The sequence below is a fragment of the Carcharhinus amblyrhynchos genome, chromosome 16, assembly GCF_965287045.1.
Source record: "Carcharhinus amblyrhynchos chromosome 16, sCarAmb.v2.hapA, whole genome shotgun sequence".
Taxonomy (NCBI): Eukaryota; Metazoa; Chordata; class Chondrichthyes; order Carcharhiniformes; family Carcharhinidae; genus Carcharhinus; species Carcharhinus amblyrhynchos.
In genome coordinates, this window is record NC_137339.1 from 51,568,003 (window position 1) to 51,673,819 (window position 105,817).

At 44.5% G+C, this 105,817-nt stretch overlaps 1 protein-coding gene across 1 annotated transcript; it reads left to right on the plus strand.

Annotated features, from left to right (window-relative positions):
• Nucleotides 1-2,483: 2,483 nt before the first annotated feature.
• nelfcd (negative elongation factor complex member C/D) lies at nt 2,484-100,198 on the plus strand. The gene is made up of 15 exons (XM_080205086.1): nt 2,484-2,664; nt 10,282-10,397; nt 16,443-16,552; nt 17,387-17,496; nt 24,214-24,321; nt 30,212-30,364; nt 34,600-34,730; nt 42,151-42,316; nt 42,928-43,062; nt 47,638-47,777; nt 51,009-51,123; nt 88,777-88,872; nt 90,132-90,272; nt 94,702-94,831; nt 99,810-100,198. The coding sequence occupies exons 1-15, from the start codon at nt 2,533-2,535 to the stop codon at nt 99,842-99,844; spliced, it is 1,818 nt and encodes a 605-aa protein (XP_080061212.1). The 5' UTR covers nt 2,484-2,532; the 3' UTR covers nt 99,845-100,198.
• Nucleotides 100,199-105,817: the final 5,619 nt, after the last annotated feature.

Below are 105,817 nucleotides of genomic sequence, written 5' to 3' on the forward strand. Positions count from 1 at the left end.
GACAGACCACTGTCCGCAGCAGACTACCCAGCATTCAGGAGAACACCACAATTACGACACCACACAACCCTGCCACAGCAACCTCTGCAAGACGTGCTGGATAATCAACACGGATGCCATCATCCCATGTGAGAATACCATCCACCAGGTACATGGTGCATACACTTGCAACTTGGCCAACGTTGTCTACCTGATACGCTGCAGGAAAGGATGTTCCGATGCATGGTACATTGGGGAGACCATGCAGAGACTACGACAACGGATGAATGAACACCGCTCAAGAATCACCAGCCAAGAGTCTTCTCTTCCTGTTGGGGAACACTTCAGTGGTCACGGGCATTCGGCCTCTGATCTTTGGATAAGCGTTTTCTAAGACGGCCTTCACAATACATGACAGCGCAGAGTCGCTGAGTAGAGACTGATAGCCAAGTTCCGCACATGAAGACGGCCTCAACCGGGATCTTGAGCTCATATCACACTATTTGTAACCCCCACGACTTGCCTGGGCTTGCAAAATCTCATTAACTGTCCTAGCTGGAGACAATACACATCTCTTTAAACTGTGCTTACCCCTCTCTCCACTCATATTGTCTGTATTTTTAAGACTTGATTATCTGTAAAGACTTGCATTCCAACCATTATTTTGTAAATTGAGTTTGTGTCTTTATATGCCCCGTTTGTGAACAGAAGACCCAAACATGTGCCAGAATGTGGCGACTAGGGGATTGTCACAGTAATTTCATTGCAATATTAATGTAAGCCTACTTGTGACACTAGTAAACAAACTTAAAAATGTGCATGTCTAGCTGTGCATGTGCATGCACGTATGCCCCCGTTGTGTTTGTGAATGCAAGTGTTTGTGTCTGAGAGAGTGCCCCTCTGCTGTCTGGGTGCAGATAGTTGCACACAGCTCTTAGTTCAGCTCCTCAGAGCCAAAATTGGGTGGGTGAGGATCAAAACACCACAGTGACTGCTCCTTTTTCTGAGCCCCTCTCATCATCTCTCTTGCAGCATCTTTTACCGTCTTTGATTCCTTGTCCCTCCCCTACATTTATGTCGTCCCCTTGATACAGTAAGATGTCCCAAGGGGCTTTGCAGAAGTGATTTGTCAAACCCAGCCAAAGTTGGAGAGGCATTAAGACAGGCAATTGAAATCTTCGTCAAAGAAGTGGTTTTAAAGGGAGGGGGGTGTGGAGAGTTTAAGTAGGGAATTGGAAAACCTTGAGCATAGGCATGCTGGAACTCTGTTTACTGGATAAGTTCCTGTGCAACCTTACACTGGCTCACATCAGCCGTGATTAACTTAAATCTAAATTATTAAATTATACCAGTTTTAATATTTAACTGTAAAAGTGTTAAGCTTCTTTCTGATGTTTGTTGCAAGGTGCGATTAAGCTTTTTATGTATTTGAACAGTTGTTACTGTAGGATTTTCAGGAAAACGTGTTTGTTCACCTTCTGTGACACCAAAATAAAAGTTTTTGAATGTATAATTCTTCCTTCATGTCTGATAATGACAGATAAATCAACACAGTTCAGATATTTTAGTGATGGACCCAGTTCTTATGTAGAGTTCTAAGCAATGGAGCAATTGTTAACAGCACTCTCCCCAACATTAACGGCATTTAAATAGTCATTGGATAATCTATGGATGATATTGGAATATGTAGGTTAGATAGGCTTTAGATTGGTTTCACAGGTCGCTGCAACATCGAGGGCTGAAGGGCCTGTACTGCGCTGTAATGTTCTATGTTCTCAAACTCCCGCTCACCTGATGAAGGGGTAGCACTCTGAAAGCTAGTGGCTTATGCTACCAAATAAACCTGTTGGACTCTAACTTGTTGTTGTGAGACTTCTTACTCAGATATTCTATCAGAGAGTCAGAGCGGACTTGATGGGCCAAATGGCCTTCTTCTGCACTGTGGGTTCTCTACTTCATATTCTTTGACAGAGAGCAGGGTGGCACAGTGATGTCAATTGCCTCTCAGTGTCCCAGGGTGTGTAGGTTTGCAGGTAAATATGTGGTATTACAGAAATAAGGCCTTGGTGGGATTGTTGTCAGTGCAGACTAAATGGGCTGGATGGCCTCCTGCACTGTAAGGTTTCTATGAAAAAATTGAGACATCAGCCGAATGAGGTCCATATGTGAACAACTGCTTTACAATCCTCAGGTCACAGAATCCCAATGCACCTAACTGGCACATCTGTGGAAGGAAACCCATGCAGACACGGGGAGAATATGCAAACTCCGCACAGCCAGTAACCTATGCCGGGAATTGAATCCAGGTTCCTGGCGCTGTTCGGCACTGTGCCACCGTTCCCCGTCTAGTGAAAGATCTTGGGACATTTTATGCTGTTAAAAGCAAAATACAAATATAACTTGTTGCTGTTGAATGAATAACCACTCTGATGAGCCATCTTACAGTGGCAGTGACTGTGCACACTCCTCCACTGCTGCAGATGGCGCCTTGGCTGGAGGTCAGCTGCAGGCTGGGGACACATTGGCTGCCAGCGGCTGTTTGCATCGAAGTCTATGAGCGGCCTAGGGGAGAGCAGCGGTCCGAGCGGTGTGTCTGCTGGAGGCAGCGGTGGATTCCGGAGGAAAGGGATGAACGAGGAATATTTCGGGAACGCGGCGGACTGGGAGGAGCAGGATGGCTCAATGGTGAGGATGAAGCCAGGGATTTCTTTAAAGCTAGGCCGCAATAGCAGAAAGTCTCCAGGGCGGAGGTGGGGTTAGTGCTGTGGGCGGCACGAACAGATCGGGGTGCCGGGGTGGGGCTAACGGCGGAGGCGGGTTAACTGAGGGGCGCGGTCAGTGCGGCCGACGTGGAACAAATCCCAATACAGCCGTCACGGTGTCTTCCTGTTCCCCCTTTTCCACCGATAATTTCTCCCCATCGTCCAGCTGTATCCATCCCCACCCCCTTCACTGTCCTCCAGCACCCAACCCCTTCCACCCCGCTCTCCCCCCCCCCCCCCACGGCTCTCCCCCCCCCCCCCCCACGGCTCTCCCCCCCCGCGCTCTCTCCCCCCCCCCCCGCGCTCTCTTCCCCCCCCCCCCCGCGCTCTCTTCCCCCCCCCCCCGCGCTCTCTCCCCCCCCCCCCCGCGCTCTCTCCCCCCCCCCCCGCGCTCTCTCCCCCCCCCCCGCGCTCTCTCCCCCTCCCTCCCCCCCCCCCGCGCTCTCTCCCCCTCCCTCCCCCCCCCCGCGCTCTCTCCCCCTCCCTCCCCCCCCCCGCGCTCTCTCCCCCTCCCTCCCCCCCCCCCGCGCTCTCTCCCCCTCCCTCCCCCCCCCCGCGCTCTCTCCCCCTCCCTCCCCCCCCCCGCGCTCTCTCCCCCTCCCTCCCCCCCCCCGCGCTCTCTCCCCCTCCCTCCCCCCCCCCGCGCTCTCTCCCCCTCCCTCCCCCCCCCCCGCGCTCTCTCCCCCTCCCTCCCCCCCCGCGCTCTCTCCCCCTCCCTCCCCCCCCCCACGCTCTCTCCCCCTCCCTCCCCCCCCCCCGCGCTCTCTCCCCCTCCCTCCCCCCCCCCCCCCGCGCTCTCTCCCCCTCCCTCTCTCCCCCTCCCTCCCTGATTTGATTTATTATTGTCACGTGATAATAAATATATTCTGTGAAAAGTATTGTTTCTTGCGTGCTTTACAGACAACCATACTGTACGTAGAAAAGGAATGGAGACTGCAGAATATAGTATTACAGTCATAGTTAGGGTGTAGAGAAAGATTAACTTAATACAAGGTAGATCCATTCAAAAGTCTGATGGTAGCAGGGAAGAAGTTGTTCTTGTTTGTTAGTATGTATCCTCAGACCTTTGTATCTTTCTCCCGATAGAAGAACGTGGAAGAGAGAATGCCTAGGGTGAGTGGGGTCCTTGATTATGCTGGCTGCATTTCCAAGGCAGCGGGAAGTGTAGATAAAGTCAATGGATGAGAGGCTGGTTTGCGAGATGGACTCGGCTTCATTTACGCTCCATAAGACTTAGGAGCGGAATTGGGCCACTCGGCCCATCGTATCTGCTCTGCCATTTAATCATGGCTGAAATTTTTCTCATCCCTATTGCCATGCCTTTTCCCCATAACCACTGATCCCCTTCATCATGAACCCATCTATCTCTGTCTTAAAGACACTTAATGATCTGCCTCCAAAACCTTCTGCGGCAAAGGGTTCCACAGATTCACCACTCTCTTGCTGAAGAAATTCCTCCTCTTCGCTGTTTTAAGGGATCGTCTCTTTAGTCTGAGATTGTGCCCCTTTGTGTTCTAGTTTTTCCTACTAGTGGAAATATCCTCTCCACGTCCACTCTATCAAGGTACCGTAGTATCCTGTAAGTTTCGATAAGATGCCCGCTCATTCTTCTAAACTTCAATGAGTACAGACCCAGAGTCCTCAACGGTTCCTCATACGACAAGCTCTTTATTCCAGGGATCATTCCTGTGAACCTCCTCTGGACCCTTTCCAAGGCCAGCACATTCTTCCTTAGATATGGGGCCCAAAACTGCTCTCAGTACTCCAAAGGACGTCTGACTAGAGCCTTATACAGCCTCAGAAGTACATCCATGCTCTTGTATTCTAGCCCTCTCGACATGAATGCTCACAATGCATTTGCTTTCCTAACTGCTGACTGAACCTACACGTTAACCGAGAATCTTGAACAATGATTCCTAAGTCCCTTTGAGTTTCAGATTTCCTAAGCATTTTCCAATTTAGAAAGTAGTGTATGCCTCCATTCCTCCCTTCCAAAGCGCATAATCTCACACTTTTCCACATTGTATTCCATCTGCCACTTCTTTGCCCACTCTCCTAGCCTGTCCAAGTCCTTCTGCAGCCCCTGCTTCCTCAATATTACCTGTCCCTCTACATATCTTTGTATCAAACTTAGCAACTGTTCTTTCAGCTCCTTTTTCCAAATTGTTAATGTATATTGTGAAAAGTTGTGGTCCCAGCACTGGCCCCTGAGGCACATCACAAGTCACCGGAATGCCACCCTGAGAAAGACCCCTTTATCCCCACTGTGCCTTCTGCCAGTCAGCCAATCCTCTATCCTATGCGGCACCCTGTCAAAGACCTGGAAATCTAAATAAATCACGTCCACTGCTTCTCCTTTATCTAACTTCCTTGTTAGCTCCTCAATGAACTGTGGAGATATGTCAAACAACCTCCCCTTGACGAAGCCGTGCTGATTCAGTCCTATTTCATTATGCACTTTCAAGTACCCCGCAATCTAATTTTATTAATGGACTCTAAAATCTTGCTAATGACCGAAGTCAGACTAACCGGTCTATAAGACCCTTTGTTGTTTCTTCTGGTTTTGGAGAGCAAGAGCCATACCAAGCTGTGATACAACCAGAAAGACTGCTTTCTAGGGTGCATCTGTAAAAATTGATGTGTTGTAGCAGATATTTCATATTTCTTTAACCTCCTGAGAAAATAAGGGCATGGTGGGCTTTGTTAACTACAGTGTAGTCATAGGGGGGCCAGGACAGGTTGTTGGTGATCCAGACACCCAAAAATTGAAGCTCTCGAACATTACTTTGTCCCCATTGATGTAGACAGGGGCATGTCCTTCATTGCGCATTCTAAAGTCCTGCACACCCCTCAGCCCCATGGTCCTCCTGTCATCACTCCACCCACCCCACCCCCCACCCCACAGCATCCATTTGCATTCCTATTCAGTTGCTGTATCTGCTTGTTAACTTTTTGTGATTCATGTACAAGGACACTAAGATCCCTCTATACTGCAGAGTTTTGCAATCTCCCTTCATTTAAATAAAATGCTGCTTTTTCATTCTTTCTACCAAAGTGGATGGGCTTTTCTGCATTATACTCCATCTGCCTGTTTTTTTGCCTAGTCACTTAACCTATCCTAAGCTCTTTATATCCTCGTCACAATTTATTTTCCTATCTATTGTGTCATCAACAAATTTAGCAACCATGCAGTTCATCCAAGTCATTAATATAAATTGTAAACAGTTGCGGTCCCAGCACTGATCCTGTGGCATTCCACTTGTTACAACTTGCCAACCTGAAAAAGATCCATTTATCCCTACTCTTCACTTCCAGTTAGCCAATCAATCCTCCATCCATGATAATGTTAATCTATGTCATGAGCTTTTCTTTTGTCCTTCTGTTCCCTGTTCCACTGAAAACCAGACCCTTTTTTTCCTAAGCAAAGTCTACAATTAGTAACCATTAATCAAATCTGCCAGCATTAATGAATGAAATATGTACTCAGTGCCACCATAGGCATTTATATTACACCTTTTGTAACATCAGGATATGGCAAAGTGCATTACAGCCAATTATGTATTTTTGGACTATAGCCACTGTGGCAATGTCAGAAATGTGACAGACAATTTAGCACAGATCTCTCAAACAGCAAAAAAACAGAAAATGCTGGATGAACATGGGAGGTCTGTAGCCGCTGTGGTGCAGACAGAAAGAATATGCATACATATTGCGCCTGCTTCAGCTAAACAAGACAGCCATTCATTGCTTCATTCCTCAGGGCAATGTCTTGACCAATCCGAGACAAGCTGCATATCTTAAATTTCCCAACAGTGCTTGGAAGTTAACTGTCAGACACAACAAGAGTCCACTTGCCAACCAATCAGCATCCTCTTCTCTTACAGTATAAAATTACTGTTCCCCCTGATATTGGTGTTCTTGTCATCGTCCTGAGGAGTGCAATGTATTTTTTCTAGTTAAGATTCCAAGTTCAGAACTCTGCATGATGTTCACTCTTGCCTGTGGTGATTAATGCTCTGCAATTGCAATTGTTTCAGACACTGACAATGACTGAAGTTGTCAATCCCATCCATTTCCATTCTCTTGCTCAACACTTGACACCATCTAAACCGAGATAGAATTGCTGACTTCCTGACAGATCATCATGGTTTCCAAATATTTCTGCATTGAGAGGATTCATAAATACTGACCCACTCTCATAGTCAGCCCACCCGCCCCATCTGTACAAAGTGACCCACCGTTTAAATCGATACACTCCCTGGGGACCTTGTGTATACTGACCCACTTCTCGGGACCCCCATGTACACTGACCCACTCCCAGTGATTGCGGCATGTATGGACCAATCCTTCTATGTTACTGACTCACTCCCAGGGTCCCCTGTTTATACTAACACACTCCCACAAACCTCTGCATAAATTGACACAATGTTAGCCATCCTTGTAATATATTGTCCCACTCCCAGAGAGCTCTATATCACCCACTCCTAGGTGCTCCCGAACATACTGACCCACACCCAGGGGCCCCCACGTGTAAACTGACCCACACCCAGGGGCCCCCACGTGTAAACTGACCCACACCCAGGGGCCCCCACATGTAAACTGACCCACACCCAGGGGCCCCCACGTGTAAACTGACCCACACCCAGGGGCCCCCACGTGTAAACTGACCCACACCCAGGGGCCCCCACGTGTAAACTGACCCACACCCAGGGGCCCCCACGTGTAAACTGACCCACACCCAGGGGCCCCCACGTGTAAACTGACCCACACCCAGGGGCCCCCACGTGTAAACTGACCCACACCCAGGGGCCCCCACGTGTAAACTGACCCACACCCAGGGGCCCCCACGTGTAAACTGACCCACACCCAGGGGCCCCCACGTGTAAACTGACCCACACCCAGGGGCCCCCACGTGTAAACTGACCCACACGCATTCAACAAAGCTTTCCTGCTGGTATTAACACAATCCCAGGAATCTGATTAAATGAATGTCCCACAGACTGTTTCAGCTTCCGATAGAGTATTCTACTTCTGCAGGAAGTGATTCCTTTGGTGCAGTTATGTGCCACTATATCAATCAGTACCAAAAAACTCAAATGATGAATCCATGGGATTCTGTGTGTTCCCAGTTAAAAATCTATGGCTGCTAATCTTGTAGGTTTTGTTCTTTATCACTTTCCTGTTCAGCCCTGAGAGTTTACTGCCTTGGTCTGTCTCTGGGATATGATTCCACAGATCTCTGCAATCGCTTGATACCTTGACAATGGTGCCATTCTGCCGGTTTATTTGACTAATGGAAACAACGTGGAGCCCATCAACGTCCTTGTTTCAACGTGTGTGTGCTTCTAATCATAGATATTGATCAATATGGCAGACCTTGCTCATTTTCCCCTTGCTAACACAGGAGTGATGAGGCCAGTCTCAATGCTTCTGCTATCATCCTAACCAACATTTTGATTTGCCTTACTATTGTCACATGTATTAACATACAGTGAAAAGTATTGTTTCTTGCGTGCTACACAAACAAAGCATACTGTTCATAGAGAAGAAAACGAAAGAGTACAGAATGTAGCGTTACAGTTATAGCTAGGATGTAGAGAAAGATCAACTTAATGCAAGGTAAGTCCATTCAGAAGTCTGACAGCAGCAGGAAAGAAATGGTTCTTGAGTTGGTTGGCACATGACTTCAGACTTTTGTATCTTGATGGAAAAAGGTGGAAGAGAGAATGTCCGGGATGCGTGGGGTCCTTAATTATGCTGGCTGCTTTGCTGAGGCAGTAGGTAGTATAGACAGAGTCAGTGGATGGGAAGCTGTTTGATTGATGGATTGGGCTACATTCACGACCTTTTGGAGTTCCTTGTAGTCTTGGGCAGAGCAGGAGCCATACCAAGCTGTGATACAACCAGAAAGAATGCTTTCCATGATGCATCTGTAAAAGTTGGTGAGAGCTATAACTGACATGCCAAATTTCCTTAGTTTTCTGAGAAAGCCAAGGCGTTGCTGGGCTTTCTTAACTATAGTTTCAGCATGGGGAGGGGTGGGGGGGCAGGCACCAGGATATGTTATTTGTGATCTGGATGCCTAAAAACTTGAAGCTCTCGATCCTTTCTACTTCATCTGTGTTGATGTAGATAGGGGCATGTTCTCCTTTATGTTTCCTGATGACTGTCCTTTGTTTTGTTAATATTGGGGGAGAGGTTATTGTTGCTGCATCAGTTCACCAGATTTTCTATTTCATTCCTGTACTCTGTCTTTCATTGTTTGAGATCCAACCTACTATGTTGGTGTCGCCAGCAAATCTGAAAATTGAGAGGAATTTTAGCCACGCAGTCATAGGCATGTATGGAGTATAGTAGGGGGCTGAGAACACATCTTTGTGGGGCACTGGTGTTGAGGATGATTGTGGAGGAGGTGTTGTTGCCTATCCTTACTGATTGTGGTCTGAGAGTTAGGAAGTTCAGGATCCAATCGGAGGGAGGTGCCAAGGCCCAGTCCATGGAGTTTAGAGATAAGTTTCGTGGGAATAGTGGTGTCCTAATCCAGTACTCTAATCAAGACTCACCTGAGGAAGGGGCAGTGCTCTCGAAATTCGTGATTCCAGATAAACCTTTTGGACTTTAACCTGGTGTTGTGAGATTTCTTACTAATTCAGTACAGAATGGGGATTGAACCTGGGACCCCCTGATCTCAGTGGCATCTCTAAGAGTAATGCTTGTTTTCTTTTGGATGAGCTCGCTATCTCTGTAATCTGCTCCTGGCTTACAATGGTCTGAGATTCCTGTAATTTTGGCCTCGTGCATTGTCAGTCTTCATTGGTCTGTCATTGGTGACTGTGCTCTTGGCTCTGGAAATCCTTCTGTAAACTGCTCTATCTCTCTGTCCTGCTTTAGGATGGGCCTGAAAATCAGCCTCTTTGGTCTTTTTTTTGTCACCTGACCTAATATAGTCTTATATTGCTTAATGTCCGTTTTGTTTGTTAACACTCCTGTGAAGCACCTTGCAACATTTTGCAGCATTAAAAGCATTACATGAAGGCAAGTGTTGTTTAATGTTTATATATTAGTGTCACAAGTAGGCTTACATTAACACAGCAGTGAAGTTATTTGAAAATCCACTGGTCGCCACACTGTGGCGCCTGTTCAGGTATATCGAGGGAGAATTTAGCATAGCCAATGCACCTTACCATCTTTCAGACTGTGGGAGGAAACCAGAGTACCTGGAGCAAACCCACGCAGACACGGGGAGAATGTGCAGATTCCGCACTGTTGCCCAAGCCAGGAATTGAACCCAGGTCCTTGGCACTGTGAGGCAGCACTGCTAACCACTATGCCACATGCCTCATTATTTACTCTTTTTATCAGAGTAAAAGCTCTCATTCATGAGAGTGACCTGTCCTTTTGGGGTTTGAAGCTTTAGGTTTGAAGTTTCAATTGGCATTTTCAGGGATGGGGCAGGGAAAACTACAAAGGGAGACAGGGGGTGGTGGGGGCGGGGTTGCTTTTCAAGGGAAGTGATTAACCATTTGATATTTTCACACAGCATGATGAGGATGAAGGAGAGGGTGAAGATGATGCAGAGGTGCAACAGGAGTGCTTGCAAAAATTCTCCAGCCGAGATTACATAATGGAGCCACCTATTTTCAACACACTGAAAAGGTAACAATAACCTGCACTTCTGAGCCAGTCTGGTACCAGTCACACTCAGCATGGTGCATTCACAACTAGAGCCAGTCACATTCCACTTTGTTTCACTCACACTGCGGACAGAAGCTTCTGGAGTTTTCTGGCCCCCTTTGGGTAAGTTTCAGTTTACCAAGCTTCTGTCTGAAAAAGGAAATCCGCTAAACACAGTAAGTCTCTTCCCCCTCCCTCCACCTTATTTTGTATTTAATTAGAATCCTGTAGTGTAGAAGGAGGCCATTCAGCCCATCATGTCTGCATTGACCACCCAGGCTCTATCCCCATAGAGTCATAGAAGTTTACAGCATGGTAAAGGCCCAATCGCTTCTTTTTAAAAACCCCTAAGCTAATCCCAATTGCCTGCATTTGGCCCATACCCATAATACCCATCTTACCTGTGTAACTATCTAAATGCTTCTTAAAAGAAAACATTGCACCTGCCTCTACTACAATTACTGGCAGCTTGTTCCAGACACTTACCACCCTCTGTGTGAAAAAATTGCCCCTCTGGGCACTTTTGTATCTCTCCCCTCTCACCTTAAACCTATGCCCTCTAGTTTTAGACTCCCCTACTTTTGGGAAAAGGTATTGACTATCTAGCTGATCTATGCCCTTCATTAATTGACAGACCTCTATAAGATCACCCCTTAGCCTCCTATGCTCCAGAGAAAAAATTCCCAGTCTGTCCAGCCTCTCCTTATATTGCAAACCATCAAGTCCCAGTAGCATCTCAGTAATTCTTTTCTGTACTCTTTCTAGTTTAATAATATCCTTTCTGTAATAGGGTGGCCAGTACTGCACACAATATTCCAAGTGTGGTTGTACCAATGTCTTGTACAACTTCAACAAGATATTGAAGTTGTCCCAATTCCTATATTCAATGTTCTGACCAATGAAACCAAGCATGTTGAATGCCTTCTTCACATTCTGTCTACCTGTGACTCCATAATTCCATGCATTTACCCACCTAGTCCCCCTGACACTTAAAGGGAAATTTAGAATGGCCAATCCACCTGACTCGCACATCTTTGGCCTGTGGGAGGAAACTGGAGCATCTGCAGGAAACCCACTGAGATATGGAGAGAATGTGCAAACTCCATACAAACAGTGATCCAAGGCAGGAGTCAAACCCGGGTCCCTGGCGCTGTGAGGCAGCAGTGCTAACCACTGTGCCACCTGATTTAGTTTGCAGTTTGTGTGTTGTAATGGTGATAATGTACAAACTTTACAAGAGTTTGGACAGCTGTAGGGGCAATCCTATTCTACAAGTGTTAAGCCTGCCAAGTGAGCAGTGCCTCTCTTCCTTGTGCATTTCCCCCAGTGTCATGTCTCTTCTCCAGTGAACTGAGAGTGTTCCCAGCTGAGATCAGTTAATTTGGTATAGACCAATATTGAACCTTTGTGCCTTCAAATCGCGTTAGCAACCCTTTTCTCACCAGAAGGATATGCTGATAGAGTTTGGTAAAGAAGGATGGGAGGAAGCTTACGTGCGGCAGATGGACCAGCATAGGCTAGTGGACTGAATGGTCTGTTTCTATGCTGTTAAGTCTATGTAATGGGCTGTTGGGAATTTTGTTCATGGCAGAAATTCTCATTGAACATAAGAACATAAGAAATAGGAGCAGGAGTAGGCCATCTGGCCCTTCGAGCCTGCCCCGCCATTCAATAAGATCATGGCTGATCTGTCGTGGCTCAGTTCCACTTTCCCGCCCTCTCCCCATAACCCTTAATCCCCTCTCTTATCAAAAACCCATCAACCCGCTTCTTAAAAATATTTAGCGAGGCAGCCTCCACCACTTCAACGGGCAGAGAATTCCAGAGATTCACCACCCTTTGAGTGAAGAAGTTCCTCCTCAACTCCGTTCTAAACCGCCCCCCCTTTATCTTGAGGCTGTGCCCCCTAGTCCTACTGTCTTTTTTGAGCGGGAAGAGTCTTTCCACCTCTATCCTATCCATCCCATTCATCATCTTATACGTCTCAATGAGATCTCCCCTCATTCTTCTAAACTCTAACGAGTACAAGCCTAGTTTATTCAGCCTCTCCTCATAGCTCAACCCCTTCAACTCCGGTATCAGCCTAGTAAACCTCCTCTGCACTCCCTCCAAGGCCAAAATATCCTTGCGCAGGTGCGGCGCCCAAAACTGCACACAATACTCCAGCTGCGGCCTCACCAATGCCCTATACAGCTGCAGCAAGACCTCCCTACTTTTATATTCAATCCCCCTCGCTATGAAGGCCAGCATCCCATTCGCCTTCCTGACCACCTGCTGCACCTGCAGGCTGGGTTTTTGCGACTCATGCACAAGGACCCCGAGGTCCCTCTGCACCGTCGCCTGCTGCAGTTTTTCGCCACGTAAGTAATAGTCCTTCCTACCATTCTTCCTACCAAAGTGGACCACCTCACACTTGCCAACATTAAATTCCATTTGCCATTTCCTGGCCCATTCGCCCAGCCTATCTAGATCCTTCTGCAGACTCTCCACACCCTCCGCACAATTTGCCTTTCCCCCAATCTTGGTGTCATCAGCAAATTTCGACACCCTACACTCGGTTCCCTCCTCCAGATCATCTATATAAATGGTAAATAGCTGAGGCCCCAGCACCGACCCCTGGGGCACCCCACTAGTCACCAACCGCCAATCCGAATAGCACCCATTGACCCCCACTCTCTGCCTCCTATTTGACAACCAATCCTCTATCCACGCTAACACCCTACCCCCAACTCCATGTCCTCTGACCTTCTGCAGTAACCTCTTGTGAGGTACCTTATCAAACGCCTTCTGAAAATCCAGAAAGACCACATCCACCGGCTCTCCTCCATCCACCGCCCTAGACACATCCTCATAGAACTCCAGTAAATTTGTCAGACACGACTTCCCTTTAATGAAACCGTGTTGCGTCTGCCCTATCAAGCAATTCCCTTCAAGATGCCTCGCAATTTCCTCCTTAATGACGGATTCTAACATTTTACCTACCACAGACGTTAAACTAACCGGCCTGTAATTCCCCGCCTTTTGCCTGGCACCCTTCTTAAACAACGGCGTAACATTAGCCGTTTTCCAATCCTCCGGCACTTCCCCGGAATCCAGCGACGTCTGGAAAATAACCACCAAGGCATCCACTATCACCTCCGCCATTTCTTTCAGAACCCTCGGATTGTATTTTAAAAATTTGGATATACGCTAAAGAAATCATAACCAAAATACAAAGAGTCACTAAACGTTTGTATCCAGGTACAGTAAGCAATTAAGAAGGAATTGGAATTCTACGCATTATTATGAGAGGAATTGAACATAAAAGTAAGATAATGCTTCAGTTAGACAGGGGATTGGTGAAGTCCCATCTCAAATAATCCCATAGTCCCATGTTAAGGGTGGTATGGTGGCACATTGGTTAACAATACTGCCCCACAGCCTCAGTGTTCCAGGTTCAAATCCGGCCTCAGGTCACTGTCTGTGTGGAGTTTTGCACATTCTCCCTGTGTCTGTGCGGGTTTCCTCCAGGTGCTCCGGTTTCCTCCCACAGCCTAAAGATGTGCGGGTTAGGTTACTTGGCCATGCTAAATTGTTTGTTAGCGTCAGGGGGATTAGCAAGGTAAAATGTGTGGGGCTGCGGGAATAGGGCCAGGGTGGGATTGTGGTCGGTGCAGACTCAATGGGCTGAATGGCCTCCTTCTGTATTGTGGTGATTCTGTGATATTCTGTGAAATACTGTGTGCAGTTTTCATCTTATTTAAGGAAGGATGTAGTTTTGAGGTGAGTAAGAGAAGGTTTACTAGACTGGTACCTGGAATGAACAGGTTGTCTTATGAGGAAAGGTTGGACTTGTTTCCACTGGAGTTTAAAAGAATGAGGAGTGACTTGATTGAAGTCTTGACAAGGTTGAAGTTGAAAGGACGTTTCCTCTTGTAGGTGAATCTAGAACTATGGGCACTGTTTTAAAATTGGGGGTCATTTTTTATGGGTGGAAATGAGGAGAATTTCTTTTCTCAGAGGTTTGTGCTGCTTTGGAACGCTCTGCCTTAGAAGGTGATGGAAGTAGGGACCATTGAATATTTTAAAGGTGGACAAGGGAGTTGAAAGCTATTGGTGTAGATTGGAATGTGGAATTCAGTACACAAACAAATCAGCCATGATTTTATTGAACGGCGGAGCAGATTTAAGGGGCTGAATGGCTACTTCTGCTCCTATTTCATATGTTCATGTACCAGGAGCTGGAAGGTGGGATTAGGCTGTTGGGCTGGGTAGTTTTTTTATTGGCCGACACAGATACAATGGGCTAAGTGGTCTGCTTCTGTGCTGTAATTTCTATGTAATGGACCACTGGGGCTCTTGGAAATGAGTTTTACAGCTGGATCAAAGGGACCAACTTCTATGACTGGGAATGACACTGAAGCGTGGACTAGCAGCCAGCTATATCTGCAGCTTATCCTGAACATGTTCAACCTGAAATCAGATTTAGATAACATCCAAAGCCGAGCTCTGGCTTATTTCTGCTGGACTTTAGAAGAGTAAGCGGTGATTTGATTGAAACATATAAAATCCTGAAGAGCCTTGACAGTGTGGCCGTGGAGAGGATGTTTCCTCTTGTGAGAGAATCTAGAATTAGAGGTCACTGTTTCAAAATAAGTGTTCGCTCATTTAAGAGATTAAGAGAAATTTTCCCTGAGGGTTGTGAGTCTTTGGTATTCTCTTCTCAAAAGATGGTGGAAGCAGAGTCTTTGAATATTTTTAAGACAGAGCTAGATATATTTGTGATTAACAAGAAGGTGAAAAGTTATCTGGGTGGGCAGAAATGTGGGGTTAAGCTCAACGATGATCTTATTGAATGGCAGAGCAGGTTCAAGGGGCTGTTGAGTGGTCAAATGTTGTCCTTAATTCATACGTTTGTATGTTCTTTTGTTCATCTAGTTATTCATAATTTCATTTTAAAATTAAGTTTCCAGAATATTTCCTAGCATGGATGTTAGTCTATATATAAAATATGAGCTCTGACAAAACGTAATCCAGACTTGAAATGTTAGCTCTGTTCTCTCTCTGCAGATACTTCTGAGAATTTTTGTTCAGATTCTAGCCTCCGTAGTAATTTGCTTTTATATTAAATATGTTGGCCTATCTGATCTGTAATTACCTGGATGAGTTCTCTGTCCGTTTTTTGAAAGAAATGGTTACTACCATGTTTTCTTTCTCCAGTGCACAAGCACATTAATCCTCAGCAGGATCCTCATTTTGAGAGACTGCAATTTCTTCACCCAATTCCTAAGCACTGATATAGATTTCCTTTAGAAATTCAGTGTAATCTTTTGGCACCATGTTAGTTAGATTAAAACCCTTTCAGTTACTTGAAGACATTTGCAGTCAGTGAACAGTCCCAGAATTGAGCTCACTTCCCATCACTCTGATTTACTGTCCATTTTCCAGATTCGCTGTGCTGTCCCTTCTGGTTAGTTTGTCATAGAACTTGATGCCATTCCCCTAATTCCCTGCATTTGATGTTCCTCCATAGTCACCTGTAGGAACTTTGACAACAGTTTTCTTGAAACAAAAGGCTCTTGAACATCTTCCGAGTTTGTAGTAAGTGCTCCTCACCACAGTGTGGCACCAAACCTCCAACTAATTTATCTACAGAAAAATTTAAAATGCTGACATTCAACAGGAGATATAACCTGTATATTCTGGTGATATAATGTTGGTAACAGTTATTCAAAAGATACAAACTTAACATGTGAAACCGAGATTGAATTTCAGTCACCTGACTATCATGTTAACACTTGGTCCAATAACTGTTTTCATTAGCTGCACAACTTTTGGAATGCTTCTCGTGTTTTATCTCACTTAGCTTTTCAGGAAGAATAATACAACTCATGAATTACAGTCAGTCAGAGCGCTCCTGTCATCTCTGCTCGGCATACACCAAACCCTACAGCTGATCCTGTGTGGTGTGGGATGTTAGATCTGTGACCCTGTGTGGTGTGGGATGTGATGATTTTTGATCCTGATTGTATTGTTTCATTTTTCCAGGTACTTCCAGGCAGGGGGCTCTCCGGAACATGTGATCCAGATGCTTTCTGAGAATTATACAGCAGTAGCACAGACTGTAAACCTGCTAGCAGAATGGTTGATTCAGACAGGTAATATCCGAATGCCAGCACTGGGTAATCTGGTGGAGCTGGAAAATGCAAAGTGAACATGTGTTTTATGTATTGAAGATAACTTATTATTTTCTTCCTAATGAAGGGCATTAGAATCTTTCAGCTGGTGCTGTGAGTGCCATGTTGGGCCCAGGTGCTCTTAGTAGCTTCCAGCTATATTTTAGGAGAGATTCAGCTGAACCCCTTTTTGAGTTTCTTTCTTCATCAGCCTCCCGTAAGAGTGGGAGTTAAAGGGGGTTTGTGATGATGTTAAACCCCCCCCTCCCTTCCCCTCAATTTCTGTGGCACTGTTGGCACTTCGGTATGATTCACCCTCGGTCCCCTTCCTGTCCTTCATTCAAATGGCCATTCTTCATTTGTGAGCCCAAATTGTTGTCAGGCTGTTTGAAAGTAGAGGGACAAAATAGCCCAAACACATTCTCATCTGATGTCCACTTATGTGTAGTTTTAGCAACAATCACTAAAAAATGATCAGGATTTGGAACTGTAACTAATTTTTACATTCTCTAACCCATAGAAGGAGACAGAGACAGATCCCACTGGCAACTCTGTGAGCTATAAGTTGAGCTTTTGTGTTGTCCTGTGGCCTTACATTCCTGTGTCTGGGTGGTCTGGATTATGAGGTCCACATGCTGGGCTCTCATAGAGTTGGATTATTCCCACCTCTATCCAATGTTCTTGGTTTTTGGTGAGCTGGACAGTCTAGCCAGGTATAAGGATTTGAAGGGCAATGTTGTGTTACACAAGTACAGGTCCATATATATATTTTACTCGTCTGAAATCTGTTGCGGTTTGTGCCTTTTCCTTCCTCAGGGGTCGAACCATCACATGTTCAGGAGACCGTTGAAAATCATTTGAAGAATTTGCTGATCAAACACTTTGATCCTCGGAAAGCTGACTCTATCTTCACAGAGGAGGGGGAGGTAATGCTCTGAAAGCGTTTCCAAAACTAGATCATGTTTTTATACTACATACATATATATTAGTTCACACAATAAAACAGAATGGATCCTCTATGCCACAATGCTCCAATAATGACAAGCCAGTCCCAGTTCTTTGATTAAAAGCAAATTACTGTGGATGTTGGAATCTGAAACAAAAGCATAAAGTACTGAAAATCTCACCATGTCTGACAGCATCTGTGGAGCTCTGACAAAGGATCATCCAGACTCAAAACATTAGCTCTGTTCTCGCTCCACAGATGCTGTCAGATCTGCTGAGATTTTCCAGCATTTTCTGTTTATTGTTACTGTGATGTAAATTAGCTGCCCCTGAATCATTCACAGCTCTTCGACTCCTTAGAAAATATTGTGTGGCTGCTGTCAGCTGCAGTCCTGTAATAAAAAACTCCTGGATTTTGGCTGATCCTTAATGACTGCTCTTGTTGCACTGTACCTGAATCCTTAACTATATTGCCTCTGAAAGATTGACGGTGACTGTGCAGAACTCTGACCTATTGTATTAATCATAAATATGTGTTAAAAAGGCTGACCAAATATCATGGGACATTTTCCATTGTTACCTTTGCTTATCAGGTTCTTGTTAGGGTCCAAGATCAGAAACCCCAAGGCATATAATGAAGTTAGACTAGAACCCAACTATTTGCTATTTTGGCATTAATGTGAGGATAAGGTATTTCATTCCAGATGTGATTCTATTGACACACTAGGAATCTTATATCAAAACAAGCTTTATTTAACAATAAAGTTTAACTATAAGAAATGAATTTACTTCATATTTACCAGTTGGACAATACTTAAACGTGACAAGATACAGTTCTTTACTGCTAAGGACTGTAGACAGGGCTTTAAACTAATTAGGGGGGGGGAGGGTGCGAGGGTAGGTGACGTTACAAGGTCTAAAGTTAAGGATAGGGTACAGGTAAGGGAAGAGGCCGAGGATGTCCCAATAATAGAGGGAGTAGGGGGCGTGAGTATGGTTGGTGGCGTTATGGCAAATAGGGTCCAGGTGAAGGCTGGGATGAAAGTGCTTTATCTGAATGCACAAAGCATTCGGAATAAAGTGGATGAGCTGGTGGCGCAGATCGACACAAATGGATACGATCTGGTGGCCATTACAAAGACGTGGCTGCAAGGTGACAGGGACTGGGAGCTGAATGTACAGGGCTATCAAGTGTTTAGGAAGGATAGGCAGGAGGGAAAAGGGGGGGGCGTAGCTCTGCTGATTAAGGATAGCATCAAGGTGGTAGCAAGGGATGATATTGGAGCCAAGGAGCAGAAAGTGGAATCGTTGTGGGTGGAGATTAGGAACAGCAAAGGGAGGAAGACGCTGGTGGGTGTCGTCTATAGGCCCCCGAATAATGATCTGGAGGTGGGGCGGGCTGTTAACACGCAAATAAGTGCGGCATGCAGGAATGGGACGGCCGTAGTTATGGGGGATTTCAATCTACATATTGATTGGTCGACCCATGTTGGACGCGGTGGGCTCGAGGAGGAGTTCTTGGAATGCTGCCGGGATAGTTTCCTGGAACAGTGCGTGTTGGAGCCGACGAGGGAGAGAGCTATCTTGGATCTCGTGCTATGTAATGAGGCGGGTAGAATTAGGGACCTTGCAGTGAAGGATTCTCTTGGGGAGAGTGATCATTGTATGGTGGAGTTTCTGGTGCAGATGGAGGAGGAGAAAGTGGGTTCCCGGACACGCGTACTTTGTTTGAATAGAGGGGAGTACTGTAGGATGAGAGAAGAATTGGCGAATGTTGACTGGGGGAGCGCGTTGGAGGGAGGGTCTGCTGAGGAGCAGTGGAGGATCTTTAAGGAGATCTTTCTTGGTGCTCAGCGGAAATTTATTCCGATGGTCAAAAAGGACCGTAGGAGGAGAGGTAATAAGCCGTGGATAACGAAGGAGGTGAAGGAAAGTGTTAAATTAAAAGCGGAGGAATTTAGAGTAGCTAAGAGTAGTGGGCGAGAAGAGGATTGGGAGAGGTTTAAATGTCAACAAAGAAGTTGATAAAGAAGGGTAGGAGAAACTATGAAGCTGGGCTAGCGCTTAATATAAAAAAGGATAGCAAGAGTTTTTATAAATATATAAAAAGGAAGAGACTGGCTAGGGTGAACGTTGGTCCTTTAGAGGATGAGAAAGGGGACCTAGTGGTAGGGGATGGGGATATGGCTAAGGTCTTGAATAACTTTTTTGTTTCTGTCTTCACGGAGGAGGACGTGAATAATTTGCCAGGTGTTAGCGATGGAAAGGTGGTAGGACTGGAGGGTCTTAATGACATTACTGTTACTAGAGAGGCAGTGCTCGACAGACTGGAGGGGCTGATTGTGGACAAGTCCCCAGGACCGGATGGAATGCATCCGAGGGTTCTGAAAGAAATGGCGGAGGTGATAGTGGATGCCTTGGTGGTTATTTTCCAGACGTCGCTGGATTCCGGGGAAGTGCCGGATGATTGGAAAACGGCTAATGTTACACCGTAGTTTAAGAAGGGTGCCAGGCAAAAGGCGGGGAATTATAGGCCGGTTAGTTTAACGTCTGTGGTAGGTAAAATGTTAGAATCTGTCATTAAGGAGGAAATTGCGAGGCATCTTGAAGGCAATTGCTTGATAGAGCGGACGCAGCATGGTTTCATTAAAGGGAAGTCGTGTCTGACAAATTTACTGGAGTTCTATGAGGATGTGTCTAGGGTGGTGGATAGAGGAGAGCCGGTGGATGTGGTCTTTCTGGATTTTCAGAAGGCGTTTGACAAAGTACCTCACAAGAGGTTATTGCAGAAGGTCGAGGGACATGGAGTTGGGGGTAGGGTGTTAGCGTGGATAGAGGATTGGGTGTCAAATAGGAGGCAGAGAGTGGGGGTCAACGGGTGCTATTCGGATTGGCGGTTGGTGACTAGTGGAGTGCCCCAGGGGTCGGTGCTGGGGCCTCAGCTTTTTACCATTTATATAGATGATCTGGAGGAGGGAACCGAGTGTATGGTGTTGAAATTTGCTGATGACACCAAGATTGGGGGAATGGCAAATTGTGCGGAGGGTGTGGAGAGTCTGCAGAAGGATCTAGATAGGCTGGGCGAATGGGCCAGGAAATGGCAAATGGAATTTAATGTTGGCAAGTGTGAGGTGGTCCACTTTGGTAGGAATAATGGTAGGAAGGACTATTACTTACGGGGCGAAAAACTGCAGCAGGCGACGGTGCAGAGGGACCTCGGGGTCCTTGTGCATGAGTCGCAAAAACCCAGCTTGCAGGTGCAGCAGGTGGTCAGGAAGGCGAATGGGATGTTGGCCTTTATAGCGAGGGGGATTGAATATAAAAGTAGGGAGGTCTTGCTGCAGCTGTATAGGGCATTGGTGAGGCCGCAGCTGGAGTACTGTGTGCAGTTTTGGGCGCCGCACCTGCGCAAAGATATTTTGGCCTTGGAGGGAGTGCAGAGGAGGTTTACTAGGCTGATACCAGAGTTGAAGGGGTTGAGCTATGAGGAGAGGCTGAATAAACTAGGCTTGTACTTGTTAGAGTTTAGAAGAATGAGGGGAGATCTCATTGAGACGTATAAGATGATGAATGGGATGGATAGGATAGAGGTGGAGAGACTCTTCCTGCTCAAAAAAGACAGTAGGACTAGAGGGCACAGCCTCAAGATAAAGGGGGGGCGGTTTAGAACGGAGTTGAGGAGGAACTTCTTCACTCAAAGGGTGGTGAATCTCTGGAATTCTCTGCCCGTTGAAGTGGTGGAGGCTGCCTCGCTAAATATTTTTAAGACGCGGGTTGATGGGTTTTTGATAAGCGAGGGGATTAAGGGTTATGGGGAGAGGGCGGGAAGGTGGAACTGAGCCACGACAGATCAGCCATGATCTTATTGAATGGTGGGGCAGGCTCGAAGGGCTAGATGGCCTACTCCTGCTCCTATTTCTTATGTTCTTATGTTCTAAGCTATTTCTATGAGATCCAGCTTGAGCAACATTCCTGTTACACACTTAAAACTCCTCTTCAAAATTAGCAAACCCCAGGCTTGCGTGTTCGTTTTTGTAAACATTCCTAGAGCCTTTTGAACACCTCTGGAGAGAGCAAGAGAGTTTCTTTCAGGACCAGACTGAAAGCTGACTGTTTTAAAATAAAAGTGAATTGTGTGTTTTTCCTGCAAGCTTAGCTCCTCTGTCTCTGACAACCAACCTAATCAAAACCCTAATCTGAAACCTCAAGAGAAACCTAAGCAAACAAAAATACTTCAACTCTGCTTAGACAAATACAACAGCTAAAGTCACTCCATTCGGCACAGCTGAATTTTAAACGTACACCTTACAAGAAACATGACAAAAATACATTTCTTTTTTAGTTTTTATTCCAATTCAATCAAATCAAGTCCAATTCAGAGTCTCAACAAGCTGAGACATTCCTGATCCAAGCTGACAAGACAGGGCTCTCACCGCCTGTCTTGGGCTTGATCTACATGATCCCAGCTGATTGGAGTGGGCATAGCTCCTCCTTCAAGGCTCAATCTCATTTGCATCTTAGCCAAAAGACTGAGATGCTGCTTTTAAAAATTGCTTCGAATGAAGCTAAAATGTAACCTAATGATTTCAACCAAGTACAGCATGTTGATACTACCCTTGACCTTAGCCAAAACATTTCGTAAAGGCACAGTTCTCTTTTCAGATGAGCATTCTAAGAACATAAGAACATAAGAAATAGGAGCAGGAGTAGGCCATCTGGCCCTTCGAGCCTGCCCCGCCATTCAATAAGATCATGGCTGATCTGTCGTGGCTCAGTTCCACTTTCCCGCCCTCTCCCCATAACCCTTAATCCCCTCTCTTATCAAAAACCCATCAACCCGCTTCTTAAAAATATTTAGCGAGGCAGCCTCCACCACTTCAACGGGCAGAGAATTCCAGAGATTCACCACCCTTTGAGTGAAGAAGTTCCTCCTCAACTCCGTTCTGAACCGCCCCCCCTTTATCTTGAGGCTGTGCCCCCTAGTCCTACTGTCTTTTTTGAGCGGGAAGAGTCTTTCCACCTCTATCCTATCCATCCCATTCATCATCTTATACGTCTCAATGAGATCTCCCCTCATTCTTCTAAACTCTGTCAAATTCTGTCAAATATCTACTTGTAGTTTAATCCTTTGTTAGTAAATTCACTGTAGCGTTTTTTTCCCCCCATATATATTCAAATGCCAGAGAATACAAACATAAAATGGGGGAGTTAAGACTGAAAGTAGAGTGAGGTGTCAGAATCTAAAATTTACAGCAGCTACCAGTTAGTTGCTTTCTAATTGTCCTCGAATTTCAAAGTGGCTAAGTTTGCCTGGGATATGTCCCTTTCAATTCCTATTCAACAGGAGTCTTCAAGTTGTGGAGCTGCAAGGACAGTCCAGGCTAGCACCTAAATATCACAGCTATTCTCTAAATCCAAATGACTCCACAAGAACTTGACTGTTGGCAAACAAGGGTAGTGGTTAAAGTTCAAGAGACCAAGGCGAAAGGTGAATGCTTAAGAAATTCTGCAGATACAGGAACAGATGAAATTGCAAAATGTTTTAAGGGAAGTGTTTATAATTATAACACAGTAAGTAGGTAGGAATAGTTGGTTAAGCTTTGGTAACAAGTGGACAAAGATATGAGATAAGTAGGACAGAGAAATCTATTTCCAAGAACAGGTTAGAAAGGCTGAAGAACAGGAATAAAATATGCATTAGGTTGATACTAACCTGAATGTAAGTCTACTTGTAACTAATAAATAAACTTACTAGAGCACTGAAAGGAAGCATGTCTTTCATTAGTGTTATAATTTTAACTGATTAAAATCCATTATAATATTAAATATATATTCTGTTTCAGGGATGACGGATAAAGATTAGAGTGTGCTATGAAAAGACATTCAGACAGTCAATGCAGAATATCTGTCTGCTTAGCTTTTAAAAGCACCAGTTCACATCAGAGACCCTATAAATGGTAGGAACATAAGGAGCACCAGGAATTGTAGCTTTTTATCCAGTCAGGGAGAATGTGCGAAAGCTGCGACTAATCTTTGTCAGCCATAACTCAGTTGGCACACTCTTACTCCTGAGTTCAGAAGATGTTGGAGGTCCAAGTACAGAGCCTTGAAAATATGATCTAGCTATTCTGAAGAAATGCTGCACTGTGGGAGGTGGGTGAGATACCCACTGATCCTCTCAAATGGATGTGAAAGATCCCATAGAAGAGTATCTTCACCAATGTCTACATCTCAAGCAAACACTAAAACATTCTGTGGAAAGGTCATATGGACTTAAAATGTTAATTCTGTTTCTGTCTCTGCACAGATGCTGCCAGACCTGCTGAGTTTATCCAACATTTTCAGTTCTATTTCAGATTTGCAGCATCTGCAGTACTTTGCATTTACATGAAACAGATTATCTAATTGTTTATTTCATTTTTGTTATAGCTTACTATGTATAAGTTGATTGCTGTGTTTCCTTTGCCATAATTCAAAAATGTTTAGCTGGGTGTATTTGAAACATCCTACGGTTGCATTATATAGATAGGACGACTTCTTCTCTTTCCACCCACTATACGTTGTGTTTGAGCAGCCAAACATGCACGGTTTGAAATTAGTCTGAGCTGGCAGCCATTGGGGCTGAGTGAGACATAGCCACTTCCATTGCAGCTGTTGATGTAACTACATGATTTAACTCTCAAAGTGTTTCTTTTTAGACCCCAGCCTGGCTGGAACAAATGATCGCTCATGTGACCTGGCGAGACCTCTTCTACAAGCTAGCGGAAGCTCATCCTGACTGTTTGATGCTGAACTTTACAGTGAAAGTATGACCAATCCTGTACTGATATTTATAGTATTTAGAGCATAGAAATGATACTTCAACTTATAGTATTGAGTCATAGAGTAACTGTCTAAATGTTTTTTAAAAGGCAAAATTGTACCCGCATCTACTACTACTTGTTGCAGTATTGAATTCCACTTTCAAAATGTGCACTGGGTAAAGAAGTTTCTCCTGAATTCCTTATGGACTTATTAATGATTATATTTTATTTCCATCCCCTAGTTTTGCATAGCCCGCACATGTCAACATCTCTATATCTATCCCATAAGCACCTTCATAAGTTTAAAGATCTATATTATGATCCCTACTATGGTGAGGTGGGAGTGATTTGCACGAGACATCAAGGAAGCTTTTAACTGAGTGACATCAAGGAGCCTCAGCAAAATTGGAGTCAATGGAAATCAGGCGGAAAACCCTGCACTGGTTGGATTCAGACCTGGCACAAGGAAAGATAATTATGGTAGTTGGAGGTCAGTCATTTCAGTTCCAGAGTATCACTGCAGGTGTTCTTCAGGGTAGTGTCCAGGTCATCTTCAGCTGCTTCATCAATGACCTTCCTTCCATAATAAAGTCAGAAGTGGGGATATTCGCTGATGATTGCACAATGTTCATTACCATTCACAACTCCTCAGACACTGTTGAAAGGCAGCAATATCCAGACTAAGTTGTCGAGTGATAAGTAACATTCAAACCACACAGTTTTTGATTTTATTTTATTTATTATTGTCTCATGTGAAAAGTATTGTTTCTTCCATGCTATACAGATAAATCGTACCATTCATAGAGTATATTGGGGACAAGGAAAAGTGAGGGTGTGGAATACAATGTTACAGTTGTAGCTAGGGTGTGGAGAAAAATCAACTTAATATGAGGTCGGTCGATTCAAAAGCCTGATGGCAGCAGGAAGGAGCTGCTTTTGAGTCAGTTGGTATGTGATCTCAGACTATTATATTTTTTTCCCGACGGAAGAAGGTGGAAGAGAATGTGCCCAGGGTGCTTGGGGTTGCTCGGCAATGGCCATCTCAAACAAAAGAGAATCTAACTATCACCTCTTGACATTCAACAGCATTAGCCATTGAATCCCCACTGTCAAATTCCCAGGGGTTACCATTGATCAGAATTGGAACTGGGCTAGCCATATAAATACCGTGATTACAAGAGCAGGTCAGAGGCTGGGAATCCTGTGGCCAATAACTTTTCGCCTGACTCCCTAAAGCATGTCCACCATCTATAAGGAACAAGTCAGGAGTGTGATGGAATACTGTCCGCCTGCCTGGATGCGTGCAGGTCCACCAACAATTAAGCTTGACACCATCCAGGCCTAAGCAGCCTGCTTGACTGGCATCCCATCCACAAACGTTCAATCCCTCACTACCGAGGAACGGTAGGTGTATTGTGTACCACGCACTGCAGGATCTCACCAAGGTACCTTAGGCAGCAACTTCCAATTTAGTGACTGTCTAGAAAGTCAAGGGCAGCAAACACAACAGCTGAAGATTCCCCTCCAAGCCTCCCACCATCCTGATTTGGAAATATATTGCCGTTCTTTGACTGTCGCTGGGTCAATATCCTGGCATTTATTCCCTAACAGCACTATGGATGTACCTACACTATATGGACTACAGCAGTTCAAGAAAGCAGGTCATGACCACCTTCTTGAGGGCAGTTAAGAGTGTCCAGTAAATGCTGCCCCAGCCAGCGCAATACCCACATCCTGTGAATTAATTTTTAAACAATTAAATAACCTTTCAATATTTACCGGAGTAAAGATCCCAGCCTGTTCTGTTATTCCTGCTAATTTTAACTGTAGGTTCTGGTATCATCTTTTAAACCTTTTTCCGCCTTCTCCAGTGCCTCTATATTTTTTGTAATAAAGAACTGAGCACCGTATTCTAAGTGAGGTTTCACTGAAGTTTTACACAAGTTTGACGTATCTCATTTGCTTTTAAACCCTGTTCCTCGAGAAAGAGCCCCAATTGTTTTGCTGCATGTTAATGATACTTGCAGTAATTTGTGAGTCTTTCCTTCCTCTGCTGCACTTCAACATTATTTTGAAGAAGTTTTGAGGTTTCAAGGCCGCCTTATTCCTGCTACCAAATTATGCCGCCCCACTGTTATCTATGTTAACGTTCATTTGCCATATGCATGCACCCTCCACAAGTTTGGTATCTGCCATCATCAGTATTTGGACTTCATACAGATTTGTCTTTACTGATGCCATAACCTTTCACTGTCTGACTGCATGTTCAAACTGTAAATCAGTTTGTAATTTTATTGGTACTCAAGGTGAATCAGAGAATATGCTGTTTTATAATGAATTTTTAAAATTCTTTCATGGGATGTGAGCATTGCTGACCATGCCAACAGCTATTGCCCATCCCTAATCTCCGTCAAACTGAGTGGCTTGCAGGGCCATTGCAGATGGCAGTTAAGAGTCAGTCACATTGCCGTGATTCTGGAGTTACACGTAGGCCAGACTAGGTAAGGATGGCAGATTCCCTTCCCTAAAGGACACTGGTGAACCAGATGGGTTTTTTCAACAATTGATGATAGTTTCATGGTTATCGCTACTGAGGTTAACTTTTCAATTCCAGATTTATTATTTTGAATTTGAATTTTGAGCATTAGCCTGGGCTCATAATGAATCAAAATCCAATCACACCCAACATGTGTTCCTTAAACAGCTCAAAGGTTGACACTGCTAAACATTGCCCATTTCACATGCACTCTGCACCCATCCAGCTTGTTCCTTGCATAACCATGGCTCGTTCATCTTCAAGATGCAATTTTTTTTAATTCATTCATGGGACTTAGGCATCACTGGCTGGCCATCCCTCGTTATTTATTTATTGCCCATCCCTAGTTACACTAGGACAGTTGAGAGTCAACCACTTAAAGACAGCAGACTTCCTTCCCTAAGGAACATTAGTGAACTAGATAGGTCTTTCTGACAATTGACAATGGTTTCATGATCATCAGTAGATTCTTAATTCCAGATTTCTTTTATTGAATTCAAATTCCACCATCTATTCTGGTGGGATTCGAACCCAGGTCCCCAGACAATTAGCTGAGTTTGTGGATTAATAGTCTAGCGATAATAGCATTAGACTATCACCTGCATTCAGAACCCCTTGTTGTGCTTGCTATTTTCAAGTCCAGAATACCTCAAGTCATTTAGAATGTATATAGATAAGTGCTGACAGCCAGGTTGTGAGTATGCCTGTTTCTGTGTGACCTCCAACCTTTTGAAGGTTTTTTTTAGTGACATGGCACTTGCAAATTCAAACCCAAACAGAAGGATGAATTGTCTTGTCAAACCTCTTGCATTGTGCCCTGAAAGCTGTGATTGGATCTGTGGACATTCTACCTTGTCACTTACTGATGGGTTTATGTTTCCGCAACTCCAGAAAAGGTAGACACTGCTGTAGTGGCTCGTCTGTAGCTTTTCTTTGTCCTGCATCTCCCAGGAGTGTGATGGGGGATGCCCAGCCTACCAGCCGCACCATTGATGTATATAAAGTAATTGGATGGTACTGATGAAATCATTCCAGGATAAGAGGTCAGGACAGTGGAATAAGAGGACAAAATTATAATTAGTGCTACATGCTTGGAATAATCTAGCAGACCATGGTGCTGAAATATCTGTAACTGGCGCAGGCCTAATTTATAAAATAATAACCAAAACAAGAGTGGATTAAAACTAAAGCTAAGCTAACAGAGGAAAAGAAATCTCAAAGTAACTTCAAAAAAACTGTGGTGATCAGCTAGGGTTAATACAGCTGTAAGAACAACAAAGAAGATCTGTATTCATACAAGTGCTTCCCATGACCTTAGAAGATAGTTTGAAGTACATTTGAAGTGTAGTCACTGCTGCAATGTAGGAAACAGAGCAGCCAATTGACACACAAACACTAACATGATAATGGCCTGATAATCTGCTTTAGCTTAGTGATGTTGGTTGAACGATAAATATTGGCCAGGAAACTGGAAGAACTCACTACTTTTCTTCACAAGAGTGCTGTTTTATTTCAACTGACAGAGCTTTGGTTTAGCATCTTATGTGGTGCAGAGAGTCCTTGTGTTTTTGCAGTGTGAAGCAAATGAAACCTCATTGGGCGTATAAAAGAATGGGATGGTACCGATTAAAATGATTCCAGGATAAGAGGTCAGTACAGTGGAATAAGAAGACAAGATTATAATTAGTGCTACATGTTTGGAATAATCTAGCTGGTAAAATGTCAAAGAATTTGAGGCAGTTCGGATGTTTATTGAGTTAGGTGGGAGAATGAACACAATGTTCTTCTCTTTTTTCTTTCATGTGAACAGAACAGTTATGTGAACCGTGAACAGATCTCCCACTTACCTGACAAAGGAGCAGCACTCCAAAAGCTAGTGGCTTTTGCTACCCGATAAACCTGTTGGACTTTAATCTGGTGTTGTGAGACTTCTTACTGTGTTTACCCCAGTACAATGCCGGCATCTCCACATCGTGACCTGGAGGAACCTACGCAGAACAGGAAGAATGTGCAGTTTCCTCTACACTGTCCCCATCTCACATTCCCAGGACAGATGCATCATGGGGTTAGATACAGAACAAAACTCCCTCTACACTGTTTCCATCAATATGGTTTAGCGCCCATGCTCAGATGATAATTGTAGCATTTCTAGTTAATATACAAATTGTGCTGAACTGGAAACATAATTAACGTTGAGTATGGAAACCATTGTGTGTGGAAGATATACCAAATGTATTACACAAATGTTTGATGGAAGCATTTAACCATTCTGATTGCAGTATTAAAAGTCAGGTTTCAAAATGGAAGATCCAACACCCTTAAGTGACTCAATTTTAAAATGCACTGACGTGTGATACAGACATTGATTTGACTTATTATTGTCACATGTATTAACGTATAATGAAAAGTGTTATTCTTTGCGTGCTATACAGACAAAGCATACCATTAAAAAAGGAAACGAGAGAGTGCAGAATGTAGTGTTACAGTCATAGTTAGAGCATAGAGAAAGATCAGCTTAATGCAAGGTAAGTCCATTCAACAGTCTGACAGCAGCAGGGAAGGAGCTGTTCTTGAGTCGATTGTGGTACATGACTTCAGACTTTTGTATCTTTTTCCTGACACAAGAAGGTGGAAGAGTGAATGTCCAGGGTATGAAGTTCAATTCTCAATTTTTGCTTATTTGGCCAATCTTTGTCTGTTTGTAGAAGGATCACTTGCAGTTTACCTCAGCACCCATGAGTTTAGAATGGGGAAATCGCTGCTGGAGAAGATAGTAGAAGACGATACTTTTAAGGGCATCTTGACAAATAAATGAATAAAATGGGAATAATGGGATATGGTCCCCAGAAGGGTAGAGGGTTTTAATTCATATGAGAGCATGGATGGTGCAGTCTTGGAGGGCCAAAGGGCCTGTCCCTGGACAATAATTTTATTTGTTCTTTGTTTATTCCTTCTCCTATTCCCACAAACCACAAATCCCTGCTGCTAATGAACAGATGTCAAATGAAGACACAATTGGACTCTGCTTTACGCACTGATAGTCAGATAGCCAGTTGATACTCACTATCCAGTCAGACATATGAAGAGTGACTACTTGGAAAAAAAATAGAATTGTGGCCCAGCAAGTTAGTATTTTTGACAAAATAAGATCACAGAGAAATGGTGTCAAAGTTTCATGTTAGCCAGTCATGGGGTTGCAGAACTGGCACAGACTGAACATATTAATGCTGTAGCTATCAGATAATCCCAGATTAGAGTGGGAACACTGACCTCTTTTGGTTTCTTCAAATGGTGTCTTTTGAATTCTGCTGTGTGTGTTGGCTCATGTCCTTCCCTGCTGTCTCTATCCCACTGCAGCTAATCTCAGATGCTGGATATCAGGGTGAAATAACGAGCGTGTCGACGGCTTGTCAGCAGTTGGAGGTCTTTTCCCGTGTTCTCCGCACCTCACTTGCCACGCTTGTTGATGGAGGCGAAGAACATCTGGAGAAAAACTTGCCCGAGTTTGCAGTGAGTGTCATCAAGTCAGGTGTGGGTTACACACTAGCTAATGGGCATTGTTTGCAGTTATGTTCTTGGACAATTGTTGCAATGATAGAGAGCTTTTTAAAGAGGAAAATGTACCAACAGCCTCCGTTTTTTGGTTTTCTTTTGCTCTAAATTTCCACTGTCCCCATCCTGATGGTATTAACTCTTGCTCAGTCCCCCAGAGCCTCTTACACAAGTAACTATTCTTTGTGAGCATGGATTGTTGCTATAAGCAGACTGACTGTTCACATGGAGGGCAGCACAGCTAAGCTTACTCCTGGCTTTATTCAAAACCTTGAGCATGTGATTCCCTACTCAGGACAAACAGACCAATTGTAGAAACCCTACCAGTTTCTCACTTCCAGTAACTGAGATCATAGTGTACTGAGAAGAGATTATCCTCTGTCTCTGTTGGCCTGATGGGGATGTCCTATGATGATTGTTCAGAACGCAATTGAGATTGTTACAGTAACTTCATTGCAGTGTTAATGTAAACCTACTTTTGACACTAATAAATAAACTTTAAACTTTAACTTTCAAACTTTAACTTTCAAACTTTAACTTTGCTGCGAGGGGGATTGTCCTGTCTGCATTGCTGCGAGGGGGATTGTCCTGTCTGCATTGCTGCGAGGGGGATTGTCCTGTCTGCATTGCTGCGAGGGGGATTGTTACTTCTGCAAGGAGCCCTAATAAATTATTCAATCATGATTTCCATTTCACAAAACCATATTGATTACATTTAGATTTACTAAGTTACCCTAGTAACTTCCTTGATCATAGGTTCTAGCATTACATATGTAACAGGTGTTAGGCTAACTAACCTGTAGTTTCCTGCTTTCTGCCTCCATCCTTTCTTGAACAGAATAGATCTGTTGGCTGTTTTCCAATCTGAGGGAACCTTTCCCGAATCTAGGAATTTTGGAAAGTTAAAACCAACTATCTCTGTAAACTTATTTTAAGACCGCATTCACCAGGTCCTGAAGACTTGTTAACCTGCAGTGATAATAGTTTCCTCAGTACCTTCTTCCTGGTGATAGCTGCTCTCTCACTTTCACCTCCTGATTTACAAGTATTTCTAGGATTTTCTTTTTGTCTTATACAGTGAAGACAGACACAAAATATCTATTCAACCATTTTCCACTATTCATTCCCCATTTTTGTTCTCCAGAATACCAGTGCTCCCTTTAGCTACTCTTTTAAATACTTATAAAAACAGATAATAAGAGTTTTAATATTTCTAGCTGGTTTTTGCTTAAACTCTAATTTCTCCCTCCTTGATTATTTTGGTCATTCTTTGAGGCTTTTGGTTTTTAAATTCTGGCCAATCTTCTGATCTATATTCACTAATATTCACAGAATTGACTCTTTTCCTTTCAATTTGACGCTATCTTTAACTTTCATACCAGTGGTGTTATTTTGGAGCTTAATACTTCAGCTCATGCCATTTCATAACTTTCACAGATAAACATACATTCGCAATAATGCAATTTAAATGAATCATCAACAACTTAAGGTGTAGTTGTTGATTGATTTTTAATCTGCTGCTGCAATTGTAAAATGGGTGGCACGGTGGCAGTGTGGTTAGCACTGCTGTCTCACAACTGCAGGGACCTGGGTTCAGTCTTCGGTCAGTGTCTGTGTTTAGTTTGCAGGTTCTTCCCATGTGCATGCGTTTCCACCAAGTGTTCTGTTTTCCTTTCACACTTCAAAGATGTGTGCATTAGGTTGATTGGCCATGCTAAATTGACTCTTGCTGTCAGTGGGATTAGCAAGGTAAGTACGTGGAGTTACAGTGATAGGACATGGGTGGGATTTTGTCAGTGAAGGTTTGATAGGCCGAAGGGCCTCCTTTTGCACTGTGGGGATTTTATTCTATTCTTTCTTATATTCTATTCTAACTTCCTCAGTTAGCCATGGATGATGCAACCCTTCCCCATAGTCTTTCTTTTCTCAGTGGAATGTATCTTTACTGAGTGTTATGAAATATTCCTTAAATGTCTGTCACTACAGGTTTATAGTTGGGGCAGGGGTAATTATGATGCAATTAGGCAAGAATTAGGGAGCATAAGATGGGAACAGAAACTGTCAGGTATGGGCACAAACAAAAAGTGGAGCTTTTTCAACGAACAAATACTGCGTGTCCTTGATAGGTATGCCCCTGGCAGGCAGGAAGGAAACGGCCAAGTGAGGGAACCATGGTTCACAAAGGAGGTTGAATGTCTTAAGAGGAAAAAGGGAAGCGTATGTAAGGATGAAAAAACAAGGTTCAGTTGGGCTCCTTGAGGGTTACAAGGTAGCTAGGAATGACTTAAAGAAAGGGTTTAGGAGAGCTAGGAGAGGGCATGAGAAGTCCTTAGCGGGTTGGATCAAGGAAAACCCAAGGCTTTTTACTCTTACGTGAGAAATAAAAAAATGACCAGGGTGAGGTTAGGGCCAATCAAGGATAGTAATGGGAACTTGTGCATGGAATCAGAAGAGATAGGTGAGACATTGCATGAATACTTTTCTTCAGTGCTCACTAAGGAGAGGGGCCATGTTTTTGAGGATGAATGTGTGATACAGGCTGATAGGAGATAGATGTTCTGAGGGAAGATGTATAAGCAATTTTGAAAAACCTGAGGGTCAGTAAGTCCCCTGGGCCAGATGGGATACATCCTAGGTTACTTTGGGAGGCAAGGGATGAAATTTTGGAGCCTTTAGCTTTGATCTTTGGGTCCTCACTGTCCACGGGGATAGTGCCAGAGGACTGGAGAGTGGTGAATGTCCTTCCTCTCTTCAAGAAAGGAAATAGCAATGATCCTGGTAATTATAGGCCAGTTAGTCTTACTCCGGTGGTCGGTAAGTTGATGGAAAGGGTCCCGAGAGGTAGGACTTATGACCATTTGGAAAGATGCCATTTAATCCGGGATAGTCAGCACGATTTTGTGATGGGTAAGTCCTGCCTCACAAATTTGATTGAATTCTTTGAGGAGGTAACTAAGTGTGTGAACGAAGGTAGAGCAGTTAATGCCTTATCCATGGATTTTAGTAAGGCGTTTGATAAGGTTCCCCATGGTAGGCTCATGAAGAAGATAAGGATGTGTGGGATAGAAGGAAATTTGGCCAATTGGATAAGTAACTGGCTGTCTCATAGAAGACAGAGGATGGTGGTGGAAGGAAAATTTTCAGACTGGAGGCCAGTTACCAGCAGTGTACCACAGGGGTCAGTGCTGGGTCCTCTGCTATTTGTGATTTTTATCAATGACTTGGAAGAGGGGGCTGCAGGGTGGGTTCGTAAATTTGCTGATGACACCAAGATTGGTGGAGTAGTGGATGAGGTGGAGGCTGCAAAGTGGCATTGATAGGATGCAGAGCTGGGCCAAAAAGTGGCAGATGGAGTTTAACCCTGATAAGTGCGAGGTGATTCATTTTGGTAGGACAAACTTGAATGCAGATTACAGGGTCAACGACAGGGTTCTGAGGAATGGAGAGGAACAGAGAGATCTTGGGGTTCATATCCACAGATCTCTGAAGGTTGCCACTCAAGTGGATAGAGCTGTGAAGAAGGCTTATGGTGTATTAGCATTTATTAACAGGGGGTTTGAGTTTAAGAGCCGTGGGGTTATGCTGCAACTGTACTGGACGTTGGTGAGACCACATTTGGAATATTGTGTTCAGTTCTGGTCACCTCACTATAAGAAAGATGTGGAAGCATTGGAGAGAGTGCAGAGGAGGTTTACCAGGATGCTGCCTGGTTTGGAGGGTAGCTCTCGTGAGGAAAGGTTGAGGGAACTGGGGCTTTTCTCCTTAGAGCGGAGGAGGATGAGAGGCGACTTGATAGAGGTTTATAAGATGATGAGGGGGATAGATAGAATGGACATGTAGAGACTATTTCCTCGGGTGGATGTAGCTGTCACTAGGGGGCATAACTTTAGGAGGTATAGAAGGGATGTCCAAGGTAGATTCTTCACTCAGAGAGGGTGTGGAGTGGACTGCCTGCTGTGTTAGTGGAGTTGGACACTTTAGGAACTTTCAAGCGGTTATTGGATAGGCACATGGAACACACCAGAATGATAGGAAGTGGGATAGCTTGATCTTGGGTTTGGACATAGCTCGGCACAACATTGAGGGCCAAAGGGCCTGTACTGTGCTGTACTCTTCTATGTTTCTATGTTTTTACTACATCTGTTCTGCATTGTGTATCTGTTCACCAACTCTGTGCTTTGTAATTTCTACAGAAAATGGTTTGTCACGGGGAGCATACTTACCTGTATGCTCAGTCCATAATGTCTGTTTTGGCCCAGGAGGAGCAGGGTGGAGCAGCTGTCCGACGAATTGCCCAAGAAGTTCAGAGATACGCGCACGAGAAGTAAGTCCGTAAGAAACCCTTGAGACTTCAGGAAATTTTAATGTTTTTTTTCAGGTAGATGGTGAAAACTCTTTCCTCACTAATTTTCTCCATAAGACATAGGAGCAGAATTAGGCCATTCAACCCATCGAGTCTGCTCTGCCATTCAATCATGGCTGATATTTTTCTCGATCCCATTCTCCTGCCTTTTCCCATAACCCCTGATCTCCTCCTTCATCAAAACCTATCTATTTCTAATTAAAGACACTCAATGACCTGGCCTCCACAGCCTTCTGTGGTAAAGAGTTTCACAGATTCACCACTCTGGCTGAAGAAGTTTCTCCTCGTATCTGTTTTAAGGGATCGAACCTTTAGCTGAGGTTGTGCCCTCTGGTTCTAGTTTTTCCTACTAGTGGAAACATCCTCTCCACATCCACTCTATCTATCTAGGCCTCGCAGCATCCTGTTAAATTTCAAAAAGATCCCCCTTCATCCTTGTAGACTCCAAACAGTACAGACCCAGAGTCCTCAGCCATTCCTCATAGGAGCTTTTCATTCCAAGGATCATTCTTTTGAACCTCCTCTGGACCCTTCCCAAGGGCAGCACATACTTCCTTAGATATGGGGCCAAAACTGTTCACAGTATTCCAAATGCGGTCTGACCAGAGCCTTATACAGCCTCAGAAGAACGTGTCTGCTCTTGTATTCTAGCCCTGTCGACATGAATGCTAAGAATGCATTTCTTCCTAACTGCTGACTGAACCTGCACGGTAACCTTAAGAGAATCATGAACAGCGATTCCCAAGTTCCTCTGTCTTTCTGACATCCTAATCATTTTGCCATTTAGAAAATAATCTATGCCTCTATTCCTCCTTCCAAAGCGCAAAACCTCACACTTTTCCACATTGTATTCCATCTGTCACTTCTTTGCCGACTCTCTTAACCTGTCCAAGTCCTTCCGTAATCCTCCTGCTTTCTCAATACTACCTGTCCCTCTACATGTCTTTGTATCATCTGCAAATTTAGCAACAGTGCCTTCAGTTCCTTCTTCCAAATTGTGAAAAGTTGTGGTCCCAGCACTGACCCACGACACACACCATTAGTCGCTACCTGCCATCCTAAAAAAGACCTCTTTATGCCACTCACTGCCTTTTGCCAGTCAGCCAATCCTCTATCCATGCCAGGATCTTACCCTTAACACCAGGGCTCTTAACTTATTTAACCACCTCCTGTGTGGCACCTCGTCAAAGGCTTTCTGGAAACCTAGATAAATCGCACCCACTGGTTCTCCTTTATCTAACTTCCCTGTTACCTCCTCAAAGAACTCTAACAGATTTGTCAGACGTGACCTCTCCTTGACGAAACCATGCTGACTGGACCCTATTTTATCATGCACTTCCAAGTACTCTGTGATCTCATCTTTAGTAATGGACCGTCAAATCTTGCCAGTGACTGAAATTAGGCTAACCAACCTATAATTTCCTGTCTGCTGCCTCCCTCCCTTCTTAAACAGGATGTTACATTAGCTACTTTCCAGTTCTCTGGTACCTCTCTGTCTCCAGTGATTGCTGAAAGATCACCACCAGTGCCTCCACAATTTCCTCAGCTATCTCTTTTGGAACCCTGGGGTGCAGTCCATTCGGTCCAGGTGATTTATCTACCTTCAGACCTTTCAGTTTCCCCAGAATCTTCTTATTAGTGATGGCCACTACACTCACCTGTGCCCCCTGACTCTCCTGGAACTCTGGCATCACACTGGTGTCTTCCACCGTGAAGACTCATACAAAGATTTCATCTAACGTGTTGAGGATACAGTTCCGTGGACACAAGTCATCTTCTGTTATTTTATCCATGCAGTCATTGCTCATACGTGATCGTGGTTAGTGAGCCTGATTCATGCTTGACATCCCCATGGTGTCATTAGAGAAATAGGACATAAGAACAGAGAAAGGATATTTAATTCCTTGAGCCTGTTCCCCGTTTAGTGAGATCAGTTAGCTAACCAATCCTCTAACCATGCTAAACTGTTACCTCCTATACCTTGTGCTCTTATTTTGCATATCTTTGATACGGCACCTTGTCAAATGCCTTTTAGAAATTCAGTTGACCACATCTACCAGATGTGAGATCATGGTTGATCTACACACTAACTTCATATGCCAATCTTTGCCCCATATCCCTTAATAATCTTGGTTTACAAAAATCTATCAAGGTCAGACTTAAAATTAACAATTGAACTAGTATCGATTGAGATTTGTGGAGGAGAGTTTCAAATTTCTACTACCCTTTGTGTAGAAGTGTTTCCTAATTTCACTCCTGAAAGGTCTGGTTCTAATTTTTTGATGTGGAGATGCCGGCGTTAGACTACAGTAAACACACTAAGAAGTCTCACAGCACCAGGTTAAAGTGGACTTTAACCTGGTGTTGTGAGACTTCTTACTCTAATTTTTTGACCACATCCCTAAGCCCTAGGCAGCAGAAAGACTTTAGCTGGAACTTTCTGGCTGTTCCCGTCGGGGGGATTTCCTGGTTCTGCAGAAGGCACACCCCTGCCACAGGTTTCCCTACAGCAAGGGGTGCATTCAACGGAAAATGCCCGTTGGCAACGATGGGACCAGAAAGTGCAACCGCCGGCTAATATTGGATCGCCCCTGCTGCACAAAACATAGTTGCAGAGAATAATGGGTTGTGTAGAAAATCTCAGCCCGTAGTCTTCTAATTACCTCGATATCTTGAAAACTTCAATGAAGCCATCTCATAACTTCTAAATTGCATGGCCCTAGTTTGTGTAATGAAAACAGAAAATGTTGGAATACATGGCAGGTAGCACTTTGGAGAGTGAACATAGTTAAAGTGTCAGATCAATGACTTTTCATCCTACAGAGGCTGCCTGATCTGCTAAGTATTTCCAACATTTTCAGGTTTTCAGCGTCCGCAGAATTTTCCTTTTGCATTACTGCCTACTTTGTACAATATCTCTTCATGGCTTATCCATGGAGTATAGGTATCATTCCGGTCAATCTGTTCTGCACACTTGCCAGAGCCAATGTATTCTTCTTATGGATTGGTACCCAGAGTTACCCTCAGTACTCTAATTGGCATGATGTGATTAGCCTGCAGGGTTGTGTGTTAAAGATTCAATTATTCACCATATTTATTTGTGACTCAGCTGATGGGATAGAAAACCAGAGATCAAAATTTGCTGTTGACACCTAGATAGCCAGAATTGTGGAATGTAGCTTAATCAGGGTTTGTATAGCTGAAGTACGACTTCTATCCTCTTGTATTCTAGTCCTAGATATAATTTTTGATTATTCTCTGTATTTGATTATGACATTTTCGTAACCCAATGTACCTGAACTGCCAAGCCTCTTTGGACCTCTACAGTTTCTGCAGCATTTCAACATTTGGAAAGTGCACCTTTTCTATTCTTTTTGGATCACAAGTGGAAGGCCTCATATTTACATCAATGACTTAGATGAGGGGAGTGAAGGTCAGGGAGCTAAATTTGGAGACGTCACAGAGATAGCTAAGAAATTATATTGTGAAGAAGAGTTTGCAGATGCATTGAGATAGATTGAGTGAACAAAGAACAACACAGCACGGGAAACAGGCCCTTCGGCCCAATGAGCCCGTGCCGCCATCTTAACAATGTGTTTTTCCTCCTCCATCCTTGACCTATGTCTATGCTTATGGTACCCCCATTGGAAACCAGATTAAGGGGAGAATAATTTAGGGACAATTTGTTACACCAGTCAGCCTAAGAGTACATCTTTGGGGTGTGGGAGGAAACCCACGCAACCACAGGGAGAATGCGCAAACTCCAACAGACACTGGCCCAAATCCATGTATCTGCACAGCTAGCAGTGATAGCCACTGAGCTTTTGTGGTGCCCATCTGCTGGTCCAGCCTTAAGCATACACAAACGACACAAAGTACTAGGCTACTCTCGAAACATCCAAGAGCAGCCCACGCACGACCCACCATGTGCATGCCCCTCGATAGACAACAAGGTGGACCGACGCACCTGCGGAGTAAACGAGAAAAACATCAACACATGTAACAGTTGAGTGAGTGGACAAAAATCTGGCAAATTGAACATAATGTGGGAAAATGTAAAGTTGTTTACTTGGTAGGAAGAATTAAAAGCGATGTATTACTTAAATGGAGAATAGCTTCAGGATTCCATGATGCAGAGGGATCAAGGTGTTTTTGTGTGTGAGTCACAAAAGGTTAACATACAGGTTCAGCAAGTAATCAAGAAAATTAATGCAATGGTGTCCTTTGTTATGAGAGAAATTGAACATAAAAATAAGGATGCTGTGCTTCAGTTATGCAGGGTATTGGTGAAACCACATCCCAAAATTTGGTCTCTTTATTTAAGAAAAGACTTAAATGTGTTGGAGACAGTCCAGAGAAGGTTTAATAGATTGATACCTGGACTGAGTGGGTTGTCTTATGAAGAAATGTTGGACAGACTTGGCTTGTTTCAGCTGAGTGAGGGGTAAGTTGATTGAAATAAAAAAGATCCTAAATAGTACTGACAAGGTATATGTGAAAATTATGTTACCTCTTGTGGGTGAATCCAGAACTTGGGAGCACTGTTTTAAAATTAGGCGTCACTCTTATAGGACAGAGAAATTCTTCCGAGGATTGTGTCACTTTGTCTCAAAAGCCGCTGGAAACAGGATCACTGAATATTTTTAATGTGGAGGTAGATAGATAGACTCCTCCATCTTAAGTCTATTTTTTCAATATACCACACTTGTATTGTCTCAAAACCCTCCCTTCTCCTCCTCTGCCTCCCATACCAGGCCACCTATTTTCTGATCTTAAGGTCTCTCACAGTTACACTTTAAAATCTAACACATTCTACCTCTCTTTAGCTCTGATGAACAGTTAAACAGACTCGAAACATTAGCTGTGTTCTCTCTTCACTGATGCTGCCAGACGTGCTATGACTTTCCAGCTTCTTCTGTTCTTGTTTCAGATTCCAACATGCACAGTATTTTGTGTATTTTATTGTAGACATTCTTATTAGGCAAGTGAATCAAAAGTTATTGGAGGTGAATGGGAATGTGGAATTCGCAACACAAACCAATAGCCCATGACCTTGTTGAATGGTGGAGCAGACTCAAGAGGCCAAATGGCCTACTTCTGTCCCTATTCTGTATGTTGGTATTTTCATACTTACATTGAAATTGACTTGTCAGAATTTTGCCCTTTCACTTTATCAATGCCTCTTTGTAATTTTAGCCTTCATATAATTCCAGCTATCATGTCAACAGGATATTTTGATATGTGATTTGCTATCCCAGCATTAAAGTCATAAACAAATATGGTGAATAGTTGCATCTTCAACACAGACTCTCGTTTGCCACTTGTCACCTTCTGGCAGTTAAAGCGTCTACCCATTATCCCTGCTATCTGTCTCCCATCATTCAGCAATTATTCCAACCAGATCAATAATTTGCCTTTACTTCCATGAGCTTCAGCTTTAATTAGCTGTTTTTTTTATAAGGCATACATCTCCAGGAAGTCTATATAACTAACATTTATGGACTATGTCCACTACTTTAGACACCTAGAGAGGGCGGCATAGTGGCACATTGGTTAACACTGCTGCCTCACGGCGCCAGGAACCCGAGTTCGATTCCTGGCTTGGGTCACTGTCTGTGTGGAGTCTGTACGTTCTCCCTGTGTCTGTGCTGGGGGTTTGCTCCGAGTGCTCTGGTATCCTCTGACAGTCCAAAGATGTGCAGGTTAGATACATTGGCTGTGCTAATTTTCCCTCAGTGTACCTGAACAGGCATCGGAGTGTGGGCGACTAGGAGACTTTCACAGTAACTTCACTGCAGAGTACTTGTGATTAAGAATAAATAAATTTATAAACTTAAAGAAAATCTGTTCAAAAATTCAGTTAGTTTCATGAAACACACCTACAAATCCCTGCTGCTTTTGTCTGATCAGCTGCAAATATACAAGGTGTGTTTTTAATATGTTCAGGTGTTCAGTCATTCTATACTTAATTATAGACTCGAGTAATTTCCTGACAACAGATGTTTTGGCAACTGATCTGTAATTCCCTACTTGCCCTCCTATCTTTCAGCCATTTGAGATTGCTGAATAATGAGGAACAGGGAACATGGTTGTTTATTTCCCCTTCCTTGCAATGTTCCAATACTGCAGTACCCCTGAATTGCCCACTATCCCAGTGCCCCACCCTCCACTGATTGCTGTGTCCCTACCAGTGGCCCTTGGGGCTGCCAGGTCCCTGCCGGTGACCCTCAAGGTGGCCCGGTTGCTGCCAGTGACCCTCGGGGTTACCTGGTTCGAGACAGCATTATCTGGTTTGGTGTTTGTTGTCCCCTACTTGTCGAGAAGACTACTGCTAGAGTTTTAGCTGTGGTGATGAAGGTACTCTGACAGAAAACACTTAGTGTGACTGAAAAGCAGTTGGATAGGAGTGAGTTAGGAATTTATTGAAACTGGCAGTCATTTTCTTGCTTTGTCTATCTCTTATTTTCCTTTTCTCTGAGTTAATGTTCAGCTAACAAGTTTTGGGGAAAAAAGCAACATTCTCCCCCTCTTAATCTGGAGATGACAATTGTTGCCCAGGGTGCAGTTCCACTAATCATCCTTCATAACCTCAGCCATATGTTAGCCATGATGGATGGGGCCAACCAGCCTTTTGATTTGCAGAATTTCTTGGTATAATCCTGTTGTCTGTTGATGTCCGTTTGAACCCATTTTTCTACAAGAGCAATGAGAGAGAGAGTGACTTTAATTATGTAGTGCCTTCCATACCAACAGGATGCCTCAAACTGCTTTACAACCAGATGGCAGTCATTGTTGTAATGTAGGAGGCATCAAGTCAGTATGTGTATAGCAAGCTCCCACAATCAGAAGTGTGATAACGAATAGATAATCTGATTTTCTTTTGTCGATTGAAGGACAGTTGGCCAGGTCATCATGAATAATTTGCCCATTCTTCTTTGACATGAGGCTTGAGTTGAAGCTTCACCTGAAAATTAGCATCTCCATCAGTGCAGTTCTCCTTCAGCACTCTACTGAGGAATCATTGATTTTTGAAATCGGCATTGATTTTTGTCCTCAAGTCCTGGGGTAGGACTTTAACCCACAACCAACTGACTGAAGCGGAAGTGTCAGCAACTAAGTCAATGCTAATACCATTAGGAAAGCAAATGCTGGCTAACTTTTACCTCAGTAACCCTGGGTTGATGAGGCCAATTCTACCATTCAAAATAAGAGCAGTAGATCCAGCAGCATCTTCCACCCCACCCAAATCTATTTCTGTATTACGATGATTAACCTGCTCACTAACTGCTCAGTAACTTCAAACATGGATTCCCAGCTCTTTGCATAATCTTCCTTTTGTGTTATCAGGAAAAATAATTATCTTTGTACTGCCTTCCCTCAGAGGACATGACGCCAGCCAGATTACCCTAGCCCTGGGCACAGCTGCATCCTACCCTCGAGCTTGCCAAGCATTGGGTGCCATGCTGTCCAAGGGAGCTCTGAATCCAGCCGATATTACTGTGTTGTATAAGATGTTCACAAGTATGGATCCACCTCCTGTAGAACTGGTAAGAATAAAACTCAGTCATCAATATCACTGGGGCAAGAAGCCATTTTCTCTAAAAATTTCTCATTTTCAATTTCCAGTTGCCTCCACTCATGTCCTGACTTGATGTCAAAGATAATTGGTGGAAGTGCCTCGAGGAACTTTCATCCCAAGCAAGCTTGTGTAGTAGTGAGAGCAAACTATTTGACTGTTGAGCGTCATGGCTAACCCCTGTACTGTCCATACATGTGCAATTTTTAGCAGGAGTCACTGAATCCCATAGAGGAGCATAAAACCTGTCTATTGTGTTTTGCTTTATGTCTTCCTATCCCAAGTGACAAATTTCATGTATGAGATCCTTAACATAAAATCGATCTGGAATCTTGGTAAATGTGACTGAATACCACACTGGGTACCATCAGGAAGATCATCCTTAAAGAAATAAAATTCGGCTTGTACTTTGCACACACAAATCACTCCCACCCAGTTTGAAAATCAAATAGTGGCTGATATTCCTTCTATTTTCCACTACCTCAAATTATTAACCCATTCTGTATAAACTGTATTCTAAATTTGTACTCCCATACCTAGGTGCGTCTAAATTTAACTGTGATCCTTTATGTTCCTTTTCAGATCAGAGTCCCTGCCTTCCTCGATCTTTTTATGCAATCTCTCTTCAAACCAGGCTCTAAGATCAATCCTGAGCACAAGCACAAGTACATCTACATTCTGGCCTATGCAGCCAGCGTGGTGGAATCATGGAAAAAGGTACAGTAACATCAGTGAGATTGATGGTCTTCAGTACATACTACTTAACAGATTGTAACTCAGCACACACACACTGCTCACACAGTAATGCATTTTTTATCTCTTCCTATTGTATTGGTTCTGTTATCAGAGATTATTGGTGAATTTGAATTTTCATGTCTGATTCCTTCTGGTCTTCGTTCCACATGTTCCCCACTGTGCAAATAATAGCCTATTGCATGGTCTCGTACTCAACCTTATTGCTTCTCTGGATTTTAAAACTGGCAGACCCCTGACCTCTCTTCCTCCTACAATCTACAAGCTGACCTTCAGTCCCACTGAGGTCTGTGGCATTTTGTATGGCTTGTCTGCACTGCAACAGATGGGACGGCCTTCGGTGGAATGGGTGGACCCTGCTGGTGGGAAGGACCAGAAAATCCTGGCCTGTATTTAATGCTGATGCAAAGTGGTTTTTAAGAAAGGAATCCAGTCATTAACCTGGACAAAAAAATCTTTACAAGCAATTCACTTGAGAGCAACTTACAAACAACATGAAGAATGAATTTGCAGCTAAACGTCACCACGGTGCTCCAGACTGCTCATGCCCAAATCCTTTGGGAATCAAGGATAGTTTAATGGCTGCTGAAAGGCATTTCGAGGGTGATGTGCCTACTGAGGTAATATGGGCTGAAGTTAGAAATAGGAAAGGAATGGTCACGTTGTTAGGAGTTTTCTATAGGCCTTCAAATAGTAATAGAGATGTGGAGGAGGAAATGGCAAAGCAGATTATGGATAGGTGTGGAAGTCACAGGGTAGTTATTACGGGTGACTTCAATTTTCCAAATATTGATTGGAACCTTTATAGGTCGAACAGTTCGGATGGGACACTTTTTGTACAGTGTGTGCAGGAGAGTTTCCTGACACAATATGTGGATAAGCTGACAAGGGGTGGGGCCACATTGGACTTGGTACTGGGTAATAAACCGGGCCTAGTGTTAGATTTGTTTGTGGGAGAGCATTTTGGAGATAGTGACCACAATTCGGTGCCCTTCATTATTGCAATAGAGAGGGATAGGCTTACACGACGGGGCAAGGTTTATAATTGGGGCAGGGGAAATTATGATGCGATTAGGCAAAAATTAGGGAGCATAAGATGGGAGCAGAAACTGTCAGGTATGGGCACAAACAAAAAGTGGAGCTTTTTCAAGGAGCAAATACTGCGTGTCCTTGATAGGTATGCCCCTGGCAGGCAGGAAGGAAATGGCCGAGTGAGGGAACCATGGTTCACAAAGGAGGTTGAATGTCTTGTTAAGAGGAAAAAGGGAAGTGTATGTAAGGATGAAGAAACAAGGTTCAGTTGGGTCGCTTGAGTGTTACAAGGTAGCTAGGAACGAGTTAAAGAAAGGGCTTAGGAGAGCTAGGACGGGGCACGAGAAGTCCTTGGCGGGTTGGAAAAAAGAAAACACTAAGGCTTTTTACTCTTATGTGAGAAATAAAAGAATGACCAGGGTGAGGTTAGGGCCAGTCAAGGATAGTAGTGGGAACTTGTGCATGGAGTCAGAAGAGATAGGTGAGATGTTGAATGAGTACTTTTCTTCAGTGCTCACTAAGGAAAGGGGTCATGTTTTTGAGGATGAATGTGTGATACAGGCTGATAGGATGGAGGAGGTAGATGTTCTGAGGGAAGATGTATTGGCAATTTTGAAAAACCTGAGGGTCAGTAAGTCCCCTGGGCCAGATGGGATACATCCTAGGTTACTTTGGGAGGCAAGGGATGAAATTTTGGAGCCTTTAGCTTTGATCTTTGGGTCCTCACTGTCCACGGGGATAGTGCCAGAGGACTGGAGAGTGGCGAATGTTGTTCGTCTCTTCAAGAAAGGAAATAGCAATGACCCTGATAATTATAGGCCAGTTAGTCTTACTTCAGTGGTCGGTGAGTTAATGGAAAGGGTCCTGAGAGGTAGGACTTATGACCATTTGGAAAGATGCCATTTAATCCAGGATAGTCAGCATGGTTTTATGAGGGGTAAGTCCTGCCTCTCAAATTTGATTGAATTCTTTCAGGAGGTAACTAAGTGTGTGGACGAAGGTAGAGCAGTTAATGTCGTATTCATGGATTTTAGTAAGGCGTTTGATAAGGTTCCCCATGGTAGGCTCATGAAGAAGATAAGGATGTGTGGGATAGAAGGAAATTTGGCCGATTGGGTAAGTAACTGGCTGTCTCATAGAAGACAGAGGATGGTGGTGGAAGGAAAATTTTCAGACTGGAGGCTAGTTACCAGCGGTGTACCACAGGGGTCAGTGCTGGGTCCTCTGCTATTTGTGATTTTTATCAATCACTTGGAAGAGGGGGCTGAAGGGTGGGTTAGTAAATTTGCTGAGAACACCAAGATTGGTGGAGTAGTGGATGAGGTGGAGGGCTCTTACAGGCTGCAAAGAGGCATTGATAGGATGCAGAGCTGGGCCGAAAAGTGGCAGATGGAGTTTAACCCTGATAAGTGTGAGGTGATTCATTTTGGTAGGACAAACTTAAATGCGGATTACAGGGTCAATGGCAGGGTCCTGAGGAATGGAGAGGAACAGAGAGACCTTGGGGTTCAGATCTCTGAGGGTTGCCACTCAAGTGGATAGAGCCGTGAAGAAGGCTTACAATTATGTTAGCGTTTATTAACACAGGGTTTGAGTTTAAGGAGCTGTGGGGTTATGCTGCAACTATACCAGATGTTGGTGAGACCGCATTTGGAATATTGTGTTCAATTCTGTTCACCTCACTATAAGAAGGATATGGAAGCATTGGAGAGAATGCAGAGGAGATTTACCAGGATGCTGCCTGGCTTGGATGGTAAGTCTTATGAGGAAAGGTTGAGGGAGCTGGTGCTTTTCTCTTTGGAGTGGAGGAGGATGAGAGGCTTAATAGAGATTTTTAAGATGATGAGAGGGATTGATAGAGTGGACACGCAGAGACTTTCCTCAGGTGGATGTTGCTGTTACTAGAGGGCATAACTATAAGGTTTGTGGTGGGAGATATAGGAGGGATGTCCAAGATAGACTCTTTACTCAGAGAGTGGTTGGGGTATGGAATAGACTGCCTGCTGTGATAGTTGAGTTGAACACTTTAGGAACTTTCAAGCGATTATTGGATAGGCACATGGAGCACACCAGAATGATAGGGAGAGGATAGTTTGATCTTGGGATTGGACATAGCTCGGCACAACATCGAAGGCCAAAGGGCCTGTACTGTGCTGTTATGTTCTATCTATTCAATTATGCAAGAAAAAGAGAAAGTAAATTGTATTGAGCAAAATGTTTTTAAGCAACAGTTTGGAGCACTCCTCTGAGTCAGAAGAGCAATCAAGCCCCACTCCTGTTCTTGATTAGTGCTCCAGTGCAGAATTGAGGAAGTGCTGCATTGCCAGAGATGCTGTCTTTCACTTGAGATAGTAAACTGCCTTCTTCAGAGGCAAAGGAAATGTTTTGGATGTCTGGGGCAGATTTTTAGACTCTCTTTTGTTGGATATGTTGATTGTCTGGCAACTGAGGACTTGGCAAGGTGGCTGCTGAAAGGATGTTTACCCTTATGGGAGAGACTTCAACTTGGGGACACTGTTTAAAAATAAGGTGTTGCCCATTCAAGACTTGAGATGAGAATTTTTTTCTCTCAAAGGATTATTATTCTATTGTATATATTTGTGTAGCATGAATGTTATTTGTCACTTACTCGCCCAAGCCTCGACATTATCCCGGTCTTGTTGTGTGCAGGCATGGACTGTTTCAATATCTGAGGAATTGTGAATGGAACTGAACAATGCAATCATCATTGAATGGCCCCACGTATGACCTTATGATAGAAGGAAGTCATTGGCGAAGCAACAGAACCTGTTGCTTCACTAATGCTGTCCTGAAGAACTCTTGCAACGTTGTCTTGGTGTTGAGATGATTGCCCTTCAGCAAAGGGCTGCCTATGGTCAGGGCGCACAACAGTTAGCTCTTGTCCTCCCAAGTACATGTTCTCCCGTGGGTCGGCACCTTCAGGTAGAGTTGCCAACTGGGATTAAAGGTTTAAAGTTCCTTTATGATGAGTCTGATTGCAGGCAGTGGAACGTTTTCCCCCTGATTCCCCCTGATTTTAGTTTAGTTGGAGCTCCTTAATGTCACACTTGGTTAAATGCAGCGTTGGTGTTGTCGGCAGCTATCTTCATCTCAGCTCTAGAATTCAGGACTTTTGCCCATGTTTAGATCAAGGCTGTAATGAGATCTGGAGCTGAGTGGCTCTGGTGGAATGCAAACTGAGCATCTGGAAGCAGATTATTAGTGTGTAAGTGCCACTTGCAGCACTGTTGACTCCTTCACATTGCTGATCATTAAGAGTAGATTGTTGGAGCGGTAATTGGAAAGGCTGAAAGCTCATTGCTATTCAGTATCAGGACAGTAATATAGGATGGCATTTTAAGTTTCTGACATGCAAAACTGAAACATTTACAGAATCAACATCTGATTGACGGGTTTGGAAAGCTGGCAGAGATTTTGGGTACTAACTGTAAGTATGTCCTAGTCTTTTGTATCAGTGTAATCCAAAGGTGCTATTTTTCTTGACAGAACAAAAGATGTAACATCAATAAAGATGAGTTGAAATCAACATCAAAGGCCATTGAAACTGTCCACAATTTGTGCTGCAATGAGAACAAAGGGGCTTCAGAGCTTGTTGCAGAACTGGGAACCCTCTATCAATGTATTCGGTGAGTCTCTCAGGCTATGGAATGTTCTATCATTAGATTCCCTGAGTGCCGCATGATATGTACGGGGATTGGGGTCCCTCAATCAGTGTATTCAGTGATTACAGTAAGAAGTCTTACAACACTAGGTTAAAGTCCAACAGTTTTATTTGGCAGCACTAGCTTTTGGAGTCTCAGGCTCTTTCATCAGGTGAGTGAAGAGCTGTGTTCATAAACAGGGCATATACAGACACAAACTTAATTTACAAGATAGTGGTTGGAATGCGAGTCTTTACAGATAATCAGTCTTAAATGTACAGACAGTATGAGTGGAGAGAAGGCCAAGCACAGGTTAAAGAGGTGTGTATTGTCTTCGGTCAGGACAGTTAGTGAGATTTTGCAAACTCAGGCAAGTCGTGGGGGTTACAATAGTGTGAGATGAACCCAACATCCCAGTTGAGGCCTTTGTCATGTGTGCAGAACTTGGCTATCAGTTTCTGCTCAGCGATTTTGCATTGTCTGATGTGCCACAGCGAAAAACCACACCAACTTCCTCAAGAAGACAAACACGGGGCACAGTGGCCAGAGTACCCTTCATTGTCCAGTACTTCCCTGAAGCGGAGAAGCTACGACATCTTCTCCAGAGCCCTCATCGGTGAAGACGAACATCTTGCCAAGGCCATCCCCACATCCCCACTTCTTGCCTTCAAACAACCGCACAGCCTCAAACAGACCATTGTCTGCAGCAAACTACCCAACCTTCAGGAGAACAGTGATCACAATACCACACAATCTTGCCACAGCAACTGTGCAAGATGTGCCGGATTGTCAACACGGTTGCCATCATCTCACACGAGAACACCATCCACCAGGTACACAGTACACACTCTTGTGACTTGGCCAATGTTGTCTACCTGATACGCTGCAGGAAAGAATGTCCCGAGGCATGGTACATTGGGGAGACCATGCAGACGCTACAACAACAGATGAATGAACCCCGCTTGACAATCACCAGGCAGGAGTGTTCCCTTCCAGTTGGGGAACACTTCAGTGGTCATGGGCATTCAGCCTCTGATCTTCAGGTAAATATTCTCCAAGGTGGCCTTCACGACACGACAGTGCAGCATTGATGAGCAGAAACTGATAGCCAAGTTCTGCACACATGAGGACGGCCTCAACCAGGATCTTGGATTCATATCGCACTATCTGTAACCCCCATGATTTGCCTGGGCTTGCAAAATCTCACTAACTGTCCTGGCTGGAGACAATACACATCTCTTTAACATGTGCTTGGCCTTCTCTCTGCTCACATTATCTGTACCTTTAAGATTTGATAACCTGTAAAGACTCACATTCCGACCATTATCTTGTAAATTGAGTTTGTGTCTGTATATGCCCTGTTTGTGAACACAGCTCTTCACTCACCTGATGAAGGGGCCTGAGACACCGAAAGCTAGTGCTGCCAAATAAACCTGTTGGACTTTAACCTGTGCTGTGAAACTTCTTATTGTGCTTACCCCAGTCCAACGCCGGCATCTCCACATCATATTCAGTGGTTGCCATAGGATATGGGACCTTCTGTCCAATAATGAGCCTCTGACCATTGCCACCCTGTCTTCCCTCTTCTTAATATAACGCAACTTCCTTGTTCAAATCTCTATACGTTGTATTGGGCCTCTTCAACTCCTGCTCCTCTTTATTCTGGACTAAACCACAGGTTCCCATCTCTCTGCCTCTCATTAATATTAAACCTCTGCCGACACTCCCAGCTATATAAAGCTGAATTCCTGCTGCCTCCATATCTGTCTAAAACTGCATCTCGTTCCTCCTTCTCTCTGCATAAAACTGAAGGAATTGCATTTATAAACTGTTATGAATCTAGTGATTTGATTTGATTTATTATTGTCACATGTATTAGTAAACAGTGAAAATTATTATTTCTTGTGTGCTATACTGACAAAGCATACCCATCATATAGAAGGAAATGAGAGAGTGCAGAATGTAGTGTTACAGTCATAGTTAGGGTGTAGAGAAAGATCAACTTAATGTAAGATAGGTCCGTTCAACAGTCTGATGGCAACAGGGAAGAAGCTATTCTTGAGTCAGTTGGTACGTAACCTCAGACTTTTGTATCTTTTTCCCGACAGAAGAAGGTGGATGAGAGAAGGCCCGGGGTGTGTGGGGTCCTTGATTATGCTGGCTTCTTTGCCGAGGCAGTGAGAAGGATAGAGACAGTCAGTGGATAGAAGGTTGGTTTGCGTGATGGATTGGGCTACATTCATGATCTTTTGTAGATTCTTGCAGTCTTGGGCAGAGCAGGAGCCATGCCAAGCTGTGATACAACCAGAAGGAATGCTTTCTATGGTCCATCTCTAAAAGTTGATGAGTGTTGTAACTGACATGCCAAACTTCCTTAGTCTTCTGAGAAAGTAGTATTGGGGGCTTTCTTAACTATAGTGTTGGCATGGGGGGACCAGGACATATTGTTGGTGATCTGGACACCTAAAAGCTTGAAGCTCTTGACCCTTTCTACTTTGTCCCATTGATGTAGACAGGGACATATTCTCCACTATATTTCCTGAAGTCGATGACAATCTCCTTTGTCTTGTTGACATTGAGAGAGAGATTATTGTTGTTGCACCAGTTACCAGATTCTCTTATTCTTATACTCTGTCTCGTCATTGTTTGAGATCCGACTCACTACAGTGGCATCGTTAACAAACTTGAAAATCGAGTTGAAGGGGCATTTGGCCACACAGTCAGAGGTATATAAGGAGTATAGTAGGGGGTTAAGAATACACCCTCGTGGGGCATCAGTGTTGAGGATGATTGTGGAGGAGATGTTGTTATCTATCCTTACTGATTGTGGTCTGTGGGTTGGGAAGTTCAGGCAGAGGGAGGAGCCAAGGCTCAGGCCACAGAATCTAGAGATGAGTTTCGTAGGAACATAGTGCTCGACCTGGGAGTACAATGCTCTGATATGTGAGTATTTGCTGGAACTATGTAGAACTTCATTCTGTATTTAAACTTGTGCTAAACCTAGCCTACAGTAGTATGAAGTAAACACGCAGCACTTCTGTTACCAGACTGGATGGTAATACTGTGTGTCTGAAGTGCTGGGAGTTTCCTAAGCTGTGTCATTTACCTCTCCCTTGACCCTGAGACTAAACCTTAGTGTTGCAATGGTAAAAGTTAGAATAGTTTTGCAATTGTATCTTACGTTATGTTGGCTGATGATTCCTTTCTAATTATCAGGTTCCCGGTGGTAGCAATGGGAGTGCTGAAATGGGTTGACTGGACTGTGTCAGAGCCCAGCTATTTTCAATTGCAGACTGACCATACACCTGTTCACCTGGCCCTACTGGATGAGGTAACTGAGTTATGTATGATCCCCAGTCCAAATCATTAGGGTAACTTTAGGTCCTGTTAGAAGTTAGAAGTTCCTTGCCATGATGTAGAACATATCTAATTAAATATCTGAGGTTCTATCCCATTCTGTGCTGGTTACCAGATCTTGGGTGGTGCCAGTAATTAGTTCATTATTGTCAGTCTGGTTATCCCAATCTCAGGGGTAATATACAAAGTACATCTGTGGATGTCAGGTGAGTTCACAAACGAAAACACCTTCTGTTATAACTCTGAAAAGCCCAAAATGATCCTCAGCTAACCTCACAAAAACATCACCAGCAAGTTCCACGTGTTTCAGTAGTGGTGTTTCTGACATTTATTTTACATGTTTCTTTCATTAATACCCATTCCGTGATTTGCTTTTGAATGTTAGTCTGACTTTACCTTACCTATTATATGCATTATTACCTTATGTATTATGTATTGTCAGTCTTAGCTGAGCAGCAGCATGTTGACCGTTGAATCATAAAGTTAGGGCATCAAGCCCCACCCATGAGAGTGCAGCACTTCCTGAATAAAAATCTGCTATCAGGGGCAACATTGAACCGAGGCTACACCTATCTTTTCAGGTTGTTGTGAAAGATCCAATACCACTATTCAAATATGAACAGAGGAATTCCCCCACTATCCTGGCCTGCATTTATTTCCTGTTGTGCCTGCCACACAGCCTGTTTTAATCCTTATATGGTGGACAAAATAACTGCGCGTAGATGTCTTGTTAGTACAACCAACATTTATTTAAGACACACAATCAATAATCACCCACCCAACCAACAATAAGTTATCTTTACAGAAAATACTAGCGTTCAAGTCCAATACAAATCTTGTCTTAACTTTGTGTGACTGGCAAGTACCCAAGCAGATATTGGCCTTTAACTATGCGTTGCTCTTGGTCATTCTCTGCGTAGTCTGGTCTGGCATTCTGGCTATGGTCTTCCTTCCTTCTCGAGTGTGGTGGCTGTCCTTGTGCTGATCATTGCTGGCGATGGTCACTGTTGTTGTAGCTCATTTGTGGGGGTCACGCAGAGAAAGAGAGAGATTCTTGGTTCTGCATCCCCCTTTATACCTCATTGGGTTCCGCGCTCATTTTGGCCATTGCCAATCAATGGATTAAGAATTGATCACCCTGATTGATAAAGTCCAATTAGATGCTACCACACCAATCTCTGGGTGTGTTCCCAACAGCCATGTCTGCAAGTGCTGGGGTCACCTAGAATGCGCACCTTCTTCCCAAATAAGGGGTTACGGCACCTCTATGTCTGGTAAACAACCAGTTTGACCAGAAGGTCCCTTTTGTCCTGGGGATAACCCATATCCTGTGCATTCACTTGTCTGGATTGCAGCCTGTATATCTCTGTCTTTTAAGCTGCAGCCTGTTGTTTTAGTTCTTGCCCAATTGTCCCAGAGTGCTCTACAAATCGCCATTTTAGATGGCCTATTTGGCCTTAGTCCCCCTTTGATCCTGAATGGATCATAAATTCAGGACCAGTATCTGTCAGGAATTCCCCAGTCACTCAACAATCAATTAAGGCCCAGGCACTGGCATGCACAGTTGTAATACATTCCTACAACATATTTCAGAAGTTACAAACAACAATACTCTACAACCACATATTCTAAACACCGTTATTACAATAAGCTAATTATCCACAAATACAGACAATCAGATATTTCCAACACCATTGTTACAATAAGCTAATTATAAACCGACATTCAAACAAACATTAGAATAAAGTATTTGCAGATCTGAGGCCCATTTGGTAGTAGAATTTTCAACGGCTCAATAGTACAAATCGCAAAATGGCAGACTTTCTGTAAACATTACTGAATTAGAGGACCATGGTTCAAGGGCGGACCCCATGCTCTACTCCGGGTGATCCTCTTTTTCCATCGGCTGAATTGGACTGTGAGGATGATTAGGTATACCAGGGTGAACAAAATCAGTGCTACCGCCAGGTGTGGCATTACGCAAACAAATGAATGGATTTGGATGTTTGAACCCCAGTTCTAAAGGTCATCCCACCAAGAGGTGACTTTAATTTCTTTAATCCTCCTTTTCACCTCTTGGGTCTGCTGCACCACTTTGGTGAAGGTTCTGTGGGCTGTAGCCAATTTTGTCCGAATCAGATTCAATTCCTCTGCCAGTTTTAGGCTCATGGTACTTCCCTAGAGTCTTTCGGAGCTCATCAGTGGCGTTCAAATATACCCTCTCCCTCTTATGAACGTCTATGAGTTGAATGAGGCCCACCCTGGCTGCTATGTCTGGTTTGATGCAGAATGTAGTAATGTTACAGATTGTCATGCCATACTGATATTGTTTCAGAGAGGTGGTGAAAATGGTATCTCCCTGCTCCCTTGTAAGCTACCCGAGTTGTGTCTGTGTCCAGGCCATGAGCTTCTACTGAGCAATTTAGGCTAGTGTTTGTTCTGAAGCCACACAGTGCTTGCTCATTCAAGTAAAATGAGTACGGGCATGCGATTATTTTGTCAGTTTGCTGACACCTGTCTACAGCAGTGCCTATGAGCCTCCCTTCTTTCTCCACTGTGTATGGTAAAGTGCTGTCGTGCCCTATTCAGATATCCTCATGGACAGTCTCTATATTCTCCACTTCAAAGACCCTCAGTCTGACCCGGTTGTCAGTGATTATGGGGAGCCCTAATATCATTCTCAGGGCTTTTCCTGGAGTCCCTTTGCAGTTGTCAATGAACTAAACTTTGGTCAACTGTCGCATCTGGCCGCCAGATAACTTGGGGTGTTTCTTACCAGAAAATAAGTGTTCCATCTGTTCATCACTAATCCAAGACGGAACCTGTTCACTGCGTACCTGCTCTAGATTTTCCCTTAGCAGTTCTATCATCCACTATCCATATGCATTACATAAAGTCTGGTTCTGTTGCCAGTCATCATCCTCTAATTTTTCCTGGATTATTTGATTGATTGTCTTGGCATGTCTTTCTAATACAGTTACCATGCAGCTGCTGGCTGTGTTCCCAGTCAGTTCCCCTTCAGCATTTTGTTGATTGTCCTCATTGATGGAACTTAGTGTCTGTTTAACCTGTTGTGTCAGAACTCTAAGTTTATTGTCCAGGTCAGCTAAATCAAGGGCATTGATGGTACCTGCCCCTACCCCGTATGCTGTGGCTATGTCATTGACTAACTACCTCCTGGATCTTTCTTGTCTTTTATCCATTCCTACTTCCCGTCCTAACAGGCTGCAAGTTAAGTGGAGGTATAATTTCCTAAGTTAGGGAGAGCACCACTCTGGTAGTTGGGTCCCAGCTATATCCACCACCACAGATACCAATTTGTGATGGATGTTGTCATACACGATTTTTCCTGTGTGTTTTAGTATCAATCCATTCTGTGGTCCGGGGTGGCTTCTGGACAAACCAAGCGGGATGGGTCTGGGGTGGCTCTGGCCCAGTTCTTATTTCACACAATGCAAAGTTCCCCTTGTGTTGTCCCGGGGCACTGCTGCCTGAGCTCTAATCCTTTTTTTGGGCTGTTGGCCAGACATCCAATTTCAGGGCACCCATTATTTGAAAAATCCTCTTCTATGGTGACACACAGATAACATTCAGTTGAACAGCCATTTGGTTTTTTTGTATACCAGCCACTGGTTGTTACACCCAAATAATATACTCCTCTCAGGGTGCACCCATAACACACCCTCGTCACATTCACCCGCGTCAGGTGGGGCAAACCATAAATAACCTGGATACCAAAGTTCATCTTGCTTGGAATGTCCAGTGTGCTCATCTCAATGATGAGTCCAGTGAGGTAGATCGTAGGTGCATCTGTTGTCGTCCGCCACTGTCCTGAGGAGATCAATGTAATTTCTGCTGTTACCGCATTTAATATTTTATATATATAAAATATATTTAAAGTGTGGTCAGGAGAACCCAGGTATCTCAAGCGTCGCTTACATGTCATAATTTTTTTATTCTAATTGCGGAGCACTATGGAGCAATTTTTTGTTCAGATCGATGAATACACGAGTCATGGAGTTGTCAGAAAAGAGCTTATTTAACTGGCCAGCAAAGTCAAAACGGCTGGTTTTAGTCTAGCAGCAGTCACCATTAACTATGGGGATACGAACAGCACTGGAGTCGGTCTGTAATGAGCTGAAGAAGTGTCTGTTCTATAAGTGTGTTGGAGTTTGAAGGTGGGCAGCATGTAAAATTTAGCACAAGTGCCTCTTAAAAGTTGAAAATGTGTCCCTTTAACATGAGGAGTAAAGAGCTGGCCCTTCTATCATTAGAACACTGGAAATAAATTTCTCAGTATTACTTGGAACGCAGAGCAGCTGCATATTGTATCAGGCTTTTGCACTGTAAGAGTTTTGTTTATTTCATTTCCTGTTGCAAATGTAGCTCAGTCGCCTTGAAGATTTTAAAATTTAGCACATCTGCCTCAGTGATGTTAAAATTTAGCATAGCTGCCTCAAAGATTTTAAAATGTAGCATAGCTGCCGCAAAGATTTTAAAATGTAGCAAAGCTGCCCAAAGATGCGTATAATTGGCTTAATGTTGTCTTAACTAGAGAACACTGGCATTGGATTATATAAGTAACCTGGTTAATCGTACTAGTAGTATACAATTGCTTGTAGGCAAGATACTTGTACCTTGCATTGGTCTGTACTGTAGGCTGAATTTGGAGCACCTTAGATTCCTTCATTCAGCATTTTCGTTAACCAATTGCCCAACAGAGATTCATCTTCCGAATCATTTATCGCAAGGGGCTCCATCATTATCTCCTCACCTGACTTCCATACCCGTGCCTGTTTGTTGGACTGCACTGTGGGGTCTCCGTTTGAATCAGGGTTCAGGGGTCCTTCATCCTCATATCCCAGTCTAATTAATCTATGTGTCTGGTCCCTTATCCATGTAGGGGATGCAGCATCAGGTGTCCCCATCAAGATAATCCAATGTCGTTTAGTCAGGGCCTCACTGTTGAGTCTGGGCTGTTAAGGCTTATGTTTATGGGAGAATCCGTAATGCTGTGAGGGCCGATATCTGGCGAGTCGCACCAGTCCTCTAGGGTGTGCAAGTCTCCTGTTATGTCTGGGTCAATCTGTACCCCTATGGGCACTTCAGGTGTGGACGAGGCTCTCAGCTGTAGTGTGGTCAGGGTAAGGGTCTGGTTTGAATCTGAAAATGGATGAGAAGGTATCCAAGGAAATACATTTCCTGGGTGAGGCCGTTCTGGTCGCCTAGTGTCATCCTGCCCTATCTCTAATGAGAGATGGTGGAATGATTATTCTTAGTCCCGTAAGCTTTTAGTTGATTGACGTGGAACCAACCGGTTTTCCCTTTTGCAATTAGGACTTTATACACAGAGGGGCTTATTTTGTTGGTGATGGTGTGCGGACCTGCATATCTCGGGAACAAGAACTGCGGTTGTGGAGGGAAATCATTACCTGCTGGCCGACTGTATATTCTACTGGGTGTACCCTTTTATTGAAATATGCCTTGCTCTGTTTCTTTTTAACTCCTAATTGGACAGCTGTGGCTAACTGGGCTGCTTTAATGTTTTCGGTTATCTGCTGGATGGCTTTCTTGTGGGTGAGCGCTGTAATAGCAGGTTCAGTTAAGTCAAACCCCAATAAATATTCAACTCCCCTCATAGGTCAGCCAGTCAGTAATGGGTGGGGGGTGAATCCAGTAGAACTGGGAATGGTGTTACATACCATCATGAGGGCAAAGGGAAGTACTGTATCCCATGTTGTGTTGTTTTGCTGCACTGTCTTTCTAATGGTCCCTTTTAGTGTTCGGTTCATGCACTCTACGACTCCACTAGATTGTGGATGGTAGGCGATATGGAATTTCTGCTTGATGCCAAACAGCCATAATGTTCTGCATCACCTGCCTGGTGAAATGTGTCCCTTGGTCGGATGCTATGCTGCAAGGAAGACCCCATCGTGTAAACACCTGCTGGGCTAATATCTTTGCGGTGGCCTTAGCTGTGTTGAATCTAGTGGGGAATGCCTTGACTCATTTGGTGAAAGTGTCTGTCATTACCAGGACGTATTTAAATCCATTCCTACATGGCGGTAGTGAGCCGATATAATCAGTTTTGAGATTTGTCCAGTGGTCTTCTACTGGGCGAGTGTGTCTCAGCTCCGCTTTTCTGGCATATCTATCAGGGTTGTTCTGGGCACAAATTAAACAATTATTGATATAATGGGCAACATCATCGTGCAGTTCAGGTCACCAACATAATTCTTTTAATTGCTTGATTGTTGTCTCTGTACCCTGATGGCCATGTCCGTCATGGTCCTGGTAGATGAGCTGATTTTGTCCTGAGTAGGGACTACGTATGTACTTGCCTTTAATATCAAACCATCCCGAAGCTGTATTTTGTCCTTCCATTTTTCATATGGGGCTGGGTAGAGTCCGTCTAAAATTTGTTTTAGGGAACTATCGGTGCGCTGCGCCTAGACCAGGTCGGCTATATTAGTTTGGCAAATGGTCACAGTGTTTACTCACTCTCTGACAGGTGGCTGCCAAAACTGTCCTGTACGAGCACCAGCTTTGGCTAGTACATCACTTTGGCTACAGATACCAAGTGGGGAGGTCCTGTGGTGGCTTCTAACCTTAATAATCCCATATGTGCGCCTTTCGGTGGCCTGCAGAATGTATTTTAAGAAGGGTAGGGGCTTTCCACCCTGCAGATATGAAGCCTCTGGCTTCCCATAATGGTAGGAACTCAGTCAGGCTGTTGTACACGTGCATACTATCAGAGTATATATTGGCAGGGGTTGGAAATAGATCTGGGTGGCTCACTATGTATGCGACTGCTGCTAGTTTGGCAGCTTGAGCACTCAAATGGCTGGGTAGTTTGAGGGCGAGTTCTATTAGTGGCTGTTCCTGTTGATTCTCCATACAAATGCCACATCCTGTGATTCTGGTCCCATGAACCATCTACATAAATTCTCATGGCTGAGTCTGTCTGTTGGCTGCCTGTTTTGTCCCTGATCGTCTCTCCTGTTATTTCAGGATAAAAGAGCCTGTGCAGTCTTTTGTGGCTATAACCTGACACTCATGTGGACCTCCCCCATAATTTAAATTATCTGCCAGGAACATGGGCACTTTATTTCGCTTTACAGTGATGTCCCTACCCTGCAGTAGTAGTGTCCAACGGATAGCATGACCTGGCTTACTGAGCCATCTTTAAGGCGGCCACCAATAGAAGCTGGGTTGGGGTGTGTTCAGTGAGGATGGTTATTGGGTTCAGTCCAGTGATATAGGCGAAGTGCTGTACGGCCCAAAATACCGTGAGCGGGTGTCGTTCACACCCAGAGAAGCCTTGTTTGACTGGGTCTAAGACTCATGAGGCATAGGCTACTGGGCCTGGTCTACCATGTCTTTCTTGTAATAATACTGCTGAAAGTGTGTGGTAGGTAGCTGCAACTTCTAAGGCTTAGGGTAGATCTGAGTCAGGGACTAGTAAAGCTGCCGCTGTGGCGAGGGTGCGCTTTAAGTCGGTTACTATAGCTGAGTGCTGCACGGTCCACTTCCAGATTGCATTTCTCTTTAGCAATTAGGAAAGTGGGGCTGCCTTGGTGGCAAAACCAAGTAGGGTTCCGACAGCACCCTACTAGACCTAGGAAAGATCGGAGTGCAGTCAAATCTCGGGGCAGTAGAAGGCGCACTATGGAGTCTATCCTTTTCTGTTCAATCTCCCTCTTCCCATAGGTAATCACTGTACCTCGGTGCATAACCTTAGGTTGCAAAATTTGGGTCTTTTTCAGGTTGACTTTGCAACCTAATGAGTGGAGCAGTGCGAGTAATTCATCCAGCAATGTTATATGCTCCTCTTTGATGTTAGGCTGTAACAATAAATCATCTACATATTGGATCAAGCACTCGGGTCAACAAAGAACAAAGAAAATTACAGCACCGGAACAGGCCCTTTGGCCCTCCAAGCCTGCAACGACCATGCTGCCCAACTTAACTAAAACCCTCTACCCTTCCAGGGACCATATCCCTCTATTTCTATCCTATTCATGTACTTGTCAAGACACCCCATAAACGTCACTACGGTATCCGCTTCCACTACCTCCCCCAGATGCCTCGTACATCTCCTTTAAACCTTGCCCCTTGCTCCTTTAACTCAAGCTCCCTAGTAATTGGCTCTTCCACCCTGGGCAAAAGCTTCTGACTATCCACTCTGTCCATGCCTCTCATATCTCCTATCAGGGCTCCCCTCAACCTCCGTCACTCCAGTGAGAACAAACCAAGTTTCTCCAACCAGTCCTCGTGACTAATGCTCTCCATACCAGGCAACATCCTGATAAATCTTTTCTGTACCCTCTCCAAAGCCTCCACATCCTTCTGTAGTGTGGCGACCAGAATTGAACACTATATTCCAAATGTGGCTGAACTAAGGTTCTATAAAGCTGCAACATGACTTGCCAATTTTTAAACTCAGTGCCCTGGCCAATGAAGGCAAGCATGCCGTATGCCTTCTTGACTACCTTCTCTACCTGCATTAGCACTTTCAGTGACCTACGTACCTGTACACCCAGATTCCTTTGCCTATCAATACTCTTAAGGTTCTGCCATTTACTGTATATTTCCTATCTGTATTAGACCTTTCAAAATGCATTACCTCACGTTTATCTGGATTAAACTCCATCTGACATCTGTCTGCCCAAGTCTCCAACTGAACTACATCCTGCTGTATCCTTTGATAGTCCTAATTGCTATCCGCAACTCCACCAACCTTTGTGTCGTCCACAAACTTACTAATCAATCCGGTTACATTTTCTTCCAAATCATTTAAATATATTACAAACAGCAAAGGTCCCAGCACTGATCCCTGAGGAACACCACTTGTCACAGTCCTCCGTTCAGAAACACACCCTTCCACTGCTACCCTTTGTCTTCTTTGATCCAGTTTTATATCCAACTTGCTAGCTCACCTCTGATCCCATGCGACTTCACTTTCTGCACCAGTCTGCCATGAGAGACTTTGGCCTTACTGAAGACAACATGTAGACAATTCCACTGCCCTATCCTCATCAATCATCTTCAGGGTCGGGAAAACTTTTCTAGCCCAGTAGCTAGTTGCCTGTGAAAGATGGACGGGGAGTTATGGAAATTCTGTGGTAGGCAAGTCCAAGTGTATTGCTGTCCTTGGAAGGTAAAGGCAAACTTGTACTGACAAGAATGATCTAAAAGGATGGACCAGAAGCCGTTACTAATATCTAATACCGTGAAAAACTTTGTCTGGGCTCCCTGTCTCATGGTTATGGGACTTGTCGCTACTGTGGGGGCTGTGGTTGGGGTAACCTTATTTAATTCCCGGGAGTCGACCGTTAATCTCCACGATCCGTCTACCTCCTTCATGGGCCATATCGGAGCATCATTTGTGGATGCCACTCGTCTCAACACCCCCTGCTGTAATAGACTATTAATTACGTTGGCTGCCTCCTCCTTTGCGTGTCTGGGGAAACCATATTGTCTCTGTGGTTTCGGATCCGGCCCTTTAATTAACATCTCCCTGGGTATCTGGCCACAATCATGTTTATGCTGCGCAAACACCCCATTGTTTCTTTGAAGCACCTCCCTGATGGCTGGATCACTAATTGTTAAGGGATCAAATCAGAATTCCCCTATTGTGCTAACCCTATTAGCATATGTCCTGACTGGAATGATTGATGGTGCTCTGCTAATTGTAGCCATCTGCCAAATGCATCAATTAGCTGGATTGAATGAAAGATTGCACTTATTCATATAGTCGGACCCCAGGATGTATTCAGAGCTTGGGGGGAGGTCAACTAACACTACCGGATGATCACACACCACGTTCCCTAGGCGGACCTGTACAGAGGCTGAAATGCTTCCCTCCTGCGTGTGTTCTGTGAATCCACTGAGTGTAATTGTGCCTGTAGTTGGCCAAGGGATGTCTTTTTTTAAATTTTGACACATTTAGGGTAGTTCGGGAGCCTGTGGTATCCCAAAGGAATTCTACAAGGTGGCCTCTTACCTCGCCATTAACTAGGCGTCTCCCTATGCTATCCCACCTGGTGCTACAGATCCAGGCTGGGGAGGCCGGGCACAGTCAATCTAGGGTTCCATAGGCAGGGACAATTATAGAGTCATAGAGCAATGCAGCATGGAAACAGGCCCTTCGGCCCAACCGGTCATAGAGCATACATAGAACATAGAACGCTACAGCACAAACAGGCCCTTCGGCCCACAAGTTGCGCCGATCATATCCCTACCTACCAGGCCTATCTATAACCCTCAACCCCATTAAATCCCATGTACATAACCCTCAACCCCATTAAATCCCATGTACATAACCCTCAACCCCATTAAATCCCATGTACATAACACTCAACCCCATTAAATCCCATGTACATAACCCTCAACCCCATTAAATCCCATGGTGTTCTCCCAGCTGGTCCCAATTGCCTGTGTTTGGCCCATATCCCTCTAATCCTTTCCCACCCATGTACTTATCCAAATGCTTTTTAAAGTTGCAGTTGTGCCTGCCTCAACCACTTTGTCTGGTAGTTCATTCGTGTGTGTGAAAAAGTTGCTCTTCAAGTCCTTTTCAAATCCCTCCCCTCTCACCTTAAACCTTTGCCTTCTATGTTTTCAATTCCGCTTCCCTGGGAAAAGACCATGTACATTCACCCTATCTATGCCTGTGATTTTATGCACCTCAATAAGGATGCCCTTCAATCTCCTACTTTTCAAGGAATAAAGTCCTAGTCTAATCCCTATAACTCAGGCCCACCAATCCTGGTAACATCCTCCTAAACCTTCTTTACACTCTTTCTAGTTTATCAATGTTTTTCCTATAACAAGGTGACCAAAAGTTTGCACAATACTCCAGGTGCGGCCTCACCTACCACTTATACAACTGTAACATAATGTCCCAACTCCTATACTCAGTGCCTGACTGATGAAGGCCAATGTGCTAAAAACCTTCCTCACCACCCTGTCTACCTGTGACGCTGCTTTCAACGAACTAGTATTTGTACTCCTAGGCCCCTTTGTTCCTCAACACTCACCAGGGCCCTACCATTCACTATACAAGTCCTACCCTAGTTTGACTTTACAAAATGCAACACCTCATACTTATAAAGTTAAAGTTTATTTATTAGTCACAAGTAAGGCTCACATTAACACTGCAATGAAGTTACTGTGAAATTCCTCTCGTTGACACACTCCCGTGCCTCTTTGGGTCAATGCACCGAACCAGCACGTCTTTCAGAGTGTGGAAGTAAATCAGAGCACCCGGAAGAAACCCATACAGACACCGGGAGAACCTTGTGCAGACTGCACACAGTAAGTCTCACAACACCAGGTTGAAGACTAACAAGTTTATTTGATAGTAAACCCACAAGCTTTCAGAACGCTATTCCTTCGTCATGTGAGTGGAAAGTTCTGGTCAGAGAAGGGCATATAAAGATACACACAGTTTTCAGAATACTGATTAGAATGGAAGTCTTTACAGCTAATCTGCTATTCAAATCTTAAGAGGTGCAGACAATGTGAGTGGAGATAGTATTAAACATAGGTTAAAGAGATGTGTATTGTCTCCAGACAGGACAGTAAGTGAGATGTTGCAAGTTCAAGAACTTTCCACTCACCTGACGAAGGAACAGCATTCCGAAAGCTTGTGGGTTTACTATCAAATAAATTTGTTGGACTTTAACCTGATGTTGTGAGACTTCTTGGTGTGTTTACCCCAGTCCAACACCGGCATCTCCACATCAGACTCCACATAGAGAGTGACCTAAGCCGGGAATCAAACTTGGCTATATTAGAACATAGAACATTACAGCGCAGAACAGGCCCTTTGGCCCACGATGTTGCGCCGACCAATTAAAAAAGCAATGACCCTCTAACCTAAACCAATCCCTTTCCATCCATAAACCTATCCACAGATCTCTTAAACGCCCCCAAACTAGGCGCATCTACAACTGCAGCAGGCAGGGCATTCCAATCCCTCACCACCCTCTGGGTAAAGAACCTACCTCTGACATCTGTCCTATAACTACCACCCCTTAATTTAAAGCCATGCCCCCTCGTGCTAGCTTTCTCCATCCGAGGAAAAAGGCTACCACTGTCCACCCTAATCATCTTGTATGTTTCAATAAGGTCCTCTCTTAGCTGCCTTCTTTCTAACGAAAACAACCTCAAATCCCTCAGTCTCTCCTCATAGGACCTTCCCTCCATACCAGGCAACATCCTGGTAAACCTCCTCTGCACCCTCTCCAATGCCTCCACTTCCTTCCTATAACGTGGGGACCAGAACTGCACACAGTACTCCAAGTGCGGACGCACCAGAGTTTTGTACAGTTGCAACATGACGTTGCGACTCCTAAATTCAATCCCCCTACCAATAAACGCCAAGACACCGTATGCCTTCCTAACAACCTTATTGACTTGATTCCCAACTTTCAGGGATCTATGTACACATACACCTAGATCCCTCTGTTCATCAACACTATTCAGAGTCCTACCGTTAGCCCTATACTCTACACATCTGTTATTCCTGCCAAAATGAATTACCTCACACTTTTCCACATTAAACTCCATCTGCCACCTCTCGGCCCAGCTCTGCAACTTGTCCAAGTCTCTCTGTAAACTGTGACACCCGTCTTCACTATCTACCACTCCTCCGACTTTGGTGTCATCAGCAAATTTACTAATCCACCCAACTATACCCTCATCCAGATCATTTATAAAAATTACAAACAGCAGTGGCCCCAAAACAGATCCCTGAGGCACACCACTTGTAACCGAACTCCATGACAAATACTTACCATCAACCACCACCCTCTGTCTCCTATCTGCTAGCCAATTCCTGATCCAATTAACTAAATCACCCTCAATCCCATACATCTGCATTTTCTGCAGAAGCCTTCCATGGTGAACTTTATCAAACGCCTTACTAAAGTCCATATATACCACGTCAACTGCCTTACCCCCATCCACCTCTTTGGTCACTTTCTCAAAAAACTCAATAAGGTTAGTAAGGCACGACCTACCCTTCACAAAACCGTGCTGACTATCTCCAATCAATTCATTACTCTCTAAATAACTATAAATCCTATCCCTAATAATTTTTTCTAAAACTTTGCCCACAACAGAAGTAAGATTCACCGGTCAATAATTCCCGGGGAAGTCTCTGTTCCCCTTCTTAAACAATGGGACAACATTCGCTATCCTCCAATCTTCTGGCACTATACCTGTGACCAACGACGACCTGAAGATCAGAGCCAGAGGCTCTGCAATCGCCTCTCTTGCCTCCCAGAGAATCCTAGGGTAAATCCTGTCTGGCCCAGGGGACTTATCTATTTTCAAACCCTCAAGAATATCTAGCACATCCTCCTTATCAACTGCAATACTGTCCAGTTTACAACCCTGTAACCCAGTGTTCTCCACAGCTACATTTATGTCTCCCTGCGTGAATACTGAAGAGAAATATTGGTTCAATGCCTCTCCAATCTCTTCCGGTTCCACACATAACTTCCCACTGCTGTCTCTAACTGGCCCTAATCTTGCCCTAACCAATCTTCTGTTCTTAACATATCTATAGAACGCCTTAGGATTAAGGAGAATCCTATCAGCCAAAGTCTTCTCGTGTCCTCTTTTAGCTCTTCTTAACTCACTCTTTAACTCCCTCCTAGCCAATCTAAAGCTTTCCAGTGTACTGCCTGAGCCCTCAAGTCTCATCCTGACATAAGCCTCCTTTTTCCTTTTAACCAGCGAATCAACATTTTTAGTGCACCACGGTTCCCTTGCTCGACTATTTCCTCCTTGCCTGACAGGGACATACATATCAAGGACTCGCAGTAGCTGCTCCTTGAAAAAACTCCACATTTCGGACGTTCCCAGCCCCTGTAGTCTCCTAGTCCAACCTATCCTTCCTAATTCTCTCCTAATAGCCTCGTAATTACCCTTCCCCCAGCTAAAACTACTGTCCCGAGGTTCATGCCTATCCCTTTCCATCACTAAGGTGAACGTAACCGAATTGTGGTCACTATCACCAAAATGCACACCAACTTCCAAGTCTAGCACCTGGTCTGGCTCAATTCCCAACACCAAATCCAGTATAGCCTCACCTCTGGTTGGTCTATCTACATACTGAGTCAAAAAACCTTCCTGCACGCTTTGTGCAAAAACTGACCCCTCTAATGAGCTAGAGCTATAGCTATTCCAATCAATATTAGTAAAGTTAAAGTCCCCCATAACAATTACCCTATTACTTTCACTCCTATCCAGGATCATCTCCGCAATCCTTTCCTCAACCTCTCTAGAACTTTTAGGAGGTCTATAAAAGACTCCCAACAGGGTGACCTCTCCTCTCCTATTTCTAATCTCAGCCCATACTACCTCAACAGACAAGTCCTCATCAAACTTCTTCTCTGACACTGTGATACAATCCTGACTAATAATGCTACCTCTCCCACCCCCACCTCCTTCTCTACTCCGACTGAAGCATTTGAACCCCGGAACCTGCAACAACCATTCCTGTCCCTGCTCTATCCATGTCTCTGAAATGGCCACAACATCAAAGTTCCAGGTACTGATCCACGCTGCAAGTTCATCCACCTTATTGCGAATACTCCTCGCATTAAAGTATACGCATTTCAAACCATGCTCTGCTCCACCCCCACGATGCCGTGCAATGCAGTCCCCATCTATGCCCCCCCTCACTTTCATCCCTGCTACTCAGGATCCCACCCCGCCTCTGAATCAGTTGAAACCCCCCTGTATAGCCTTTGCAAATTTTCTCCCCAAGATATTGGTTCCCCTCTGATTCAGGTGTAGACCATCACTCTTGTAGAGGTCCCACCTTCCCCAGGATGAGCCCCAATTGTTCAAGAACCTGAACCCCTCCCTCCTGCACCATCCCCTCAGCCACGAGTTCAAACTTTCCCTCTCTCTGTTCCGTTCTAAACTATCCCGTAGCACAGGCAAGAGTCCTGAGATAACCACTCTGTCTGACTTGGCCTCAAGTTTCCACCCCAACTCCATAAATTTCTGCTTACCCTCCCTATGTCATGCGTCCCCACATGAACTATGACTTGGAGCTGACTCCCCTCTCCCTTAAGAGTCCTGAACACCGTCTCTGAAACATCCCGGACCCCAGCCCCTGGGAGGCAACACACCAGCCCTGAGTCCCTACCATTATTGCTGACCCTCCTATCTGTCCCCTTAACTGTGGAGTCCCCAATCACCAGGCCCAATCTTTTACTTCCCCTATCCACCTGAGCCTTCACAACAGGCTCACCTCCAGAGACCTGCTCCCTTTGGCTATCTCCAGTTGATTCCTCCTCAACTGTAGCCTCCAGGACAGAAAACTTATTTTGGAGGGGAACAGCCCTAGGGGATTGTGTCCCCAGTTGCTTCTTACCCTTCTTCCTAGCAGTTACCCAAGACTCATTTTTAGGAGTGACTATCTCCTTGTAACTCCTATCAATGTCCGCCTGAACCTCCCGAATTATCCGGAGTTCCTTCAATTCCAGCTCCAGCTCCTTAACACGCTCCTCCAGAAGCTGCAAGCGTACACACTTCTGCAGGTAAAATCAGCAGAATCACTACTGGTGTCCCTCACCACGTACATACCGCAGGAGGTGCAGCTTACTGCCTGAACTGCCATCTCTGAAACAATTTCCAGGAGGAAAAAAGAAAAAAAACTTCCCACACACTTATTATTAGGTTAGAGGAGGGGGGAGGGTGGGATTCTCTACCTGTGTAGAGGATCGGGTATCCTCTCTGTACCAATTTATAGGGTCAGAGAGACGCAAAAACAAACTACAAATACCGGTAATCCTCCTAGTGATGACTTCCGGTTTTTAACTAATTTAAGAAAAGAGAAAAAAAACACCGCTGCTCGCAACTTTAACTAGAACTCCATTTGCCAATGCTTGGCCCACTTCCTTAATTGATCAAGATCCCCCTGCAGTCTCTTAAGCTGCGATTAACTCCACAAATGATAGATGTTTTATTTAGTAAGAAAGAGAGCAGAATTAAAAGTGCATTTCAACATATTTTAATTGGAGATTAAGTATATTATTCAAAGAAATGGTTCCTGAAAAAGTTCAATGATCATTTTTAAAACAACAAACCACGACAATAAAATCTTTCCAAGTTTAATATTCTGAGAAAATTCTCTGCAAGAGTAACAGGTCAGAATATCAGAGCCACGTTTCCAGTAACACATCCCTGCCAAGTAGAGTCTTTGTTCCTCTAGAAATTAGATAATGCAAGCCATATATAAAACAGTTGGTGGCGTCTGTCATGAGGAATACAGCAGTAAATACAAAGCACAGAAAGAAAAAAAGGAGTGGAGAAAAGTATTATGTACAGAATAAGTGTTTAAAAAAAACCAATTATTTATATAAGGGAGTGAAAGGAAAACAAAAACACAAAAGCATTGCCTGCAAAAACAACTTGCGTCGCAGAGCTGTACACATCACAGCTAAACCAATGCAGACAGACCTGAATCTCACTCCAGGAAGTGTCAGATTAATTTCAAAAGTAAACGTTTAAGTTATTTTCAGTGGCTGCTTTGGTGACAATTCTCTAGAACAAGCCACAACATTGTGACTGGCTGAAAAAAACCAGCGGTATAAAAAGTGAGAAATGATATATACATATATATATGAGAAAGTCCATTTACTGCAAGCCTATCTCAAGTTTGTTAACTGGTGTGAAGCTTGGATACAGTGATGGGCTCGTGCTTACGGTATGCATGGGGTGACCGGGACCTTCCATCAGTGGTGGGCGGTGTTCTCTCTTGTACCTTGGACCTGCCCTAACTGGTGGAGCCGGTGGTCCTCGTAGTCTCGGGGTGCATGTATATGGTGGCAGGAAACTCCTACAATCTTGGACGATGTGTCCTGGCTGCCCACAATTAAAACATGTCCCTCTGTCTCTCCCTGGGGTTAGAACATAGAACACTACAGCACAAACAGGCCCTTCGGCCCACGGGTTGCGCCGATCACATCAACACCTACCAATCTATAGACCTATCTATAATCCCCAATCCCATTAAATCCCACATACTCATCCAGAAGTCTTTTAAAAGACCCCAGCGAGTTCGCCTCCACCACCACTGACGGCAGCCGATTCCATTCACTCACCACCCTCTGAGTGAAAAACTTACCCCTAACATCACTTCTGTACTTGCCTCCCCGCACCTTCAATCTGTGTCCTCTCGTAGCGACCATTTCAACCCGGGGAAATAGCCTCTGAGAATCCACCCTATCTATTCCTCTCAACATTTTATAAACCTCTATCAGGTTGCCTCTCAACCTTCGCCTCTCCACGGAAAAGAGTCCCAGCTCCCTCAACCTAACTTCATAAGGCATGCCTCCCAGTCCAGGCAACATCCTTGTAAATCTCCTCTGTACCCTTTCAATAGCTTCTACGTCCTTCCTATAGTGAGGCGACCAGAACTGCGCACAGTACTCCAAATGAAGCCTGACAAGGGTCTTATAAAGTTGCAGCATTACCTCCCGATTCCTAAACTCAATCCCTCGATTAATGAAGGCCAGTACACCATACGCCTTCTTGACCACATCCTCCACCTGCGAGGCCGATTTAAGAGTCCTGTGGACCCGGACCCCAAGATCCTTCTGCTCTTCAACACTACTAAGACTCCTGCCCTTGATAATGTACTCGTTCGTCCCATTGGTTCTGCCAAAATGGACGACTACACATTTATCCGCGTTGAAGTCCATCTGCCACTTCTCCGCCCAGTCCTGCATCCTATTTATGTCCTGCTGCAACTTTTGACATCCTTCCAGACCATCCACAACACCACTGACCTTCGTGTCATCAGCAAACTTACTTACCCATCCCTCCACTTCCTCATCTAGGTCATTTATGAAAATGACAAACAGCAAGGGTCCTAGAACAGATCCCTGAGGCACTCCACTGGTGACTGACCTCCATGCCGAAAAAGACCCATCCACAACCACTCTCTGCCTTCTACGGGCAAGCCAGTTCTGGATCCACAAGGCCAAAGGCCCTTGGATCCCATGCCCTCTCACCTTCTCAAGAAGTCTTGCATGGGGGACCTTATCAAACGCCTTGCTGAAGTCCATGTACACCACGTCCACTGCACTTCCTTCGTCAATGTGTTCAGTCATTTTCGAAGAACTCAACTAGGCACGTAAGGCACGACCTGCCCTTGACAAAACCATGCTGACTATTTCTGATCATGTCAAACCTCTCCAAATGCTCGTAAATCTTGTCCCTCAGAAGCCTCTCCATCAGCTTACCAGTCACTGAGGTCAGACTCACCGGTCGGTAATTTCCCGGACTATCTCTGTTCCCCTTCTTGAAAATAGGAACTACATCCGCAATCCTCCCATCTTCCGGAACCTCTCCCATCTCCATTGACGACGCAAAGATCATCGCCAGGGGCTCTGCAATCACTTCCCTCGCCTCCCACAGTATCCTGGGGTACATCCCATCTGGTCCCGGCGACTTATCTATCTTGATAGAATTCAAAAGTTCTAACACATCCTCCTCCTTAATATCCACATACTCAATCTTTTCCATCTGCTGCAAATCCGTAGCAAAATCTCCCAGATCAGCTTCCACTGTGAATACTGAGGCAAAGTACTCATTAAGCACCTCTGCCATTTCTTCTGGTTCCACACAGACCTTTCCCCCTTCACCTTTTATAGGTCCTATCCCTTATCTTCTCATCCTTTTACTTTTCACATATTTATAGAAGGCCTTGGGATTCTCCTTAATCTTACCCGCCAAGGTCTTCTCATGACCCCTTCTGGCTCTCCTAATTTCCCTTTTAAGCTCCTTTCTACAATCCTTATACTCCTCAAGATCCTTAACATCTCCTAGTTCCCTGAACCTTTTGTACACCTTCCTTTTCCTCCTGACTAGGTTCACCACAGCCTTCGTGCGCCACGGTTCCCGCGACCTACCAAAACCCCCTTGTCTCATCGGAACGTTGTCATGCAGAGCTCCAGACAAACATTCCTTGACTATCCACCACCTTCCTTCGGTACTTTTCCCTAAGAACGCCTCCTTCCAGTTTATTTGTCCAAGTAACTTCCTGACTTCTTCGTATTTCCCTTACTCCAGACAAACACCTTCCTAGCCTGCCTGATCCTATCTCGTTCCAATGCAATTGTGAAGGAGATAGAATTATGATCACCATTCCCAAGATGCTCTCCTACCGAGAGATCCATCACCTGTCCTGGTTCATTCGCCAGTACCAGGTCAAGTACAGCCTCTCCCCTCGTAGGCTTATCCACGTACTGTGTCAGGAAACCTTCCTGAACACACCTAACAAACTCTTCCCCATCCAAACCCCTTACCCTAGGGATATTCCAGTCGATGTTTGGGAAATTGAAGTCTCCCATCACGACAACTCTGTTATTACTACATCTCTCTAGAATCTGTTTCCCTATCTGCACCTCAACTTCCCTGTCACTATTGGGCGGCCTATAGAATACACCCAGCAAAGTTTTCGACCCTTTGCTGTTCCTAACTTCCACCCATAGAGACCCATAGAGATAGTCCCTCCACGGCATCCTCCTTCTCTGCAGCCATGACACTGTCCCTGATCAACAGTGCCACTCCACCACCTCTTCTGCCACCCTCCCTGTCCTTCCTGAAGCATCTGAATCCTGGCACCTGAAGTACCCAGTCCTGTCCCTGAGACATCCAAATCTCCGTAATGGCCACCACATCACATTCCCAAGCAGCAATCCACGCCCTAAGCTCATCTACCTTATTCACTACACTCCTGGCGTTAAAATATATACACTTCAGCCCCTCAGTCTGGGCATTTCCCTTCTCCACCCCCTGTCTAACCTCCCTCTTATACTGCCTGCAGTCCTCCCCTACCTGGGAGCTAACCTCCTCCATCCCAGTCTCCCCATCACAATTCCCTCCCCCCATCCTTTCTAGTTTAAAGTCCCCCCGGTAGCCTTAGCCAGTCTTCCCACCAAGATATTAGACCCCCTGGGATTTAAGTGCCACCCGTCTTTACTGTACAGGTCACACCTGCCCCTAAAGAGGTCCCAATGATCTAGGAACCGAAATCCCTGCCGTCTGCACCAGTCCCTCAGCCACGCATTCAGCCTCCACCTCATTCCATTCCTGCCCTCATTCTCCTGTGGCACAGGCAGCAATCCTGAGATTACTACCTTCGCTTTTCTCTTCCTCAGCTGCCTACCCAGTTCCCTATAGTCCCTTTTCACGACTGCCTCCCTCTTCTTGCCTACGTCAGTAGTACCTATATGCACTACAACCTCTGGTTCCTCACCCTCCCCCTTCAGGATGTCTGGGACACGCCCAGAGACATCCCGGATCCCAGCCCCAGGGAGACAAACCACCATCCGCGACTCACGTCTACGTCCACAAAAACGCCTGTCCGTCCCCCTCACTGTGGAGTCCCCTATTAGCACTACCTTTCTGCTCTTTTTAAATTTTTTGACTTACTGGCTCAGCTCCAGAGACCTGGCCACTGCTTCCTCCCTCAGATGAGCTGTCGCCCCCAGTAGTACTCAAGCCGGAGTACTTATTTTGGAGGGGGACATCCACCGGCGTGCTCTCCATCACCCGAGGTTTCCCCTTCCTAATAGTTACCCAAGTGCCTTCTTCCCGTTGCCCTGGTGTGACTACTTGCTGATAGCTCCTATCTATTACCTCCTCACTCTCTCGAATGAGCCGAAGGTCCTCGAGCTGCATTTGCAGCTCCTTAACCTGGTTCCGTAGGGTCTGCAGCTCCACACACCGAGCACAGGTGTGGATGTCTGGTAGACCAGGAGCTTCCAAGACCTCCCACATGTTGCACTGGCAACAACATACTGGCCTCACACCCATACTTGCCCCTTTTAGTAACCCAGAGGAAAAAGTAAAAAAAAACTTATAACTTACCTTGCCTCACCCTTATCTCTTTGGCCCTGTGAGCCAAAGCCCTTACAGCACACTCAAAAACAAAAGCAGTCTTACCTGCTCTCAGTCAGAGCCCTTCTCTCTCTCTCTCTCTTTTTTAGGTTAGAGGAGGGGGGAGGGCTGGGATACTCTACCTATGTAGAGTATCGGGAATCCCCTCCGGTCTAATTTATAGTAAGGTTAAAAAAAAACTCAACCCGAGTGCCCTAGCAACTACTTCCGGTGCAAAACTTAAAGAAAGCAAAAAAAACTAAAACAAAGTTAGTTTTTAAAAAAAAGAAAAAAGTCGCTGTACTCACCCACAAGCTCTCCACTTGCAAATCGCAGCCTCTCTTCAGTGCTCCCACGGAACAATGAGGCCGGATCCCCGAGGTGAGTACACTTTTAAAGGTCAAAAAAAAACTTGACCCGCGTGCCCTAGCAACTACTTCCGGTGCAAAACTTAAAGAAAGCAAAAAAAACTAAAACAACGTTAGTTTTTAAAAAAAAAGAAAAAAGCCGCTGTACTCACCCACAAGCTCTCCACTCGCAAATCGCAGCCTCTCTTCAGTGCTCCCACGGAACAATGGGTTGCTGTGTAAGGTGGAGCTGAACCTCTTTGGTATTGGTGACCCCCTCTACCCTCGTTTCTCCATACTGGACCCTGGCTAACCCTCATTTGGAAGCATTCTCACTTTTCTTTTTGACCATGACATTGAGGCTCCCTGAACTCCCAGACTCGAGCTAAGCATCGGAGAAACCGTGCTTCACTGTGTGTGGTCTCTGCGACATCAAAATTAGCGCAGGCTTTCTTGCCTTCCTCTGTGATGTGCAAGACTAATGTCTTAGCCTATTTGGATGAATCAGCCTCATTTAATCTAAGCCGATTTAATTCCCCATATACTCCCGTGAAGTGGATCCATAAACGACCGGCAAAGGCAGTCGGATGCTCCTTTTCCCTCTGTCCACATTTATTTAACCCATCTACAGGATCCCCTTTATTACATATTACCACGGTCAATATCACTTCCTTAATTTTGTTTAAGGTTCCTTCTCCTGGAATAGTGCCAAAGACTGAAGGATAGCAAATGTTTTCCCCTTGTTCAAGAAGGGGAGTAGAGACAACCCTGGTAATTATAGACCAGTGAGCCTTACTTCTGTTGTGGGCAAAGTTTTGGAAAGGATTATAAGAGATAGGATTTATAATCATCTAGAAAGGAATAATTTGATTAGCAACTTGGTTTTGTGAAGGGTAGGTCGTGCCTCACAAACCTTATTGAGTTCTTTGAGAAGATGACCAAAAAGGAGGATGAGGGTAAAGCAGTTATGTGGTGTATATGCATTTGATAAGGTTCCCCACGGTAGGCTATTGCAGACAATACGAAGGCATGGGATTGAGGGTGATTTAGCGGTTTGGATCAGAAATTGGCTAGCTGTAAGAAGACAGAGGGTGGTGGTTGATGGGAAATGTTCATTCTGGAGCTCTGTTCTAGTGGTGTACCACAAGGATCTGTTTTGGGGCCACTGCTGTTTGTCATTTTTATAAATGGCCTGGATGAGGGCGTAGAGGGATGGCTTAATAAATTTGCGGATGACACTAAAGTTGGTTGGGTTGTGGATAGTGCGGAAGGACGTTGCACGTTACAGAGAGACATAGATAAGCTGCAGAGCTGGGCTGAGAGGTGGGAAATGGAGTTTAATGCAGAGAAGTGTGAGGTGATTCACTTTGGAAGGAGTAACAGGAACATAGAGTACTGGCCTAATGGGTAAGATACTTGGTAGTGTGGATGAGCAGAGAGATCTCGGTGTCCATGTGCATAGATCCCTGAAAGTTGGCACCCAGGTTGATAGGATTGTTAAGAAGGCATACAGTGTGTTAGCTTTTATTGGTAGAGGGATTGAGTTTCGGAGCCATGAGGTCATGTTGCAGCAGTACAAAACTCTGGTGCGGCTGCACTGGTCGCCGCATTATAGGAAGGATGTGGAAGCATTGGAAAGGGTGCAGACGAGATTTACCAGGATGTTGCCTGGTATGGTGGAAAGGTCTTACGAGGAAAGGCTGAGGGACTTGAGGCTGTTTTCGTTAGAGAGAAGAAGATTAAGAGATGATTTAATAGAAGCATACAAGATGATCAGAGGATTAGATAGGGTGGACAGTGTGAGCCTTTTTCCTCGGGTGTTGATGCCTAGCATGAGGGAACATAGCTTTAAATTGAGGGGTGGTAGATATAGGACAAATGTCAGAGGTAGGTTGTTTATTCAGAGAGTAGTAAGGGCATGGAATGCCCAGCCTGCACCAGTAGCGGACTTGCCAACATTAAGGGCATTTAAATGGTCATTGGATAAACCTAGAATCATAGAATCCTACAGTGACATTTTCCCTTTACTATCAGGGATGGAATATAAAATAAATTTGCCTGGTTGGTTCTCCTTGATTCATCTACCTCTCTGTCCTTTTTTGCTCTTATCTGCGCTATCCTCTCCTGCTGTTGTTCCTTTAGCTTCTTAATCTCCTCCTCCTTTTTGGTTCTTATTTGTTTGATCCTTTCCTGCTGCTGTTCTCTTAGTTTCTTAATCTCGTCCTCCTTTTCCTCCTGTGCCCACTTCAGTTCCTCCAGTTTCTTACAAACTGTGTTTAAACTAGTATGGAGGGGGGGTGGGGAGGAGAGAGAGAGCTCAGGCACTGGGAGTGAGTTGGAGGTCAGGGTAAGTCTAGTTGATAGGGAAATCCCCCAGGAGAAGGAGGATCCGAGAGGGACTGAGGGTCTTAGGTGCATCTGTTTTAATGCGAGGAGTGTGACGGGAAAGTCGGATGAACTTAAGGCCTTGATGTTCGCGAAGAATTTAGATGTGGTGGCAGTGACAGAGACGTGGTTAAAGGAGGGGCAGGACTGGTAGCTAAATGTTCCAGGGTATAAGTGTTTTAGGCGTGATAGAGGAGGGGGAGTGGCACTCTTAGTTAGGGAGCAGATCACAACGGTGCAGAGGGAGGATAACATGGGGGGGTTGGGAATTGAGTCTTTGTGGGTGGAGTTGAGAAATAGGAAGGGGGCCATTACTATGCTAGGAGTGTACTATAGGCTGCCCGATAGCCCGTGGGCAGTGGAAGAGGGTATATGTAGGGACATTTTGGATAAGTGTAGGAAGAATAGGGTTGTTGTAGTGGGAAATTTTAATCTCCCTGGGGTGGAGTGGAAGGTGCCTAGAGCTGGGGGGTCTGATGGGGTGGAACTCGTAAGATGTGTATTGGAAGGATCCTTGCAACAGTACGTAGGTAGCCCGACTAGAGAGGGGGCGATACTGGATTTAGTTCTGGGAAATGAGCCGGGTCAGGTGGTTGAGGTTGCAGTAGGCGAACGTGTGGCTAATAGTGACCACAACTCCATCTACTTTAGGATACGAATGGAAAAAGATGAGAGCTGTCCTAAGGGGAGGGTGCTAAATTGGGGGAAGGCTAGATACAGCCGGATTAGGCAGGAGCTTAGGGATACAGAGTGGGATAGGCTGTTGGAAGGCAAGACCACATTAGGCATGTGGGAGTCTTTCAAGGGAAAACTGCACAAGGTGCAGGAAAGGCACGTGACGGCTAGGAGAAAGGATGGGAAAGGTAGGATTAGGGAACCGTGGATTACTAGAGATATAGAAGACCTGGTTAGGAAGAAACAAGAGGCATATGTCAGGTCTAAGCAGCTGGGAACAGAGAGAGCGTTGGAGGAATACAGAGAGAGTAGGAGGGTTCTCAAACGGGGAGTTAGGAGAGCAAAGAGGGGGCATGAGATGGCTTTGGCAGGTAGGGTTAAGGATAATCCAAAGGCGTTTTACTCCTATCTTAAGAACAAAAGGGTGGCTAGGGGTAAAATCGGTCCTCTGAGGGACAAACGTGGGGAATTGTGCTTCGAGGCAGAGGGAATGGGGGAGATCCTGAATGAATACTTTGCGTCAGTATTCACGAAGGAGAGGGGCTTGATGTCTAGTACGGTCATTGAGGGAGCGGTAGACCGATTGAAAGATCTATTGACTAGGAGGGAAGAAGTGTTAGGGTTCTTAGAGGGCATTAAAACCGATAAATCTCCGGGGCCTGATTGCATTTATCCTAGGCTGCTTAGAGAGGCGAGGGATGAGATTGCTGGGCCTCTGACACAAATCTTTGTCTCTTCTTTGGACACAGGTGAGGTCCCAGAGGACTGGAGGATAGCGAACGTGGTACCATTGTTTAAAAAGGGTAGGAGGGATAGCCCGGGTAACTATAGGCTGGTGAGCTTAACGTCAGTGGTAGGTAAGTTGATGGAGAGGATTCTTAGGGATAGGATGTATGCGCACTTGGAGCGTTGCGATCTGATTAAGGAAACGCAGCATGGCTTTGTCAAGGGGAAGTCTTACCTTATGAATCTGGTAGAATTCTTTGAGGAGGTGACAAAAACGGTTGACGAAGGACGAGCCGTTGATGTCATCTATATGGATTTCAGTAAGGCGTTTGACAAAGTCCCTCAGGGTAGGTTGGTACAGAAGATTAAAGCTCATGGGATATGTGGTCAGGTATCTAGATGGGTAGAGAACTGGCTTGCAAAGAGGAATCAGAGAGTAGTTGTGGAGGGGTCTTTTTCTAGCTGGAGGTCTGTCACTAGTGGTGTGCCGCAGGGCTCGGTACTGGGACCTCTTCTCTTTGTAGTGTATATAAATGATTTGGAAGAGGGAGTAGGTGGTGTGATCAGCAAATTTGCTGATGACACCAAGATGGCTGGATTGGCGGGCAGTGAGGAGCAGTGTCTGGCAATACAGCGGGATATTGATAGGCTGGTTGATTGGGCAGATACGTGGCAAATGGAGTTTAATCCGGATAAATGTGAGGTGATGGATTTTGGCCGGAATAATGTAGGGGGAAGTTATATGATAAAGGGTAAGCCCATAAAGAGTATAGAGTCACAGCGAGACCTGGGGGTGCAAGTGCACAAGTCTTTGAAGATGGCAGTGCAAGTGGAGAGTGTGGTGAAGAAAGCCTATGGTATGTTAGCCTTTATAGGAAGGGGTATAGAATATAAGAGCTGGAGTCTAATGTTGCAGTTGTACAGAACGTTGGTTCGGCCGCATTTGGAGTACTGCGTACAGTTCTGGTCACCTTACTACCGGAAGGACGTGGAGACTCTGGAGAGAGTGCAGAGGAGGTTTACCAGGATGTTGCCTGGAATGGAAGGACTGGGGTATGAGGAAAGACTGAAGAAATTGGGGCTCTTTTCCCTTGAAAGATGCCGACTGAGGGGGGATCTAATAGAGGTATATAAGATTATGAAGGGTATAGATAGAGTAAACAGAGGTAAGCTATTTCCTATAATAGAGACACGTAGGACAAGGGGCCATGGACTTAAGGTGAGGGGGGAGCGGTACAACACAGATATTAGAGGGAGGTTTTTCACGCAGAGGGTAGTGGGGGTATGGAATGCTCTGCCAAGTAAGGTGGTGGAGGCAAACACGCTAGAGTCCTTTAAGAGTAACTTAGACAGGCACATGACTGAGTTGGAGATGGGTGGATATAGGAGAACCTTTTAAATAAGGGTCATTAGCATTGGGGCGTCCCTGGTAATGTAAATGGGTATAGTATGATAATAATGTTTTTTTTTTCTCTTTCATTCACAGGTTTTAAGTCAGTCCACCTCGTGTCCAACGAGGGGCATACATGCGATGGGTCGTACTGGGGCTGCTCTTGGTTGTTCGAGATTGGCCTAGTGCTTCATGTCATTAGTTTTTTGCCTAAACTGGACAAGATACTGGGCAAGACGACAGCTCAGTGACTATCGCTGATTGCTGTGCAGACACATGGATTTGGGCCGGTGTCTGTGGGAGTTTGCGCATTCTCCCCGTGCTTGCGTGGGTTTTCTCCGGGTGCTCCGGTTTCCTCCCACACCCCAAAGATGTGCTGTTAGGCTGATTGGCAGGAATAAATTGTCCCTAAATCAGTTTCCCTCAATCTGGATGGCCAGAAAACATTAGATAGGGGTCATGGGTAGAGAGGTGGACTGGTGGTGTTGAGATGGCGGCATGGGCTCGTTGGGCCGAAGGGCCTGTTTACCGGGCTGATTTTGTTCTTTGTTCTTTTAATTCTTTTGCTCTTCCTAGCAGCTGTCCTAAGTAGCTCACAATGGCAATTTCTTTCTCTCATTTGTCTGCCCATTTTCCCTGAACTTTCCTTAGATCATCCCAATACTTCTGCCCTCGGGATCCCGGTCCCATCTCAGTATTGGCACAAGATTCTATCCATAGGGGCCATAGAGGGCCTATTCTATCCATAGAGGATAAAAATTATCTTTTTAATAAATTCCCTGATTTTTATTTCCCATATGGAACACTTATCTGTCTCTGTGCTGTTTCCTGCCTTCTATATTCAACGGGTAGGGAGTTGATCGGACTGCGGATACGGCTTTGGGCTATGTTCCAGTCCTAATCCCTCCGGATTCTAATGCAAACCTACGGAGTTTATCCTATCCTCCTTGTTAGCAACAATGCATGCACAATAAACAATTTCCCGAAAGCAGTTGTTTGCCCAATAAGGAGTTTACACTTGTTGGCTCTGAGTTTTAAATTGATTTTGTGGGATAGAACATAGAACATAACAACGCAGAACAGGCCCTTCGGCCCACGATGTTGCGCCGACCAGTTACAAAACAATGACCCACTAACCTAAACCAATCCCTTTTCGTCCATAAACCTATCCGCGGATCTCTTAAACGCCCCCAAACTAGGCGCATTTACAACTGCAGCAGGCAGGGCATTCCAATCCCTCACCACCCTCTGGGTAAAGAACCTACCCCTGACATCCGTCCTATAACTACCCCCCCTTAATTTAAAGCCATGCCCCCTCGTGCTAGATTTCTCCATCAGAGGAAAAAGGCTATCACTATCCACCCTATCTAAACCTCTAATCATCTTATATGTTTCAATAAGATCCCCTCTTAGCCGCCTTCTTTCCAGCGAAAACAACCCCAAATCCCTCAGCCTCTCCTCATAGGACCTCCCCTCCATACCAGGCAACATCCTGGTAAACCTCCTCTGCACCCTCTCCAAAGCCTCCACATCCTTCCTGTAATGTGGGGACCAGAACTGCACACAGTACTCCAAGTGCGGCCGCACCAGAGTTGTGTACAGTTGCAACATAACGCTGCGACTCCTAAATTCAATCCCCCTACCAATAAACACCAAGACACCGTATGCCTTCTTAACAACCTTATCTACTTGATTCCCAACTTTCAGGAATCTATGTACACATACACCTAGATCCCTCTGCTCATCCACACTATTCAAAGTCCTCCCGTTAGCCGTATACTCGACACATCTGTTATTCCTACCAAAGTGAATTACCTCACACTTCTCCGCATTAAACTCCATCCGTCACCTCTCGGCCCAGCTCTGCAACCTGTCTAAGTCTTCCTGCAAACTATGACACCCTTCCTCACTATCTACCACACCTCCGACTTTGGTGTCATCAGCAAATTTACTAATCCACCCAACTATACCCTCATCCAGATCATTAATAAAAATTACAAACAGCAGTGGCCCCAAAACAGATCCCTGAGGCACACCACTCGTAACCGAACTCCATGATGAATATTTACCATCAACCACCACCCTCTGTCTCCTATCCGCTAGCCAATTCCTGATCCAATTCCCTAGATCACCCCCAATCCCATACATCTGCATTTTCTGCAGAAGCCTACCATGGTGAACCGATCGATATCGGAGCAACAGAGTTACTTTTGTCAATGTCCCAGCGGAATTGCCAATTGTTGTCCCTGCTGCACAGTCTGTTTTAATCCTTATACAGTGGACAAAATAACTGCGAGTAGATGTCTTGTTAGTACAACCAATATGTATTTAAGACACAAAATCAATAATCACCCACCCAACCAACCAGAAGTTATCTTTACAGAAAATACGAGAGTTCAAGTCCAATACAAGACCTTGACTTAATTTTGCGTGACTGGCAAGTACCTAGGCAGGTATTGGCCTTTATCTATGTGTTAGTCTTAGTCGTTCTCTGCGTAGTCTGGTCCTTTGGTCTGGTCTGGCACTCTGGCTCTGGTCTTCCTTCTTTCTTGTGTGTGGTGGCTCTTGTGCTGGTTGTCGCTGGTGATGGTCACCACTGTTGTAGCTTGTTCGTGGGGCCCGAGAGAGAGAGAGATTCTTGATTGTGCAGTACACTTTATACCCCGTTGGGTTTTGCGATCCTTTTGGCCATTACCAATCAATCGATTAGGACTTGATCACCCTGATCAATAAAGTCCAATCGGGTGCTGCCACACCAGTCCCTGGGTGTGTCCCCAATGGCCATGTCTACAGTTGCTGGGGGCACGTAGAATACACACCTCCTTTCCAAATAGGGGGTTACAGCACCCCTATGTCTAGTAAACAACCCAGTTTGACCAGAAAGTCTCTTTGTCCTAGAGATGACCCACATCCTGTGTATTCACTCATCTGAGTTGCAGTCTGTTTATCTGTCTTTTAGACTGCAGCCTGTCATTTTAGTTCTTGCCCAATTGTCCCAGAGTGCTCTACAAATTGCCATTTTAGGTGGCCCGTTTGGCCGCATTCCAAATTAGCATATCAGAGACATAAATCTCACTGACAGAACTCGCTGAATGGCTGGGCATTTTGCCACTAAAGTGATAGTCTTATTGATGAGTAACTGAAAATAGATACGCCACAACTATTGGAAGTATTGTTCTGAGTTTGAGCAGTGGTAGTGAGTGATGAAGCATGGGTAGTTTTATTCATGCTGCACCTAATCTAGGAAAGCCCACTATTAAAGTTTTAACGTTTATTATTGTCACAAGTAGGCTTACATTAACACTGCAATGAAGTTGCTGTGAAAATACTCGAGTAGCCACACTCTGGCCCTGTTCAGGTATACTGAGCGAACATTGAATATGGCCAATGCACCTAACCTGTATGTTTTTTGGACTGTAGGGACCTAGGGTGAAACATAGAAACATAGAAGACAGGAGCAGGAGGAGGCCATTTGGCCATTCGAGCCTTCTCTGCCATTCATTAAAATCATGGCTGATCATCCAACTTGATTTGATTTGTCTTGATTTTGATTTGATTTATTATTATCATATCTATTAACATATAGTGAAAAGCATTGTTTCTTGCATTACTATACAGATGAAACATACCGTTCATAGGGAAGGAAATGAGAGAGTGCAGACTGTAGTGTTACAGTGATAGCTAGGGTGTAGAGAAAGATTAACAAGGTAAGTCCATTCAAAGGTCTGATGGCAGCGGGGAAAAAGCTGTTCTTGAGTCAGTTGATACGTGACCTCAGACTTTTGTATCTTTTCCCAAAGGAAGAAAGTGGAAGAGAGAATGTCCGGGTGCTTGGGGTCCTTAATTATGCTGGCTGCTTTGCCGAAGCATTGGGAAGTGTAGACAGAGTCAATGAATGTGAGGCTGGTTTGCGTGATGGATTTGGCTACATTCACGACCTTTTGTAGTTCCTTGCAGTCTTGGGCAGAGCAGGAGCCATACCAAGCTGTGGTACAGCCAGAAAGAATGCTTTCTATGGTGCATCTCTAAAACTTTGTGAAAGTTTTGGCTGACATGTGCCAAATTTTCTTAGTCTTCTGAGAAATTCGAGGCGTTGGTCGGCTTTCTTGACCACAGTGTCAGCATTGGGCGTGGGGGCCCAGAATAGCTTGTTGGTGTTCTGGACGCTTAAATACTTGAAGCTCTCAACACTTCCTACTTCATTCCCTAAACTCAACAGCCTAATCCAACTTTTTCTCCATTGCCCCAAGTGCCTCCAGCTGCCTCTTGAATGCATTCAATGTTTTAGCATCCTGTGATAATTAATTCCACGGACTCACCACTCTGGGTGAAGAAATGTCTCCTCACCTCCGTCCTAAATTGTCTACCCTGAATGCTCAGACTGTGACCCCTGGTTCTGGACTCTCCCACCATCGGGAACATCCCCCCATGCATCTATCCTGTCTAGATCTGTTAGAATTTTATAAGTCTCGATGAGATTCCCCCATATTCATCTGAACTCCAGCGAAAACGAACCTAACCTAATCAATCTTTCCTCGTACATCAGTCCCACCATCCCCAGAATCAGTCTGGTGAACCTTTGCTGCACTCCTTCGAGAGAAAGAACATCCCTCATCAGAAAAGGAGACCAAAACTGCACACCGCACTCTAGGTGTGGCCTCACCAAGGCTCTGTATAGTTGCAACAACACATCCCTGCTCCTGTACTTAAAACTTCTTGCAATGAAAACCAACATGCCATTTGCCTTCTTTACCTCCTGCCGGACCTGCAAGGTTATGTTCAGTGACTGGTGCACAAGGACACCCAGGTCCCACTGCACACTCCCCTCTCCCAATTTATAGCCATTCAGATAGTAATCTGCCTTCTTGTTTTGCCTTCCAAAGTGAATAACTTCATATTTATCCAAATTATACTGCATCTGCCATTGATTACCCCACTCACCCAATCTGTTCAGATTAGTCTGAAGGATCCCTGCAGCCTCGTCAAAGTTCACCCTCCCACCAACTTGGCATAATCTGCAATCTTTGATGTTACATTTTGTTCCCTCATCCTAATTATTAATATATATTGTGAATAGCTGGGGTCCCAGCACCAATCCCTATGGCACCCTACTAGTTACTGCCTGCTAACTTGAAAAGAACCCATTCATTCCTTTGTTTCCTCTCTGCTGATCAGTTTTCTATCCATCTCAAGACACTTCCTCCAATCCCACATACTTTCACCTTGCACAATAACTTCTTTTGCGAGACCTTGTCAAACGCTTTCTGAAAGTCCAAATAAACCACATTGACTGGTTCCTTCTTGTCACCTCTACTAGTTACATCTTCAAAGAATTCCAACAGATTTATCAAGCATGATTTCCCCTTCATAAATCCATGCTGACTCTGTTTGATCGTGCCACTACTTTCTAAATGCTCTGCTGTAAGTCCTTGATAACGGATTTGAGAATTTCCCCTATTACTGATGTTAAGCTTACTGGTCTATAATTCCCTGTTTTCTCTCTACTTCCCTTTTTGAATATTGGAGTGACATTCACTACCCTCCAATCTGCAGGGACTATTCCAGAGTCTCTCCATTTCTATTCCAGAGACTCTACCCATCCTGGAAGATGACCATCAATGCATCCACTGTTTCTAGAGCCACTTCCTTAAGTACTCTGGGATGAAGATTATCAGACCTTGGGGATTTATCTGCCTTCAATCCCATCGACTTTCCCAGTATAACTTCTCTACTAATATTGACCTCCCTTCTTCCTCAATTTTTCCCTCTCACTAAACCTTGTATTCTCCTCTGTTTCTGGCATCTGATTTGTGACCTCTTTTGTGAAGACAATACCAAAGTATGCATTCAGTTGCTCGGCCATTTCTTTGTCCCCTATTATACATTCCCCTGTTTCTATCTGAAGGGGACCTCATCGTGGGTGAAGGGCCTGTTCTGCGCTGTAATGTACATTTGTCTTCACCAACCTCTATTTCTCTTCACATATCCATAGAAACTCTTAGTGTCGATCTTTTTGTTTCCTGCAAGCTTACTTTGGTACTGCATTTTCACCTTCTTAATCAATTCCTTGGTCCTTTCTTGCCAAATTCTAAACTGCTTCCAATCCGCAGACCTATTATTTCTCTTGGCCAGTCTGCATGTTTCTTCCTTGGATCGGATACTCTCTCTAATTTCCTTTGTCAGCCATGAATTGGCCTTCATTCCCATTTTGCTTTTGTACCTGACAGAAGTAAACAGTTGCTGCAGTTCCCCCTTGTGTTCCGTGGATGTTTGCCATTGCCTATCCACTGTCATCCCTTTAAGTAACTCTCCGCCCAATCTATCAAGGCCAACTCACACCTGTTATCCTCATATTTACTTTATTAAGTTTCAGCACCCCTGTCTCCGAATTAACTACTTCACTCTCCATCTTGATAAAAAAAAACTCTATCGTGTTATGGTCACTCATCCCCAAGGAGTCTCATATAGCTAGATCGGCAATGATTCCCTTCTCATTACACAGTACCCAGCCTAAGATGGCCTGCTTTCTTGTTGGTTCCTCCACATATTGGTCAAGAAAACTATTCTGTATACATTCCAAGAATTTATCCTCTCTGGCATTATGGCTAATTTGATTTGCCCAATCTGTGTGCAGATTAAACTCACTCATGATCACCGATATTCTCTTATCACATGCATCACTAATTTCATGTTTAATTCCCAACATCACTGCAGTTCGGGGTCTATATGTGACACCCATTAATGTTTTTTGTCTCTCGGTATTTCTCAACTCTACCCATACAGGCTCCACATTGTCAGAGCTAATATCCTTTCTCACTATTGTGTTAATTTCCTCTTTACCCAGCAGTGCCACTCCATCACCTTTTCCTTTATGCCTGTCCTTCCTAAATATTGAATACCCTGGGACACCCAATTCCCACCCCTGGTCACCCTGCAGCCATGTCGCTGTAATCCCAATTATATTGTACCCATTTATATCTATCTGCGCGATTAGTTCATTCACTTTATTGCGAATAGTCTGCGCATTAAGGCACAGAGCCTTTAAGTTTGTCTTTTTAATATTGTCTCGCTCCCAACATTTTTCTCTTTAGTCCTGTTTGAACTTTGTCCTTGGTTTCTCTGCTTATCTATTTTCTTATTTCCTTTTCTACCTTTTTGGTTTTGCCCTTGCTCTCTTTTCTGACTCCTTACATAGGTCCCCATCCCCCCTAGCATATTAGTTTAAACCGTCCCCAACCCCTCCCGCAAACACTCCCCCTTGGACATCAGTCCCAGTCCTGCCCAGGTGTAATCCGTCCAATTGGTACAGGTCCCACCTCCTCAGGAACCTGGTGTCAGGAACGTGGAACACTCCCCCTGACACCATCTCTTCAGCCATGTACTTATCCAATATATCCTGTCATTGCTACTCTGACTAGCATGTGGCACTGGTAGTAATCCTGAGATCACTACGTTTGAGGTCCGATTTCTTAGCTTTCTTCTAGCCCCTTGTATTCTGCTTTTAGAACCTCATCCCTTTTTTTAACCTATGTCATCTGTGCCAATATGTACTATGACCACTGGCTGTTTGCTCTCCCCCTTCAGAATGTCCTGCAGCTATTCCAAGACATCTTTGACTGTAGCATCAGGGCAACAACATATCATCCTAGAGCCTTGTTTGTGACCACAGAAACGCTATCTACCCCCTTACAGTTGAGTCCCCTATAACTGTTGCTCTGACACATTTTTTACCCCTCCCCTCTGCAGCAGAAACAACTATGGTGCAACAAGTTTGACGTAAACATAGAATCCTACAGTGCAGAAGGAGACCATTTAGCAGCTGCTGCTTTCCCCAGAGAGCTCATTCCCCTCAACAGCATCCAAAGCAGTATATCTGTTTTGCAGGGGAGTGGTCACAGGAGATTCCTGCACTACCTGCCTATCTCTCTTGTACTGTCTGGTGGTCACCCACTCCCTTCCTGCCTGCTGAGTCTGACCCTGCAGTATAACCACCTCCCTATACGTGCTATCCACGATACACTCTGACTTGCAGATGCTCCACAGTGTCTCCAGCCACCGCTCCAGCTCTGAAACTCGAGCTTCCAGGAGTTGCAGCTGGAGACACTTCCTGCACACATGCTGACCCAGGGGACTGGAACTGTCCCCAGCTTACATGGAGCAAGACGTCAAAATCACCACTGCAGTGTATTCCCTTCTTCAGCAATATGTCCCACATCTTAGTGAGCACAAAAGTCATATAAACAGACAGCTGTATATGCCCAACACAGTTCATAAGTGTAAGTTCCTGCCAGGTGTGTTCCTTGTGCATTATGGAATGCGTGCTGGATGGAACTAGGAACAATCTGGATCCGGTGGGAAAGGCAGCACAAAGTCGTCCCGATCTAAGTAGTGCCTCCTAGACACTGTCCATAGACAGAATAGTCCTTCTGGGGGCTACCTGTGCCCTGACTCACCTGGAGCAGGTAAGGGAGGTGATGGAGGAGCCCCAAGCACGTGACCATGGTAGGTTGATGTTACTGTCCCCTGAGCTCAGGGACTGAAACTGAACTTGGGGCACTGGCTGTATTAGGTTAATCTGGAAACTATGCTACACACCCAACACAATGCACAGAATCCGGTTTAACTACTCAACAGTAAGTGTAACCCAACACTGAAATCTTAACTCTACTTACTGGAAACCGAGCCAGATTGATTACAGTGAAGCTAATTAACTTTCAGCAAGGGTGACAGCAATATGGTGGTGTCACTGAATAAGTAATTCATAATTTTTTGGACCCTTCAATTTCAAATCCCTGTATGGCAGCTGATGGAGCTTAAATTCAGTTCATTAATAAATCTGGACTATGATGAGGTGATCATGAAACTCCCAAATTGTCATAAAAATCCCATCTGGTCACCAAACTTCAGTTTTGAGGATAGATTGGAAAGGTTGGGACTGCTCTCCCTGGACAGGAGAAGGCTTAGAGGAGATTCAGTGGAGATGTTCAAAATCATGAGGGATTGGACAGAGTAGATGGGGAGAAATGTTTCCCGCTCAAGAGCGAGAAGGCACAGATTTAAAGTGATTTGCAAAAGAAGTGCCGGAAGATTGGAAAACGGCTAATGTTACGCCATTGTTTAAGAAAGGTGCCAGGCAAAAGGCAGGGAATTATAGGCCGGTTAGTTTAACGTCTGTTGTAGGTAAAATGTTAGAATCCGTGATCAAGGAGAAAATAGCGAGGCATCTTGAGGAGAATTGTTTGATAGAGCAGACGCAGCACGGTTTCGTTAAGGGGAAGTCGTGTCTGACGAATTTATTGGAGTTCTATGAGGTTGTGTCTAGGGCGGTGGATAGAGGATGTGGTGTTTCTTGATTTTCAGAAGGCGTTTGATAAGGTGCCTCACAAGAGGTTATTACAGAAGATCAGGGGGCATGGAGTTTGGGGGTAGGGTGTTAGCGTGGATAGGAGATTGGCTGTCAAACAGGAGGCAGAGAGTGGGGGTCAATGGGTGCTATTCGGATTGGCGGATGGTGACTAGTGGAGTGCCCCAGGGGTCGGTGCTGGGGCCTCAGCTATTTACCATTTATATAGATGATCTGGAGGAGGGAACCGAGTGTATGGTGTCGAAATTTGCTGATGACACCAAGATTGGTGGAACGGCATATTGTGTGGAGAGTCTGCAGAAGGATGGGCGAATGGGCCAGGAACTGGCAAATGGAATTTAATGTTGGCAAGTGTGAGGTTGTCCACTTTGGTAGGAATAATGGTAGGAAGGACTATTACTTACATGGTGAGAAACTGCAGCATGCGACGGTGCAGAGGGATCTCGGGGTCCTTGTGCATGAGTTGCAAAAACCCAGCCTGCAGGTGCAGCAGGTGATCAGGAAGGCAAATGGGATGCTGGCCTTCATAGCGAGGGGGATTGAATATAAAAGTAGGGGGGTCTTGCTGCAGCTGTATAGGGCATTGGTGAGGCCGCAGCTGGAGTACTGTGTGCAGTTTTGGTCGCCACACTTACGCAAGGATATTTTGGCCTTGGAGGGAGTGCAGAGGAGGTTTACTAGGCTGATACCAGAGTTGAGGGGGTTGAACTATGAGGAGAGGCTGAATAAACTAGGCTTGTACTCGTTAGAGTTTAGAAGAATGAGGGGAGATCTCATTGAGACATATAAGATGATGGATGGGATGGATAGGATAGAGGTGGAGAGGCTTTTCCTGCTCAGAAAGGACAGTAGGACTAGGGGGCACAGCCTCAAGATAAAGGGGGGTTGGTTTAGAACGGAGTTGAGGAGGAACTTCTTCACTCAAAGGGTGGTGAATCTCTGGAATTCTCTGCCCGTTGAAGTGGTGGAGGCTGCCTCGCTAAATATATTTAAGATGCGGGTTGATAGGTTTTTGGTAGGCAAGGGGATTAAGGGTTATGGGGAGAGGGCGGGAATGTGGAACTGAGCCACGACAGATCAGCCATGATCTTATTGAATGGCGGGGCAGGCTCGAAGGGCTAGATGGCCTACTCCTGCTCCTATTTCTTATGTTCTTATGTTCTTAAATGTCCTGTGAGAGAAAACATTTTCACACAGCGAGTGGTTCTGGTCTGGAATGCACTGCCTGGAAGTGCAGTGGAGGCAGGTTCAATCGAGGCTTTCAAGAGGGCATTAGATGATTACTCAAACTGAAACAATGTGAAGGGGTATGGGAAAAGACAGGGGAATGGCATTAATGCATGATGCTGATTTGGAGAGCTGGTGCAGATACAATGGACTGAATAGCTTCCTTCTGCACCATAGCAATTATGTGATTCTGGAATCAGTGATCCCTGTGAGCTGTGTGCTATGTGTGCAGCCATTCAATAACCCAGAAGTTACCATGCAGTTCATCACAAGCTATCTCCTTTAAGATTACATAAAATGTTTAAAGCTACTGTGGATTCCAGTGAGCAGACACAGTAACAGAAATTCAGCGGGAACATTACTTGGAACATTCCAGACCTGCCAGGACTATAGTTAATTGGAATAGGATCTGTGGCTGACATTTTTGTTGGCTATCTTGAGTAGGGCTAAGACCAAGTTTAACGTCCCTACTGCTCCCAGGGACTGACCACTATTGTACCTCATGACCACTTGGGGAGTTGATCTGTTGTGTTGATTTTTTGAATGAATTTAGGACTGTGATTGTACTTTCTTCATTTACTTTGTGTTTTTCTTCAGATCAGCACCTGCCACCAACTCCTCCATCCCCAAGTCCTACAGCTCCTTGTAAAACTGTTTGAGACTGAACATTCCCAGCTTGATGTCATGGAACAGGTAATCCCCCTGTCGCAAAGAGCTCCTGGAGCAGGGGCAGAAATACAGTCCAAAAAAAGTGCCAAGCCCTTGACTGCTTGGTTTTGGTTAACTACAGGAACCGGGATTTAAGAGCAACCACATAGATGGGATGGAAGGTCCCATTCTGGTGGAGACTGGAAAACTGTGTGTGATCACTGTAGCAGGATTTTAGCTGAGTCTCATTGTAAAGAGGATTAAGGCTCCATTTTGGATCTTAAAGTTTAATATTTTTTAGTATCACAAGTAGGCTTACATTAACACTACAATGAAATTACTGTAAAAGTCCCTCATCGTCACATTCCAGTGCCTGTTCGGGTACACAGAGAGAATTTAGCATGGCCAATGCACCTAACCAGCATGTGTTTCAGACTGTGGAGGAAACTGGAGCACCCAGAGGAAACCCACACTGTGACAGGGAAAATGTGCAGATTCTGCACAGACAGTGACCAAGGCTGGGAATCGAACCTCAGTCCCTGATGCTGTGAGGCAGCAGTGCTAGCTACTGTGCCATCATGCTGCCCATCTGTTAAGGATCCTTCTTTAGTCAGATGTCACCTAATGTTCACAAGATATGAATCCATTGGAAGAAGTGTTCTAGAAATTCACCCCAATTGACATAAGGATGTAATTTGTGTTAAATGGTAACCTCGTTCTGAAGCAATGTGGGTAATGTGTAGTAGATCTTTCTGTGCATTGCATGACAGGTGGAACTCACGTGTATTTACAGCATGCTTGTACCTAACAAGGTATCTTAATGCTGCTGGTTGCAAACAGTTGGAGAAACCTTCTGTCCCTTGGTGTTCTCTGTGAGACAGTTTTTTTCTGTCCTGTGAGGGTGAGCTTCATTTGGGCCTTCTTTCTAGTACAGTTTGGAGTTAGGGGACAGTTAGAAGAAGCACCGTGTATATTCAGAGGTCCTTGGCTGATTGGCTGTGAGGCCCTTTTGTTAGGGTGTCTGTCCATTCTCTGCCTTGCATCCACATGCTACAATCAGATACTGGCATCAACCATCCCTTGCTTAATGCTGGATTTCCATTTCTCCACCCCATGGTAACCCAGTGCATAAGGCCAATAGGTTGGCTTGTACACTGCAAGAACCCTGGAGACTTCTGACTCTTAATTCCACATCCTTGCCTTTGATCTGATTATTGGGGTAATATGGTATCGGCAGAGAGGTTGGGGGCTTGTAGAGGCAGTTTACGCTGTGTTTAATGTCTTTTCCTTGTGTTTACTGCTAGCTGGAGTTGAAGAAAACGCTGCTGGACAGGATGGTCCATCTGTTGAGTCGTGGCTATGTCCTGCCCGTGGTCAGCTACATCCGCAAATGTCTGGAGAAATTGGACACGGATATCTCACTCATCAGATACTTTGTCACTGAGGTCAGCAGCCCGCACACTGATTTCTTGCTTGGTGACTGCTCAATGCACAAGTGTTTCAGGCAAACAGCGTTTACTGTGTGTTCTGCATTTGTAGCTGCAGATTTTTCCTTGCTGTGCCAAAGATGTTAACTCAGGCAGGGATGGAGACACTGTTGCTCTTGTTCATTCCACCCAAGTGGCTACTCTGATGGCATAGGCTGAGTTATCCTAACGATCATCTCACCAGACTTGCCCCTATGTTCATCTAATGTCTAGAAGTATGCACTGTACAGCAGGCAACATTGAGGAATGTCCAGTCTGATCAGCAGCCCTGCTGAACAGGAATCTGGATAGTCAGCCCCTTGTGGTGGGGACAACACAGGGATTTGATATTATCTGAGAGAGTCTGCCTCAGTTGGTGCTCAGAGATTGATACAGAATGTTCTTTCCTGGATTCAGGAATTGATTACTTGAGCATGTCATCCCCAAATCACAGAAGCAATTCCAGGATCCAACTTCAATCTGATAGTAATGTTGAAGTGCTTGGGATTAAAGGGGCATGGCTGCATGAGTAGAACATTGGCTAAGGGACAGAAAGCAGAGAATCATGGTCATTTGTTAATTTTCATGGAGGAAAGCATACAATGATCAGTGTTCTTTTGATAGACGGCATGGGTTTGGATATGCAAAGAATCATTTCCATGTTTGCAAATGATGGCAAACTCAAAAATGTAAAAGATTGAGATCTCAGGAAGAGTTAGACTGGTGAAATGGGCAGGTATTTTTTTCTGTTTAACATTTATTGCTCGTCTCTTTTTGCCCATGAACTGAGTGGCTTGCTAGGCCATTTCAGAGAGCACTTATTCCTGTGATCTGGAGTCACATGTAAGCCAGACCAGGTAAAGGTGGCAGATTTCCTTCCCTAAAGAATATTCATGAACCAGATGGATTTTTACAGTAATCAACAATGGTTTCATGGTCATCACTTAGACTTTTAATTCCACATTTTTAATTCAAATTCCACTGTGTGCTGTAGTGGGATTCGAACCCGGGTCCCCTCTTGCCCTGGGTTCCTGGATTACTAATCCAGTGACAATACCACAACATCACCAACTCCTCTTAAATGCAGAGAAATATGAAATGATGTGTTTCTGTAGGAAGATTAAGGAGAGGTAACATGAACTTAATGATAATTTCAAAGGGGTTCCTATAGTAGAGACATCTGGGGTTATAAATACACTAATCTTCAAAGGTGGTAGGGCTGCCTGAGAGGAATCTTTATAGAGCATTGATTTGCCCTGCTGTTTAGTTCTGGGTACAGGAAGGATGTCAGTGTTTTGGAGAGGGAGTGGAGAAGGTTTCTTAGAAACATAAAAAATATATTGCACAGAGAGAGGCAATTGGAGGCGATGGCATAGTAGTATCATCACTGGATTGGTAATCCTCTGGGCGCCCAGATTCAAATCCCACCATGAAAGATGGTGAAATTTGAATTAAATAAAAATCTGGAATTAAAAGTCTAATGATGAACATGAAACCGTATCGATTGTTGTTAAAAAAATTTAGAACATAGAACATTACAGCGCAGTACAGGCCCTTCGACCCTTGATGTTGCGCCAACCAGTGGAACCAATCTAATGACCTAAACTATTCCAATGTTATCCGTATGCCTATCCACTGATCATTTGAACACCCTTAAAGTTGGCGAGTCCACAACTGCTGCAGACAGGGCATTCCACGCCCTTACTATCCTCTGAGTAAAGAACCTACCTCTGACATCCATCCTTATTTATCACCCATCAATTTAAAGCTATGTCCCCTCGTGTTAGCCATCACCATCCGAAGAAAAAGGCTCTCACTGTCCACCCTATCTAACCCTCTGATCATCTTGTATGCCTCAATTAGGTCACTTCGTAACCTTCCTCTAACAAAAATAACCTCAAGTCCTTCAGCCTTTCCTCATAAGACCTTCCCACCATACCAGGCAACATCCCGGTAAACCTTCTCTGCACCCTTTCCAATGCCTCCACATCTTTCTTATAATGCGGCAACCAGAACTGTACGCAATACTTAAGTGCGGCTGCACCAGAGTTTTGTACAGTTGCAACATGACCTCACGGCTCCGAAATTCACTCCCTCTACCAATAAAAGCAAACACACCATACGCCTTCTTAACAACCTTATCAACCTGGGTGCCAACTTTCAGGGAGCTATGCACATGTACATCGAGGTGTCTCTGCTCGTCAACACTACTAAGAGTCCTTCCATTAGCCCTATATTCTGTACTCCTGTTACTCTTACCAAAGTGAATCACCTCACACTTTGCGGTATTAAACTCCATTTGCCACCTCTCTGCCCAGCTCTGCAGCTTATCTATGTCCCTCTGCAAACTGTAACATCCATCCTCACTGTCTACAACTCCTCCGACTTCGGTGTCGTCAGCAAATTTACTAACCCATCCTTTTACACCCTCATCTAGGTCATTTATAAAAATGACAAACAGCAGTGGCCCCAAAACAGATCCTTGAGGTACACCACTTGTAACTGAACTCCAGGTTGAATATTTCCCATCAACCACCACCCTCTGTCTTCTATCAGCTAGCCAATTCCTGATCCAAACTGCTAAATCACCCTCAATCCCATGCATTTGCATTTTTTGCAGTAGCCTACCATGGGGAACCTTATCAAACGCTTTACTAAAATCCATATACACCACGTCAACTGCCTTACCCGTATCCACCTCTTTGGTCACCTTTTCAAAAAACTCGCTAAGGTTTGTGAGGCATGACCTACCCTTCTCAGAACCATTTTAACTATCCCTAATCAATTTATTTCTCTCTAGATGATTATAAATCCTATCCCTTATAATTCTTTCCAAAATTTTGCCCCCAACAGAAGTAAGGCTCACCGGTCTATAATTCCCAGGATGGTGTCTACTCCCCTTCTTGAACAAGGGGACAACATTTGCTATCCTCCAGTCTTCCGGCAGTATACCTGTAGCCAATGATGACATGAAGATCAAAGCCAAAGGCTCTGCAATCTCCTCCCCAGCCTCCCAGAGAATCCTAGGGTAAATCCCATCTGGCTCAGGGGTCTTATCTATTTTCATACTCTCAAGAATTGCTAACACCTCCTCCTTATGTACTCAATCCCTGTATCGCAGTATTCGCCTCGACTACACTGACTTTTCCTGTGTGAATACTGACGAAAAATGCTCATTCAGTGCCTCTCCTATCTCTTCAGGCTCCACGCACAATTTCCCACTGCTGTCGCTGACTGGCCCTAATCTTGCCCTAACCAGTCTTTTATTCTTGACATACCTATAGAAAGCTTTAGGGTTCTCCTTGATCCTATCTGCCAAAGTCTTCTCATGTCCTCTTCTAGCTCTTCTCTTTTTAGCTCTCTTTAGCTCCTTCCTGGCTAATTTATAACTCTCCAGTGCCCTAGCTGAGCCTTCACGTCTCATCTTTACATAAGCCTCCTTCTTCCTCTTCACCAGAGATTCAACTTCCTTTGTACACCACGGTTCCCTCGCTCGACCACTTGCTCCCTGCCTGACAGGTACATATTTATCAAGGACTCGCAGTAGCTGCTCCTTGAATAAGCTCCACATTTCAGATGTTCCCAGCCCCTGCAGTTACCTTTCCCCAGCCATAACTTCTGCCCTTTGGTAAATGCCTATCCCTTTCCATCACTAAGGTAAATGTAACTGAATTGTGGTCACTATCACCAAAGTGCTCACCTACCTCCAAGTCTAACATCTGGTCTGGTTCATTACCCAGTACCAAATCCAATGTAGCCTCACCTTTTTGGTTCACTAATGTCCTTTTAGGGAAGGAAATCTGCCACCCTTACCTGCTCTGACCTCCCTGTGACTCCAAGATTCACAGCAATTTAAATGTCTTCTGAAATAGCCCTAGCAAGCCAATCAGGGCAATTGGGAATGGGCAACAAATGCTGGCTCAGCCAGTGACACCTGCATCCTATGAACAAATATATTTCATAAAATTCAGCCCACTGTTCCGGTGCTGTTATCAGGGATAAGGGATGTCAGTTATATAGAGAAGCTGGGGTTGTTCTCCTTAGGCCTGAGAAGGTTAAGAGGAGCTTTGACAGAGGTATTCAAAATGATGAGAAACTTTAATAGGCTGTTTCGATAGATAGGAAGGTCAGTAACCAGAAGACACAGATTTAAGGTGATTGGCAATAGAACCAGAGGCAACATTTCATCTATACAGCAAACAGTTGTGCTGTAGAACATGGCGCCTGAAGGAAGCAGATTCCATAGTAATTTTCAAAAGGGGTTGGATATTTACTTGCAGGGAAAACACTTATAAAGCTATGGAGAAAGTCCCATCTTATTGCTCTATCAAAGTAATGCCAGAGGCACAAAGGGTCGAATGCTACCTTCTATGTTGTCTTATTTTTGGATTCTGTTGTGTGCTTACAGGTGCTGGATGTCATTGCTCCGCCATACACCTCAGACTTTGTCCACCTATTTCTTCCAATCTTGGAAAATGACAGCATTGTTGGAACAATTAAAACGGAAGGGGAATGTGATGCAGTGGCAGAGTTCATTGGTAAGTGGAGAACAGGGTTTTAATAGAAAGGAAAACCATAAATGCTAGAAATCTCAAGTTACAGAAGTGGATATTTCTGGCATTGTAGGGCCATCCGCAGTAAGATTAAGAAACCAAGTTTGGATGTGGCGCTTCATTAACAGGTTGTTGCTCGCTCCTTAAATCTAAACTGACAGTCCAGTGCAGTACTGAGGGAGGGCTGTAGTATCTGAAGTGTTGTCTTTCAGATATGACATTAAACTGGAGTGCTGTTTGTTCTATCAAAGAATAGCAGGAGAATTCTCCTTTGTGTCCTGACCATTGAGAAAAAACAATTTATCTAGTCATTATTACATTGCTGTTTGCAAACATTAGTACATATTACTACAATAGTGACTATATTTGAAAGGTTTATTAGCTGTCCTGAAACCAACTAATGCAAACAGTTTCTTACTCAGCTGATCTTCTAGCTGAAATCCTCTGTCACACTGTACTTAACTGCCAGTAAAGTATCTGTGAATATACCACTCACAGAAGCATCATTTGTGTTTGCTTATTCAGACCTGACCAGAAACCTGATACTTAATGTATTGCTGAATCAAGTCAAGTTGAACTCCACTTGCAATTGATATTTCTTGTGGGGCTGCGAGTTGCTGTTGTTTACTTAACAAGGAATAGGTTAAAGTGAATTTTTGCTACCCCTGTTTCTTTTGACCCCATCTGTCCTGAATCTTTTGGGTGGATGCTTCTGCTCACACTAACAAGTGGTCTTGCTCAGTCTACAGTGAGTATTGCCAGGTTCTGGCCGTGCACCATATCCACAAAAGCACTTCTAAATGGTGGTGAAGAGGTAACACACCTTGACCCACCCAAACCCCAAAATTATTGTGTGAGTGTTCTGTGATATTTCTGCTTGTGACGATAGGAGGACGGGCACAATGGACTGAATGGTCTCCGTGCAATGCGATTGCATGATCTATCGCAGACCTAGGCAAACTATGGCATTCTGGCCTATGATCAGGTATTCCAAGGGAAATATGACAAGTAAGATGGAATTGGCCAGTAATTAAAGTTGCGCTTGTCTTGGGGAGTGTGTGCAGCTGCCATGTTAGAGGAAGTGAATGCATGAGGGTGAACGGTGAGCACAAAGTAAGGGTATATTCAAGATTACTTATTAGATTACTGCAGTTTTGATTTGCATTTTGATTTTGCAAAAAAAATAATTTCATAATTTCAATTTATTTTTTACTTGCGTTTTAATACTCTTCATGAAAAGTCAAGTCAATCCTTATATAGCATTGTTTCCCCATTTTCCTCATTCCCTCACTGAAGGGGCTAATTCTTGCTGTGAATTTGGGAGGTGTGGATGCTGATTGACCAAGATCTGAACCTGGGACCTTCAGGTCTGCATTGGCAAAACAATGCCCTGAAGTCAGCCTTCGCCCACTAGAAAGGCTATATATCTATATAAAAACCTTGCATCTGTGTGTCAATGTTTTTCATTATAAATTCCTATACCCACATTTATGATGGTCCTACGAATGGGAATGCGAGCAAAGTTGAGGTTGTGCTTACAACAGAGGAAGTGAAGAGTCGATATTATAGACATGTTCTAAATCATTAAGACTATTAATTAGGTTAATAACAAGAAACTGGTTCCGGTGCCAGAAGGGTTGGTAATCAGAGGGCACAGATTTAAAGTTATTGGCAATAGAACCAGAGGGTAATAGATTTGGAGACACTGCAAAAACATGATCTGCGTTCTGCTGAGGGTGAAAGGATTGAAATATTGAAACATAAATACCTGCTGCAAGTTCCAAAATGTGTAAGTTTGAAGTTTCCTTGAACATTTCGAGGTGTGCATTTCCATTATTAGTTGTTTATGCACTTCTGAAAATTGGAGTAAAAAAAAATCTCCCGTTCCTTCCAGAGGTATAAAATCCCTACTGTGCAGAAGGAGGCCATTTGATCCATTGAGCCTGCACTGACAACAATCCTACCCCTACCCTGTAACCCCATGTATTTATCCTGCTAGTCCCCCTAACGCTACAGGGTAATTTCACATGGCCAATCAACATTATCCACATATTTTTTTAACTGTGAGAGGAAATCAGAGCACCTGGAAGAAACCCATGCAGACATGGGAAGAACGTGCAGACTCTGCACAGACAGTGACCCAAGGCTGGAATTGAACCCTGGTCTTTGGTGCTGAGGTACCTTTGCTAGCCACTGTGCCAAAGTGCCACCCCACATAGTTACGATTTAGCTTGTTAGAAGAAGAATGATCAATGTATTGTATGAAAGATGAAGTGTGTGATTGTAGGTTAGAGTTTTGTGAAAATTGAAAATAAAAATTGCTGTGGAACAAATTACAGATACACTTGGTGGCGTCTATGTTAGAACATGCTGACAGGTTATGACGTTCCAGCTCTAGCAATGAGATGCAGCCAGGTGATACAGAATACTCTCCACAAGCCTCAGAGATACCCTTTGGTCGCCACGTTTTCTTCACTGTTTTTCGCTTGGTGCTTCTTGAAATGCTGTATTGTAGATCACAGTAAGGCAACATTTATATTGACAAGACAAAAGCAAAATACTTTGTACACTGGAAGCCTGAAAGGAAAAAAATATTGCTGGAATTACTCAGCATGTTAGTTTTCACCTGTGGAGAGACAGAGTGACACCAGACTATGATGCCATTGTAAAGAAAGGTGACCAAATTAAGCCAAGAGGGAAGAAAAATAATTTGTTTTTGTTATTGTATACAGTGCATCATTACAATGGTATAATTATCATCACAAAGGTTTAATGTTTATTTGTACCAACATTTATCTTGATTATAATTGTTCTTTGAGTGTTTATGCCATTACCCCCTCTCCTCATATAATTTCCACATGGCTCTTCAGTGGGAAAGTTTACCCAACCCCCAATCTACAATCAGAACATCTTTGAATTGCACTCCTTTAATCCAATAACATTATGGAGTTTTAGTATGTGGCTTAATTTCACTTGGTGAAATGCTGACCTCAACCAATCAATCTAAGGAGACATTATGGGGCGATTCTTCCAAAAAAAAGTTCTAATTGCTGAATTCACAGGAAAACTTGTGTAAATCATGATTGTTTTTTCTGTGGGAGTTCATACTTGAATCTTCATACTTGGAGTTTAATACGGAGAAGTGTGAGGTAATTCACTTTGGCAGGAATAACAGATGTGTCGAGTATAGGGCTAATGGGAGGACTCTGAATAGTGTGGATGAACAGAGGGATCTAGGTGTATGTGTACATAGATCCCTGAAAGTTGGGAATCAAGTAGATAAGATTGTTAAGAAGGCATACGGTGTCTTGGCGTTTATTGGTAGGGAGATTGAAGTTAGGAGTCGCAGCGTCGTGTTGCAACTGTACACAACTCTGGTGCGGCCGCACTTGGAGTACTGTGTGCAGTTCTGGTCCCCACATTATAGGAAGGATGTGGAGGCTTTGGAGAGGGTGCAGAGGAGGTTTACCAGGATGTTGCCTGGTATGGAGGGGAGGTCCTATGAGAAGAGACTGAGGGATTTGGGGTTGTTTTCGTTAGAAAGAAGGCGACTAAGAGGGGATCTTATTGAAACATATAAGATGATCAGAGGTTTAGATAGGGTGGACAGTGATAGCCTTTTTCCTCGGATGGAGAAAGCTAGCACGAGGGGGCATAGCTTTAAATTAAGGGGTGGTAGTTATACGACGGATGTCAGGGGTAGGTTCTTTACCCAGAGGGTGGTGAGGGATTGGAATGCCCTGCCTGCTGCAGTTGTAAATGCGCCTAGTTTGGGGGCGTTTAAGAGATCCGTGGATAGGTTTATGGATGGAAAGGGATTGGGTTAGGTTAGAGGGTCATTGTTTTTTAACTGGTCAGCGCAACATCGTGGGCCGAAGGGCCTGTTCTGCACTGTAATGTTCTTCCACACTCTGCACAATGCAGAGGTCACAATTGTGAATATCATTAAAAGCTCAGGGGGTGAGGTTTATTCACGCCAGAGTGCGACAGTTGCCCGAACTGTCAGCCTGTACTTTGCTGGCCAGCTCAATCACTGGCCAGCCTGGGACTCTCACTGCCCCTCCACTTCATGCACACACACGCATGCACGCGGACCCCAACCCCCTGCCCGCCACAACCACTCCTGGGCCAGCCCTAACCATCCTCCCTGCCTCCCCAAGCAGTGACAATCCCCTCACCCCCCAGGCACAGACACCCCCCTCCATCAACCACCCCCAGCCCACCCCAATTGTTGGTTTCCCTCCAGTCCCAAGCGATCCCAATGCAAAAAGTGGCAGCAGGAACCCTGCTGATCGCCCCCTTTGCCCCACCCTCTAGGCACTGCCCCATGCCAGATGGGCAGTGCCAAGGTGCCCTCTGGGTATGGGCATTTGTCCTTTGGGCAGTGCCTAGTGGCATAGGCTGGCATTTCCTGGGTGCCTATGCCCAGGGATCACCATCCCATTGCTGCCCAACCCTCTAGAGGGCCCCGATTGTCCCCTCCCTTCACTCTAGCAGGGTCTCCTGCTAATTCCCCAAAACTGGGGAGCTAGACTGAACATCGCCAGAGTGATGGGGTGGGAGATAATCGCAGGCCCGGAGGCCTTAGCCCTGGGCCTGCTACTGACCTTAAAATAAGATTAAAATAGATTAAAATCACTTATCTGCTGTTCCCACTGGTTTCCAGGGTGGTCCCGACCACACCAGATATCTGGAGCTCGGAGATGCACCCGTATTGGAACAGCCCACATGTGATTCCCCGGCTGGCTGTGCTAAAAACAGCACATTGGGATAGGGGAATTGCCCCCTATGAATGGTGTTAAAACAGGGGTGCACACCACCTAAGGCCTGTGACAAAGTAATATTGGTTTTGATTCTGGGAAGAGATCACCCAATTCTTGGCTGGAGGGATGAAGGGAATTGGTTGTTGGCACTAAGTGACTGTGAACACCTGATAAACAGTGTGTGTAATATGTATTTCCAGCACACTGCAAATCCAATTTCATCATGATGAACTAGCACTGTGAAGAAGGCAGAGCAATGTCGATGGGAACAGAGAACATCCTGAGCTGGACCAGCAAGAGGATGTGAGAGAGATATTCTGAGCAGTAAGACTAATGGGACATGGAATATCTGCAGAATGTCTGGCATTCCTCCACAATGCAAAATATACACAAGGATTATTGAACATGAATCATTAGCAGTCTGCAGGAGAAATAATTGGTAAATTTTATATATTTTTACATATTTAATAATTAAAGGAGAAATGTAGAAACAGCGGTTTTCTTTTTTTCTTTTACTGATCCTGAAAGTTATGTGATATTTGTAAGTGGTGTGGTCAAAATAAAGATGTGGCCGCCTTGTTTTCATGAATGATGACTTCCAAGTAGTTTTCTTTAAATGTTTCCTTACTTGCATCTAGTTGAGGAGTGGGGCTTCTAATGCAAGCTGCTGTTCCAAATGTCGCCGACTCATGAGAACAGAACATTGGCTGCATAACTTAGCTAGATCGATGTCCAGTTTTAGAGGGAAACATATTAGGAGAAGAGACCAAAGCAGCATCCAGTGTAGCAGAGATTTGCAAGCAGCTCTTTAATATCTCCTCTGCAGCTCCCAACTTTTTCCTGTCAGGTCACATTAACACAAAATAAGTCTTTAAAAAAATCAAGTCAAGAAAAGTAAGATTATTTGTGTATTTGCTGTGTGGATAAAAGCCTAATTACTATGCTATACCTTCAGTTTTAAATCATTATTTTAAGGAAAAGGACCATTGTGTCTAAATAAACCTGTTTGAGTGGTATAAATAATACTTTTGCAACACGTTTTATGGTTGCTATTATTTTTGATTCTAATATAACTGAGTTGATAAATTATTGTGAATGTTTGCTTTTAGAAGCTTTTTTTAAAAATCACTAGAATCAATAGCCAAATAAGCTGTTGGAATTCTCCTCATTAAGTTAAATAGAAAGAAAAAATGTTGGAAAAACTGAGCAGCTCTTACCATGTCTGAGGAGAGAGAAACAGAGTTAACATTAGCAATCCTAATTTGGAATTGAAAAAAAATTTAAATATGATAGTTTTAGGTTGGAAAAAGCGGGGGAGTTCAGGTAAAACAAGAGAACGTCAGGAGTAGGTTACACGGCAGGAGAGGTTAAATAACAGACTATTTCCTCGGATGTAGCTGTTACTAGGAGGCATAACTATAAGGTTCATGGTGAGAGATATAGGAGGGATGTCCGAGGTAGCTCCTTCACTAAGAAAGTGGTCGGGGTGTGGAATACACTGCCTGCTGTGATAGTGGAGTTGGACACTTTAGAAACTTTCAAGCAGATATTGGATAGGCACATGGAGCACACCAGAATGATAGGGAGTGGGATAGCCTGTTCTGGGGTTTGAACATAGCTTGGCACAACATTGAGAGCCGAAGGGCCTGTACTGTGCTGTACTGTTCTATGTTCTACTAACAAAGATGTCATGGAACAAAAAGCAAAGGGAGTAGTAATGGTTATAGTAATGAAATGAGACATTGAACCAGAGTAAGTGTCAATAGCAGAATAAAGGACAGCATTGCAGGAAACAAAAACAGGAAAACAAGATACTGTTATACAAACCTACGTGTTTCAATCTCTGTAGCGAATAAAGGCACAAAGTCGACTTTAAGAACTTAAACACAATTTCCTTTATTCTGCAGTTACTTAAAAACAACATTAAATACTTGCAATGCATAAACCAAATACTCACTACCTGTTAACTAACTTAACTTAAGGTGGATTCCAATTTGCGTTAAATCCAGGCCAGGATTTTGTTGTTACATGGAATCAATCTTTCCTCCTTTTCCAGATATCGTCTCTCTTTGTCTGCTTAGTCTCCGAGTTCATCACACTGCCTTCTGAACAAGTTCTTTGTGTTAGCATAGTTAAACTCCAAAATTTCCTTGGTAACCAGCCAATGAATTGATCATAAACCCTAATTGCATGGTTTGATTAGGCCAATCAGATAGAGCCAGAGAAGTGGTATTGGTCACTCTTGGCACTTTAAGTGCATCTTGTTTACATTCCAATGCCCAAATAAGGAACACTAACGCCAAACGTCTATAAGGAACTCCTCTCTGCCAAGGACAAGCAGTTACATCTGACACCTTGTTCCTTTGATAAGTTACAGGCTCACTTGGCCACAAGAAATCCCAGCATAGTGAAAAAAACTTTAATCAAAAGTCAGGTTTGCTTGATTGAAGATCTTTCAGCATATTAAAAGTTAAATCTCTGCAGAGCATTTAGCCACAATACAGACGGGCACTTGGCAAAAATAAATTCATTAGAATGGAGCATGGTTCGCAGACTGAAAGACAGAATTCACAGACTGAAGTTGTTGAATGCAATATTGATTCCAGAAAGCAGTAAAATGTCTTATTGGAAAGTGAGATGCTGTTCCTCCAGCTTATTTTGGACTTCAGTGGAACATGGCAGCAGGCTGAAGACAGAAATGTGAACTAAAACAGCAAGCAACCAGAAGGTTGGAGTTACGCTTGCAGATTGAACGGAGTATTCTGCAAAGCGGTCGCCTTGTCTGAGTTTGGTCTCCCCAATGCAGAGGAGGCCACATTGTGAGCAAGCTGAATACAGTAGACCAAATTGAAAGCAGTTCAAGTAAATCATTGTGTCATCTGGAAGGAATGTTTGGGGCTTTGAACTGTGAGAAGGGAGGATGTAAAAGAGCAGGTGTTATACCTTCTGCCATTGCAAATAAAGGTGCCAAGGTTAATGAGGTGATAGTGGAGTGGCTAAGGGTGTGGCACAAGGAACCATCTCTTTGGAATGCTGACAGAGGAGGGAGGGGAAGATATGTTTGGAGAGGGCAGAAATGAAAATGGAGGCAAATCTTTTGAATGTGGAAGCTGGTGAGATGGAAAGTAGTGCAAGGGAAACCCTGTTGGGTCTGTGAGGGATGGGAAAGGTAAGAGCGCAAATGTGAGAAATGGACAGAAATAGTTGAGGACTCTGTCAACCACAGTGATGGCAGAATCCTTGGTTGAGGAAAAAGAAAGACGAGGAGAAAAATAGAGTCACAATAGGAAGTACTAGTGCAGAAAGTAGTATCAACAGAAATGGAAGAATGGAGTGGAGTCCTTATAAGAAACAGGGCATAAGAAAATGTAAGAAAGCATAACTCTGACCTTCTGGTTGCTTGCTGTTTTAATTCATAACCACTACTTACACTCCTATCTTCGGCCTGCTGCAATGTTCCAATGAAGCCCATCTGAGTGGCACCCTATCCACTACTTAAACATTCACTCTCTCCACTAGTGATATCCAGTGGCAGCTGTCTGCAGCATCTGCATGATACACTGCAGCAACTTAGACAATATTTTCCAAACCCACGCCTGCTATTATCTGGGACAAGAACAGCTAATATCTGGGATCACCATCATCTCAAGGCAACTGTGGGAGCCGGTGGACAGATAATAAGAGGTAGATCCCCTATGCTCAGAAATGGGGGCTGAGAAGTTAAGGAAGGAAGGAAGGAAAGTATCAGTGATGGACCATGTGAAGGTGAAAGAGGGTGGGAACTGGAAATAAGTTTGAGTATTTTTTCCAGTTTTGAGTAAGAGCATGATGTGACAGCAATACAATACAAGAAAGAGTTGGAGAAGAACACAGCAGAACTGGAACAAGGAATGTTCCACACACCTTACAAAAAGACAGGTGTAACTAGGGCTCATGAAGGTATCCATAGCTACCTTTTATTTGGAGGAAGTTAAAGGAGAACATTTTCAATGAGAGACCAAGTTCAGCCAGGTGGAAGAGGTGCTGTTGGATGGGGGTGGTTTGCAAAGAAGCAGAAAGCCTTCAGACCCTCATGGTGCGGAAGAAGGTATGTGAAGGAGATGGTTAGGACCAGGAAATAGTAAATTGTTGAAATGACAGGGTGTGAGAAGAATCACAAATATAGATGGGAAGAGACTAGACAAGAGGAGAAAGATCGAACAAAGAACAGTACAGCACAGGAACAGGCCCTTCGGCCCTCCAAGCCTGCGCCGCTCATGTGCACAACTAGACTATTTGTTTGTATCCCTCGATTCCCAGTCTGTTCATGTGGCTATCTAGATACATCTGAAATGATCCCAGTGTGTCCACCTCAACCACCTTGCTTGGCAGTGCATTCCAGGCCCCCACCGCCCTCTGTGTAAAATACATCCCCCTGACATCTGTGTTGAGCCTTGCCCCCTTATCCTTGAACTTGTGACCCCTTGTGTTCGTCACATCTGACCTGGGAAAAAGCTTCCCACTGTTCACCCTAACTATGTCCTTCACAATTTTATACACCTCTATTAGGTCACCCCTTATCCTCCGTCTTTCCAGGGAGAACAACCCCAGTTTGCCCAATCTCTCCTCATAGCTAAGACCCTCCATACCAGGCAATATCCTGGTAAACCTTTTCTGTACTCTCTCCAAAGCCTCTACGTCCTTCTGGTAGTGCGGCGACCAGAACTGGACGCAGTATTTCAAATAACCAACGTTCTATATAGCTGCAACATCATATGCCAATTTTTATACTCTATGCCCTGTCCAATAAAGGTAAGCATGCCATATGCCTTCTTCACCACCCTCTCCACCTGTGCTGCCACCTTTAGGGATCTGTGGACCTGCACACCCAGGTCCCTCTGTGTGTCTATACTCCTGATGGTTCTGCCATTTATTGTATAGATCCTCCCTACATTAGATCTACCGAAATGCATCACTTCGCATTTATCTGAATTAAATTCCATCTGCCATTTCTCTGCCCAATTTTCCAACCTATCCAGCAATCTTTGTGTCGTCCACAAACTTACTGATCACACCAGCTACATCTTCTTCCAAATCATTTATGTATATCACAAACAGCAGAGATCCCAGTACAGAGCCCTGTGGAACACCACTAGTCACAGACCTCCAATCGGAAAAAGACCCCTCCACTGCTACCCTCTGTCTTCTATGAACAAGCTAGTTCTCCACCCATATAGCTAGCTCACCTTTTATCCCATGAGATTTAACCTTTTACACCAGCCTGCCATGAGGGACTTGTCAAACGCTTTACTAAAATCCACATAGACGACATCCATGGCTGTTCCCTCGTCAATCATTTTTGTCACCTCAAAAAACCCAACCAAGTTTGTGAGGCATAACCTCCATCTTACAAAACCATGCTGTCCATCTTTAATGAGATTATTTCGTTCTAAATGTGCATACATCCTACCTCTAAGAATCTTCTCCAACAATTTCCCTACCACAGACGTCAAGCTCACTGGCCTATAATTACCCAGGTTATCCTTACTACCCTTGTTAAATAACGGGACCACATTTGCTATCCTCCACTCCTCTGGGATCTCACCTGTGTCCAGTGAAGAAACAAAGATTTCTGTTAGAGGCCCAGCAATTTCATCCCTCGTCTCCCTGAGCAGTCTAGGATAGATGCTGTCAGGCCCTGGGGATTTGTCTGTCTTAATGTTTCCTAAAAAACCTAACACTTCCTGCCTTGTAATTGAGATTTTTTTCTAACGGGTCAACGCATCTCTCTGAGACACTATCAGTCAACATGTCCCTTTCCTTTGTGAATACTGATGCAAAGTATTCATTTAGGATCTCACCTACTTCTTTGGGTTCTAAGCATTATTTCCCTCCTTTGTCCCTTCGAGGTCCGATCCTTTCCCTGACAACCCTCTTGTTCTTAACGTATGTATAAAATGCCTTAGGATTCTCCTTAATCCTGTCTGCCAAAGACATTTCATGACCCCTTTTTGCCCTTCTAATTCCTGTTTGAGCTCTTTCCCACTTTTTCTGTATCCCTCCAGTGCTCCATCTGTTTTTAGCTGTGCAAACTTCACACACACACAGTGACCCAAGCTAGGAATCGGACCCAGGTCCCTGGCGCTGTGAGGCAGCAGTGCTAACCACTGTGCTGCCGTGCTTGGGAGTGAGTCTTAACAATGGGAATACCTTTTTCTAGTATCTGGAC

Bases quoted from the DNA above. Each gene is read 5' to 3' on its own strand.
- nelfcd (XM_080205086.1), top strand. From the start codon at position 2,533: ATGAGCGGCCTAGGGGAGAGCAGCGGTCCGAGCGGTGTGTCTGCTGGA. The intron at 90,273-94,701 runs GTCAGCAGCCCG...GTGTGCTTACAG, and splicing joins TCAGATACTTTGTCACTGAG to GTGCTGGATGTCATTGCTCC. The intron at 94,832-99,809 runs GTAAGTGGAGAA...ATGTATTTCCAG, and splicing joins TGCAGTGGCAGAGTTCATTG to CACACTGCAAATCCAATTTC.